At 39.8% G+C, this 133087-nt stretch overlaps 6 protein-coding genes across 8 annotated transcripts; 3 read left to right on the top strand and 3 right to left on the bottom strand.

The window, feature by feature from the left end:
- Positions 1-17243: 17243 nt before the first annotated feature.
- Positions 17244-49487, top strand: LOC140302507 (uncharacterized). Its single transcript, XM_072381321.1, has 31 exons — positions 17244-17330; positions 18613-18654; positions 18746-19004; positions 23336-23450; positions 24312-24396; positions 25796-25902; positions 26761-26971; positions 27125-27250; positions 27367-27484; positions 27916-28054; positions 28291-28401; positions 29885-29954; positions 30537-30674; positions 30785-30949; positions 31061-31155; positions 31240-31366; positions 31523-31778; positions 32374-32423; positions 33891-34000; positions 34101-34252; positions 34374-34512; positions 34843-34953; positions 35466-35642; positions 37037-37276; positions 37732-37888; positions 38366-38494; positions 38943-39090; positions 40834-40877; positions 40998-41201; positions 41381-48519; positions 49326-49487. The coding sequence occupies exons 1-31, from the start codon at positions 17255-17257 to the stop codon at positions 49485-49487; spliced, it is 11202 nt and encodes a 3733-aa protein (XP_072237422.1). The 5' UTR covers positions 17244-17254.
- A 1723-nt stretch (positions 49488-51210) lies between these two features.
- Positions 51211-70924, top strand: LOC140302268 (intestinal mucin-like protein). Of its 2 annotated transcripts, XM_072381107.1 has the most exons (20): positions 51211-52391; positions 52470-52684; positions 55107-55384; positions 56605-56776; positions 57282-57529; positions 57947-58130; positions 58990-59209; positions 60446-60618; positions 60701-60770; positions 61930-62051; positions 62496-62527; positions 62613-62781; positions 64004-64099; positions 64522-64562; positions 64931-65146; positions 67135-67236; positions 67552-67680; positions 67771-67810; positions 67916-68036; positions 70567-70924. In XM_072381107.1, exons 1-20 carry the CDS (start codon positions 51238-51240, stop codon positions 70763-70765), a joined length of 3981 nt encoding a protein of 1326 aa, XP_072237208.1. In that variant the 5' UTR covers positions 51211-51237; the 3' UTR covers positions 70766-70924. The 2 variants fall into 2 exon arrangements, with proteins under 2 accessions (XP_072237208.1, XP_072237207.1); XM_072381106.1 differs by having other exon boundaries at positions 51211-52684.
- A 125-nt stretch (positions 70925-71049) lies between these two features.
- tollip (toll interacting protein) lies at positions 71050-81201 on the bottom strand. Its single transcript, XM_072381108.1, has 6 exons — positions 81098-81201; positions 79704-79853; positions 79279-79461; positions 75326-75478; positions 72337-72421; positions 71050-72250 (listed from the first exon to the last, which is right to left on the bottom strand). Exons 1-6 carry the CDS (start codon positions 81128-81130, stop codon positions 72027-72029), a joined length of 828 nt encoding a protein of 275 aa, XP_072237209.1. The 5' UTR covers positions 81131-81201; the 3' UTR covers positions 71050-72026.
- A 5156-nt stretch (positions 81202-86357) lies between these two features.
- znf414 (zinc finger protein 414) lies at positions 86358-90513 on the top strand. 2 transcript variants are annotated; one of them, XM_072381103.1, is made up of 5 exons: positions 86358-86463; positions 86675-86791; positions 87322-87427; positions 88217-88770; positions 89139-90513. In XM_072381103.1, the coding sequence occupies exons 1-5, from the start codon at positions 86400-86402 to the stop codon at positions 89294-89296; spliced, it is 999 nt and encodes a 332-aa protein (XP_072237204.1). In that variant the 5' UTR covers positions 86358-86399; the 3' UTR covers positions 89297-90513. The 2 variants fall into 2 exon arrangements, with proteins under 2 accessions (XP_072237204.1, XP_072237205.1); XM_072381104.1 differs by having other exon boundaries at positions 86367-86463; positions 86681-86791.
- On the bottom strand, positions 90101-100197 carry mtch2 (mitochondrial carrier homolog 2). Its single transcript, XM_072381105.1, has 13 exons — positions 100062-100197; positions 99072-99156; positions 97716-97822; positions 97290-97316; positions 95924-95980; positions 94516-94573; positions 94352-94403; positions 94205-94264; positions 93106-93199; positions 91486-91533; positions 91344-91411; positions 91191-91266; positions 90101-90844 (listed from the first exon to the last, which is right to left on the bottom strand). Exons 1-13 carry the CDS (start codon positions 100146-100148, stop codon positions 90758-90760), a joined length of 906 nt encoding a protein of 301 aa, XP_072237206.1. The 5' UTR covers positions 100149-100197; the 3' UTR covers positions 90101-90757.
- A 14690-nt stretch (positions 100198-114887) lies between these two features.
- Positions 114888-122046, bottom strand: LOC140302264 (low choriolytic enzyme-like). The gene is made up of 9 exons (XM_072381102.1): positions 121927-122046; positions 121540-121570; positions 121221-121286; positions 120618-120770; positions 120243-120360; positions 119925-120103; positions 119733-119814; positions 118364-118488; positions 114888-114959 (listed from the first exon to the last, which is right to left on the bottom strand). The coding sequence occupies exons 1-9, from the start codon at positions 121987-121989 to the stop codon at positions 114904-114906; spliced, it is 873 nt and encodes a 290-aa protein (XP_072237203.1). The 5' UTR covers positions 121990-122046; the 3' UTR covers positions 114888-114903.
- Positions 122047-133087: the final 11041 nt, after the last annotated feature.

Here is a 133087-nt window from a genome sequence, read left to right as displayed (position 1 = left end):
CCTGAGATTACATTGAATGTTTCCGGGACGGAGGTAACTTTCTATGTGACACAGGTGCAACACGAACTGTAATCCATCCTCATGACATTCCGGGAGTTGAGGAATCCAAAGAAATTATTTGGGTCAAATCAGCAAATGGTAAGAGCCATCCTGAGCGTTTATCAAAACTCTTGACAGTAACAGATTCAATTCAATTCAGTTTTATTTATATAGCGCCAGATTACAACAATTGTCATCTCAAGGCACTTAAGTAATATAGTCCAATTCAAGCCAATTGGAATTCATCCATCCCATCCATTTTCTATACCGACAGTCCGTTAATCGGGTAGCGGGGGGGCTGGAGCCTATCCCAGCAGTCATCGGGCGAAAGGCGGGGTACACCCTGGACAGGTCGCCAGTCCATCACAGGGTCACACAGAGACAAACGAGACAAACAACCACACACACTCACTCCTACGGACAATTTGGAGTCACCAATTAACCTGACATGCATGTTTTTGGATAGTGGGAGGAAGCCAGAGTACCTGGAGAGAACCCACGCATACACAGGGAGAACATGCAAACTGCCAATTGGAATTCAATTCATTATAATCATAATCCAATTAATTCATATGGAGCCAATTAAAAAAATAATATCCTAGCTAAGGAAACCAACAGATTGCACCGAAACTTGTCTTCAGTCCAATCTCCCGTCCTGAGCCTGTGGCGACTATGGAAAGGAACGACTCCCTTTTAACAAGAAGAAACCTCTGGCAGAACCAGAACCAGGAAGGGTGGCCATCCGCCTCGACCAGCTGGGGTTTGAGAAGACAGAAAAGGGGGAAAAGAGGGGGAAAAAACACCATAACACCATTCAAAGGATACCTGTTGGAACAGGGAAACACAAGTTAATAACCACAATAATGTCACATGTACATAAAATCATTTGAGAAATTAAACAGGGGGAAAAAGAGAGCAAAGTGAGGAAAGGTGTGACAGATGAGGTCCCCCAGCAGTCTAAGCCTATAGCAGCTTAACTATGGGATGTTTCAGGATTACCTGAGCCACCCCTAACTATAAGCTTTATCAAAAAGGAAAGTTTTAAGCCTAATCTTAAAAGTGGAAAGGGTGTCTGCTTCCCGGACATTTACTGGCAGCTTATTCCACAGAGAGGGGCCTGATAACTGAAGGCTCTGCCTCCCATTCTACTTTTAGAAACTCTGGGAACAACAAGTAAACCTGCAGTTTGGGAGCAAAGTGCTCTGTTAGGAAAATATCTTACAATGAGATCTTTAAGATACATGGAGTGGAGTGAGTGCTGATTGTCAGGTTGTCTTGTCCACTCTGTGTCCCTGTAACTTATTGGGAAGAGATTTACTCCATTTATCGAAGCTAAGAATAGTTCCAGAAAAAAAAGGGTTAACTGTAGTTCGAATGAAGTCCGCTCAAACAATGATTCAGCATGAGACCACCTTCATACCGGTACAGTTTGGATCTTGTGTCTACAGGCCCCAGCTCTATCACGTTCTGACTCTGAGCCTAATTTTGAGAGAATTTTTCTGACACTATCCTCACAGAATGTGTAATCCATATAATGGTTGTTCAAATATTAGACTCCAATTGTGTATGTGCGTGTGTCCGTGTCAAACTGTCCCCACCTTAAGTTGTGGTAAAACTCAACATTTGGCTGAAGCCCATTAATAAAGCAGCTTTGTTACAAAGCCTGTTACCGCTTTGCATGCAGGCTATAGCCACATCCTGATTCCAGTTTACCTCCTCACTCTGAATATTTGCCCAGGACTTTAGAGATAAAGGTCACAGGGAAACATCGAGGCACATCTGCAATGACAAATAAGCCAACATAAGCCAGCACTTGAAAGCAAAGAGCTGCACAGAGTTGTTCATAATATTTAAACATCAGTATGTTCACTATGCCTTTGGATAAGGCGGTAGCATACAGCAAATATACCCCAGCCAGATCTTTCATAGAGTAAAGGGTGGCGAGAAGAAGTATTCATTATATTCTTGCTAAACAAGGATGTTTACAGAATTGAGCATTAACCCTCTGGGGTCTGAGCCATAATGACATCATGCGATCTGATCACGCCGGCGTGATCATAGACCTCAGAGGGTTAAGTCAGCTGGAGACAGATACAGCTGTGGCAGATTTTTTAGACATAGGAGTTTTTTTTCAAAGTTTATGGAATAGCACTCATTTGAAGATCTTTCCTACAAATCTCACATTAAGTGCCCTTATTTTCAAGTTTGTATTTAATTTTATTTATACTATATAGCACCAAATCACAAAAAAGTCATCTCAAGGCACTTCATAGATGCAATCCACTTCATGCCATTTTGTGTCCAACTCATTGTAATACATTCATAATCCATTCAAATAAAATGAATTAAATTCTAAATTGGTCCAATTCATGCACAGCCAAATCAAGAAAAAGTTGCCTTGTTAAGGACACAAACAGATTGCACTGAAACTCCAATTCCCCATCCTGAGCTCGCACAAGGCAATGGTGGAAAGAAAGAACTCTCTTTTAACAGGAAGAAACCTCTGAAAGGACCAGACTCAGGGAGGACAGTAATCTGCCTCAACTGGATTTGCTCTTTCACAGCTATTTAGGAGTCCACTCAAACAAGTTTACATGTAATGTTAAAAAAATCATTGCTTTTCTGCTACAGCACATAGCTACTGCACCGTTTTTGTCTGCCTGATAACGATCGGTGTGGCTAAAGGCCCCCATTCCTGAGAAGACACTTAGCTCTGATTAGTCAGCTGCCCCACTCTTGATCCTTGATCCTGAGCCTTTTCTTTGGAGACTTGTAGAAATGTAGAGGTTTTCTTCTCAAGTGCTCCTTGATTTTTCAACAAAGAGCTGTAACCTTTACTACTGAACAGTCCAAAAATGTTTACATCATGTGACTTTTACGGGGATGAGCGTTAGCCTGGGCAGAGGCCTTTAATGCTTGTACCCCTGTGTCATCACTTACTGTATCACAGTTCATTTCAGAACTAAGAAATGTATTTGAGCTGAGAAGACAAGGTGACAACTGCTCCCGCCTGTTGAGGTAACGCCAGGGATCTCGCAGTGTGGCGGACTCTTCTGTGGTTTCCAAAGTTTTCTTCGGCTACTACTGCTTTCATAGATTCAGGAGCAGACGTTCATTTGATTGATGAAGACTTTTGTTCAAATCTGGCATTCCCACTTCTGAATTGGATCGACCCAAACAAATAAGAGCTCTAGATGGGGAAACGTTAGCTGAAGTCACACTTTCTACTGTTCCTGTGAGTTTTAATTTATCTGGTAATCACATTGAGTTTATCACACTGCTCCTCATTCCTTCTCCTTCCTCACCTTTAGTTTGAGGTTATCCTAGACTAACCACCCATAACCCACATATTGATTGACTGTCTAGGGGAGTGGTGGGTTGGAGTCCTTTGTGTCATTCCTCTTGTCTTCGTGCAGCCGTTCCTCTCTCCAGTCCGGAAGAAGAGACTCCTTGAACCTTCAGATTTGTCTCAGGTACCTATTGAGTATCACAACTTTGCTGAGGTATTCAGTAAAGACAAAGCCCTCTCACTTCCCCCACGCAGATGTTATGACTGTGCAATAGATGTTCTACCGGGAGCTGCCATTGGGGATTGGGGAAGGTCACTTTCAAAACAGCCGATGTGTAGATGTTAAGAAAGAACTCTGCTGACACAGGCCTGGCCGAACACAGAAGCTTTTATTGTCAACCAGGTCTGTATCGGAATTACAGAATAATGCATCAAGTCTGGAGAGGATCTTTCAAGCCCAGATCTCCGCAGATTATCTGGCTTACTGTGGGTGGGCTTTTCGTTCAGTACAATCTGCCTGTTTTGGTGACCTTGAAGATGTTGCATGTTTCCCATCAACAGGCACAAAGCCCGCATACGGTGTGTGCGTATCTATTGAGCCTCTTATGAACACACAAACTTTAGCATGTTACTCTCAAAATGTCCTAATTTAGACCGAAACTCCCTTACACAGCTGGTAGTTATCTGACTTCTTATCGCTTCCCAAAACAACTTTGCACAGGTGGTAAATATCAGACACTACATTAGCTATTAAATTCACCTTAGAGGAGTAGCGTTATTGGTTAGAAGGGGCCAAATACCCTTTTATAGTATGGACTGGTCATAAGAACCTTTCATATCTCCAAGCGTCTAAATTCATAACAAGCCTGCTGGTCTTTGTTTTTTGGAAAGTTTAATTTCACCATCTCATACCGTCCTGGTTCTCACAATATGAGCCTGATGCTCAGTTCTGATAGTTTGCCTCTATGGATTATTCTGAGCCAGAGACCATCTTATCTCACTTATGTGTTATGGCCGCCCTCCTTGGGACATTGATTAGAGGGTCAGACAAGCTCAGTGGAATAAACCAGATTCAGGGACGGGGCCACCTAACCGCATGCATGTTCCAGCAACAGTTCAGTCCCAGCTGCTTCAGTAGGGACACTCGTCCTAATTAATCCTGGAATTGATAGGACCTTATCTTTTTACAGATGACCTTTTGGTGGCCTACCATGACATACAACACCTGTGACTTTGTCCAAGGATGTCCGGAGTGCAGCCAAGCCAAAATGTCTCATTAGCCTCCAACTGGGAAGCTCCAGCCGCTGCCTGTGCCACACCACCCATAGTCTCACATCACACTCAGTTTTGTAACAGGATTGCACTGTATAGTAGTAGATTGTTTTTCTAAAACTTATTTTATTGCTCGCTCAAGGTTCCTTCTGTTTATGAAACATGGTGAATAAGGTCTTTCAACTACATGGAATCCCTTCCAATATTGTGAGTGACAGGTTTGGCAAGCCTTTTGTAAGGCTTTGGGAGCTTCAGGGACCTTATTGTAAGGTTTCCACCTGCAGACTAAGGGACAGACAGAATGTCTTAATCAGGAATTTGAGTTGCGCTGTGTTATTGGATCTAATTAGACCCTGACTTGAACATGCTCACAACTCTCTAATTTGCTCCGCTACAGGGAAGGCATTTCAAAGTCACATTTCGAAGGCACAGTGGGCTATCAGTCACAACAATCTTTGATTTGATTTAAGTGGGTCATATGGAAAAACCTGATGGCTAAAAAAACACCAATCCTTGCCAAAGAGGTATTTGTATATTCTTGTCCGTATTTTACTGTGTTAAAATGCAATTTCATATGTTTTCTATGTTATTATATTTTGACATGGTTTTAAAGTTATATGAAATACTGTGTTAAGTTTTCACACTGAATTTGGAGAGAAGCCCTCAAATAAAATAGTGACAAGAAGGCCACTTGCATCTAATCTGTGTTTCAAGGGGATTGCAGTTTGAATAGTTGAATGAGACACGCATTGTTAAGCACTTTGCAGAACCTAAAACAACTTCAGAAGCTACAATACGAGTGAAGGGCTGCACAGTGGGTTTGTAATTCTAAATTGACTCTAGGAGTAATTGTGAGTGTGTATGACTGTTTGTGTTTGTCTCGTCCTGTGATGGATCAGCGACCTGTCAAGGGTGTACCTCGTCTATTACCCAGTGGCAACTGGGATGAGCTCCAACCCCCCGCAACCCTGAATTGGACTATGCAGGTATAGAAAACGGATGGGTGGATATATAAGTGCAGATCATTTACCATGTACTCTGTTGTGATTGGTCAGACACTGAAATGTCCAACCCCTCACCTTGAGGGTGTTATACTTTTTAGGGTATGTTTTGTGACAAATGAAATGCAATAACAAATTAAATAAAGTTGATTAACGTGGGTTCATACTGTCTATAGTGAAATAAAAGTCCAAATTAATGCATGAATCTCCAGATTGTTTTGGCAAATTCCATTGCATCCCAGCTTTGTCTGATTTGCTGTCATGGTTATGTGAAAAAATACATTTGATTTGGGAATTTCGGTGATGCCACAGCGTGTTTACCCCAACAATTAGATAATAGACTGGGAAATACATTGAAAAGTAAGTACTCGCACGCCTAAGTACCTCTTGGGAGTGCGAAAAGGCTCACTGTAGAGAAATTTAGTTTATTATGTCATGTAACAATATTATTAACAAACTTATAATTAATCAAATTTCAGTCTAAATGTGACAGTATAATCCCACTTTTGAAACAATTTTTTTGTGAATTATATATATGTACACATATATTTCCTTTATCTTATATATGTGTATAGAATAGAATAGAATAGAATAGAATAGAATAGAATAGAATAATACTTTATTCATCCCTCAGTGGGGGAAATTCAAATTAGTCAAGTAGCTCAAAAAATTTTAAATATTTAGTATGATTTTATATTAGACAATAATAATAATAATAAATGACTAAATAAATAAATACTTTTGAGAAGAACATGTCAATTTCATCTGTTTTTGTCCACAGTCGTTGCTGTCAGTTTTAGAGCCTTCATGAAATAGGCTGCGAGCTGTGCTCATTTTTCATGCCCTGACAGCAACATCCTTAATGAAAGTTATTATGCACACCCCAGTGTTGTGTTTGCATTTCTGCAGAGCTGAGCTAAAGCCTATTAAAAGCCTTGTCTACTGGAGAGCCATTCAAAGTGTGACTGGCAATCAACTAAACACTTTCACGTTGCACTCAACACCAGACGTTATGGGGTTTTGGCTTTTTTTTTGGACTAGTTTAAAAAAACGCTGAAAGACACAAAGTTGCCTTTGCTCAAACTTGTAGGATTACCATAACCTAGACAGCTTAAAACGTTTGATAATTAGCGTAAATAGTACTAGAACTTACACCAATCAGTTAAAACCACTGACAGGTTAAGTTAGCAACCCTTCTCAACTTGATTCCATGCAATGTTTTGCTGGGAAAGCCTGCATCCTGGGACTCACATGGATTTTACTTTGACACCCACCCAATCACCCCCACACCCCTAACGAGCAGCTTTCCACAGTGGGACAGCGCTGAGCCTTGCAAAAACAGCTTAGGAAGGACTAAAAAGTAGTTCAAAGAACCACTGTGTTCACCTCCGGCCAATATCCATAGTCTTACTCTTTCTCTTATTCACATTTAAGATGAGGTGATTATTCCCACACCATGTCCTAAAGTTCTTCACCAGTTCCCTGTACTCAGCCTCTTGTCAATCACTAATACATCCAACAACTGCAGAGTCATGTGGGTATTTCTGGTGATTACTGGACTCTGAGTTGTAATGGAAACACACTTTACTGCCAAAAGTGTTCGCTCATTTGCCTTTACACACATATGAACTTAAGTGGCACCCCAAACCAAAGCAAATAGATTATCTCCATGAGCTATCACATCCATCACTGCCAATAACCAGGCTGCACTTTCTAGAGCACTATTTGCAAATTTTATTACATTTTCTTTGGTTATTTTTATTGTGTCTTCGTGGGTTTTTTGTAAGTGTAAGTTGTTTTACTGTGATGTTGGAGCTACTAAACTGCCTTTTAATTATTTTTAAACAATGACAAGAATCTTCTATTCTATTCTATTCTATTCTATTCTATTCTATTCTATTCTATTCTATTCTGTGTTAAGGTCTGTGACAGAAATGGATGAATGTTCAGCTCATTGAATCTGCCCAGACATCTTTCAGTCGGATCACCCTTCACCTTAAAGCCTGCTATCTTTTTCATCCCTGACAACACATTTCTCACGTTATTCTGCAGAAACTTGCTTTTTTTTCCTTTTACAATGCATTTTACAAAAAACACAACATGAACATGGGGTGTTTCTGTTATATCACAATAAAGCAAGTAATCAAGTATATCGTGATATAGAAAAAAATTAAACAAAAGAAGGGTTTGTCAGGGAAATGTGCATTTTTCATTGCTTCCAGATGTCATTGAATTTAGATTGCTGAAGCCTCATTGAAAAAGGGATTATTCTATTACATAAACATCATAAAAAATATTATAACTTTCATCTATAGATAGGATGTCTGTCTTAAGCCATTTCTTTGTGATTGGTTTTCTTGCAGCTAGACTCAGTATTCCAAATAAATAAATAAATATATATTTTTTTTTTCACATATATTTTCACACTTACATTAGCTGAGTGTAAAAGCCCAAAAAGATGTTCGTTCCAGTTAAATGTTATGTCAGTTCCAAAAATAATAATAATAAAAAAATATTTATTTTTGGACAGACCTTGGAATGACACATCCTCCAGCAGCTGGAAGATCCTGTATGGTAGCCATGTTGGGCAGGTGTAATAAACTACCTAATGAGACACTTCCAGCCAAATGATCTCCATGAGTTTGAGCCTGATATCCTCCACTGAAATTCACAGTATTTTATCCAAGCATCTTCTGGAATGCAGCTGTTGGTTTCTCTGCCCCATTTTTGTTTTATATATGTGGTACTCACTATTTGTATTTCCTGTAGTCCTCTCATAAAGCCTAGAGATGACTTTAAGCATGGAATCAGTCCTTTAAGCACTAATGAACACTTTTAATAGACTGTTTCCACATGCTTTTAAGCATAGTGCTGTTTAGGTGGAGAAATCTAAAAATCTAAAATCTAAAATCTAAAAAAGTCACTATTATTGAGACCATGCAGTCTTTTCAACATCTGAAAGCTCTTCAGTGTTGCCTGGTTAAACTAGGTACAATGTGACGAGAGACCATGTCTAACCCATCCCCTATAGCTGGGGATCCTTTTTATTTGGGGAAAAATCAAGATCAGAGCAGCATCAATTCAGGATCTTTACCTCTTCTACCATATCATTTCTTGTAATAAAGTTTAACCATGTTTTCAAAGATAAGTTGATCAATTTATTTCCTGTGTCCATCAAGAATTTAATTAGTCTTTTATCTCCTAACCTTGCTTGAATTGGCATTGTCCCCGAGATGTTTTCTTCAATTTTCTTCCATCTTGCTTTGTAATCTGAGACACACCAACAGAACAGGATCCTTAGCTGGGCCGGATTTTTCCCCTGAGAAATATAACGTAATAATAGTTTATCCCATTAGTTGAATTGTTTATCATTAATTTCAATTGGGAGGGTCTGGAATAGATATAGTGTCCTTGGCAAGATGTTAATTTTTATCTATTCAAGCAGAGATTCAAAACTTAATACAGGAATAAGATTCCATCTCTTTATATCTTCTTTAATGTCTTATTTAAGACTCCAGATACTTCATATGCTCTAGATCCCATTTTAGTTGAATCTTAGAGGTAATATTCTGGCTAGGTTTGTAATTGAAGTTTAATATTTGAGTCTTTTTATGCCAGTGATGTTACTGTTCCTGGACTTTACGCTTCGATAAACAGTGTGAACAATAATGGGCTCAATGGGCAGCCTTGTCTGGTCCCTCTTTCCAGGTCAAATTGGTCCAATATTGCTTCATTTATTTTTATTCTGGCTTTTGGTTTATTATAACAGTTTTAATAAACATTTGATGAAATCCAAATTTGTCTAATAATTTTTTTAAGTATTTTTTTGGGCTTTTCAATGCCTTTAATGACAGGACAGTGGAGAGAGACAGGAAACAGGGCAGAGAGAGAATGGGAGTGACATGCAGCAAATGGCCGTCCAGTTCGGGACTCAAACAGGGGCCAACTGCAACGAGGACTAGCCTCTGTATATGGAACGTCTGCTTAACCCACTAAGCCACCGACCACCTGAAATTTGTCTAATAATTGAAATAAGAACTGAAAATTAACACGATCATAAGCTTTCTCGTGTCGAGGCTTAGCATTACTGCTTGGAGTTTATTTTTTGAAGGTGCAGCTGGACTGAGGAGGCCTGGTGGATCTAATGTCTTTTCTCCACGTGTTGGACAGTCCACATACTGTACAAAGTCAGTCAGGCAGGAGGATAGAGAGATGTGGTTGAAATCCCCTGTGATTGCAATGAATGCCTCGGGATGCTGGGTCTGTATCCTAGCAACGGCGTGATGGATGACGTCACACGCCTTGTAGGTGCCGCCCTCGGTGGAATGTAAACAATGATGACGACTGTCTATGGGAACTTTCTGGGTGCATAGAACGCACAGAAATCCAACTGACAGCAGTTCAATATCTGGACAACATATCCTCTCCTTAACATTGCGGGGGTTAACTTATATACACAAGGAAATCCATAAATACGAGAAGAAGATAAAGATAAGTAAAAACAATTTACAGAAAAGTCTTAAAAACTATATAAAAAGAACTACAACTATACAATATTGTTTTAATAGTGCAAGTTCAGTAGTGCAAATGTGCATAGTTATGACACCTGAATGATATGACAGTGGGTTATTGCACAGTGTTAATCAGGATGACAGCCTGGGGTAAGAAACTGTCTCTGTGGCGGCTGTATTTTACAAACAGCTGCCAGAAGGCAGCAGTTAAAAGAGTTCTTGTCTGAGAAGTGAGGGGTCTGCAGAGATGTTTGCTGCCTTTTTTCTGACCCTGGACCTGTACAGGTCTTGAATGGAGGCAGACCTGATTGTCTGTTGCAGTCTAGCCCTGTCCTGCGCATCAATCACCAGACAGTGATTGATGTGTACATCATATCTTAAAGATCTCTTTGTTAGACATTTTCCTAACAGAGCACTTTGCTCTCAAACTGCAGGTTTACTTGTTGTTCCCAGAGTTTCTAAAAGTAGAATGGGAGGCAGAGCCTTCAGTTATCAGGCCCCTCTCTTGTGGAACAACCTGCCAGCACATGTCCGGGAGGCAGACTCTCTCTCTAACTTTAAGATTAGGCTTAAAACTTTCATTTTTGATAAAGGTGATATTTAAGGACGGCTCAGGTGACTATGAAACATCCCATAGCTATGCTGCTCGAGGCCAAGACTTATGTCACACCTTTCCTCACTTTGCTCTCTTTCTCCCCCTGTTTAATTTCTCAAATGATATTATGTCCATGTGACATTATTGTGGTTATTAACCTATGTTTCCCTGTTCCAACAGGTATCCTTTGAATGGTGTTATGGTGTTTTTCCCCCCTCTTTTCCCTCTTTTCTGTCTTCTCAAACCCCAGCTGGTCGAGGCGGATGGCCACCCTTCCTGGTTCTGGTTCTGCCAGAGGTTTCTTCCTGTTAAAGGGAGTCGTTCCTTTCCACAGTCCCTCAGGCTCAGGACGGGAGATTGGACTGAAGACAAGTTTCGGTGCAATCTGTTGGTTTGCTTAGCTAGGATATTGTTTTTGAATTGGCTCTGTATGAATGCATTAAACTAATTTTGAATTTGACTAATTTGACTATGAATGATGGATTATTGAATTATTGAATTAATTTGATTGGATTATGATTACAATGAATTGTACTCTAATTGGCTTGAAATGGATTGTGTCATTTAAGTGCCTTGAGATGACATTTGTTGTGATTTGGCGCTATATAAATAAAACTGAATAAAACGAGTGAAAAAAAAGTGGAGTACAATAAACTGGACTGAATTGGATTATGATTGGTTACAATTAGTTGGATTATAATTGGATTTAATTGACTTTCATCACAGTTAGTGTACTAGGGGTGTTTTAACACCAGAGGTGTTTGGTCTGCTTTAAACGGACCAGAGTTAATTCCTTCAGATAGTCCGCTTAGTTTGGTCAGGTGTGAAAGCTCATCCGAACTCTGGTGCGGACCAAACAAGCTAACTGTGGTCCACCTGAAAACATGGGTCTTGGTTAGCTGGCAAGTGAACACTGGTGCTGTTCGCTTACAGTGAGAATGCCAATGGACTATCCAGCAAAACAAAGAAAGGAAGTGATGTACCTCGCTCAGCATCTGTGTAACCACTGCAGCACGGCAACTAGTCTTCATCATCTTTTTCGGTTCTGCTGCATTCATTTTATGTACAGAGCAACATACTGGATACCTCGATGCCTCGCCTGCTGCTCGTGCTGGGTAGCTTCTTGTGGGAAGCAGAAACCCCAACACTGCATAAATTTGCTGTTGCTCCATTGTACGTTGTTGTTGTGAATAAGTGGGTTGAAGGGGATGGATTTCTGTACTCAGTCCTGGCCAATCACTGATCACCGGGTTTTCTTCTTCTTCATACTTTTTCTCTTTCTGGTCAGTACTTCCGCAAACGAGCAGCTGTTGTAACTGCGTGACGTTTTTCAGGATCCGCTTTCAAAAGTGCAGTGTGAAAGTAAACCAAACCAAATGAAGGTTTGACATTTTTTGGCATTCACTGCCCAATCGAACCCAGTCTCCTGGACTACCTTGGTGTGAAAGTGCTTTTAGGGCATAGTATAGAGCTATAGCACACGTTCATTCATTCATTCTTCTTAAAGTATTGGTGAACTAAAGACAGATAATGCCTTATTTAGAGGCTGCATCATTTTTGGCCTGTTCACTCCGTTATATGGGTCGCAAAAACGTATTTCATGCCAGAAATAAGGTCTAGGTTTAAAAATACCAGAGTTCCCCATTTAACTGAATGTTAAAAATGGCTGTCCAGAGTGTTTATGTGACCACACAAGCAGGAACTATCATAATACAATATTTACCCCAAGTCCCACTTTATAGGCTTTTAAAGACAGATAGACATTCAAGATCATACATCAGTAAATGAAAATAAGCCACCATACTCTTTTTTTTACTTTTACAGTAAACATAACCACGTTGCAAATTAGCACCGGATTTTCCATCAATGGCTTATTCATTTTATAAGACATCTTAAAACAGTCCACACCTATTGGTTTGGTGAGTGAACACACTGGAATTTTTTTTAGATGTAAACATGATGTCTGTTTTTCTAAGGAGGAGAAGAATTGCTGGCCTTGAGTTAATGTGAGGAACCTGCGTAAATAAGCCACAGTCACTTTGTTCACTCCAGGATATGGTGTATATTTCATAACTTAACTCAGTTTAAGTAACAACAGAGCATTAAGTCAATAGAAATTCACTGACTGGAGAGAGGCTCACTTTCCGTTAATTAGCTTTGTAAGTTCAGAATTAATTTATATATGGAGAAATCCAGGCTCCAGTACGGTTGGCGTGATGACGTCACAGTGTCGTACCGGCCATATATAGTGCCGCGAGTCGATGCGTCAATAGTTAAAATTTTCTCCGTCACTGAGGTGTCGCTGCAGGTGAAGGTTACCGCTAACAGTAGCACTGTAGCACTGTCATCAATGATCAGCATTCTCACCTCTGCTTACATAGGGTATGCTGTCCATACATTGAACTGCTGTCAGTTGGTTTCCGTGCATTCTATGTTTCCACAGTCCTCATCGTTGTTTACATCGTAGACATTGACTGCTGCCGCTCACTAGAGGGGCGTCCCTACAGGACGGCCATCTTGGTACAGTGCCACTTGCTCCTACAGTACATTACATCTATGGAGCAATGGTGTTTCTACACAATAAAAGTTATCATAAATCACTCAGTTGTCAAGCCATTTTCACAAGGTTTGTCAAACGTTAGACATGACAGAGAGACAGTCATAGATAGAACAAAAAGAACCCAGGAAAACGTTCAGGTGTATTCAGATCTTTACCAACATAAAATATTCAAATTAGCATTTCCATCTTACCTGAGTAGCATTCAAGCCTGTCTTTCAGCTCTTCATTCAGAAGGTTTTTGTCCCTCAGATCCTCGAGAAGAGCGGCACATTTTTCTGCGCCCTTCGCTCCCGGAGCATGCTATTCCTCTTCTCCCACTCCAGACTAGCCAGAGCGTCACTAAGTCTGGCCTTTAGAACAGTGGCAGAAGCAGATAAAGCATAATTTTGGTCCCAGTGGAAAGAGGGATGGAAATATATATAGTGATGTTTATAACTCATCACTCACTGATGTAGCAGGCCCACATTCTTAATTTCAGCCCTCAGTCCCACTGTTTGCACCCTGAATATGAGCTAAGCTGTCTAAGTGACAGGGACATAACACACCACAATATGTTTTAATGTGTACGCGTGTATTTCTGTGTGTCTAAAATGAGTGTCAGAGAGCAAAGGCGACACAGGTTTTAATATCACCGGGCCTTGATGCTCTCATGTGTTTGAAAAATATTACATGCAGATACTAACAAAGTTAGAATGAGCTTCAGCTTCAGGGAAATGTTGAGGCAAGTCCACTGGATGAAAACAAGCATTTTTAAGCACCCTGTATCATAGCTATATGTGTGACGTTTTTAACAAATCAATAAGTTAGAAAATCGGTCCAAAATTCAGCAATTAATTCTACTTTAAGATTGAGGAGTACCTCCTTCCTTCGTAAGTTCATGCGCCACTGCCTCTGCTAGCCCTGTACCAAGATGGCAGCGCTTTAAGCAAGCCCTTCCCAAGTCTATGTGGCATCTATGTATATATGTCTATGGTTTACATTCCACCGAGAGCCCCATCTTTATGATTGATACCAACATCACTCCTGTCGCCATCCCTCCACTACAACCTCTGTGTCTAACTATAGAGGAGGTTGGAGCTGAGCTCAGCAGACTTCAGTCAGGGAGGGCTGCAGGCCCAGATGGAGTCTGTCCAAGGCTTCTGAGGGACTGTGCTGGTCAACTAGCAGTCCCTCTTCAGAGGCTCTTCAACATGGAACACTGGAATGCAGTACTGGGGATCCACAGGGTACTGTCTTGGCTCCTTTTCTTTTCAGTCTGTACACATCAGACTTCAGGTACAACTCAGAGTCCTGCCACATACAGAAGTATTCTGATGATACGGCTGTTGTGGCATGTCTGCACGGTGGACAGGAGAAGGAGTACAGGGACCTTGTGGAGTTCGTCAATGGCAGGACCAAAAACAACTGTTTGCTCCTGAACATTACCAAGACCAAAAAGCTGGTGGTTGACTTCAGCAGATCTAAAACTCCATACCAGTCAGTCTGCATTGATGGAGGGGAGATAGAGACTGTTCAGACCTGCAAATACCTGGGGGTGGTGCTGGATAATAAACTGGAGTGGTCTGCCAACGTAGAAGCAGAGTACAGGAGGGGCCAGAGCCGTCTCTTCTTCCTGAGACAGCTCAGGTCCTTCAATGTCTGTCGTGATAACATATGTATGTTTTATCACACTATCATAAAGAGTGCACTGTTCTATGCTGTTGTCTGCTGGGGGAGTTGCACTACAGACAAAAACAGTAGGTGCCTGGACAAACTGTTGAAAAAGGCCGGTTCTGTAATAGGCAGGAGGCTGGACCCTCTAAGTGCTGTGGTGGAGCAACGGGTGAGGAGGAAATTATATTCTGTTTGGGAGAATAATAAACATCCTCTCCACAGCATCCTGGCAGGACAGAGGAGCAGCTGCTGTGAGAGGCTCATCTCACTGCACTGCAGGACTGAGAGGTTCTGGAGGTCCTTTGTCCCCACAGCCTTAAGACTTTTTAACAGTGACTGCTGACATGTTTTTCTCAAATTTATCTATTTATTCATGTGTTTATTATTGTTGCTGTTATTGTTCTAATATACAATCGTAAATTCTGATTTTGATAATACCTGGAACACCAGTAACCTGAAAAAAGCTGCTGAACATGCAGATAAAGGCCTTTAGGGACCTATTGAGGACTGTTCAAAAACAATTGAAAAAGAATATGACGAAAAAGCAAGGAATAACGCAAGTTATTGTTTAAAAGCAAGTTTCTGCAGAATAATGTGAGAAATGTGTTGTCAGGGATGAAAAAGATAGCAGGCTTTAAGATGTCTGGGCAGATTCAATGAGCTGAACATTCATCCATTTCTGTCACAGACCTTAACACAGAATAGAATAGAATAGAATAGAATAGAATAGAAGATTGTTGTCATTGTTTAAAAATAATTAAAAGGCAGTTTAGTAGCTCCAACATCACAGTAAAACAACTTACACTTACAAAAAACCCACGAAGACAAAATAAAAATAACCAAAGAAAATGTAATAAAATTTGCAAATAGTGCTCTAGAAAGTGCAGCCTGGTTATTGGCAGTGATGGATGTGATAGCTCATGGAGATAATCTATTTGCTTTGGTTTGGGGTGCCACTTAAGTTCATATGTGTGTAAAGGCAAATGAGCGAACACTTTTGGCAGTAAAGTGTGTTTCCATTACAACTCAGAGTCCAGTAATCACCAGAAATACCCACATGACTCTGCAGTTGTTGGATGTATTAGTGATTGACAAGAGGCTGAGTACAGGGAACTGGTGAAGAACTTTAGGACATGGTGTGGGAATAATCACCTCATCTTAAATGTGAATAAGAGAAAGAGTAAGACTATGGATATTGGCCGGAGGTGAACACAGTGGTTCTTTGAACTACTTTTTAGTCCTTCCTAAGCTGTTTTTGCAAGGATCAGCGCTGTCCCACTGTGGAAAGCTGCTCGTTAGGGGTGTGGGGGTGATTGGGTGGGTGTCAAAGTAAAATCCATGTGAGTCCCAGGATGCAGGCTTTCCCAGCCAAACATTGCATGGAATCAAGTTGAGAAGTATTGCTAACTTAACCTGTCAGTGGTTTTAACTGATTGGTGTAAGTTCTAGTACTATTTACGCTAATTATCAAACGTTTTAAGCTGTCTAGGTTATGGTAATCCTACAAGTTTGAGCAAAGGCAACTTTGTGTCTTTCAGCGTTTTTTTAAACTAGTCCAAAAAAAAAGCCAAAACCCCATAACGTCTGGTGTTGAGTGCAACGTGAAAGTGTTTAGTTGATTGCCAGTCACACTTTGAATGGCTCTGCAGTAGACAAGGGTTTTAATAGGCTTTAGCTCAGCTCTGCAGAAATGCAAACACAACACTGGGGTGTGCATAATAACTTTCATAAAGGATGTTGCTGTCAGGGCATGAAAAATGAGCACAGCTCGCAGCCTATTTCATGAAGGCTCTAAAACTGACAGCAACGACTGTGGACAAAAACAGATGAAACTGATTGTTTTTTCCTTTTTATTAATTCCTTTATTTTGTACCCGTTGTGACTGTGAAATGTAATCAAATTGGCCTAATTATATCAGAGCTGTGGTTATTCATGACACAACCCCTAGGATCCAGTATAATGCCATACCTTGATGTTGCTTTAGTAGCTTTAGTAGTTGCTTCTACTGGGAAGTAGAAGTATGCTGGACCGGCAAGTTTTAGCTCTGTCAGAGTACTGATGATAAACCTTCTGCTACATTCATTAGAAGAGACTTTTATCATTTTGTATCAAATGTTGAACCTGTGCACAACAGCCTAGTTTAAACAGCTTACTTTTGGCGTAAACGCATTTTAAAGCAGTTCATCAGAGGCATTGGGTGACGTTGTTCAGAGCAGTGATGATTACATGTTTGCAGAGTAAACAAAACTTAAACTCCACCTCAACTGTAACATTATAAAATAACTGTTCTTCCAGATAAGTCATTCTCATGGTGAGCCAGCCCATAGGACCAACATGGGTGCCCAAGGACTCCAACTAACAACATGGTTCATCTATCTGATTCTGCTGGCTGGCTCACTTGCCCAGACTGGTAAACCTTTTTTTAAATAATTTTTCAGCATTACACTTAGTGGATGATTTTAATGATCTGATGTTGTTAACAGAGGTATTACATGTCTAATCAACTTAAATGTAGATGTTTCATATGATATTTTGGTACTTGTATATTAAGCCTGATTCGAAACCAAAAGAATTGTTGAAAAGATTCGAGATGAAATGAGTTGCAAATGATTTTCAGCTAATTTTTTAAATACATTGCTTAAAAAGCTATTAGATAGCCCACTTACCCAGGTTAGTTTAGATACTTTGGGCTATCATGTTTAGAGAAGTGGAATAGAAATATCTAAAATGTGAATTTCTATATTTATTTTTCTATCCATTGTCACTTTATTCAAACATATATTTTCAGAGCACTTGTAATACAGAATATTTTCATAGAAATGATCCTATTCCCAAGTAGTGTCTCTTCGCTAGCTATTTTTTTCTCCATGTTTTCTAACATATTTTACACATTTCTGATCATTTGTTTTTAGGTAAATACCAGATGTATGAATGTGCTTATCTTTCTATAATTAGCATCATGTTTGATACAAAATGAACATGTTTTAAGGATTTTTATTCTTACTTTATTAAAGTGGAAAACATATGCATCTTACATTTTTATATTATTCATGCATTAGATTGGGCCCTGGCAGCACGGCGGTGTGGTGATTAGCACCGTCGCCTCACAGCAAGACGCTTCCTGGTTAAAATCCTAGCTGGTTCTTTCTGTGTGGAGTCTGCATGTTCTCCCCGTGTATGCGTGGGTTCTCTCCGGGTTCTCCGGCTTCCTGCCACTGTCCAAATACCTGCATGTTAGGTTAACTGGAGACTCTAACTTGTCTCTAGGAGTGAGTGTGAGCGTGCATGGTTTGTCTCTGTGTGGCCCTGTGATGGACTGGCAACCTGTCCAGGGTGTACCCCGCCTCTCACCCAATGACCCTGAATTGGATTAAACAAGTATAAAAAATGAATAGATGGACAGACTGGGCTCTTTATAAGAATTCAGTTTTTTTCCATTGTTATATGTCTCAAACATGATATTTCATTTATTTATTGACCTTTTTTTGTAAATGCCCCAAATCAGACAATTCAATTCTCAAGCAATTTCTGAAGAAACATTTAAAAGCATTTTTTGAACTAATAAATATATTTAATAATGGATTCACTACTTTCATTATATAAAAATTTCGGGTAAAAAGTATTCATATATAAAATACATACTCTGGGAAAATCTAGTGACAAATTAGTGTTTATTTATTCTCTCCCTACAGTAACCGTTGTCCCTTCTCTGAACACGTTAAATCTGAATTCAGGTAACTATGCAAATTGTGTTTGTTTTCCCAACTGTTCATGCTAATCAAAACAGATGTGTTTATGTGATTTTCTGTTTTTCTAATTTTGCAGCTAACACATCTCACATTGACAGAGTGTGCACAACTTGGGGGCACTATCACTTTAAGACCTTTGATGGAGATTTCTTCCAGCTTCCCTCAACGTGTAACCATGTCTTGGTCTCACAATGTAAAAGCAACTATGAAAATTTTATCATCCACATGAGGCGGAGCATCATCAACAGTATCCCCACCATCAGCACCATCACCATGAGGCTGGAAGGTTCTGTGGTGGAGCTCTCCAACAACTCTGTGATTGTTAATGGAAAGACGTGAGTCCAGTCAACTACGCCTACATGTATCTATGAGATACTGAGACACAGAATATTAAAGATCATGTAGTACAGATTTCAACTCATGCTGTGTCAGAAATTAGTTTTCAGCAAATTTGACTTTTATTTACATTCAACACAAAATTCTTACAATTTACATAACATTTTCTCAAGCTTTTAGACTGAAATTTTACTTTTAGAAACTCTAGAAACCACAAGTAAACCTGCAATCTCAGAGAGAAGTGCTCTGTTGGGAAAATATCTTACAATGAGATCTTTAAGATATGATGGAGCTCGGTCATTAAGAACTTTATATGTGAGGAGAAGAATCTTAAATTCTATTCTGAATTTAACAGGGAGCCAATGAAGAGAAGCTAAAACTGGAGAAACATGATCTCTGCTGTTAGTTCTCATGAGAACTCTGGCTGCAGCATTTTGGATCAGCTGGAGGCTTTTCAGAGAATATGTGGGACAGCCCAATAATAAGGAATTACAGTAGTCCAATCTTGAAGTAACAAATGCATGAACTAGTTTCTCTGCATCACCCTGAGACAGGATGTTCCTGATTTTAGCAATATTACGAAGGTGAAAGAAGGCAGTCCTAGAAACCAGTTTTATATGTGCGTCAAATGATAAATTCTGGTCAAAAATTACTCCAAGGTTCCTCACTGTAGAACTAGAAGCCAAGGAAATACCATCTAGAGTAACTATATAACTAGACAATTTCTCCCTGAAGTGCTCAGGTCCAAATATAACAACTTCAGTTTGTCTGAATTTAAAAGCAGACAGTTCTGAGTCATCCAGGTCTTTATGTCTTTAAGACAGGCTTGTAGTCTGACCAACCTGTAGGTTTCATCTGGGTTCATAGATAAGTAAAGCTGAGTATCATCAGCATAACAATGGAAATTTATGCCATGCTGTCTAATAATGTTGCCTAATGGAAGCATGTATAAAGTAAAAAGAATCGGTCCAAACACAGAACCCTGAGGAACTCCATGACTTACTCTGGTGTGTGAGGAAGATTCTTCATTTACAAGAACAAACTGGAATCTATCAGATAAATATGACTTAAACCAGCCTAATGCAGTTCCTTTAATCCCAATAACATGTTCAAGTCTCTGTAACAGAATGCTGCGATCGATCGTATCAAATGCAGCACTGAGATCCAACAGGACAAGCACAGAAACAAGTCCGCTATCAGAGGCTAAGAGGAGATCATTGGTAACTTTCACCAGTGCTGTTTCTGTGCTATGGTGCACTCTGAATCCTGACTGAAACTCTTCAAACAGATTATTTCTGAGTAAATGATCACAAAGTTGAGCTGCAACTATTTTTTTTCAAGAACTTTAGACAAAAAAGGGAGATTGGATATAGTTCGATAATTAACCAACACTTCTGAATCAAGAGTAGGTTTTTTAAGTAAAGGTTTAATTACAGCAACCTTAAAAGTCTGAGGTACATATCCTGTCAACAAAGACCGATTGATCAAATCCAATATGGAAGTGTCAATTAAGGGGAAAACAATCTTCTAAAGCTGCTCTACTTGCTGATACATCAGTGAAAATAGTGGGAAGGATTCCATGAATCTTCTGTTTGATATATATTATTCATTTATAAATATCTGCACATGGCAGTGAAGAAAATTATGATGGAATTAATTCTTTAAATCTGGTTACAGCATTCTCTGACAGACACCTATCAATACATTTCTTCTCAAAACAGACAGGAACGGCAGGTGGACGATACACAACAACAAACACAAGAGGTTTTTGTGATTTCCACTTTGGGAAAAACTGAGAATCAGAGATTCAAAAGAGCTAAAACTAATCTTGGGTCTAGGACTGATTAGTAACCCTGATCTGAAGATAGCTGCCACTCCTCCTCCTCTGCCTGTGGTTCTAGGAACATGAACATTTAAATAGTCAGAGGGAGTTGATTCATTAATGCTAACATGATCCTCCTGCTGCAGCCAGGTTTCTGTAAGACAAAATATATCAATATGATGATCACAGATCAAATCATTCACTAACAGAGACTTCCAAAGGAGAGATCTAATATTCAGCAAACCACATTTAATAGTTGATGTTTTTGTTCAGTTAAAGTTTTTGTGTTCATTTTTCAAGATTTTTAGTATTGTTTCCTTATGTGTTTATTGATTTATTTAATTTGGGGGGTGTGGGAGCAGACACAGTCATTATGCAGTGTTGGGGGGGGCAGCATCAGGTGGGAAGCCGCAGAGAAGTGTGTAAGACTACAACTCTGCATCCTGGTCTCAACCCTGGGTTGTCATGTTTTTGGATGACTAATAAATTCGTCCATATTTGTAGAAATGAGAGCCGCTCCTTCTAAAGTGGGATGGATGCCGTCTCTCCTCATCAGATCATTACGGAGTACGACATTGTTTTGGAAAAAATTATTACATTGATGCAACATTAATTATAGTGACCTCCAATTGGTAATTTTTGCTGACATGAAAAACTATTTTACTGTATTTACGCTTATCCTTAGCCAGCAGTTTTAAATAGGATTCTATGTCGCCCGCTCTGGCCCCTGGAATGCATTTGACTATGGTCGCTGGTGTGGCTAATGCCACGTTTCTGACTATAGAGCTGCCAATTACCAGGCAACAGTGTGTTGCTGAGTAGGGAAATTTTTATTTGAAACGTGAACAGGTTGATGATGAACAACAGGCTTGAATACCTGACTGTTATCCAGCCAGCCTGGGATCCCGGCTGCTCAGGGTCTGCTGGAGGACAACTAACGGGATTTGCTATAGTGTTGGGAAGTTCGACTCTTTTGGCTCATTGGATCATTTACTCTCGAACAGTAAATTGAACGAATCTTTGAACGAATCATTTTGTTCATTTTTCCAGCAGGTGGCGCTGTAGCCCTACTGTGGGCGTTGCACAAAATGGCCACGGTTCTAAACACTTAACACTGAAGGAAACATAGTTTGCTTCAGCTGAGCTGACAAAATACAATACACAAAATGCCACAAACAATTCAAACCATGTGAAAACCTGATTAGTTCATCTCAAACGAATCGTTCGCGAACGACACATCACTAATTTGCTATGCTACGTGGCTCCACACCGGCTATAGGGTGCTGGCTATCGATCAGGTGGATTTCAATGTTGCAGAGCCAAGATTCCAATTCAGACAACCTCGCCTTCAAACTACTTTTGTTCTACATGTAACATTATCACTAAGGGAGACGAGTAGCTAAACATCTGACACTCGGACAAGTGAAAGCAGGAGATGGAGGGAGAGAACTGGTAGCCATGCTAAGCTAGCAGATCTTAGATATACTGCTAGAGGATTAAAATGTGTGCAATATGTCTTACCTCGTCAGTATATAGATGTGTGAAATCCTGACATTAATTAACCTAATATGTTACAATATGTTCCTCCAGCAGCTTTTTAGTACCACTCACTTTGCGAGTCTTTTTAGACTTTTTAGAAAAGTGTTGCTGCCACATCATTAAAGATTACCAAATCTTTTTTGTGATATATAAAATCATCTCACTTTAGAAATATGACTTGATGCTCTTTTGTAGATAAATGTTTGTTTCATGAGATTTGCATATAATTTAATTCTACATTTAGCACAGTGTACCAACCTTTTTGGAACTGAGGTTATGTCTTTTACCAGAAATAACAGTTACTTCTCTATAAACTATGTAGTTTGTTGTTAGCTTTTTATATAGCTTCTTATATCTCCATTTGTATGTTGCTTTGGATAAAAGTGTCTGCTAAATGCATAAATATTCTCTGTTTTACTACAAATATGTCTTCCAATTGCTCAATTGCCATGTGGATTATGAGAAAAATGCAGAGACACCATGAGAACCATGGTGTCTGTGTCAGATATTGAGGGACATCTGCTTAGGAATTGTGAAAAACCTTGTGGCTTAAATAATTTGTGGAGTACTGGGAAAACACCTTTGTCTTTGGAAAGTTATTGCCTCCATGGTCTTAATGAAAGCAAACCTGTTCTAAATTGCAGGTTTTCAAACAACGATACATCACTTGTATAATAGATAAAAAAAGAACAAAACAAAGAAAATAGTAATACAGAGTTATGAAAAACTTATATTTCATCAGGGAAGCCCAGGAAGTGTCTGAGATTAATATTATACTTCTTGCCTCCTCTACCTTCTTTTGATTTTCCAGTTGAAGCTAAATATTTTGCAAGCCCTGTGCTTTTTTTGTCTTTTTATAATATTCAGATTTGAATCGGTATCTGAAGACACCGTTATCATTTTGCCTCTCTTTTGAATATGGCTTCCTGTGCTTTCTGTTTTATTTTCACACGTATTTGTTTGCCCCAGGATGTCTCTGCCACTTGTCATATTTGGAGTGACAATCAAAAGGACCTCATCAAGTATCTCTGTCGAAGCTAAGCTCGGAATCAAGGCAATCTGGAACCTGGATGACTCCTTGGATGTATGAAACACACAAAAGCACACACCTATCCATTATAATCTAATAGTACAAATCGCACATCAGTTCAGGCCCTTTTCACATGGAATTTAAATAGATTTTAAGTTAGGGTTAGGGTAAGTTGAGGGCAGGGTGTCATCCTGTCAAAGTACACAGCATGAAATGACACACAAAACTACAAAACAGGTTCCCATAACATGGGGCATGACTTGGGGTGCAAAAACTATCCTCTTTTATGCTGCATTTTATGTTTTGACCTATTATTGGTTTTGTTATCAAATGTATTTCATGGGGTTTTAAGCATGCTGCTGTATTTCCAAATTGGTAGCCTCATGCAAAGAACTGTTTCACTACATACACTCTGTAAAAACAAAGGAATACACTAAGTTAGAAGCTGTTATCTTCACTATTGACAGCAAGTCCTTTAATAGCAACTAAACTCATGAAAATGATAAGTCCATTCCTGGGCCACCACAGTTGTTAAAGCTCCAGGAAGTGTGATGGCAAACATTTTTCATACCTTTTGATTCCCACCATAGTGATACATAGAGGGATGAATGACATTGTCACAAACTTTGTTGACGTATTCAGAATCTGAATCAATAAGAAGTCGTGCATCTGCTGGAAAACAAAAGCTCTTCTATGAAATCTTCCCAAACACATCCCTGCTATAAACAACAGCTTACCTGTTTTAGGGCTTGGCAAATTTAGCACATTATTTAAAGCAACTAACTTTTTCAGATACTAAATTACAGATCATCTAATACATAGAGCAAACATGCTGCAGACAGTATGACAACAAACTTGATGATAATGTCCAGACTAACGACTCTTCTGAATGCATTGTTTGTGGTGTCTTCACAGATTGAAATTGATGCTAAATATCAGAACCAAACTTGTGGACTGTGTGGGAACTTTGACGGTATATCCAATGATTTCATAAAAGATGGTAAGATCTTTTTCAAAATGATAGATGATCAGGTGGATTGTTGTGTTGCCTCTGGTCAGGATTTCACTCAATATTGAAAAACAACAGTTTACAAAATATGATCACAGAGGATCATTAAGGATTTCTTTTTTAAAATTGTTAACAGAATTATATTCACACTGTTGCTGAGAGGGGTTGTGACTGACAACAACAAAGGCTTGCTCTGGACAACAAGAATACAGTTGTGTAGCTTCAGAGAAAGTTTGCACTATAACTCTAGCCAGAGGGAAAACTCCAACAGACAGTCATTGCACAGGCAGCAGAGCAAAACAATCTGGAAGCTCTATGTGTCTCCTCCCCTAGCGTCAAACCCACTTCACATTTTTTAAGGAGAGAATCTAAGCCGGCTGAAATTTTGAATGAATGATCACCGAACCCCAATTTTATTCGTGCTCTGTCGAAGACAACATTTTAGTTGACATCGTGGGAATAAACTGTCAATTTAGTCAACAGTAAGCTCTGAGTGAATTCTAGCTTCTTACGCTTGGGTATTCTTTGTTGGATAGATAAAAGCTTGGTTTAGAACAACAAAGAACAATACCAAGGTGCTGATCCTTTTAAAGATTTAGCTCAATACCAACCCTGTGCAGTGGTGGCACTACAGAAGGGAAAATCTGTCTGTGAAATAAAGTTTCCATGTGAAGTTTTGACCACTGTGACTGGTGCCACCCATACAATTCAACTGGGCAACCATGGAGCTACCCTGTCTTTTTTCATTATAATTCATAAAGCTGTTGTGACTGGTCGGAAATTTACAAGAAATCCATTCGTCCAAGTGGAGAACAGAGTTCTCACAACATGACGTGATGTGGAGGAACTCGCTGCAGTTTATTGATATTTGAGTTTAGGAAATGTCAAAGATTTGGAAGTGCATTGTTCCAGCGTTCAGCTGCCATAGTTTAACTTGAACTTAAACTAGTTTTATAGTGGAAGCACAGCTCATCTATATTTAATTGATCAATCTATAAATGGATAAATCTATGATGTATAAAATGAGGATTAGATTTAATAGATGCTTAAATAGTCCTCTTTGTAATCGTAGATCATAATCTAACAAAAGGTGAAATGAATTTCTAAGACCGGAAAAATAGTAGCACAAGTTTACGGTCTGTAAAATACTATATACTGCAGTATTTTTCTTAATAATTTGTAATAAATTAATATCAACATCGTTTGAAAATATATTTTAGAGTATATTGATAAATGGTTTGCTGAATCCAATCACCCCATGCCCCTGATATAAAGTTGTTTAACATTCCTTTAGTTTGTGCAAAGCAGAACACAAAGCAAACAAATAAAAACCATGCATTCCATATATGCTGAATACCGGAATGAGCGTTGTTGTGTGGCTGTTCTGTAGGGGCTCTGGTGTCTGTGCTAGACTTCGCTGAGCCCTACAAGGTGAATGGGCTCACAGAGAGCTGCGAGGAGCCCGAACTCAACTCAGTCCAGAGCTGTGGCGATAAGGTACCTCCTCACTCTTCAGCATACTTCAAACACATTTAAACATTTCATGAAGTCAGACATACTAACGTGATACATGTTCTGTACTATCTTATCTGTGACAAAAGGAGATTAAAGCTTTGCTCCACACTAAACATGTTGGATTTTCATACTGAAGGATGGGAATTTGGCTCTTAAAGTTTTGACTGTTTCTATATTTTTTATCAATTGAATATCATCCAATTTTAACATTTGGTTAAGTGGCTAACAGTGATCATCTTATTACAATGCAAAGCTCTGGCTGGGAAAATTCGGACAGATGTTTCTTAGGCACATTCTACCTACGTAAACATTTTTGCAGACTACTTTTACATTATAGGTCAATATAGAACATCATCAAGACTTCATCTAAAGTATATAATTGAATAAAAAAATATACAATAGCCTACATACCATGGTTCTCCCTATCACCCTTTGCTCTCCATCGGGTTGATGAAGCCACTGATGTCACATAATGCATGTCTCAAAACTGGCTTAAAAACAGAGTAACACTTTCTAAAAGGACACAAACTTCTTGACTGGACTGTACACTGTTGTCATGGATCCCAAACAGCTGAAGCAACATCAGCATCTCACGGTTGCTTTTTTGACCCAGAAAAAAAATAAAAAAGAATAAAATGATGCTTAGAAGTTATGGTAAAAGTCCCTTATTCACTCATACTCTGTATTTTCTAGTGGCTCTTAACTCAGCCCTTAGCTCCAACAAAGTAGACAGATTTAAGTGTAATGTGAACAGGATACACCTTGTTCTGTTTGCCGTGCTGATATATATAGAAAGAGCTAATACATCATTTTCTGAATCACTGAAATGTGTTTCTCCAGCATCTGTGTGACCAGACCTTCTCCAGTGCTCCATTCAGCAGTTGCCAGAACCTTCTCGATGTGGAGTCCTTTAGTAAAGCCTGTATGGCAGATATGTGCAACTCAAAAGACAACACTGACTTCGTCCTCTGCAAAACCATCTCAGAATTCTCCAGAGAGTGTGCTCATGCAGGTGGCTCGCCTCAACAATGGAGGAATGAAACTTTTTGCTGTAAGGGTGTCACACCTCAAAATGACAATACTTCATTACACCTCATTTGAACATTCTAGTTTTCAATAACTGCAGTTTTAGTTGCCTGTTTTTTTTTAACAGCATAGTGTGATTATCAATGAAACAACAAAAGTGGAAAAATTGTTTTCACAGATAAGAAATGTCCGTACAACATGGAGTTCTTGGAGTGTAGCAGTTCATGCCCTGACAGCTGCTCTAACCCTCAGGCCAGTCAGACGTGTGATAGCCACTGTCATGATGGCTGCAGCTGCCCTGCTGGTACCAACACACCTTTTGGACTATATTGCTATATGCAAGCATATACAACATTCTTTATGTCTCTGACACATGCATGAACATGAGTGTGATGATCACTTTTCGCCTGTCCTCTTTAGGAATGGTCTTTGATGACATTGCTAACACAGGGTGTGTTGCTGTCACGCAGTGTCCATGTGTCCACAACAACAACATCTACCAGTCAGGAGAGTCCTACTCTTACGACTGTAGATCTTGGTAAGATGAGGATTTGATGGTGGAAACCATCAAAACTTATGGTTTCTGAATGCACTTTGAAAATTCACGAGCTTGACTTTGATTTTGTGTGTATGTGTTAAAAATTCTGATTATGGCTTTCCCCCCTTGTTTTCATCTGTGTTGAATGGGGAAGAGACCTCCATGAAGATTTGGAGTTAATGTTTTCTTTTGTCCTATTTTTTGTGTCTGTTTGGTCCCCATGTGTTGTTTCCATTGATGTTAGTTCATTTGTTAACTGTCTCTGATCTTCTGTCATTATGACAGTAAGTAATGCAATAATGCACGGCAAACCAATGTCACCTCAAAGGTTTAGTTTATTGAAATGAAATCAGGACTTAATTATCACTATTCTTTAACCATATTACCAATCATATTGATGAAATAAACTTATTTGTGTGTGTCTGTGACAGTGTTTGTGAGAGTGGTCACTGGAAGTGTACGGAGGAAAACTGCTCAGGAACCTGCTCTGTGGAGGGAGGAGCTCACATCAACACCTTTGATGGAAAAGTCTACACCTTCCATGGGGACTGCTCCTATGTTCTGGCTAAGGTATAGAAAGACCAGCTAATATTCAGTGCTCATATACCACTACGTACCACGTCACACGAGAGGCATGGATTGACAAACCAACTGCAGAGTAAATTCTGGACATGTTTGGTATGAGTGAGTGGATGTGCTACATGATGGACCAATTCAGGATTTTATGAAAGAAGACATTTGGGTATATGATATATCAGATTAATAGTTCTGGTTGGTGACATGTTTTGTCTTCATATGTGTTGCAGCAGAGTAATGGATCTTCATTTACTGTGTTGGTGGACCTGGTCAAATGCGGTCTGACTGACAGCAGGACGTGTCTCAGAGCTGTCACTCTGGCCTTGGACGACAATTCTGTGGTAATCCTCAGACACAAACACTTGTTGTTCTGTCATTTATTCCACTGATGTATGTATATTTCCTGTTGACACAGTGTAAAAGCCACGTCTCACTGCATGTGATGTCTAATCCATACACAGCTCAGGGTCTTTGAGCCATTTGCCCAAAGTACAAGTGAATATGTTTTATTTGCCTTTTATTATCATCATTGATCATCAATTGATAATAATTATAGTAATTATAATGATAACGATAATAATAACAGACAAAACCTACTAGAGCTCAAATGATTTGGGGTAATCCGATGTACAGAACCAACATGAATATTTGTGTATTTATGAAACTGTAACTATCCAGAATGACATGATCATAAAAATGGTAATTATGTGCACATTATAGTCTGTAGCATCAACTTGCGAAGTTGTTGTAAATGGTGACTAACTATAATGACAAAGTTGTGACCCTTTTGTGAACTGTTCTTTTACAATTTAGATTTTCACATTTCTAATTTATCCAATATCATTTGAATAACTGGTCCTTTGGTTCTAACGCCTACCGGAGTCAGATATAGAGAGTTTTAAACTTTTCTTTACTTGATTTAATCTTCTGTAAAAAGTACTCCACATGTTAGAAAGCAGATTTAACAGATGTGTCTGTTCTTTCTTGTTGATGTACGATAATAAAGTTCTTCACGAGTGCTGGCAGTCTTAGTTTTTATGTTAGAGTCTTGGACCAGCACACTTATGAGTTTATAGGGATTTTTTTAATTGAGCTTGCTAATCATTTTAATTTTTTAACACTACCAAAATGTATACTCAACAATTACATCCGACTGATAAGCCTTAAAATAAGTTGGTAATAAATGTACATGTTGTCCTGTACAGGAACTTTCTATAAGTAGGTAACTGAGAACGCTGTAGTATTCTCCTGATTGTGGCACATTCCAGAGACATTTTTCCAACTAAGAGGACAACAGGCTATGACTGATCCATAAGTTGAGAATGTATATTCAATAATGAAAAACAGATTTGTCTTCGCTTACCCAAACACAGAGTTTAGCTGACACTAAGGCAACTGTTAATGTCACGCCTTGATTAGCATTAAGAAATGAAGACATTAAGGAGCGGTCCAAACATCTTTAGTCTCAAACAAACTAAGTACAGTGTGGGATTACATATAGTCAGATAAAACATTTCGGCATCCAGACATACATTTAGACTGACAGCAAGTTGATTAGCTCAGTATTGGGTAATCCTGCTAATAATCTGACAAACAAAGTGGAACACACACACCTTCTTGGCAGAAGAACTAACATTGTTGAAAAGATGGTGATAAAAAAGCTCTGTGACTGTTCGTTTTACTTGATTAGATTAGCCTTGTTCTTAGCAACATGGTGCAAGAGCAGATTAAATTATTTAAGCAAAACCAAATTAATATTAGTAAATGTAAGTGGTGTATTTATATGTGATTTAATCTAAAATGTGTCTTTCCACAAAATCTCAGGTCATTAAAATTCAAGCATCTGGACAAGTCTATGTCAACAAGATTCTTTCTCAGCTTCCACTGTTTACACGTGAGTCCATTTAAATCCTACTGTCCTTATTTCAGAACATCTACGGGTCCATCAGTGATACCCACTTTATCATGTAAGGATTGCAGGGGGCTGCAGCCTCTCTGATTTGAAATTGGGTAAAAGGCAGGGCACAGTCCATAACCTAGCTGACATAGAGAGACAGAAAGCGTACACTTACAGCCCATTTGGAATGCCTGTTAATATAACATGCATGCTGTTTTACTGACACAAGGTGAATATGTAAACTCCACAGAGAAATGTTCCAGCCAACTGGCACGTTCTAACTCAAGCATTTTATTGTGAGGGGGCAGTGCTAAACACAACATCAGCACATACCTAACATGCTATGAAGCATCACTTTCTTGTTTTTACTGAGCAGACCTGATAGTATCATGATTACAGTTTAGAGTTAGCAAAACATTCAATGATGCAAATAAATGATCAAAGATGATGAAGCAAACGTATGAAGTGCTACTGTCTGCAGCGCAGACACGTGCTCCGCCATAACTCATGGTGGGACCTTTGTAACTGATTCAACAAATTGCTGGAACGCTGTGTGTTTGATGTCTTCTGGTCCTGCAGCTGAGCTCAGTGCTTTCAGGCCATCTTCCTTCTACATCTTTATAAGCACCAAGGTGGGCTTACAAGTGATGGTTCAGCTGTCCCCCGTGATGCAGGTGTTCATTTCAGCTCATGTGTCCCTCAAAGGCACCACCTCTGGTATGCCTTGACAATAATGTTTCATTGTTTTAAAAAGCACATTTTCATGCAAAGCTAGGTCAGGACATGTATCATTAAATGCACATTTTTGTGAAAACCACGCATCACAGGTTTGTGTGGGAACTTCAACAACATAATGAGTGATGACTTCAGGGTGATCAGTGGGCTAGTGGAAGGTACTGCTGCAGCTTTTGCAAACACATGGAAAACTAGAGCCAGCTGTCCTGACATCACAACACGCTTTGGGCATCCCTGCAGCCAGGATATCAGCAGGGGTACAAATAAACTCTCATAAAATGCAAACCCTATCACACCACATTTGAAAGTGCACTGCAGCAATTTCTGGGCATTTTTAATGACTTAATTTCTGTGTTTTTCTGTCTTAGAGAATTATGCTAAGTACTGGTGTTCCAAACTAACTGATCCCAAAGGAGTGTTTGCTCCATGCCACTCTGTCATCAGCCCCAACACATACACGGATGTAGGTTTTCACACACAAGTTTTGATGACAAATAAACTACTTAACTTTTCTTAATCAGCCCATGTCAACTGTGTCTCCTCACAGAACTGCATGTATGACAGCTGTAACTGTGAGAAAAGTGAGGACTGTATGTGTGCCGCAGTCTCCTCATATGTCTATGCCTGCTCAGCAGCAGGAATCCACATCAGAGGCTGGAGGGCAATCATGTGCGGTGAGCTAAACATCAGTGTCCTACAGCCCTAACCCTTTCATTGTATACAATTTTCAGTTTGTAACAATGAACAATTTACTGTACCTCGAAGAAATATACAATTTATCTGTCAGATATACTTTTGTATGACCACCTATTTCTTATTTCTTCCAACAGGAAAATTTAGTCAGTTATGTCCAACTGAAACAGTGTATGACTACAACATGACCTGTTGTGGTCGTACTTGTCGTTGCCTCAGCCAAGCTGATTACTCTTGCCAGACCAGTTTCACTGCTGTGGATGGCTGTGGCTGTGCCGAGGGAACATACATGAATGAAGAGGGGCAGTGTGTGTCCAATGCAAGTTGTCCCTGCTATGATAAAGACACAATTATTCCTGCTGGACAGACTATCATCAAAGATGGCACCACATGGTAACTACTTATAGTGTCAGGAATGGACTATTTGTTCTAAATATACACAGCATAAATTGTACACTTTAAGTCAAAGGAAACCAAGGTTTATAATAGTATATATTGATACAGTGTATTCAATTCAATTCAGTTTTATTCATATAGCGCCAAATTATAACAAATGTCATCTCAAGGCACTTAAATAATATAGTCCAAGTATATATATAGTATATAGTATCTAAGTATATTATATTATATTATATTATATTATATTATATTATATTATATTATATTATATTATATTATATTATATTATATTATATTATATTATATTATATTATATTATATTATATTATATTATATTATATTATATTATATTATATTATATTATGACAAGTATTATAAAATGGTCACACCTGACAATAGCATACCAGTGCCATTTAAGTATACTTACAGTCCAAAGTCAGGTTAATTATACATTTGTCTGTTCTGTCAACTCTTCTGACATGATGTGACTGCATCAGTACAATTAACGTTTTTTTTATTGTAGAGTATAAAGAATTCCAATAAGACAAAAAACTGTGTCATTAACTAACCCTCACACCTGTTCTCACAGCATTTGCAGACATGGAGCTCTTAGCTGCTCAGGAGGAGCCCGACAACAAAGTAGGTTTCCACATTTTCTGAAGTCCTTGTGTCCATTCAGACACAATAAGCTGATTACATGCTTTTCTGGTTAAGTGCAAAATCCAGTTTGAGATCAGTACAGTGATTTATGTTCAGCTGCTCAAAAACATGGAAACTGAATTCTCTTCAACGTCATTCATTTTCAAAGTGAAATCTCAAGTCTTGACGTTCAATTAAATTCAGTTCAGTTTTATTTATATTGTGCCAAATCACAACAAATCTCATCTCTTCACTAATACAGCCCAATTCAAGCCAATCAAATCCAATTCATTAAGTTAAAAATTAGACCAATTCAAGCACACAGAGCCAATTCAAAAACAATATCCTAGCTAAGCAAACCAACAGATTGCACCGAAACTTGTCTTCAGTCCAATCTCCCGTCCTGAGCCTGAGGGACTGTGGAAAGGAACGACTCCCTTTAACAGGAAGAAACCTCTGGAAGAACCAGAACCAGGAAGAAACCTCTGGCAGAACCAGAACCAGGAAGAAACCTCTGGCAGAACCAGAACCAGGAAGAAACCTCTGGCAGAACCAGACTCAGGAAGGGTGGCCATCCGCCTCGACCAGCTGGGGTTTGAGAAGACAGAAAAGAGGGAAAAGAGGGGGGAAAAACACCATAACGCCGTTCAAAGGATATCTGTTAGAACAGGGAAACACAAGTTAATAACCACAATAATGTCACATGTACATAATATCATTTGATAAATTAAACGGGAAAAAGAGAGCAAAGTGAGGAAAGGTGTGACAGATGAGGTCCCCCAGCAGTCTAAGCCTACAGCAGCTTAACTATGGGATGTTTCAGGATCACCTGAGCCATCCCTAACTATAAGCTTTATCAGAAAGGAAAGTTTTAAGCCTAATCTTAAAAGTGGAAAGGGTGTCTGCTTCCCGGATATTTACTGGCAGCTTATTCCACAAGAGAGGGGCCTGATAACTGAAGGCTCTGCCTCCCATTCTACTTTTAGAAACTCTGGGAACAACAAGTAAACCTGCAGTTTGGGAGCGAAGTGCTCTGTTAGGAAAATATCTTACAATGAGATCTTTAAGATATGATGGAGCTCGGTCATTAAGAGCTTTATATGTGAGGAGAAGAATCTTAAATTCTATTCTGAATTTAACAGGGAGCCAATGAAGAGAAGCTAAAACTGTAGAAACATGATCTCTCCTGTTAGTTCTCATCAGAACTCTGGCTGCAGCATTTTGGATCAGCTGGAGGCTTTTCAGAGAATATGTGGGACAGCCCAATAATAAGGAATTACAGTAGTCCAATCTTGAAGTAACAAATGCATGAACTAGTTTCTCTGCATCACCCTGAGACAGGATGTTCCTAATTTTAGCAATATTACGAAGGTGAAAAAAGGCAGTCCTAGAAACCTGTTTTAGTTTTTTTTTTATTGTTGTTTGATGTTCATTCCCATAATAAAGAATGAATTTCTAATCCTATAGCTGTGACATCATGTGTTGCCCCCATGATGTACTTCGACTGCTCCATGGCTCCACCTGGGGCCACCGGAGCTGAGTGTCAGAAGAGTTGCAGCACTGTGGACATGGCTTGTGTAAGTACAGCAGATAACACCATTTCAAATGAAGAAACAGATGTATGTGTATGCATCTTAGTTGGCTCACTTCTGCTTTTTATCTACACTTTGGATACAGATCAGCTCAGGCTGTTCATCAGGCTGTGTGTGCCCGGATGGTCTGTTATCAGATGGAGCAGGTGGCTGCATTAATGAGACAAGCTGTCCATGTGTGCACAATGGACAGGTCTACCAGCCAGGACAGACACTGACAGTGGACTGCAACACCTGGTTTGTACAGTGCTTTGCAAACACAAGAAAAATGTGTGTGTGTGTGTGTGTAGAGGAGGGAATGATACAAAGAGAACATTTAATATGGACATTTGTGTCTGCTGTATGTGTCTCACCACAGCTCATGCAGCGGCAGGAGGTTTACATGTACTGACAACGTGTGTGATGCAGTTTGTGGGATCTATGGTGATGGTCACTACATTACATTTGATGATAAGAGGTTTGACTTCAATGGACAGTGTGAATACACACTTCTACAGGTAAAGTGACAGACAGACAAATGTGCATAATTAGATTTAGCAAACTTTAAGATTTTAATGTAGGCCAATTTAGCAACTGACCTGTAATTAGGGTAACTCCAGCAGAATAATTACAATAACATTGCACTGTCACGCTGTCAAAAAAACAGCTGAAAAGCAACTTGTTTATGTTTTTATGTTGCAGCCAAGCAAAATGGTCTCTGGTTTCATGCTGCCCACAGATTAAATGGTTTTCTATATAGTAGAGGAAACACAAAAGAGTTCAAATCGACATTAAAAGCAGAAAAAATACAGACAATTAATTGTATCAACTGTGTGTGCCTTACTCAGGACTACTGCAGTGCTGGTCAGGCCAATGGAAGCTTCACAATCATCACTGAAAATGTTCCATGTGGAACAACAGGAACTACCTGCTCCAAGACCATCAAAATCTTCTTGGGGGTAAACGCAACACACTTACACTGTCTAAATGTAAAACTACTGTTGAATTGAACGCTAATGACAACGATAGTATAGATTTTGGTTCATGAGATATTTGCAAAGGCTGGGATTCAATAGAAAAATCCAAACTGGTACTTTTCAGTAAAATTAAGTGTGTCACATAGAAAAAAACTAAACTAGATTATCATTTCTTTGGAGGCATAAAGTTTCAAAGCTTTTAATAACAGAATTCTATAATTACAGAATCGCATAGTCTTAAGATGATGTTGAGTCTCCAAATTTAGCAAATTTCTGAAATATTATGTGCATATATGTTATGTGCCACCAGTGACAGCACATAAAATGTGATCCTGATTTTTCCACATGGTCATTTTGCACGTCTTCCTTTGTAATGAATGAGGGAGAATGAAGCAGTAAAAGTTTTGGTTTCATTGACGCAGAGCTTACTTTTTCCAACTAGTCTTAATGGTATAAAATCAAATCATTTTTGTTTTTCATTTTGATGACCACAGGATGATGAATTCCAACTAAAAGATGAGAGCTTTCTTGTGATAAAAGGGAACAGCCAAGTGCTTCCTGCTCAGGTACAAAAAATGGGTACTTACCTTGTGGTGACTATCAAACCAGGGCTTGTACTCATGTGGGACCAGAAGACCAGCCTTTTCATTACACTCAGCCCACAGTTTCAGGTAAGTGATATCTAAAGTAACTCATTTGTGCGCTTAATTTGGACATATCAGAACATTTTGTTTCACAAAGAAGCTTGCATCTATCAGTATTTGTGATTAACATGTCAATCAGCTCTGCTCATAATAAAGTTCATGAGGTTGAGACTCATAATCACAATCTCCTGATTCTACAAACAATCTGAGCTGTTAGTGTCTGCTTATTGTTTTTTTATTGCCCACACTTCAAGAATAGAGGGCATTCTCCATCGCTGTCCTTAAACCGCAATCCATATTTCCTGAAAAAGTTGGGGAACTTTCTAAAATGAAACATGTAATTTCTTAAAGAGCTTAAACCTTGACGTGTCCAGGACCCTGCCTTTCACCCAATGGCAGCTGGGATAGGCTCCCATGACCTTGAATTGAATTAAGTATGGGATAGAAAATAGATACATGGTTTTAACTTTTATTTCAAATAAATGAGCTGAAAGTAGTAATTTTCAGAATCTTCACTGACCAACTTCATTGTATTCATAAGTCAGAACCAAATGTAGAATCTGAAGCATCAACACTCAGTAACAGTATTTTCAGAGTCATGCTTCCCATCGTGTTCCTTCAGCTTCCTTTAATGACTCTTTTTAATGCTTTGGGAACTGAGGGCACTGATTGTTCCTCACAGAAATCTGAGTCCATTCCTGCTGAATCCCAGATTCCAGCTGCTCAGCAGTCCCTGGTTGCTGTTGTCTGGTTCTCCTCTTCATGATGCTCCAACATCTGCAGCAGGAGACAGATGTGGACTGCAGGCAGGCAGCCGAGCTCACACACTCTGTGTGTCTGAAGCTGCTGGAAGTCCTGCAGAATGATCAAAATATTATGCACTGGAAAAGTTGAAAAGTTCTTTGCACTTTTACATTAAAAAATAAATAACGTTTTTAGTGATCAATGACTCTCTGATTGAGTTTGGCACAGAGTGATGAGTCACAACACATTGTTGGAAATACTTTAAGCTGATGCTCCTTTTATACTCATCCTGACAACCTCATCTCTCAACCAGTCAAACTGTTGCTTGCATAATCTGCTAGAGCTGTATCATCTGTATATCACATGAATCTTTGTCTTTCCTTTTCCTCACTCACGTTTTAGTGTTGCTGCATCAAGTTCAGGATTTATTTATATTTTCTAAATATAAAGAAGTTGATCAGTTAAGACACTGAAAATCTTATTTGTGTCTTGTGTCTATTAAATAAAGGTTCAAAGTGATTAACAAATGACAAAATTAAGTTTTTATTGCATTTTTTCAAGTTTTCTGGAAATGGGGTTTGTAAAAAAGTAGATTTGGATATTTGACTCTGGCAGTAGCAAACAACAAATGAGGGTCTCTCAGAAATCAGTAAACATTATTGGGTTCCCTCCTTCAGGGTCAAGTCTGTGGTCTTTGTGGCAACTATGACGGCAACAGTAAGAATGATTTCACCACACGCTCTTTGGAGACGGTGGCAGATGTTCTACAGTTTGGGAACAGCTGGAAAGTGTTATCCAGCTGCCCTAACGCCCAGCTAAACAGTGATCCCTGTTCATCAAACCTCTACCGAGCAGCCTGGTCTCAGAAACAGTGTAGCATCATCACCAGTGCTACCTTCCAAAGCTGTCACTCAAAGGTAACTGACAGGAAAAGAAATGACACACAATTATATTCATTCATGTATTCAAGCATTATTGTTTCTTTTATCATGGTCCTTTTTAAGATTACATACAGTATACCGTATATTTCACACTGTAGATTCTCTTTGTGACTAAGTACACATCGCCTGTTTGTTTGTCCAATCGTCCATCTGCTAACCATCTATCTATTCAAAACATTCTAACCAAAGATATGTCAGACCATCAACTCTTTGTACAAACTTGATTGACTGTTTCCCAGTCCTCATGAGGATATTCATTCAGAGTGATTTTGGCCAACACTGGCCTTGTAGCCACACATAATCTCAGTAACTGTACAAGTAGCACCATTTGCATGTTTCTGCATGTTTCCCACTGTAATGAGGACAGCCAAAACAAGACAACATTTTCGATACCATAGACTATTCTACTAAACTATGATTTTGTGTTCAAGGTTGACCCTGGTCCATACTTCGACTCTTGTGTGAGGGACTCTTGTGCTTGTGACACTGGTGGGGACTGTGAGTGTCTCTGCACAGCTGTGGCTGCTTATGCCAAAGCTTGTAATACAGCTGGAGCCTGCATTAACTGGAGAACTCCAAAGCTGTGTCGTAAGTTTGACCACCATCCTATCAAGAGGGTTTAAGCTACAGGCCTTGAGGATTTAGGGCAGTGTTGGGTGCTGATAAACAAAATGAAAAATTGTATTTAAATTCAGGTAGATTAAGTTTCATCAACGTGGGGACAATATACAACAAAGGTAATCTTAAGGCACATCACAGAGAAAGTGCAAACACAGGCATGATGGGGCAGGGATACCTTCTATTAGAAAAACCAGAAAGAGAAACAAAGTTTGTGACAGCAATGATGGCATATACATGGACAGTAAAGGGGGCACATGGAGGAGAGGTATTCAGTGCATCTTGTGAGTTTCTGCAGCTGCCTAGACCTATAACAACATAACTAGTGGAGACTCCAACTTTCAACTGCTTGAAAAAGAAGCATTTTGGCAAAGAGATTTTCTCTTATTATGTAATACTATGAATTTTGTACCAAGAGCTAATACTTGCTCATTTAATCTCTTTTAGCTATTTTCTGTGACTACTATAACTCACCTGGTAGTTGTGAGTGGCACTACAAGCCTTGTGGAGCTGACTGCATGAAGACATGTAGGAATCCATCAGGAAGCTGCTCCAAGCTCATCACCAGTGTGGAAGGTACACTTTATTTACCATGTCATCTTGTCAACTTATAATTCTAGTAATGTTAAAGTATTTTTACTTTAGTGACAGTTTTAAATAACCAACTCAAGTCAGCAGATCGATTTACATTTCCGCTATTTGCAATATAATAAAATCAGAACAAATAAAATGAAATAATATTAAAAACAAATGTAATCAGATGTGTTTTTGATAGAGTTTTTACATTTTATGGATGCGTCCAAGCTGCCATGATGCTAGGTCCTCTGGGCAAGGACAGAAGATTAATGCGATTTACCACACCATTTTATCTTTAATGATTCTGCAGAGCATTTTACATTCAGGTTCTCAATCTTGTTGTCAATGTCTGTGAATCAGTGAATAGCACTTTGACATTAAAATAAAAGAAAACAACTTTTCTTCAGTTTCCTTATACATTGATGAATGTGTAATCATGGTACTTCAGGCTGCTATCCACAGTGTCCCCAAGCCCAGCCCTTCTTTGATGACGACAATATGAAATGTGTCTCCTGGGATCAATGTGGATGCTATGATGACAAAGGCACCCATTACAGCATCGGTGAACATGTTCCAGCTAACAACTGTTATACTTGGTAGGTCTCTTACAATATTCCCCCTCTGATACATAGTTTAATACTCGTATGATGATGCATACACATTTGAAGATATACCGATGTGATGGCAAAAGAACACATTTTGAATCATTTTTAAATTTTGAATGATAGTATCCTTCCTTTGACCAGTCAGCATAAGACATATAAACAAGTCAATTCAGTAAGTGCTGACTTTTATTCTGACATTTTTGAAGAGATAAAATTAAGTCTTAAGGATATGGTAACAATTTGTCATGATACAAATTTTATATAGAAAATAATTACTTTCACACAAGCAACATTAAGTCAACAGAAAAATACAAAGAAATTAAGCAAGACTTGTGGATAATACTGAGTGGATAAACATAGATGACTCCCGACAGCACAGACAGAAATACTCCCTTTTAAAAGGAAGAAACCTCTGGCAAAACCAGAACCAGGAAGGGCGGCCATCTGCCTCGACTGGCTTGGGGTTGAGGGGACAGAAAAAAGGGGACAACAAACACCATTCAAATAATGAAAACTGAGAAAGAGAAACACAAGTTAATGACATCAATAATGTCATATGTACATGGAAAGTAAAGAGAGCAGAGAGAAGAGAAGTGCATCATGGGAAGTGCATCCCCCAGCTGTCTGGGCCTATAGCAGCAGAACTATGGGATGTTTCAGGTTCACCTGAGCCATCCCTAACTATAAGATTTATCAAAAGGAAAGTTTTAAGTCTGATCTTAAAGGAAGAGAGGGTGTCTGTTTCCTGAAGCCAAACTGGCAGCTGGTTCCACAGAGAGGGGCCTGATAACTGAAGGCTCTGCCTCCCATTCTACTTTTAGAAACTGGTTCTGCCAGAGGTTTCTTCCTGGTTCTGGTTCTGCCAGAGGTTTCTTCCTGTTAAAGGGAGTCGTTCCTTTCCACAGTCCCTCAGGCTCAGGACGGGAGATTGGACTGAAGACAAGTTTCGGTGCAATCTGTTGGTTTCCTTAGCTAGGATATTAATTTTTTAATTGGCTCTATATGAATTAATTGGATTATGATTATAATGAATTGAATTTCAATTGGCTTGAATTGAACTATATTATTTAAGTGCCTTGAGATGACAATTGTTGTAATTTGGCGCTTGAATAAAATTGAATTGAATTGAATATTGCCAAAGATATTTACTCACTCACCCAAAAAATTAAATTCAGGTGTTTCAATCACTTCCATGGCCATAGGCCACAACATTTTTGTAAATGGGGCAGTACTAGTCACAATTGACTTAACTCCTGGGGTTTTTGATGGCATGCCTAATGACAGGCTGACCAGCGACTGACCAGCAATCTGCAAATATTCTTACATTATGAGTTCCAAGAGAGTAGGCCTCACATAAGTAGAACAGCATTCCCTGATGATTATGCCATTTTTAGGTTAACTAACGATTGTTCCTCTATGGAGATCTGTGTAAAGAAAAATGGCAAAGTTCTCTTTTTACTTTATTATCACTCTCGGACCAAATTTTCAGAAATCTGAGGGAAACGTGCTGGGATCATTCCGATATAAGATATCACAGTGTTTTGGTTTTGTGTATTTATTTGAGTACAAGAAACATTAAATATACCATGTTGAATTTTTTACATAGAGTGAGGGAGAGAGAGGGGTTATTTTTTGGTTAAAATTTGGGTCCAAAATGTGATCTTGTGTGTGCAACAGTACTTAAAAAATGATAAAGCACAATTTAAATGACCTGAACAACTTATTTTTTCAAAGCTCCTGTACATTATCTGGGATAAGATGTGACTACAATGTGAAATGTAAGTTTAAAAAAAAAAACTCTAACAATGGATATATCAATATGCAAATTTGATATCAATATTATTTATGTACCAAATCTTATATAAATTCAAATGTATTTGAATTGTCTCAATCTGTAGCGTGTACCTGCATTGTTAATGGAAAAATCTACAACTATGGTGCAAGCATATACAACACATCAGATGGACTAGGAAACTGCATAACAGCTGAGTGTGGGAACGATGGAAATATCACAAGAAGCATGTACCCATGCATACTGACCACTACCACTGGTCCTACTTCAGTTCCATTTACATTTAGCACAGTGAAGAGGACTACAAAAGGTAACGTAATAAACAGAAATGTTAGAAGACGTATCATTCCAAAACATATGGAAACATTGAAAACAATTTTGCATTTAGTTAATCGCACTTATGATCTTTTGCATTGAATTGATTACGTATTTGTTTTTGATATAATTTTGCGAGTACAGAAAATCTGAACATGTCAAAATATCCCACAGAAGTTTCCACTGGTCCAATTACATCATCTACCACATCAGTTCTTGAAACTACAACGACGACGCCGGAGATTAAGACAACAAGGCGTGAAAGCACCATTGTATCATCACAACCCTCAATAGAGACCACATCTACGGAAAGGCCATCAACCACTACAAAGAGCTCCACAACCAAATCCTTTGAAGCAACTACTTCAAAAGCACCAACAGTAAAGACTGTAACAACAAAACCACCTAAAGAAGTGACCACTGGTTCAAAAACAACATCCACCACAACTGTGGTTGAAAGAACAACCTCAGTGCCAATTATCACGACAACAGGCCAAAAAACAGCAGTTGTGACCTCAAAGCCCTCTCTTCTTACCACAACTACACAAGGTCCTTTCAGCACTACTAGCAAGATCACAACCAAATCTATTGAAAGAAGCACTTCACCAGTCATAACAGTGAATACTGGGACAACAACTGCAGTGAATAAAGTTACAACTGGTCCAATTACAAAGTTTACTACAGCTGTTGAAGACACTAAGACCAGCAAGAAATCTACAGTTGTCACATCAAAGCCCTCTGTTAGTACCACAACTGCAACTGAACATTCTCCAATATCTACCAGGACTTCTTCTACCACCGCTATGGTAGAAACAGAAACCTCATTGCCAGGCGTGACAACAAGAAGCCAAAGATCCACATTTGTGACGTCAAAACCCTCCATTATCACCACAACGACAACAGGTTCTTCCACCGCCACAAAGGGAATCACAACAGAATCTATTGAAACTACTGCATCAGAAGCCACAGCAGAGAACATAGCAAAAACAACACTTCTCACAGAAGTTTCCACTGGTCCAATTACATCAACTACCACATCAGTTCTTGAAACTACAACGACGACGCCGGAGATTAAGACAACAAGTCGTGAAAGCACCATTGTATCATCACAACCCTCAATAGAGACCACATCTACGGAAAGGCCATCAACCACTACAAAGAGCTCCACAACCAAATCCTTTGAAGCAACTACTTCAAAAGCACCAACAGTAAAGACTGTAACAACAAAACCACCTAAAGAAGTGACCACTGGTTCAAAAACAACATCCACCAAAACTGTTGTTGAAAGAACAACCTCAGTGCCAATTATCACGACAACAGGCCAAAAAACAGCAGTTGTGACCTCAAAGCCCTCTCTTCTTACCACAACTACACAAGGTCCTTTCAGCACAAGTAGCAAGATCACAACCAAATCTATTGAAAGAAGCACTTCACCAGTCATAACAGTGAATACTGGGACAACAACAGCAGTGAATAAAGTTACAACTGGTCCAATTACAAAGTTTACTACAGCTGTTGAAGACACTAAGACCAGCAAGAAATCTACAGTTGTCACATCAAAGCCCTCTGTTAGTACCACAACTGCAACTGAACATTCTCCAATATCTACCAGGACTTCTTCTACCACCGCTGTGGTAGAAACAGAAACCTCATTGCCAGGCGTGACAACAAGAAGCCAAAGATCCACATTTGTGACGTCAAAACCCTCTGTCAGTACTAAAACAACTCACGCACCATCGAAAACTACACAGGGAACCACAATTAAGCTGGAAGGAACAACCACCTCAGGAGTCACAACAGTAAAAGTTGGATCAACAAAACCTGCTAAAGTAGAGACCACTGGGCCAGTGACAAGTTTCACCACAGCAGTAGTGGAAAGCACATCCTCAGTTCCTGGAGTCATGATAACAAGCCAAGAAACCACACTTGTGACATCAAAGCCCTCCATTATCACCACAACGACAACAGGGCCTTCCACCGCCACAAAGGGAATCATAACAGAATCTGTTGAAACTACTGCATCAGAAGCCACAGCAGAGAACATAGCAAAAACAACACTTCTCACAGATGTTTCCACTGGTCCAATTACATCATCTACCACATCAGTTCTTGAAACTACAACGACGACGCCGGAGATTAAGACAACAAGTCGTGAAAGCACCATTGTATCATCACAACCCTCAATAGAGACCACATCTACGGAAAGGCCATCAACCACTACAAAGAGCTCCACAACCAAATCCTTTGAAGCAACTACTTCAAAAGCACCAACAGTAAAGACTGTAACAACAAAACCACCTGAAGAAGTGACCACTGGTTCAAAAACAACATCCACCACAACTGTGGTTGAAAGAACAACCTCAGTGCCAATTATCACGACAACAGGCCAAAAAACAGCAGTTGTGACCTCAAAGCCCTCTCTTCTTACCACAACTACACAAGGTCCTTTCAGCACTACTAGCAAGATCACAACCAAATCTATTGAAAGAAGCACTTCACCAGTCATAACAGTGAATACTGGGACAACAACTGCAGTGAATAAAGTTACAACTGGTCCAATTACAAAGTTTACTACAGCTGTTGAAGACACTAAGACCAGCAAGAAATCTACAGTTGTCACATCAAAGCCCTCTGTTAGTACCACAACTACAACTGAACATTCTCCAATATCTACCAGGACTTCTTCTACCACCGCTGTGGTAGAAACAGAAACCTCATTGCCAAGCGTGACAACAAGAAGCCAAAGATCCACATTTGTGACGTCAAAACCCTCCATTATCACCACAACGACAACAGGTTCTTCCACCGCCACAAAGGGAATCATAACAGAATCTATTGAAACTACTGCATCAGAAGCCACAGCAGAGAACATAGCAAAAACAACACTTCTCACAGAAGTTTCCACTGGTCCAATTACATCATCTACCACATCAGTTCTTGAAACTACAACGACGACGCCGGAGATTAAAACAACAAGTCGTGAAAGCACCATTGTATCATCACAACCCTCAATAGAGACCACATCTACGGAAAGGCCATCAACCACTACAAAGAGCTCCACAACCAAATCCTTTGAAGCAACTACTTCAAAAGCACCAACAGTAAAGACTGTAACAACAAAACCACCTAAAGAAGTGACCACTGGTTCAAAAACAACATCCACCACAACTGTGGTTGAAAGAACAACCTCAGTGCCAATTATCACGACAACAGGCCAAAAAACAGCAGTTGTGACCTCAAAGCCCTCTCTTCTTACCACAACTACACAAGGTCCTTTCAGCACTACTAGCAAGATCACAACCAAATCTATTGAAAGAAGCACTTCACCAGTCATAACAGTGAATACTGGGACAACAACTGCAGTGAATAAAGTTACAACTGGTCCAATTACAAAGTTTACTACAGCTGTTGAAGACTCTAAGACCAGCAAGAAATCTACAGTTGTCACATCAAAGCCCTCTGTTAGTACCACAACTACAACTGAACATTCTCCAATATCTACCAGGACTTCTTCTACCACCGCTGTGGTAGAAACAGAAACCTCATTGCCAGGCGTGACAACAAGAAGCCAAAGATCCACATTTGTGACGTCAAAACCCTCTGTCAGTACTAAAACAACTCACGCACCATCGAAAACTACACAGGGAACCACAATTAAGCTGGAAGGAACAACCACCTCAGGAGTCACAACAGTAAAAGTTGGATCAACAAAACCTGCTAAAGTAGAGACCACTGGGCCAGTGACAAGTTTCACCACAGCAGTAGTGGAAAGCACATCCTCAGTTCCTGGAGTCATGATAACAAGCCAAGAAACCACACTTGTGACATCAAAGCCCTCCATTATCACCACAACGACAACAGGGCCTTCCACCGCCACAAAGGGAATCATAACAGAATCTGTTGAAACTACTGCATCAGAAGCCACAGCAGAGAACATAGCAAAAACAACACTTCTCACAGAAGTTTCCACTGGTCCAATTACATCAACTACCACATCAGTTCTTGAAACTACAACGACGACGCCGGAGATTAAAACAACAAGTCGTGAAAGCACCATTGTATCATCACAACCCTCAATAGAGACCACATCTACGGAAAGGCCATCAACCACTACAAAGAGCTCCACAACCAAATCCTTTGAAGCAACTACTTCAAAAGCACCAACAGTAAAGACTGTAACAACAAAACCACCTAAAGAAGTGACCACTGGTTCAAAAACAACATCCACCACAACTGTGGTTGAAAGAACAACCTCAGTGCCAATTATCACGACAACAGGCCAAAAATCAGCAGTTGTGACCTCAAAGCCCTCTCTTCTTACCACAACTACACAAGGTCCTTTCAGCACTACTAGCAAGATCACAACCAAATCTATTGAAAGAAGCACTTCACCAGTCATAACAGTGAATACTGGGACAACAACTGCAGTGAATAAAGTTACAACTGGTCCAATTACAAAGTTTACTACAGCTGTTGAAGACACTAAGACCAGCAAGAAATCTACAGTTGTCACATCAAAGCCCTCTGTTAGTACCACAACTACAACTGAACATTCTCCAATATCTACCAGGACTTCTTCTACCACCGCTGTGGTAGAAACAGAAACCTCATTGCCAAGCGTGACAACAAGAAGCCAAAGATCCACATTTGTGACGTCAAAACCCTCCATTATCACCACAACGACAACAGGTTCTTCCACCGCCACAAAGGGAATCATAACAGAATCTATTGAAACTACTGCATCAGAAGCCACAGCAGAGAACATAGCAAAAACAACACTTCTCACAGAAGTTTCCACTGGTCCAATTACATCATCTACCACATCAGTTCTTGAAACTACAACGACGACGCCGGAGATTAAAACAACAAGTCGTGAAAGCACCATTGTATCATCACAACCCTCAATAGAGACCACATCTACGGAAAGGCCATCAACCACTACAAAGAGCTCCACAACCAAATCCTTTGAAGCAACTACTTCAAAAGCACCAACAGTAAAGACTGTAACAACAAAACCACCTAAAGAAGTGACCACTGGTTCAAAAACAACATCCACCACAACTGTGGTTGAAAGAACAACCTCAGTGCCAATTATCACGACAACAGGCCAAAAAACAGCAGTTGTGACCTCAAAGCCCTCTCTTCTTACCACAACTACACAAGGTCCTTTCAGCACTACTAGCAAGATCACAACCAAATCTATTGAAAGAAGCACTTCACCAGTCATAACAGTGAATACTGGGACAACAACTGCAGTGAATAAAGTTACAACTGGTCCAATTACAAAGTTTACTACAGCTGTTGAAGACTCTAAGACCAGCAAGAAATCTACAGTTGTCACATCAAAGCCCTCTGTTAGTACCACAACTACAACTGAACATTCTCCAATATCTACCAGGACTTCTTCTACCACCGCTGTGGTAGAAACAGAAACCTCATTGCCAGGCGTGACAACAAGAAGCCAAAGATCCACATTTGTGACGTCAAAACCCTCCATTATCACCACAACGACAACAGGGCCTTCCACCGCCACAAAGGGAATCATAACAGAATCTGTTGAAACTACTGCATCAGAAGCCACAGCAGAGAACATAGCAAAAACAACACTTCTCACAGAAGTTTCCACTGGTCCAATTACATCATCTACCACATCAGTTCTTGAAACTACAACGACGACGCCGGAGATTAAGACAACAAGTCGTGAAAGCACCATTGTATCATCACAACCCTCAATAGAGACCACATCTACGGAAAGGCCATCAACCACTACAAAGAGCTCCACAACCAAATCCTTTGAAGCAACTACTTCAAAAGCACCAACAGTAAAGACTGTAACAACAAAACCACCTGAAGAAGTGACCACTGGTTCAAAAACAACATCCACCACAACTGTGGTTGAAAGAACAACCTCAGTGCCAATTATCACGACAACAGGCCAAAAAACAGCAGTTGTGACCTCAAAGCCCTCTCTTCTTACCACAACTACACAAGGTCCTTTCAGCACTACTAGCAAGATCACAACCAAATCTATTGAAAGAAGCACTTCACCAGTCATAACAGTGAATACTGGGACAACTACAGCAGTGAATAAAGTTACAACTGGTCCAATTACAAAGTTTACTACAGCTGTGGAAGACACTAAGACCAGCAAAAAATCTACAGTTGTCACATCAAAGCCCTCTGTTAGTACCACAACTACAACTGAACATTCTCCAATATCTACCAGGACTTCTTCTACAACCGCTGTGGTAGAAACAGAAACCTCATTGCCAGGCATGACAACAAGAAGCCAAAGATCCACATTTGTGACGTCAAAACCCTCTGTCAGTACTAAAACAACTCACGCACCATCGAAAACTACACAGGGAACCACAATTAAGCTGGAAGGAACAACCACCTCAGGAGTCACAACAGTAAAAGTTGGATCAACAAAACCTGCTAAAGTAGAGACCACTGGGCCAGTGACAAGTTTCACCACAGCAGTAGTGGAAAGCTCATCCTCAGTTCCTGGAGTCATGATAACAAGCCAAGAAACCACACTTGTGACATCAAAGCCCTCCATTATCACCACAACGACAACAGGGCCTTCCACCGCCACAAAGGGAATCATAACAGAATCTGTTAAAACTACTGCATCAGAAGCCACAGCAGAGAACATAGCAAAAACAACACTTCTCACAGAAGTTTCCACTGGTCCAATTACATCAACTACCACATCAGTTCTTGAAACTACAACGACGACGCCGGAGATTAAGACAACAAGTCGTGAAAGCACCATTGTATCATCACAACCCTCAATAGAGACCACATCTACGGAAAGGCCATCAACCACTACAAAGAGCTCCACAACCAAATCCTTTGAAGCAACTACTTCAAAAGCACCAACAGTAAAGACTGTAACAACAAAACCACCTAAAGAAGTGACCACTGGTTCAAAAACAACATCCACCACAACTGTGGTTGAAAGAACAACCTCAGTGCCAATTATCACGACAACAGGCCAAAAAACAGCAGTTGTGACCTCAAAGCCCTCTCTTCTTACCACAACTACACAAGGTCCTTTCAGCACTACTAGCAAAATCACAACCAAATCTATTGAAAGAAGCACTTCACCAGTCATAACAGTGAATACTGGGACAACAACTGCAGTGAATAAAGTTACAACTGGTCCAATTACAAAGTTTACTACAGCTGTTGAAGACACTAAGACCAGCAAGAAATCTACAGTTGTCACATCAAAGCCCTCTGTTAGTACCACAACTACAACTGAACATTCTCCAATATCTACCAGGACTTCTTCTACCACCGCTATGGTAGAAACAGAAACCTCATTGCCAGGCGTGACAACAAGAAGCCAAAGATCCACATTTGTGACGTCAAAACCCTCCATTATCACCACAACGACAACAGGGCCTTCCACCGCCACAAAGGGAATCATAACAGAATCTGTTGAAACTACTGCATCAGAAGCCACAGCAGAGAACATAGCAAAAACAACACTTCTCACAGAAGTTTCCACTGGTCCAATTACATCATCTACCACATCAGTTCTTGAAACTACAACGATGACGCCGGAGATTAAGACAACAAGTCGTGAAAGCACCATTGTATCATCACAACCCTCAATAGAGACCACATCTACGGAAAGGCCATCAACCACTACAAAGAGCTCCACAACCAAATCCTTTGAAGCAACTACTTCAAAAGCACCAACAGTAAAGACTGTAACAACAAAACCACCTAAAGAAGTGACCACTGGTTCAAAAACAACATCCACCACAACTGTGGTTGAAAGAACAACCTCAGTGCCAATTATCACGACAACAGGCCAAAAAACAGCAGTTGTGACCTCAAAGCCCTCTCTTCTTACCACAACTACACAAGGTCCTTTCAGCACTACTAGCAAGATCACAACCAAATCTATTGAAAGAAGCACTTCACCAGTCATAACAGTGAATACTGGGACAACAACAGCAGTGAATAAAGTTACAACTGGTCCAATTACAAAGTTTACTACAGCTGTTGAAGATACTAAGACCAGCAAGAAATCTACAGTTGTCACATCAAAGCCCTCTGTTAGTACCACAACTGCAACTGAACATTCTCCAATATCTACCAGGACTTCTTCTACCACCGCTGTGGTAGAAACAGAAACCTCATTGCCAGGCGTGACAACAAGAAGCCAAAGATCCACATTTGTGACGTCAAAACCCTCCATTATCACCACAACGACAACAGGGCCTTCCACCGCCACAAAGGGAATCATAACAGAATCTGTTGAAACTACTGCATCAGAAGCCACAGCAGAGAACATAGCAAAAACAACACTTCTCACAGAAGTTTCCACTGGTCCAATTACATCATCTACCACATCAGTTCTTGAAACTACAACGACGACGCCGGAGATTAAGACAACAAGTCGTGAAAGCACCATTGTATCATCACAACCCTCAATAGAGACCACATCTACGGAAAGGCCATCAACCACTACAAAGAGCTCCACAACCAAATCCTTTGAAGCAACTACTTCAAAAGCACCAACAGTAAAGACTGTAACAACAAAACCACCTAAAGAAGTGACCACTGGTTCAAAAACAACATCCACCACAACTGTGGTTGAAAGAACAACCTCAGTGCCAATTATCACGACAACAGGCCAAAAAACAGCAGTTGTGACCTCAAAGCCCTCTCTTCTTACCACAACTACACAAGGTCCTTTCAGCACTACTAGCAAGATCACAACCAAATCTATTGAAAGAAGCACTTCACCAGTCATAACAGTGAATACTGGGACAACTACAGCAGTGAATAAAGTTACAACTGGTCCAATTACAAAGTTTACTACAGCTGTTGAAGACACTAAGACCAGCAAGAAATCTACAGTTGTCACATCAAAGCCCTCTGTTAGTACCACAACTACAACTGAACATTCTCCAATATCTACCAGGACTTCTTCTACCACCGCTGTGGTAGAAACAGAAACCTCATTGCCAGGCGTGACAACAAGAAGCCAAAGATCCACATTTGTGACGTCAAAACCCTCTGTCAGTACTAAAACAACTCACGCACCATCGAAAACTACACAGGGAACCACAATTAAGCTGGAAGGAACAACCACCTCAGGAGTCACAACAGTAAAAGTTGGATCAACAAAACCTGCTAAAGTAGAGACCACTGGGCCAGTGACAAGTTTCACCACAGCAGTAGTGGAAAGCACATCCTCAGTTCCTGGAGTCATGATAACAAGCCAAGAAACCACACTTGTGACATCAAAGCCCTCCATTATCACCACAACGACAACAGGGCCTTCCACCGCCACAAAGGGAATCATAACAGAATCTGTTGAAACTACTGCATCAGAAGCCACAGCAGAGAACATAGCAAAAACAACACTTCTCACAGAAGTTTCCACTGGTCCAATTACATCATCTACCACATCAGTTCTTGAAACTACAACAATGACGCCAGAGATAAAAACAACAAGTCGTGAAAGCACCATTGTATCATCACAACCTTCAATAGAGACCACATCTACGGAAAGGCCATCAACCACTACAAAGAGCCCCACAACCAAATCCTTTGAAGCAACTACTTCAAAAGCACCAACAGTAAAGACTGTAACAACAAAACCACCTAAAGAAGTGACCACTGGTTCAAAAACAACATCCACCACAACTGTGGTTGAAAGAACAACCTCAGTGCCAATTATCACGACAACAGGCCAAAAAACAGCAGTTGTGACCTCAAAGCCCTCTCTTCTTACCACAACTACACAAGGTCCTTTCAGCACTACTAGCAAGATCACAACCAAATCTATTGAAAGAAGCACTTCACCAGTCATAACAGTGAATACTGGGACAACAACTGCAGTGAATAAAGTTACAACTGGTCCAATTACAAAGTTTACTACAGCTGTTGAAGACACTAAGACCAGCAAGAAATCTACAGTTGTCACATCAAAGCCCTCTGTTAGTACCACAACTGCAACTGAACATTCTCCAATATCTACCAGGACTTCTTCTACCACCGCTATGGTAGAAACAGAAACCTCATTGCCAGGCGTGACAACAAGAAGCCAAAGATCCACATTTGTGACGTCAAAACCCTCCATTATCACCACAACGACAACAGGGCCTTCCACCGCCACAAAGGGAATCATAACAGAATCTGTTGAAACTACTGCATCAGAAGCCACAGCAGAGAACATAGCAAAAACAACACTTCTCACAGAAGTTTCCACTGGTCCAATTACATCATCTACCACATCAGTTCTTGAAACTACAACAATGACGCCAGAGATAAAAACAACAAGTCGTGAAAGCACCATTGTATCATCACAACCCTCAATAGAGACCACATCTACGGAAAGGCCATCAACCACTACAAAGAGCTCCACAACCAAATCCTTTGAAGCAACTACTTCAAAAGCACCAACAGTGAAGACTGTAACAACAAAACCACCTAAAGAAGTGACCACTGGTTCAAAAACAACATCCACCACAACTGTGGTTGAAAGAACAACCTCAGTGCCAATTATCATGACAACAGGCCAAAAAACAGCAGTTGTGACCTCAAAGCCCTCTCTTCTTACCACAACTACACAAGGTCCTTTCAGCACTACTAGCAAGATCACAACCAAATCTATTGAAAGAAGCACTTCACCAGTCATAACAGTGAATACTGGGACAACAACTGCAGTGAATAAAGTTACAACTGGTCCAATTACAAAGTTTACTACAGCTGTTGAAGACACTAAGACCAGCAAGAAATCTACAGTTGTCACATCAAAGCCCTCTGTTAGTACCACAACTGCAACTGAACATTCTCCAATATCTACCAGGACTTCTTCTACCACCGCTGTGGTAGAAACAGAAACCTCATTGCCAGGCGTGACAACAAGAAGCCAAAGATCCACATTTGTGACGTCAAAACCCTCTGTCAATACTAAAACAACTCATGCACCATCGAAAACTACTGATAAACCAACCACTGGCCCAGTTAATACCTCCATTACATCAGTCGGTCAATCCACTATCTCAGTGTCTGGAATTATGACCCCAGACCGTACAACTACAGTTGAAATATCAAAACCCACTTTTAGCTCAAGTACTAGTAAGGGGCCATTCCCCACTACAAAGAGGACAACAACCAACATTGAATCTACAACCAGTGTACCATTCGACAGCTCAGAAACAACCATGGGTGAAATCACAGGACAGTCACATTCACCAAGTCCAATCACAAAGCCTTCTGTTTCAAAAACAACACATATAGTGGTTTCACTTGGTACCACAGAAGAACCATCTGGAGATACAACTTATATTTCACCCATAACACAGACACTTCCAGGCAGCACAGCAATTTACACAGCCAGTACAACCACTCAACCGACTGGAACCACAGTCATTTCCTCATCAAACTTCACCACTACTTTAACATCATGTTTCTGTATTGTAAACAGAACTTCTTACCATCCTGGTAGGTACTCCACTCATTTATTTTCACCATTTTCCTCTTTTTTATTTAGACTTTGTTGCAAAATATTTGAAAATATTATATTAACAATGACAAAACAATATACCAAACTGACCAACAATAAGGGCAGTTAGCAGAGCTCATAAAAAGATTTCTCCCATAAAGCATCTTGGAATTTAGTCAGACATCTCATGGCTCAGGAACTGAAAGGGAAAGTTTCAAGAATTATACACCTTTAATGGAGTTAATCTTACTTTACAAATGTTTTTGAGTCCAAAAGCAGGTCAGGTTTTTATGCTGTCTTTTTAATATAGGTCTTTCAGCACCTTAGTGTAATTTTGTAGACTACTGCATTTATCGGAGGCAAGTCCTGAAGTCTCGAGGTAATCTCCAACAGACTCGGTCAAAGAGATAAAAGATATATGTTACCGTCTTAACAGTTCCGTTAAGTCTCCATTGTCTCATGGAGATTGAGATTTTGATTGTGTTCCCCAGTAGTTGTGAAATATGTTTAAAGGGAATTAATTTCAATAATCTGAGCTAAACTATCATCAATCTTTTTTTCTCTTTTTGATTGTTTCTCCATGCAGAATTGATAGATGTGTAGGTGATTCATTTTCTTTACTTCCTTAAATTGCTTTAATTTCACCTAAAAGTTCTTGATGTGATTCCTATTATTGAATTTGCATTTGGTAGCTGTTGTTAGGAACTCCACAAATATGTATATCATTAAACAAGAAAAAAAAACGACAAGACAGGGTGTTTATACCTTGTATTAACATTTATATTTGGTCACTAGAAGACACCTGTACTGGTGCAGATATAGTAAGGATGTTTTTAAGAAGCATTGAGATCGGGTCTCTTACGCCCTTTAGAGCTGGTGTTGGATGTGTGTGGCCACATTCCTTTAATAATGTAAACACAAATGAGTCTTCGGCCACACTGAAGGCTCACCTTATCTGATATGCCTACCTATGAATGACAAGGTTTCCGTTAGAATATCTTGTATTTCCAGTGCTAAAAGCAGCCTAAATAAACACTGTGTTATTCACAGAGGCCCCCATGCAGTGAGCAAAATGAAGTGTGTTCAGCTCTAAAGCTTTAAGTCTGCCTTGAACGTATGGGGCTGCCTTTTATTCCTTGCTGCCATTCTCTGGATCTCCTCCACACATATTTCTGTTTTTCAAAGCTGGTGTTTTAATGTAGCAAACTCAGTCAATACCAAGCAAGTGGTCAATGTGTCCTTGCAAGTTACACATCTCACCCAACTCATAGATGTTTTAACAGGCAGTAAAGTTGCTTTATATTTGGAGCTGAGTGGGACAACTCTAGGGAATTTTAAAGCTTCAGTTTTTGTGTTTTTAGATAGGAGATGTCCACTCACACAGAGCTCTGCAACATCACAAATTGATCATTTTAACCCGCTACATTGGTTTACTAAAATATTCAAACCAAACTATTTGGGGAGATTCTATTGAATGGAACCTAAATAGTCTGAAAGTCCAAACTGGTGAAGTCAAATAAAAAGATTAAGAGAAAACAAGTACTTTGAAAATAGAAATGTTGACATGTATATTTAGTCACTACCATAGCTATGAGGTCTCTAAATACAGTATGGTGCTTCCCTTCAGAGGTTGCATAAGTAAGTAAATTAGGTCTGAAAGGCCCCAGAGTCTGCGACACAATAAATCAAGAGACACCACAAAGCAAGGAACACCATGCAGACAAATGAGCTCTCTAAACATGGAAGGGACAAAGTTATGGAGAAGTACAAATTAGGGTTGGGTTCTAAAAAAATATCTGAAATGTTGAAAACCTCACAGAGAACCATTAAATCCATCATAAGATAGAAAGAATATGGCACCACAACAAACCTGCCAAGAGAGGGCATTAATCAAAGAGGCAACAGGACACCAAAGATCAAGAAAAACAGGGAAAATTACATTTAAATGTGTTGAAATAGGCCAGCCAAAGCCCTGACATACCTTAAGAAACTTGCAGTCATAATTGGTGGCTCAAAAAATGACTTCTTTTGCACATTCAGGTTTTCTTTTCTTTTTTTTTTTGGTTATTATTCATTGTTTACTTGACAATAACACACATTTTGCATCTGCAAGGTTGTTGGAATGTTAAACCAATATTAAACTAACCTCCACAACAACAACAGGACCGAGATAGCAGAGATTTTAGTTGTGGCTAAATAAACAATTTGGTACATTCCTAAAAAGGAGAAATGCAGTAGCTTGTTCATCATCACCAGAAGCCATCAATCTAAATCAGCTTGAATGAAGTTAATACAAAATTTCTTTCAATACTTCACAAAGCATTGATTATCCTTTTGTGCCCCTTAAGTATAATCTGAAAAGCCTACTCTAAATGTAATGTCAACTTTCCTTCCTGATCTCTCTCTTTTTTTTTTTTACAGGGGACTTGTTGTACAATGTTACTGATGGCCTAGGGTGGTGTTTCACTGCATATTGCGATGAATCTTGTAATGTTAAGACACAATCCAGCCAATGTCCAACAACACCGATATCTAGCACCACTGCACATCCTACAACCCCAGTGGTCAGCACTACGACACAGGCCACGATTTCAAGCTCAGTTCCTTTCACCACAACTGTCTCTGCCCCCATCTCTGCCAAAGCAACAACTCCAGCTACAACTACCCTGGACTGCAATGATATGTATCCACCAAGACAGGTATAATGTGGGAGAAATGTGTTGCTGTTCTTTTAAGTCATGATTGACTTTCCAAAAGAATCAGTGCATAGTATTTAGTATTGAGGAACTGAGGAGTTGGATATTTTTATAGACTTTTAAAACAATGTTAAGGCTCTGTTTGATTTTGCTCTAAAGTGCAGAACATTGCCCGAAACCAGCAAATTTGCAATTTCCTGCAGCACACTGAGGTCAACACTACCATCTTATTTAAGCATCTCACACATGAAAACACGTTAAAGGAATCAAACTCTATTTTTCATGTTTACTCATCCTTCCACTTCAATTTTGTGGTCATCAACAAGCTGACCCATGACTGTACTGAAACAGTCTCTTTGGAGGAGGTAGACAAGGAAAAGTCATTCTTAACTGCTTTCATCAAAAACTAGTTTTACTCCGATGACTTGTCTCTGAAGACGGCAGGTAACTATAACATCTCCTGTCTCTTGTTACAGGAATGGTGCTTGCCTTCAAAACATGCAACATTACAGTTGAGAGACTTGGTTAAATTCTTGGTTAAATAAAACCAGCACTACACTATCTACAGAAAACTTAAACCTTTTTGTTTTCACGTTATTCTGTACAGTTAGAACGGAGAGACAAATTTAAAGCTTTTCACAGTTCTAAATAAATCCAGATTAGATTTTTTCATTCTCACCCCAACACCATCTTTTCAAGCTCCCTCAAGTGTTTATACCTTGGAGTAAAAGATGGATTAACACAAAAGTGAAACTTCACATTACAATACTGACACATTTACAGTTGTGATGAACATTGTGATTGTTTGGGCTTGGGTTTAAAGAAGCTGTGATAAAAAACAGAGGACCGCATTTAATGCTTTCATGGGACATTGTGGGAAAGTAAAAAATGATATTGTATGATTCTAAATAAATTATGTACTTTTAATCAGAAACCATACTGACAACTGGAATATCAGTATTTCTGCGTTCTCATTGTAAACTCTGAGTTGAAAACGTCAATGCCTCAAGATATGAGTAAAATTAATTGGGGGTTTCAAAGGGGGGTGAAAGTTGAACATCTGGATGTATGTTAACATATTCTTTCTAGACCCAAATCAAAGTAACGCACTTACAAAAAAACAAAAACTGGTCTCCATTTTTTGAGAGAGATGTTGAATTAGTCTTTATTATTTGACACACATTGTATCTCATGTTAATTTATACTTTTCAATCCACATTCAGAATGGAGAGTCCTGGAAGGTTAGCAATTGCAGCAAAGCTACCTGCATCAATGGCAAGATCTCAGTGGCACCCGTTGACTGTCCTCCCGTACACCAACCCATTTGTAGCAATGGACGCAAAGTTGTCAAGATGTATGATGATGACGGATGTTGCTTTCATTATGGATGTGAATGTAAGTTAAATATACAACCTTTCAATAACTTATATATTCTTCTACTACTTGATAGGTTGCAGAGAGCCTGTAACTGTTTGCATTAAAGTTCTATCCGCATTAGACACTGTAATATGTGTCATCTTACCATATATAAATCAGATGTCTCAGAGTTACACAATGATTTTGTGATTTAATCTTTTCTGTCAAAACAAACGTGCACAAAAAAATTCAAACAATTGCTTAGAAATTGATTTTGCTTTAATGGTATTTAAGAAACATGGTTGAAATTTGAATATCTTCTTCAAAGATATGAAGGAGAGGTATTTTAAAAAGCATTTATGTTGTATTGATTATATAGTGACATTACAGGATTTGTTTACTAAATAAATGCCAAATAATTTGACAATACAGTTGATGCAGTATCAGATTCTGTCCACCAATAAATGAACATTATTTGCTTACAAGAGGTCAGTTGTATTGCACCTACTTATAATTTCTGTACACACTTCTTCTAATCCTGCAGGTGTGTGCAGTGTCTGGAGTGGATCCCATTACATGACATTTGATGGAAAATCATACAGTTTCAGTGAGAACTGTTCTCACTACCTGGTCAGGGAGATTATTTCTAAATATAACCTGACTATTATAAAAAGCCACGATCATTGTGATCCCTCAGACAGCACATTTTGTCCCCTGGCTCTCATTGTTACATACCAATCCTTTAAGGTAGTTTTAACTCAGCTGAAGACTTCAGGAACAGCAACTAATGTGGTAAGCAGCAGTTCAAACAGACGGAAGCTGTCGTTGTAGTGTCAGTATCTCACTTAGTTATCCTGACAACACTTAAGCCTAGAACACTAACGTACATTTTTGTAACACCATCACTATAACTATAACGCCTCATAAAACAAAAAAGGTACCCTTTTTATCGGGGGACCCTACAAAAAGGCTCCAAAATTAGTGAAAAATTAGGGAATTGTTAATGTGATTCATTAAAAAAGATAAAAAATTTAAAAAATGCAGCTGAGAACTTGTTCTTGGGCCCACCCGTTCCTGGGACATAACCAGACGTTAGTGTTCTATGGTTAATGGTTCATCAGTCAATCAAGATAATATGATGCACGAGACAACTGCTGTTAAGCTTAGTTCACAGTGTTTTACATTGTTTTTTGTCTTTTTGTCCCACAGGTGTATGTAAATCAGAAACGGATCTATCCGGCCTATAGCAATTCTGTCCTCCTCCTCACTGGAACAGATATGGTGATCACATTGGTGATACAGCATATCAACACAAAAATAGTCTACAGGGGCTCCTCATTCAGCATTGACCTGCCCTATTCTCTCTTTGCGGGAAACACTGAGGGACAGTGTGGTGAGTTACCAGAACACATGGTCTTTATCACAACCCTGTTTAGTCAGTGTTATTAAGTCTAATCGTGGGATGAAATTTATGGGAAATATTTGACACTTGTTACTAGAGAGTTACAGGGGAAGTTAAGTAGTAGCTAAACACCCGCACAGCAAGATGGACCCACCTCCAAGCTTTACTGTTGCACCTCATGATTTGCTTCTACTCTATAGGGCTTGGCAACGAGACATCATGTAGCAGTCCAAAAGCAAAAGGGGATGTTCTCATAATATGTCCCCTCTGAAGTTTAAATCATCTTAGCACTAGACACAAGATATATATAATGGGAGGTAGAACATTACTTCAGTTCAAGTGCAGCACCTACCTGTTGATGATCTTCAACTTTGTTAACTGTATTTGAAGATTTGTGTTATCTTGTATATTGTTGTACGGAAAATGATTATTAAGACCAGGTTTTATAAATCATTCAGAAAAGAATGAAAAGCCACATCAGCTTGAAGTCCATAAATGTGCCACCTGATGAGCCCAATGACATGTTGGTCAGCACTGCTCTCTGGCCTGTATAGGGATTATAGGGATCAGGAGGTTCTTCATTAGGTACTGAGCTAGTATTAGAAGGTTAATTTTTTAATTTAGGTAATTATTCACTGGTCCATTTTTTTGTAGCACATGTTTCTTGTGTTTACTTTGAATGGTTAATGTTAAATGGTTAAATGATTTTTGGGAATCTGATGGTTTCCAAGCACACATCCAAAGTTTAAGATTAAACTCATTAAAGGTATTTGTTTAAAGACAAATCTGTGTGGAGAACTGTTTCTTATTTGAGGAACATTTCTGTGGTCTTCTGCCTCTGTTTTATCAGGTACCTGTGACAACTCCAAGGACAATGATTGCCGGTCTCCAAATGGCCAGGTAGAAAGCTGCTCAGAGTCTGCTGGCCAGTGGCATGTCCCAGATACACTCTGTGCCACCCCATCAACCCCCCCAGTTGTTACAACAGCACCCAGGACTACACCTCAGTCTCCACCCTCAACAACACAGCCCTATTGCAAACCTTCTCTCTGTGATCTCCTGAGCAGCAGGTAGGGGAAACACAAACACAATCTTAAATTCTTTTATCTTCTTTATTCCTTTAAGTAAGAATTATGCACATTAGAGAGTATCTGAACTTTTGTTACTCCTTGTATTTATGTTACTAGTCTTATGAACTCCACATGAAAGTTTAAACCCATTCTTTTGAGAGTTAGGATGAAGTTGAAATTGTAAGGCCTATGTCAGTAGAAATATGTTAGCATATCTAAGGACCAAATATTCACTGCCAAAACCCTTCAGAAACTGTTCAGTTCAGTTTCAGGACAGTGCCAGAAGAAAAAGACAGAGAATGGCTCAACAGCACTCTTATGTACAACAAATTAGACATTTCGTAAGAATAAATCCTTCTTGATTAAACAACCTCTAATTTTCTGACAATTTGTACAATATTCTGATTGTTTTTTTTTTGTCTTTTGCTGTACTATTACTTTTAAGATTTATTTCATGCTTTAGTGACCTTTTTTCAACAGTGGAAGGAAAAGCAGGAAAGCAGGTTTTTGGTAGTACGACATGTGGATTCTACCATAATGGAACAGCTGATAAGAAATTAGTGTTTGGTGAATATAAAATTTGAATGGCCCACAAACAAATTGAGCGTTGTCAGAAAGTCATTTCCTCCGTCTTCCTCTTCGTTTTATCAGGGCACTCCAGGAACAACATGAGCTGCTTTGCATTGATCGTATGTTGTCAAATGTGGGTGTGTAGAGGGCAGAATATTAGGCTGCACGTTTTCAGGTTAACTGTGATTGCGAAAGAGAGCATTATCTGATGACGTGCATGTACACAGTTGTATTAGTCTGATTATTCATTGGCTTCTATAAATATAGTTTAAACCGTTTACTAACTTGTCGCGACATACCCAGATCGACCGAAGTAATCTTCATGACTTTTTTTGTTTAGTTTTTATCTACTCTCTTTAGACTGGTTGAAGAAAGTACAAATTCCATGTATACATTTTAATGTTATACAGCGATTAAAATATTTTCTCAGACAATAGTTTGAACAACATCTACAGCCATAAAGCATTGCATACTTTCTTTCATGCACCACTGTAGTGATACTGTAGTGATTATAGTGAATTAATTTTGAGTTCTATGTAAACTGAAATCTAATTTTTAAGTTCTACTCTTTATAAATGGGAACAATATGTCCATCTCTTTAGACAGGTATAGTTAATAAATCCTGTCATTTTCTGGTATACTCATTTCCAAACATGTCCCTTCTAGTGTATTTGCACCCTGCCATGCAGTCATAGCCCCTGGTCCATTTATCACATCCTGTGCATATGACATTTGCTACGGTGGTAACAACACCTGCTCCAGCCTAGAGGCCTATGCCACTGAGTGCTCTAATGCAGGAGTATGTATTGACTGGAGGAATGCTACTGATGGGCTTTGTGGTGAGTTATAGAGTTAACAATACAATACTTCAACTTTTCAAGATTTTGAAAATGAGTAAATAAATGTATTTCTATCTTACAGAGCACAAGTGTCCAATCAACAAAGTGTACATGGCCTGTGGTCCCATGATAGAGCCTACATGCAATGACAGGTACAGTGAATAATATTTTAGCACAAGCAAAGTTTATTTTGATGATTTTTATTTTACACAGAAATGACATAATGAGCACCTGTCTAATATTTACTCAGGCAGTCAAAAAATCTCAACCAGTCAGTCTGTGTTAAAAAGACATCTGAGGGTGTCACGGCGTGTCTTTTACCAGGAAGTTAGCTATTAGGCATGTGCACTGCTAATCGAGTCAGAACGGCCCATATAGTCGACTTCTTTTTTTTAAAGTGGACTAATTTTTGTTTGGGATAGGAGGAGACTTGTGTTTCACAATGCAGAGACGTGGTACTAATTGTTTCTGCTGAGTTTGCACCTATAGTGGAAGCAACAGAACGATTAACCGGCAACAAAACAAAGTGAAGCGTGGCAGTATTTCACTCAAAGTCCAATGAACATTATATGGGATGGAGCTAGTTTACCATGGTTCTAACAGCGCAGTTAGGATTCACTTACTAAACTATCACAAAATGTTCACATTACGATGAATGGATGGATGGAAAGACAACGAAAAATGATGGGTTTTGATGCAGCTTAACGACCGGAACAGTAGCTGCTTTGGTGAATAATGTTAGTTAAATGATGACGTCAACTTTAATTTAATCAACTTTAATTGGCTTGATTAGTTGACCTTAAAAATCACTTAAAATGCCCATCCATAATAGCAATATATCTCCCGGGCCTTGTGGGTCGTGGAGTGGTGTCTCTGTGGTGTAAGCTTGCTTCACAAAGACGCCATCGGACCCCTTCAAATTGGTATCTGGCATGTTTGGAGCCCAGGTGAACGCCTCAGACTTCGTTATGTTTTTCGTAAGCAGTTTTTTACAGGGCCCACTGCTGTCCTGCTGGCTGCTATTGTAGAGGAGTGCTCTTTACACATGGTGGGGCTACTTGGGTTGTCATGTTTCCCTTTCAGTCAGTGGTCAGTCATTTTAATGTTAATACGGGGTGGTAGTGGCTCATGACTCAGCAGGTAGAGTGTGATACAAAGACTTGATGAGGGTCACAAGGTATGCAACATTATATACAATTCTGCATAAAAAGTCATGGTTTCCACTTTTAGAATGTTGCCATTTGCCATTATTCAAACTGGTTGGAATAATCCCACCACTGTAATAATTGATAATAATGTCTCTCATACCAGGTACAATAAGAAGTTCCACGCAGATGGCGAGGCATTCGCTGGCTACACAAAGGAAGGTTGCTTTTGTCCTCATGGCACCACATTATTCAACACAGTGTACGACACATGTGTCACCTCCTGTGGTAAGAGGATGTACTGTAAACACTAAGCAATAGTGACTGATAGAGATGTGTCTGACTGATGCATGGAATTAAAACAATGAATAGTGTTTTAGGTTGACTGAGTGATGAATGATGAATTGTTGTTAAACAATGGGAGGAAATTACATGTGTTATATGATTTAACTCAATTAACACATTTGTTTGTTCACCTTGACAACTAGATCAAAATGTTTTATGCCTCTAAAGTCAGTTTGTAGGTATATGTTTGTAAGAGTAGATGATAAAACCAGAGCCACCAGCAATTTTGTCAGAATTAGAAGAATTACATAATCATCCTTCAAAAATGTATAAACAGTAGAGATCAGTCAAGTATATAACTTATCCTTTCAGTCTATTAGTCTTGTTCACCAAACTTTCTCTATCTGTCACCACCTTTCTGCTCACGTGTCTGTGCTGGGATTTCAGGCTGTGTTGGACCTGATGGAAAACCCAAACAGGTTAAACCTCTGCCATACACACATCTTCATGCACAATAACTAAGCATTACCTTTGATTCTGAAGTGGTTTATTTCTGTTAAACAGCTAGGTGACACATGGACAAGTGAGTGCAACACCTGTGTGTGTGACGAGGATTCAATGAGCATCAACTGCCAGCCAGTTCAGTGCCCAGCAGTACAGAGACCCAACTGCAGCGAGCCTGGCCACCAGCTGGTCAACAAAACCAACGGCTGCTGCACAACACCGTCATGTGGTCAGTTATATTGTTGAAGGCCAAGATGTGATAATGTCACTACATATCACAAAGCTGCAGCTATAGTAGAAACAAATAGTAATCACAAGATTTATTTGAATGGGATTGGAACTTTTAGTTATACATAACTGCCACCTAATATTATTAGCATGTGATCTGCATCTAATGATTAGATCTATGGATGAAAAGCACATGTTAATGCAGGTTCAAATTACTGTTACAATTACATAATATACTTCCTAATGTTCCCTGAACTTCATATATTTCCTTTTCATTTGGAGTTCCTGTTTGACAGCAGTGTTTTATTTTCTGCTCTGTTTTACAGTCAGCATTGCTGAAATGGGTTAAAATATACTGTAATGATGTTTCCTATATGGCATCTTTCTGCCAAATTACCTGATGCCTTTTGATCTGTTTCTCACCGGTGAGAGAGAGAATGACAATGACATTTGCAGCTTATTTATCCAAGGTTCAACAGTATGTTGGTTGTTGAATTGTCAGTTTTTTCACCAATGCTTGCATTGTCCTAGTTTGTAGTGACCAATCATATATGTTCATGTGTCGATGAAAATCAATTCAAAATGGTCAAAGTAACATGATTATTCAAAGGTAATATTGATCTGAAGAGATTGCTTAATGTTGTTGATGAATGAATAATAACGCTTGGGTCAGAAGAACACATTCACTAATTTACCACAAACATCTATCATTAAAAAACAACCAATCAGATTGTTTGTAATTCCTGCTGTTAATGTTTTTCCAAAGTACTGAAGAAATGTTTAAAAAGGTCTCCCAACATGCTTCCATGCCCATAGACGTAGGAACCAGGAGGGATGTTAAGCAATGTTAAACTCATTCCTACGCCCTTGTCCATGCCTGTATGCAGCTCCCAGTCAGAAGGCTTCACATGTACTGTTCTCCTGCCAAAGAAAATCACGCTTCCCTCCATGTCTGTCCGCAAGTTCCGACCCACCCAATTTACATATTAAAATCTAGCAACAATGTTTACTGCTTGTGTTAGGGACCAATAGAGAAGTTTGATCACGCCATGTAAGGGTGAATGTTTGCTAGTGGGAGCTAAGAAAGTCCAGCTCAGGACAGTCTCCTGCTAACATGACAAATCATCTTAACAAGCTGAACCGATGTCGGTGTTCTTATAAATGACTGAAATGGGTAAATCCTCACTTTTACATACTGTCAATACCTTTTCTACATCCAACAGAATGCAGCGTTAACCTGTGTGTGGGTCCCATTACCTGCCCACTGGGCTTCCACCTGACTGTTACCAATGGCAGCTGCTGTCAGTCCTATGACTGCGGTACGTGACTCTCATCTGCTGACCGCTCCGGTCTGCACCGTATGTGTTGTGTGGAAAGATAGCACAAAACATTTGTGCAAAGTTAAAGAACCTTTTTCACGCGTGCATGCGTTTCAGTTATTGTTAAGGACATTTAAAAAGTATTTTTAAGGGATTACAAGTGCCATAATCAAGCCTCATTCCTCTGTTTGAAGTCTTACTTGTGAAGGAAAATCAATGTTTTTTAGGAATATTAAAAGAAACATGCTAATCAGATGTATGGCTTGTTATGTTGTTCCACTTCCAGTTAAATTTGAAGCTGTTCTTCTCACATTACAGACATTTCAAAATAATTGTATAGATAGATCTCTTTTAGAACACACAAATAGACTAATTCAAATAAATCAGTGTCAACTATCCTAATTTTTTTTTAATCTCTGCAGTTCCTAAAGGTGTATGTCTCTATGACATGACTGAATTCAAGGTAAGTAAACAATCAGAATTTTGGTAATTATGAACAAATTCTTCAGACTTCTATAGGAAATAATGTGAGATCACTTAAAAATGGAAACCTGCATGTGTCACCAGGTGATTCCCCTGATTTAATTTAGAAATGTCCAGTTGTCCAGCGTTTAATTATTTGAGGTATGTTTTATAAGGTGAAAATGTCTGTGATTTGTCTCATTTACTTTTTTTATATTTTACACGATAAAACAGCTCAATGAGTGTTGTTCATAAGCAGTGGTTTCGTTTTTATTTTGCTAAGAATGAATACATCGGAGTGAAAGTACAGGGGCGTCCTTGAAAATTGATGCCTAATAGTATTAACACACAATTTATATAATTCTATAGCCCGGAGCAAAGATACCAACAGCAGAAACACCATCAGTACCACAATCAGCAACAATCAGAAACAAGCGAAGCGAAGCAACACTAGGATCTTCATCAGAGGAGTCTGCTCAACCTTCACCCTGCCAGGAGTGTTACTGTGGCCCCAGAATGGATCCCATTACCAAGCTGAACATCATTGCCTGCAAACCTCTGGTGTGCAACACAAGCTGCTCTGAGGTAAGATCATTCAAAAGACAGAGCAACATCTGAAATCTACAGACAGATGCTTATTAAGAGAACATTGGAAGAAAATTCTTAAAACTGTCGGCACTCTCTCTGAAAATGAAAGTGTGGATATTAGTAAAGATGAGGGTTCTTCATGAAGCATCTCAGCCCTCAAAAGAGCTTCTGAGGTGCATAATGAAGGAGTAGTGAAGAGGACTGAGGAGTTCTTCAAGAAGAGAAGAAAAAGGATGAAAAATGTTACAGATAAGATTGTACAGGAATCATGATCAGTCGATCTTTATTTACACAGCACTTTTTAAACAAAATGCAACTGGGTGCTTTATTATGCAATTAAAAGGACGCAAGCATTGCACGAAAACAGGTATAAATTATGTGAAAGAATGACCACGCTCGGAAAAGCTATTTGCATTTATCAGAAACAATATTCATCAAATCAGCTTTAAAACAAAAGAGGCAAATAAAAAGTGCTGCATAGGTCAAAAATCCAATAAAGGACCCAATTAAAAGCCCAAAAGTTCAGAGAGTTACAAATAATCTCTTTCAAAAAGGTAAGTTTTGAGCTTAGTCTTAAAAACAGAAAGGCTTCCAGTGTTTGCTTGTGACTGATTTTATTAGAGATAGGCGCGTCTGGTCTTGGATCAGCCTAAAAGAACACGCCCCCCCTCTGTTCACTGAACTCCTCTGGCTGCCCTTAGCATCAGATCCAAGTCCCTGATGTTAGCTACAAAGAGCTTAATGGAACGGCTCCATCTACTTGTTACTGTGGAGAACAAAACCTATGAAATAGTCTCAGTACATTTCGGTGTGGTGCAACACCATATCATTGTAATGTAACAACAGCATTTGACTACACACAATGTGGCAAATAGCCAGGAAATGCTATGATCTGAACTTTGTCTCAGTTTTTCTTCAATAAATAATGACGCGTGTGTTTTTGTTCATCTGAGGTTGGATTTACTGAATTTTAGGGATCAGATGATCTTGTTTATTGTATCCTGATAGGTCAACTCTTAGGATAAAGAGATTGTATTTTCTTTTCATGTTACTGTAATTGTAAAAGTCTTTATGATATTCAAAATAAAGTTTAAATGAACATAAAGTGGAAAAACATAGGACAATATAAAGACACACCAATTCTTTGAATAATTCAATTCAATTCAGTTTTATCTATAAAGCGCCAAATCACAACAAATGTCATCTCAAGGCACTTCAGTGATACAGTTTCATGTAAGATGCATTTAGATTTTTAATTCATTTCATTTTAATCAATAAATCAAAAACCTGAATGAGGTGTGGTAAATGTGGTAAAACTTATTTTTTGAGCCCTTGTGGCCTTTATTTGAGGGTAAAGAAGACAGGAAAGTGAACAGATATATATTTTAGAGTGTAGAACAGTCTGGAACCAGAATTACATAAGGTGTTCAGTTTTTTTAATGTGAATAAATATTTTTAAAACAGCTCTTGTCAAAACTTGGCAACAGCAAAATCTAAGTCTGAAAAAACAACATACAGGAAACTGAAAAAGTACAACAATAAGGAAAACTGAAAATGATTTCTCGTGGAATATTGTTGGATGTAGACTGATGTCTACAGTTTTCTAGTTCAGCTGAGCACATTCATCCATTCAGAAAGCCTCAGTCCATATAAGCTACACGGTGCTTTCTTCTACACATTCGCACACGTTCTTTCAACACAGGGTACAGGACACTTTGACGTGTGGCCCAGGGAAGCCAGGAGTTGAACCACCAACCTTTTGATTGGTAGGTGACTGCTCTTCCTCCTAAGCTTCAGCCACCTGAGACATTGGACTATAATACAGTGCTTCAAGCATTTGTGCTCGATGTACAAATGTTTCAGGCATTTAGATAAATATTGGATCATTCTAACACACATATAAAGCATATAGCACCCAAACTGCATCATGTTTCTCGTTGCTCTGTGTTTCATTTTTGTTGTCCTGTTGCTGACTCATTCTGCAGGGCTTTGGATATCAGACTGCGACGGACAAGTGTTGTGGCACATGTGTTCAGAAGAGCTGTATTTTAACCACACCTGACAACCTGACAATGCATATCATCGAGGTCAGTGCTCTTGCAGTGCTTCCTCATGTTTAATGGCAAGAACAAAAAAAAGGCATATTAGCGATATGAAGTGTTCTTTTCACCATTTTTTAGAATGTTTAGAATTTACCAGCAAAATCCATTTAAATGAAGTTGAAACTAACAAACTTGAAACTGGTTTCCATTTGTAAAAGGTATAGAAATCAAAGAACCTAAAGATGTCTCATACAACTGTTTTCCATTGTGTTGTCTTTTTAAATTATTCAAATCTGAGGAATTGGGATCTTTTTCTAAGTAGCTGACTCTCTAATAGCTCCACTCTTCATTCTGTTACAGGTCAATGACACATTTATTCCGCCTAATGACAAGTGTGTACAATATACCTGTGAGAAGACCAATGGACAGATTGTCACCAAGGCAACCAAGACCATTTGTCCTCCATTTAACTCCCTGGACTGTGAACCTGTGAGTTTATCAGTTCCTGACAGATGATAAATCTCTGTCAACTGCTTGAACCCATATAGTCTGTTTCTAACACCTGTCTTCCTCCTGTAGGGCACTGAGACAACTGATGCTATCGGGTGCTGTAAAACTTGTAAGTTGGCAGATGCTGTTTATGATAATCAAATATGATTAAAAATGAAAGGTTCACCTGAGAATAAAAAGTGTGTTAGTATGTAACAGCTGTTGTGTGTTCCAGGCAAACCCCTGAGTGTTTGTGAGGTCCACAGTAAGCAGATGTTGATTGAGGTGAACCGCTGCATCAGCACAGAGCTGGTTAACGTCACATCCTGTGTTGGACACTGCAGAAGCTCATCCATGTGAGTATATGTAGCACAATATTTGGACTTCAGCTTTGTCAGCAAAGATCTTTTTATTTATACTGGAAAGCATCCGAGCCAAATAATTTCTCAAATACTTACAAGGGAAATCCTCGTCTGAAGTTCAGGCTCTGAGAGCTGGAACTGATCCTCTTTGTGGCTCAGTTCCTTCAGTCCAGCGTTGAACTGGACCAAGTTGTTAAAACAGTGGGATGAAAAGTGTTTGCTGCACATTCACAGTCTTTAGCTAACTCTGCTGGAACATTAGCCTCAGATATAGTTTATCCACTGGGCTCTTATATCCTCTGAGGCTGCTGCTGGATGGAAGATGCATGCTCCTCAGTGCAGCTGACAGCAGAACATTTCTGTGAAAATCTGTTGACATCATTCTAGGTTTGTTGAATGCGAGCAAGACAATGAGGATGTGACTTAGAGGTTCAATTGAATTCAATTTAGTTTTATTTATAAAGCACCAAATCACAACAAACGTCATCTCAAGGCTCTTCAAAGATACAGTCCAATTCAAGCAAATTACAATCTAATTAATTTTGATACAATCATAAGCCAATCAATTCCAATTAATTAAATTCCAAATTAGTCCTATTCATATGGGACCAATTTTTTAAAAAGTAGCCCAGATAAGGAATCCAACAGATTGCACTGAAACTTATACTTATAAAATGTTGCTCAAATTGTGCTTGTAACGTTCTGTCCGTATCATGAGGGGTAAAATCAAAGCAAAGCATATCTCTTTTCAGAGAAAAGCATATCTCTTTACAGTAGTCCAATCTTGAAGAAACAAATGCATGGAGCAGTTTCTCTGCATCACTCTGAGACAGGATGTTCCTGATTTTAGCAATATTACGAAGGTGAAAGAAGGCAGTCCTGGAAACCAGTTTTATATGTGCGTCAAATGATAAATTCTGGTCAAAAATAACTCCAAGGTTCCTCACTGTAGAACTAGAAGCCAAGGAAATACCATCTAGAGTAACTATATAACTAGACAATTTTTCCCTGAAGTGCTCAGGTCCAAAGACGACGACTCCAGCTCTTTGTCGTTGAGACATGCTTGTAGTCAAACCAATTGATTGGTTTCATCAGGTTAAATCTAACTTAAACCAGCCTAAACAAGCTTTAAATCCCAATAACATGTTCAAGTCTCTGTAACAGAATGCTGTGATCGATCGTATCAAATGCAGCACTGAGATCCAACAGGACAAGCACAGAAACAAGTCCACTATCAGAGGCTAAGAGGAGATCATTGGTAACTTTCACCAGTGCTGTTTCTGTGCTATGATGCACTCTGAATCCTGACTGAAACTCTTCAAACAGATTATTTCTATGTAAATTATCACAAAGTTGAGCTGCAACATGAAATCATCTCATGAAATCATCACTGCTGAGAGTTAAAGGAATACATGGCTCAACAGAGCTCGGACTCTTTGTCAGCCTGGCAACAGCGCTGAAAAGAAACCTGGGATTATTCTTATTCTCTTCTATCAATAATGAATAATAAGCAGTTCTAGCTTTACGAAGTGCTTTCTTATACATTATTAAACTATCTTTCCAGACTAATTGAGACTCTTCTAAATTAGAGGAACGCCACTGTCTCTCCAGCTTTCTTGCAGTCTGCTTTAACGCAGCTGTGGATTATACCAAGGAGCCAACCTCTTCTGACTGATTACCTTCCTTTTCAGAGGGGCAACATTGTCCAGTGTTGTACGCATTGAAGCTGTAGTGCTGTCAACAAGAGAGTCAAGTTCTACTGGAGTAAAATTTAGGTAGCCATCCTGTGTCATATCAGCACATGGCAGTGAAGAAAAGGATGATGAAATCAACTCTTTAAATCTGGTTACAGCATTCTCTGACAGACACCTTCTATATGTAGAATTCTTCTCAGAAGCCGTATAGTCAAGTAATGTAAATTCAAAAGTTATTAAAAAATGGTCAGACAAGACAGGGTTATGAGGGAACACTGTTAACTGTTCACTCTCAATGCCATAAGTCAGCACAAGGTCAAGGGTATGATTAAGGCAGTGAGTAGGTCTGTGAACACTTTGAGAAAATCCAATAGAGTCTAATATAGAATTAAAGTTAATATTTAGGCTGTCATTTTCAACATCTACATGAATATTAAAGGCACCCACTACAATGACTTCTGCTGTAGCCAGGTTTCTGTAAGACAAAATATATCAATATGATGATCACAGATCAAATCATTCACTAACAGAGACTTCAAAGGGAGAGATCTAATATTCAGCAAACCACATTTAATAGTTTGATGTTTTTGTTGGGGGGGGGGGGGGTCTTCTTCTTCACAGTTATTTGCGACAAAAGTATCAGTAATGTAATACATTTGTCAATTATTAGGCTAAAACAAATGATCAATTTAACAAACACCTATTTGTACTCAAATGTGAAGTGAAAATGATTTGAAAACATCTGTAGATGCACCTTTGAGATGGGAAGTGTATAAGAAGCCTGTAAGTGTGGAATGTAAGAGCTGCCCTCTGTGGGTGTGTATGTGCAGGTACTCTGCAGAGGCGAACACCATGACTCACCACTGTGAATGTTGCCACGAGGCGAACACCAGCCTGAAGCAGGTGGAGCTGACCTGTGCAGATGGTTCCAAGCTCCACCACAGCTACACCCAAGTGGAAACGTGTCATTGCAGCAAAGACGACTGTGCAGGGGGGGGTACTAAGCCACAGCGCCGCAGGAGGCGCTGACTTGTTGCTACTTTTCACAAGTCAAGGTTTCACCTTAAACATTCTTAATTCTTTCAGCCTTCATTATTTATCACCTAACATGCTCTTGATTAGTGTCACAACATACATCTGTGATATCAACTTTCTTCAATAACAATAAAAGTATTTCTGCAATATAAACAGTTGCATGGACAATCTTTGTGGGGAATGGTGAAAATCGAACAACAAAGTGTTTCTGTGGATACAGCTGATCAAAAGTGGGCAAATATTGTGGTTTAGGATTCAAAGGAAGTCACCGTGCAAAATGTGGATGTAGCTTTATTGGCCTCAAAAGCTTTGACAAAATCCTGCTAAGCAGGAAAGGAACATCTTTACTTTCATGCTGCATCTTTAAGACTACAGTTAAGTTAACAAGTGATTCCACAAGGTACTTTATAAAACTTAACATCCATACTGTGTGACTTGCAATATGTTATCTCCAAACATTTCGAATATGTTTTTAGCAATGTGAAGGATAAATCAGAGAAAGTTGTGTTGTCTTCAGACAATAGATTTCCCCCTAAATGGCTCTTCATTGTCATTCTCTTATCCATATATAGATTTCTGTATGATTTAATATATTCTTAATAATTAGATTTGAATGCACAAAACATTTCATAGCTAAAATATGAAATAGAAGAACACAGATACAAAAACAAAAACATTATGGTAGATGGACTCGCTACAGCTTAATGAGTGCAAATCAAACCCTGGAATCACTGAGGGAAATATAGATTGTATTACCATGACTGCAAAATATATCATAATACTGAAACACTGAAGAAACACAAAATTATGCTGGCAAGTCAAATTTACAAAATGTCCCACTACTGCCAATTTATTATTCAGTTTGAGTGAGCAGTGAATGATCCTGGCATGACTATAGCATCTCACAAACACACACGCCCTTGATCAAAATTTAAACCACTGACTAATAAAAGGTTTACTTTGTTTTTGTGAAGCTTTGATGAGGAATGTCTTTTGGGTCACAGAGTTGTGTGCAAGTAGGGTCCATACTTCATTTGAACTGTTTGGCTAATGCGTCAGTGAAGGAAGAGGGAACAGATCTCTGTGACTTAAAGCCAGTGGCACAACTGGGAGTTCAGGGTGTGAGTTACCTAAACTGTGTGTGAACAGAGAGAATGTACTATCTGGCTTTTTTTTCTCTTCATTTCAATCATTTTCATGCATGTGTGCATGAGTGTATGTATTGGTGTGTCTGCTCCCTGATGGTCTTCTGTAGTTAGAGCTCCTCAGCCATTTGCAGCAGAGAGTTGATGGCAGCATCTTTGTTACCCTGCTGTGCATCCAGTACAGTGCGAACAACCTCTTTATCCAGGTTGGGGAACATATCTTGTAGAGCCTTAAGATCCTCTTCACTGCACACGTGCCCCTGGCTCCCAATAGTTGGCATGGTTGATGGCACTGCCATAGGCACCATGCCCTGGTTGTACACTCCAGGCACTCCTAGCAACATAGGACACACAGTCAATGAAAGAGCCAGTTCTACACAGGGGAAATTATGTATATATGTGTGTGTGTGCATTTCTGACCTGTAATGGGCACATATCCGACTCCTTCCTGGTAAACAGAGGGCATTAGAACAACAGGCTGACTCATCATTGCTGCTGGTAAAGACTGGCACAGAGAGAGACAAGATAAATGGCTTAACTTCAAGTTCTCAATGTAGTTAATCACATATTAACTTGAAAGGTAAGAGAAGGCAGTCCAAGAAACCTGTTTTATATGTGCGTCAAATGATAAATTCTGGTCAAAAATAACTCCAAGGTTCCTCACTGTAGAACTAGAAGCCAAGGAAATACCATCTAGAGTAACTATATAACTAGACAATTTCTCCCTGAAGCGCTCAGGTCCAAAGAGAACAACTTCAGTTTTGTCTGAATTTAAAAGCAGACAGTTCTGAGTCATCCAGGTCTTTATGTCTTTAAGACAGGCTTGTAGTCTGACCAACCTGTTGGTTTCATCTGGTTTCATAGATAAGTACAGCTGAGTATCATCAGCATAGCCATGGAAATTTATGCCATGCTGTCTAATAATGTTACCTAATGGAAGCATGTACAAAGTAAAAAGAATTGGTCCAAGCACAGAACCCTGAGGAACTCTATGACTTACTCCAACGTGTGAGGAAGATTCTTCATTTACAAGAACAAACTGGAATCTATCAGATAAATATGACTTAAACCAGCCTAATGCAGTTCCTTTAATCCCAATAACATGTTCAAGTCTCTGTAACAGAATGCTGTGATCGATCGTATCAAATGCAGCACTGAGATCCAACAGGACAAGCACAGAAACAAGTCCGCTATCAGAGGCTAAGAGGAGATCATTGGTAACTTTCACCAGTGCTGTTTCTGTGCTATGATGCACTCTGAATCCTGACTGAAACTCTTCAAACAGATTATTTCTATGTAAATGAGCACAAAGTTGAGCTGCAACTATTTTTTCAAGGACTTTAGACAAAAAAGGGAGATTGGATATAGGTCGATAATTAGCCAACACTTCTGAATCAAGAGTAGGTTTTTTAATTAAAGGTTTAATTACAGCAACCTTAAAAGTCTGAGGTACATATCCTGTCAACAAAGACTGACTGATCAAATCCAATATGGAAGTGTCAATTAAGGGGAAAACCTCCTTGAACAGTCTGGCTGGGATTGGGTCTAAAATACAAGTTGACTCTTCTAAATTAGAGGAACGCCACTGTTTCTCCAGCTTTCTTGCAGTCTGCTTTAAAGCAGCTGTGAATTATACCAAGGAGCCAACCTCTTCTGACTGATTACATTCCTTTTCAGAGGGGCAACATTGTCCAGTGTTGTACGCATTGAAGCTATAGTGCTGTCAACAAGAGAGTCAAGTTCTACTGGAGTAAAATTTAGGTAGCCGTCCTCTGTGATATCTGCACATGGCAGTGAAGAAAAGGAGGATGAAATCAACTCTTTAAATCTGGTTACAGCATTCTCTGACAGACACCTTCTATATGTAGAATTCTTCTCAGAAGCTGTATAGTCAAGTAATGTAAATTCAAAAGTCATTACCGTAAAAAATGTTTAAAGTTACAATGACTTTATCTGTACTCAGAAGTCAATGCCTTTCATAAGAATGCTTCATGGACAGTCATTATGTATTTATAGCCAATTTCCCATAATGTAAAATTCAGTTCAGTGACTTTTAATGTTTTAATTTGAATATTTGTATTATTTGAATATCAATAACTTTTGATTCAAGCACAGCACCATTAGTCAGACTTCACACATCACATCACAAAAGCTTTTAGTTGATATATTGAGTCTTTGTCTGGAAATGCACAACAAATTGAGCACAGCCTGTAAAGTACTCCAGCCCCCGGCAGCTGATACCAGCTGTGAAAGCTGGCCAGCACGTATGTTTCCTTCTAACCATTTAAAGCGGCAGATGTTTGTTGTAGAGATTCAGTGTGACAGCTTCTGGGGTTCTGTCAAATTAAAAACACAGGAGAAAGGTGGTGTAGCCTCTTATTTCCTCTGTGCAGGGAGGCTGCTGAAATTATTCAGGAAGATTGTTGAGTGTTTGAATGTGGACAATAATTGGGCAAACAGCAGCTTGGGAGATATGTCTGTGAAGCAGGTGGCTGTGAAGGAAGCCGGCCGTGCTGTAATGTGAGATGATGTGAGTGCACTGTGCATTGTGAAGGACTAGTCACTCCGCCCCAGCCGGGAATACATCAATGAGCTTAAACTGGAATTGTGGATGTGCATTCTGAGCAAGCAGAATGCTCATCTGCTCATGATGATGTGTTGGTGCCAAGGGCCAACCTTTAGTGCATAGAAGGGCAATAACCCGCGGATCAAGGCACACATTAGTTATTAATTATATGTGGAAATTATTTTCACTTGTCCAGGAGCAGATGGGTACTTGAGATTGATCGATTGACCTGAGAACAGAAAAAGCTTGAAGGTGGAATCAATAAGTATCGCAAGAAAATATATTCCAGTTCTATGGTGGCGTGTTTTAATATCATTTAATATCTGCTTAGAACTCTTTGGAGATATCTTAGAAAGAGTGGGTTTTATCAAGTTTAGAATAATCAGAGGTCTGAGCTGCTCTGAGAAAAAGGTAGATTAATCCATCTGTAACAGCTTCCACATTTAACTTAAACTGGAAGCTTGAGACTGCTCGAACAACATATAGTTTAGGACCAGAATGAACTCTGTCAGGACAAGGATGAAGATGTAGTTATCAAAGATCTTTAGTTAACAAAGATATTGGCATTGTGAGAGATGAAAGGCTTGTGGTTGCATTTTCATGAAAAACCACATTAACTTAATTTACATTTAATGGTTACGTCTCAATACACATAGGTCATTAAGGCAGAGCTTTTTAAAGAAAAGACCCTGTAGGACGTTGCTCATTCTCAACTGAATCTGAGTAAACTGAAATCAATACTTACAACTCTACTGGAGATCTCAAAACTGACATGTATCTCCCAGCAACAGTCAGTCAAGTGGGGTATGCACAGTTTCCAGTTGTTTGTGTAAATATACTTACAGCAAATGACATCACCAGGTTGATCATGCCCTCCTTGTCATCTCCCTGTCTGCCACTGAGGCTGAACCATTCATCCACCACACTGCCCTCCCTGAGCCCCTCAGGAATGGTGACATGTGTCCATGCTATCCTATCATCCATGGAAAAAGCTCTCTGCACAAAAACAGATGGAAGCAAACATCAAATTATATGCTACAATAGACAACCAATCACATAGGCTGAAAAATAGAAACTGACTTGTCATTTTACCAATGATGTCACTAACGGGGTATTAATATGGATGTTTTGGGTTAAGATCATTTTAACAGTATATTGTGGAGATAGTGATACTTAATGTTCTCTTTGTTTTTAAATGACTTATAAGGTATAGAAGGTATTATATCTCTTTTACTGTGTACCCTGCTGAACTGCCAGCTCTTTCTGGCTCATCAACTATCAAGAAGTTCCTTCTCTTAGTAGCACATTTCACTCTGTGACACTTTTTGGAACGTCTACTGTTTTCACATGCATTTCTCTTTTATCCTCCTCTGTTCAAATATGTTTTACCAACTTTAACATAGATGGCTTCCTTGTGCCCTGTTGTTGAGCAAACAACAGCTCCATAAGTGCATGGAGAGCCACCTCTTCAGGTCCAGACCCAGCAGTGCACCTACATCTCAAGGAGAAGGGACTCTCTGAGGAGAAGTAATGTCCACATTCTGGACAGAGAAGGTTTGAGAGAGGAGTCGAGGAAGCCATCTATGCTAAACTGGAAAAAACCTCTTTGAACAGAGAAGATGGTCTCAGGTATCACCTTCCCAGCACCTACAGAGCAGCATTGTCTCTGCTCCCAAGGCAGTTTCACAAACATTCACACTTTGGATCCTGTGACCAGAACCTGACCTTTCAGGCTGGTAGACAATTCAGAGGTGATAATGACTCAATAATGACACACAACATGCAGTTTAGTCAGGGGGTTCAGTGACACATGTGACTGTAACGGCCCTCTCTGCTTATAAGCTCATACTCCCCACCATCTAGTTCAGAACTGAAGAAGGCTTTCAGATGAGAGGTGGAACATCTTCAAGATCCAAGAACAACTCCAGTTGCACTTATTCAAGCTCTTATGATGAATTAAAGAAGTCAGGCAATTAGCAATTAGCCATGCTAACCTAGTGAACCTTAGAATAACAGATCAAAGAGAAATGCATGTAAAAACACTAGATAATTACCATGAGCTGGGTGACTGAGGATCTACAGCAACATATCTTTTAATCCACATTTGTGTTTTACAAAAAGATACAAAACAATGAAATTTGAAGCATATATGGAGCACCTAGGCCAATTTGAGTCTAGAAGAGTGTATATACATGCAGAAGGAATTTGAATCCACACAGTAAAAATAATGTCATGTAAATGTGCCATTTGGATGGAATGTGCACACTCTGTATCTTTGTACCAATACAGCATGAAACCAAAGCACTTAGAACAGGAGCACAGATTCTGTGTCATCTTGTCTACATGTACAACAGGAACTAAGCTTGTTATTTTGGGCAGGATGCAAGCGCACAGGAAAATAATCAAAGTTAGAAGTTATGCCAGAGTTTATTAATAAGACAGGTCATGATTCAACCTAAACCATGCGATTTATTGTTCAGCCTTTTATAATTTAGGATATTCTCTGACAAGCACTGAAACAGATTTTTGTTAAATCCAAGCCCTCAAATTAAAGCTCCAATCAAGGTCTACTCATCTCCTCTAAAGAGGTCAGAATCTTACAGCATGGTCTTTCTACATGCTTACAGTAATGTTAGCAGAATGTTGGATCTACAGTGGCTTGCAAAAGTATTAACCCCTCTAGTGTTTTTTGCATTACAACCTGCAGTTTCAATGGGTTTTTTTTATTGGGGGCCTAGCAGCGAAGCTGCAAAGACACCCATTGTGTTAGTAGCTTTTCTTATAATTAATCTACTTTCTGCTGCAATTGAAGTCTATGGCAGCCCCATGAACGCTATGATAAAAAGTTAAATTTGGCACACGTATTCAGGACTGTCCCTTTAGCAAAGTCAAGAATTTTCATGCCCGAACAGTAAACTGTCTAGCGCCACCAACACGTCAAAGTTTGAAGTGCATTCAACTGTATAACTTTGGACCCGTTGGTCCAAATTTCACAAATGAGGTACCCTTGGAATCCCTGGATGTAGACGAGGTCATTGCACCCCATGACGTCATTTGTGCCATACTGGATTTTCCGCCATTTCTAATTTCATCAAAAACCTTCAAAAAGCATTTCAGGTCACGCAGATTGTCCGATTTCCACGGGACTTGACACACAGAATCTTCAGACCAAGCCGCACAAAAGTTATCATGTGGATTTTTTAATTACGCTTCCATTTGCCCGTAGCAGCAAATCAAACTTGGCGACGACGACGCCAAACAGGAAGTGAGGCCATATCTTTGCGATGCATTGATGTTTCATTGCCAAACTTGTTGTATGGACACATGACGCTTTCCTGAGCAGCTATAAGCTTGCCTGCTATGCTGCTAGGCCCCCCCATCGCTGCTTGCAGCTATATTTTATTTAATTCTATGTGATGGCAGATCTAGCTAAACTCCAGACGCTACTGTCATCATTCGCATCCGGTGTTACTGATGCAAAAAAGTATTTTGACATTAACAAGATTCATAGTACTACTGACACCGGGAAACTTTTTTTTTTGCCTCGTTTTTTTACTGACAAAGTGGCAGCTATAAACAAACAGTTTACCGAACCTGGTACCACAAAATCTGCATGCAGAAGTCCTACTGCATCATTTTCCTCATTCACCCCTCTGGCTCAGAGCAGTGTGTCTAAACTTCTCACATGTAGCCGTCCTACTACATGCCCGCTGAACCCCATTCCCACTAATCTTTTCCAATCCATTGCTCCTACTGTAACTGCAGCACTCACACATGTGATTAATGCTTCACTGACATCGGGCACATTTCCTACCACATTCAAGCAAGCTCAGGTTACACCGCTGCTCAAGAAACCTTCCCTCCCTCCAATTCGTGGAGAACTATCGGCCGGTCTCGCTCCTCCCGTTTCTGTCTAAAATCATTGAAAAGGTCTTTAAGCAGGTCACCGATTACCTCTAACATAACAACCTCCTTAATCCAAACCAATCTGGGTTTAAAAGTGGACACTCCACCAAAACGGCTCTGTTGGCTGTGACAGAAGCCTTAAAAGAAGCCAGAGCGACAGCTAAGTCCTCAGTACTTATCCTGCTCGACTTATCGGTGGCATTTGACGCTGTCAACCACAGTATCCTTTTGTCCATACTCTCTAGCATGGGCATCACAGGGAGAGCACACTCCTGGTTTGAATCGTACCTCACTGGTCGGTCTTTCAAAGTATCCTGGCTTGGTCACACTTCTGCAGCGCACCACCTCGCCACAGGGGTCCCCCAAGGTTCAGTACTGGGACCTCTTCTCTTTGCCATATACACCACCTCACTGGACCAGATCATTCGATCACATGGCTTCTCACACCAATGTTATGCTGATGATACCCAGCTCTATCTGTCATTCCCACCTGACAACCACACAGCCTCTCTGACCCCCTGACATATTAACATGGATGAAAGCCCATCACCTCAAACTTAACCTCCCAAAAACTGAACTGCTGGTCTTCCCAGCCAAACCAACCATACACCACAGCAATTGGAGCCGACAAAATTATGAGGATTTTAAATCAAGTCCAAAACCTCACTTTCTTTCCACTGACTAGCTCCATCAAGGGTGCCTTTTTTGTATTTCTTGTTTATTTCACATAGAAAAAAGTTGAGTAAATCAAACGATAACAATTTGAGGTAGTAAGGCAACAAAATAGGGGATATGCTAAGGTGGGGGGGGGGGTACTTTTGCAAGCCACTGTATATAATATAACTTCTTCTTCTGTGATGTAAGCTGAAGGTGAAAGTTCTGATCCTCACCTCATCAAAGATCTCCAGGTAAAAAGAATCCACCCCTGGAGGAACTGTACACTGGATCACCTTGTTCCAGCGCGGGTTCTTGGCTCCATTATGAGCAGTTGGTGTCTCGTAAACTGCATAGCCCAGTCTGATTCTACAATATGGATCCATCCGTGTCATACCATAGTTCTTTGCTAATTTGGCCTATGAAATCAAACAAATAAGGTGGCTTTGGTTAGAGGTACATTTAAGTTATCAACAGTAACTTAAATGTAGTATGACAGGGAAGACATGTTTAATAACTTAAATATCATCAACTAACAAAAAAAAAAAATCAAGGTACTGTCATTTGTGATGTGTTATTGTTATGTACTGATATACAATATCCATACTGGTGGAAATTCAGATGAAACAACTGTTTTCAAGAGTGAAGCTGAGCTGTGTACCTGGACCACAGTAATGCTAAGACGTCCAACAGTTGCTATTGCGCCTCCATACTGCAGCTGCCTGGCTGCTTGGGCATCAAGTTGGACCTGTTGCTGCTGCTGGGTTGGAGTGATTCGCAGGAAGTCCTGAGGAAGCTCCCCAATATACACCTGAATAAAACAATACACACATGCATGGCTTCAGAAAGGCTTTGGAAAGAGAGAGGACATATTTCACACAGACAGACCATAAAACAACATCCATCCATTCAATGGATCCTGCCAATGACCAAGAGGCAGGGTCTGTCTCTCGGTCATTGGCCATTGATATCAAACGAAGTAATTCAATCAATGTTCTTTATGTATGAATGTATGAGTTTTATCTACAAATGTGTTCAAAACCGTAATGTTGTAAATACAACTATTGAAATCCAGGAAATACTTTTTTTCAATTCCTGGAGGACAAGTGAAGCTTTTGCTAATTTGACAATGAACCTGTAGACTTCTGAAATATATTCCATTCTCTTATGAAGTTCTTCCATGAGAGGCATGTAGACTTAGAACTACCGCTGAGGTCCAAGAAACCATGGTCAGAGTATATGATCCATACAGTAACTGTCTACGGAGCCCTGCCCAAAGGTTGCAGCCCAGACTGTCCCCAGAACAGCTAAATATGAACAAATGAGGTTAATCAGCATTTCTGCAGATACATACTTCAGTGAATAAATAAACATATTTGTTAGAGATTACTCCTTTTTTTAAATCCTCTAAAGGAACTTCCTACATCGTACCTTTAAATATGATGTGTAGCACCGCTGTATTCATGTTCATTGTACTGTTATAGCCTCCAATTGTAAGTCTCTGACAGTATTCTGATAGTATCTTTTTATTCAAAATGTGGCAGAATAATGTCCCACCCTTTTTGCAAGTGAAGGATACCAAGACTTCAGTCAAAGGTGCACATGCACCTATTGATCATTCAGCATAATTTATTCAGTGAGCCTCCAACATCTTCTTTGCCAACAGTTTAAAAGTTTAAGACATTATTGAGACATTATTTAACATGAGCTTGACTCTGAGTCACTATCAGGAGCAGCGACACAGAAGCAGCACCGCCTGCCTCCTCACCACCCCTGGGGGCTGAGCAGTGTGGCTTAGTCTGCTCAGCAGTGACAGGCCAATATGTCGTCCTTGATATATGCTCAGTCGCAGATATTTATTTCTTTTAAACCACTTACCTAACCCTCAGCAATGTGTTCATTCGCGTACTTTACATGAGATTTTCCAGTAATCTCCAAATGATGTCAGACTTGACGATCGAGTATGTTGTTAATGTGTGAGCATAGATGGGAAAAAACCTGATGTTGGCAGACTAATCGTTCTAGTTCCGCCTCGCTGTCAGTGGAGTGCGTTACCTGTCCCCTCTGAGTGCTGATGGTGGTCGCCATGTCGCCTTTTCAGTGTCTGGACTGACAGATTTTGGACTCTTGGATCCCGTTTTTTTTTAAACACAACGAAACAGACGTTAGAGGGTATTAAAAACAACCAACGCTCTGTGCGTAGATGAGGTGTTTATCCCGGAAGTCTTCTTCTTCTTCTTTGATTTTTAATGGCAGCTGGCATCCTTGGTGTTGCATATGCCGCCAACTACTGGACTAATTTTTTTTCCTATTTCTTCTTTTCTATATTCTTTTAATTATTCCAGTATTTACCAAGAATCTTATTGTTATTCTCATCCCTTCTTTAGACTTAGCAGATTCTACTATGTTTTTCAAATTACATTCTGTTATTTCTGCCCTCTGCAGCCCTATCTTCATTATTTCCCTCTCCCTTCCATATCTGGGACATGCTATCATCACATGTTCCACTGTCTCCTTCTCCCCACAGCTACACTGCCCAGTTGGATGTTTCCCCATTATCTTAAGTGTATTATTCAGTTTACAATGACCTATTCTTATCCTGCTAATAATTACTTGTTCTGTTCTGTTCTGTCCATAACAGCCTGCCTCTCGTGCTACACTTTGTAATTTATATAAATGTCTTCCTTTTTCCTGATTCTTCCAATATTGATTCCACTGATTGTTTATTTCTTTCCATACTAAACTTTTCCCCTCTGTTTCTGATCATTTTACTTTCATTTCCACCTCCTCTTTCTTTGCTGCCTCCCTATTTTTTCATTTCCTTTTATTCCTACATGAGCTGGTACCCACATGAACACTATTTCCCTCCTCTGTTGCATTAACCTGGATGTTTTTAACTGTATTTCATATAAAATTTCCTGATGGTTTTTGCAGTTCCATTTTTAATACTTAAGAGTGATGAAAATGAATCGCTACATATAACTATTCTCATATCCCTCACATCATCCATCCATTCTATTGCTAGCAATATTGCACATAATTCCACTGCATATATACTTAAATTATCTGATGTTCTTCTTGAAATTGTTCTATTATAAATGGGAACCACCATTGCTGCTGCTGTTGCTCCTGTTGCCGGCTTTTTGAACCCATCTGTATATATATACACACATTCTCTATAGTTTTCCTCCACATAATTATAAAATTCCTGCACTAGATCTGCTGTTTTATTTCTTTCCTTGATGTTCCACATGTTTAAGTCTACATTTGTTTCTTGTAGCATCCATTTTGGTATTACTGTCCACAGAACTGTTGGGCTGAATTCCATATGTTGTATTTTTAGTTGTTCTGCTAAACCCTCACTGACCCACCCAAAACTCGTTTTTTCCTCCTTCCCCTTTTCCCAGCACATCTCCAGAACTCTCTTTGCTGAATGTTCATCTTTGTGTCCTTTTAAATTTTCCCAGTAGTTGGCTATCAGCTGTTTTCTTCTGAGCCCTAATGGCATCTCTCCTGCTTCAACCTGTAGTGAACATATTGGTGTTGTTTTTATTGCTCCGAGACAAGTGGCTTGGATTATATCTAATTGCGAGAGGACTGATTTTGCTGCCGGTCCATATCCCACACTGCCGTAATCTATTCTAGACCTTATTAATGCTATGTATATATATTTCAATGCTGTAAAATCCGCACCCCACTCTAACCCAGCCAAACACCTCATACTATTCAATACTCTCTTACTTCTCTCTACAATTCCCTTCACATGCTCCTTCCATGTTAATCTAGAATCCATTATCATTCCTAAGAATCGAAAGCTGCTTACTCTCTCTAAGTTCTTTCTGTACAAGTTTCACTTTTTATTTTCACTAATTTTCTTTTTTGAGAAGAACATTACTTTACTTTTCTCCACTGAAAATTTAAAACCCCACTCTTCTCCCCATTTCTCCACTTGATCTATCCCTTCCTGTAGTTTCTTAACTATGTGATCTATGTTGCCTCCCCTCTTCCATAACGCCCCATCATCTGCAAACAAAGATCTTCCCATTCCTGCTGGTATACTGTCGAATATATCGTTTATCATTATTGTAAATAACGTTGGGCTTATCACACTCCCCTGCGGTGTGCCATTCTCTACCACATAGCTCTCTGACACCTCCGACCCCATTTTAACTTGTATAACTCTTTCACTTAAATAATCCATAGTCCAGTTAAACATGTTTCCCTCAATTCCCATTCGATGCATTTTAATTAGCAATCCCTCTCTCCACAACATGTCATATGCCTTAAAAAACAATAAAATGATTAAAAAACATTAAAAAACACTGCTGCCACCGTTTCTTTATTTACATCATGTCCGAGGCACACTACTGGATCCATAGTGCTCCGACCTCTTCTAAACCCACTCTGATATCTAGTCACTGTCAAGTACCAGAGAGGGATTCAGCACGCAGATGCAGGGTCTTACGGTTCGAGATGGTTTTATTATAATAAACAGGACAGCAGATGACGGCACTGCAGGGCGATCTCCCGCAGCGCAAAAGAAAAGGCTATAAACGCCTGAGCCTCTCCTCTGTAACTACGAGGGAGGAGGAGCGCGGCTGTGAACGTTAACAAACTTAAAATCTCTCCACAACGGGAGGAAAACCAAAAGCTATGAACTCTTAACACAGCAAAGTCACGCTCTCAAAGTGAGGCGGAATAAAACAAAGGCGCACTCTTTCAAAACAGAGGCTCTATAAAACTTTATCTTTAACTTAAAGCTCTCCTTTAACGGAGGCGACTATAACAAGTAAGAACGAATAAATCACTTCGTGAAAATGGAGGAAAAACAAAGCTATGGAACTTACCGTAACAATAAATAAACTAGAAAATTTCTGAAGAAATTTTGATGGGTGCCAAGCTGCTGCCCGTCCACACAGAGACATATGAGTTAATGTGCTGAGAGTTGAAGGTCAAATTGAAGGTCAACCATTATATGATCGTAATCCAGTCTGAAATATGAGATTCTGGCTTGTTCTGGTGAAATCTGCTTTAGACACATAAGGCCCGGTTGATCTGTTCAGAATAATGGAAAACATATGAGTGAATGCGCGCTATCGCACGCATTTGTGTCGTCAGGGGCTGCCATGAAGCTGTTATCACAACTGATGTGTTGAGAGTAATGGAAACATATGAGTTAGTGCGCGCCATCGCGCGCATTTGTCTAATCAGGGGCTGGCATGAACCTGTTAATCTCTTCTGAATAATGGAAATTTATGAGTTAGTGCGCGCTATCGCGCGTATTTGTCTCATCAGGGGCTGGCATGAACCTATTAATCTGTTCAGATTAATGGAAAACATGAGTTAGTGCGTGCTATCGCGCGCATTTGTCTCATCAGGGGCTGACATGAACCTGTTAATCTGTTCTGAATAATGGAAATTTATGAGTTAGTGCGCGCTATTGCGCGCATTTGTGTCGTCAGGGGCTGCCATGAAGCTGTTATCACAACTGATGTGTTGAGAGTAATGGAAACATATGAGTTAGTGCGCGCTATCGCGCGCATTTGTCTCATCAGGGGCTGGCATGAACCTATTAATCTGTTCAGATTAATGGAAAACATGAATTAGTGCACACAGGGATCTTCCGGGATCTGCCGGAGAAACTCTCCCAGTCTGGACGTTATGGCCCTGAGTGCCCCGATTACCACTGGTAATCTGCCTTAAATTCCCAAATTGTTCCACTTCCTTCTTCAGCCCTTGGTATTTTTCAAGCTTGTCGTGTTCATTCTTTATGTTCTTCATTCTGCGCCTGGGGTATTATCTAGTGTGCCAAACTCTTATGTCTATTGTGCTTGTGATCAGGGCCTGTTCTTGAGCTTCCATGATTAGTGCCTCTGTATTGTATTTGAGACCAGCCTTTTCTGGCCACTAATGGGATTCTTATGAGTCACTTCTTCAATCTGTTGTGGTACATGTCATGCAGAGGCTTATTCTTCCATGATGGTTCCTCCTCGCCTCCCTTGGGTTTCAGCTGCCTGAGACATTCATTTAGCACTTCATCACTGGGGGTCATCTTCCTGATGTATTTTAAAATGTATTTATTTATGCACAAACATATCTTTTAAAATAATGTAAACAATTATTATGATTGAGATGTGCGAAGGTGAGGTATGAAACCCGAATAGGGCTTATATAAATAACCTCACCCATTAACACAATAATCAAACACCACATTTGTTACAAACAAAATAAAATATATCCTGGATATTCTTGTTTCATCTTGGACAGTGGCTCTGACGTTCACTAGTCCCCAGCCTCCCTCCTTCTGCTTAGTATACAATCTAAGGGTGTTGAACTTGAAGTGAAAGCATTGTGAGAAGCTTTCCTGTCTTGATATCAGTGGCTTCTATTTTCTCCTTTGGCCAGGTAATTATATCAGCGGGGATATCTGATGACTGGCAGAGCATACAGTATGTGTTGATGACTCAACTTTGAACTTCCCATTCAGCTGACTCTTCAGGACCTGCCTTACTCTTTGTAGACACTTGGTTGTGGATATCTTCCTTGCAGCATTTTCATGGATGCCATTAGCCTGTGAATCCCAAGGTATTTGCGGCTGTCCTTGACATCTGATATGGTGCCCTCTGGTAGTTCAATCCATGAAGTTGTAAACACCTTGCCTCTCTTTGATATAATTCAGCTGAATTTCTCTAGTCTGAATGACATCCTGCTATCCTTGCTCTATATCTTAGAGCGTTTTATCATTGAGTCGATGTCTTGCTCAGTCCTGGCTTACAGCTTGATGTCCATGAAGAGGAGGTAGCTGATAACTGCTCGACTTCAGAACTGATATCTGTAGCCACTCTTTGTGATGATGGCTGGGTTCATACCTATCAACGATAGAACTATCAACTATATATATATATAACCATAAACCATATATAAACAGCGCGTTTCTCTCTTGTAGTGTTTGTAGTGTTTCTCTCTTGCGGTCGTTCTGCCGTTTGCGTTGCGTGTGCCGCATTTTTCTCTTGCAGCGTTGAACTTTTGCTATTTGCAACGCGTTTGCACGTGTCGGCCACCGTACATTTATATATACATACATATATATATGCCAAATTTGTTAGTTGCAACTGCCACGATTTCATCTCGGACCTGTTGGAAAAACATCAAGAAAACCCGATTTCTGGCCAGATGCTCCGTGGTTAGAAGATTCTTTGGAAGGTCGCAAGCAGCATTTATTTCAACATGATACAAATTTGTTTTATTCCCAATCCGACTGGCGTGTGCAGTGACGTAGGTGCAACAGGAAATGAAGTCGCATGCGTACATCCCCCTTTCTTTTTGCTTTTTTTAACTGCACAAGCTGAGAAACAGCATGTCCGCAGCTATGATATCTGCAAGCAGCGCCAACGTGCACACTTCTGAAAATGACAACGGAGGTTTGTAGTTTTGTGTTCTCTTACAGAAATACGCTTAAACTGCTTCGTCAGTGGCTCCCTTGATCTTAACGACTCCAACGTCAGCCGTGGAATGGAATTAAGCTAGCTATCTGGCTAATTAGCAAAACAAGCGGCCGTAGCACCGGTATTAACTGAGATTTATTTTGTAAGTAATTCAGTTTATTACAGATTTTTAAATGGCGTTTGTCAGTTTCAGGAAACAAAAGGATACCGTGCCCGCTGCACGGCTGTAAGCGGGTGTACACAGAGGCGCGCGCTCTGGGGAGCCACGTCAAGGACCATGAGATCCCGGCTCAGTCTGTCCCTGGTAAGGCTCTGTTTGGGATGGGTACGGACCTTTGTGGAGGAACTCATGTGTAACAATGGTGGCTGCGTGAGGTCTTTGTGTTCCTCGTGCTGCTTGATTTATGGCTTACTCTTACACTTTATGGGTCCTGCTCGGTTTATCGAAATGACAAAATGTCCCTGAGAAATATGAAAAACCTCCAGTGTTCAAGGGAAAGGAGGCTGTCTTGAGCAAATTGTTACCTATGCTTGATAGCAGTTTGTACATCTGCGGGTTTGATTTGAGATTTTGACATAGATGAGCTGCACTTTCATGGTATAAGCAGATCATTGCCTCCCCACATGCCAAAATATGTGATTCTAGTAAAGTAATGTACTTGTTAGAAGGTAAAGGGCAGTTCAGTGTAACACATTTTATGCACACCTATGCTATATATTGCTCTTAATGTTCCTGAATGATTTGTCATTACGGTAGTGTAATGTTCTTGTATCTGAGCAGACTGGACATGAGAAGCTGAGTCACATGAGGTAACTGCAGTGTCCTTTCCTCAGGTAAGGTCCTCCTGTGCTCCACTACTGGCTGCAGTGGTTCTTTCGCCAACATGCAAAAACTGATGGAACATATGAGGCAACATCACAAACCCAACATATACTTCCAGTAAGTTATTCGGTACTGTACTTTCACACCCAGCTGGTATGGACTTCCTGTTGCAAACTGTTTTGAGTTTCAGGCTATGTTCACACTGCAGGCAGAAGCGGCCCAATCACAGTCCCATCACAGGGCCACACAGAGACAAACGATCACACACACACACACACTCCTGGGGACAATTTAGAGTCGCCAATTAACCTGCCGTGCATGTTTTTGGATGGTGGGAGGCGCCCGGAGAGAACTCTGTGTGGAGTTTGCATGTTCTCCCAGGCGGGAGTTGAACCTCGAACCCTCTTGCTGTGAGGGGACGGTGCTAACCACTGTACAACCCGGCCACTTTCATATGTGGTCCTAAATTGGATGCATATGGGATGTTTATCAAAGCAGCCTCAGACTGAACAGTCATGCTGTATTTCATCTGAAGCGAGACAGATGTCATAAAACTGCGCCAGAGGACACGGGATGCGGCACAATCAAATGTAAACAATGCATGGCAGATGCTACCACGCATCATTAAAATTAGTGCCCTCATTTTTCTCAACCGTCTTCTTCCCTTTAAAACTTGGGCATAATGTTGTCAGCTCCGATTCCACAACAACTAAACGTGTAGCATCTGTATTTACTTCTGTAACTGCAGCGTCTTCTGTGCATGCGAGTCACTGCAAGGCCCTGGACTGTGATGTCGGTCGTATTTAAATGATGTCGCAGAAAACTCGTATCTCAGCAAGAAAACGGAGCTAAACATTAAGACTTGCAGTGTGAAGGTAGCCACAAAGTGTCTTTCTTTTTCTGAAGATGTGAGAGCTGTCGCACGAAGCTGCGGTCCTACCGTAACCTCTTGGGGCACCTGCACACCTGTTCCAAAGTGACACGGGGCAAACCAAAAGCTGTTGAGCCAACACCCCTCCTCCCTGTCACTGTAAGCAGCCCAAACACAATCCCCAAGGCCCCTGATCAGCAACCCCCGTGGCTTGAATCTGTGTCTTCACCGCAGCAACTGCCTCTTCAAATCGCAAATCCTGATGGATCCTTTGCTGCTGTTGGTCCACAGCCAGGCTCTGCTGACCCCCCTGTGCTTGGTCCCCCCATTTTGGCTCTCCCAGAGACCCACCCCTCTAAGCTTTCACCCCCACAACTCACCGAAGCAGCTTTCCAGCCCCCGCTCGGGAACGAAGCCTCTGATGCACCTCCCTCTCTAAATGTTGCTGCTCGACAAGCAGCTCCTGACTCCTCGGGGGCCCGGGCTCAGCACCAGACACAGACTAGATCTCCTGAGGCCATCCAGCCTGCTCCAGGACCAGCAGCTTCCTCTCATCCTGGGTCTTCAGCTGTCTGGAAAAAGAATCCAGGTGAGCTTCTCCAGTAATCCGGTCACCTAAGCACCATGAAGCTGCTGACTCCCTATTGGCTACTGCTTTTCTGTGTGCGGTTTCAACATTTTCCCTGTGCCTTTGCAGGTTTTCTCTTTATGTACGATCATGTTTTTCTGTGTGTAGAATAAGATGAAAATAATCATCTGCAGATTCCTGTTGGCCCCTTAATTCCACATTAATGCATTTCTACACCTTAAGCCAAGATTAATATGAATTATTTAGTTTGTTGATATTAATTTGATGTCGACAACAGTTAATATTTTAGATTAATGCTTTTAACTGAATTCAGTATTAGTATCAATATCTATGTTATTGCTCCTGAAAAGTGTTTTTTCTTGCATCAGGCATGGCGTGCAGCAGACGTGTCCTTTGGGAGCACACCAGAGGGCGCTACACTTGTATCCAATGTGGCCACATAGTAACCAACCGCAAGGAAATGACTCAGCACATCAAAAGCCATCACAGCTCTAACAAGGCTTCAGACAGCACAGGGAACATGTAGTGTGGCACTTCCCATGTCCGCTTTCTGTTGAGGCCTAATTCAGATGCTGCTCACTGGTTCTGCTCAGGACAACCGAACAGCAGCAGTAATGCGCTTCATGCCTAAGCTCATCATTTGAAAGTTATCATTTGTTTCCTTTGTGTGTTTCTTCAAAAGTTAGGCAGGTGTAATGAGAATCTTTTTTTAAATATCCAACTGCTAGTTCACACACAGCAGGCTTGATGTCAACCCAACTTAATGCTGCCAGTCTTTGGCGGTTAACTGGAAAGCAGAAGTACCTGATAAGACACGAGTCATACTTGTTGCTACGTCACGGGAAGGAAAGTTGAATATATTTCCTGCTCTCTCATAGGACTTGGTTATGTAACCTTTCACAGAGGGGAGATAAGGCAGTTTTTTTCTCGTGTCCACAGAAATATTGTTTCTTCTTCTTAGAAGGGACGGTTCCACGTGACTGTTAAAGTTTTCTCTTCAGGGTAATAAATAAAAGAACATTTTGAACCCCCTTCCTCGTCTGTGGCTCTCAGTACCAAGTCCGTTGTTTGCCACTGTAAAGATTTCTATTTTGAGTCCAAATGAAACTACATTGTGTATTTATTGTAAAATCAGCATTTCCTGTCATGATCTGCGTCTTTGTGGACAGACACTCCATGCTCTGAATGACGGTGAAGAATACAAAGCCTGTGTGGCACGAGTGTCTGAAGAACTGAACGTAAAAGTGCTTTGAGAAGTCAACTCAATTACACAAATGCAGTCTCACTTAATTCCAATCCCACATGAGCCATCGTTACAATAAAGACCAAGTCAAAAAGTTTGTTTTTATTTGGGTTAATCAGATTTAGCACTTCACGATACACTTCACTGCTCAGTGTCAGAGTTCAGTTCAGCTCCATGCCTCTGCACAGCCATACATTCTTCCCAACAACCACCAACACTTTGCCCCTTTTCATTAGCATTACAAACACACCCATAAATTAACTATTTGGAAACGAGACGACACCACATAACTAGAGGTCCCACTTGATCATTCACATGTGAATCATTTGACATTACCACATGCAGACTGAGAAGCTGTTTCAAACAAACGCACCCCATTATGATTAGATATTCTATATAAAAGTCATGGGTGAGGGGGGCATATACATGCTGTTCTGCAATAACAAGAAGCAGACAAGTTGTCCAGTAGTATCATCTACCTTCGCCTCAACTTCATATGCGTGGCATTTTAAAAAAGAAGACCTAGATCTGCTCATTCTCATTGTCTTACACTGTTGCACTTTCAATTTCTGTTAATATAACAAAACCTGCTGAAATTAACAGGAAACATTATTTCAGATGAGGGCAGGCTGTTAAGAAAAAAAAAAAAAGGAATCGTAAACAAGTGCATACAAAAACAGAATTAAGTGCCAACTGTCCAGCCTTAAGCAGTGTCGATTTTTTTTGTTTGTTTCAGTTTGAGGTTTAAAAAAATCTCTTCTGGTCAATTGCGTACATCTTTCCTGCTGGAAGCTTCCGGAAAAATAAGCTGTTGCCTCGACTCATGTTGCCCTGGAATAAAAAAAGGAAAGTGTTGACAAAGAACAATGCTTAAATCTGAAAAAGGCCTTTAAAGAGGACCTAATTTGTGTTGGGAATGACTCGAGTGAATTCCATGATTCTAAACGCTTGCTGTTAACACAGAAGATCACTTCATTTATTACTTCTACTGACTGCTTGAATCTATAATGTCAAAGACAGCATCTTTATGTGAAGAAAAATAATAATACGTTTTTGTAATGCACCGATTTCATGAGGTTCTGTTCTGCTGTGACTCGATGAGCTTTATGTAAACAGTTCCACTGTGATCCATGTACTGTGTACTGTCACACTAATGGATTGAGTTTGAAGCATCTACCTCTCTGCTCAGATGCCTCCAGCAGTCCACCCAGGTTGGATATTCAGATGCATAGGGAGGCAGGCCTCCAGCAAGCCTGACAGGACAGCAGACACATGAGTCATCGGGATTTAATCCAACAGACTGAAACGAACAGATAACCTGCCAACTCACCCGCAGTTATTGACAGCCATGAGGTTGGACACCAAGACAAAAGGGTATGTGAGCATACTAGCAAAGAACTGGAAGAAAGAGCAGAAGGTGAGACAATGACGTAAAAACACAGTGGTGCACTGCTGAGGGCTGATCAACTCACCCCTGTCACAGCCTGAGAGCAGTTCTTGATTTCTCCAGTGTGACTCATCTGGAAGGAGGAAGAGTAGCAGCGTTAGCTCTGTGTCCCTCAGTGTGGGGGGCGATAAGGGACAATTTAAAGAAATACCAAGCCACGCTCACTGAAATTAAAATCCTGACACGCTTACAAAAAACCCCAAAAAGCTTTCCACCATTTCTCTCAATTGTCTTCATTTGGAAAACATTTATCAGTCAAGCAGCTGAGATGAAGGAATATGAATGTATGTGTCACATGTTGATTCAGGTTTGTCATCCCTGACCATGAACAGCACTCATTTTGTGTCTGGTTCTGGGAACCAGTGCATCTCTCCATGGACCGTTTGTAATGTGCTTTAACTTTCTCGTGTCCTTAAGCCTGTCAGCTAGCAAGAACGCTGCCAGAAATACTACGCTTTATTTCAGGGGCAGAATGTCTTTGCCATGAGATTCAACAACACAACAGACGCCGACACATGGGGGCATCTTGAGTTGGAAACAGTTTGGTTGCACTGTCAAAATGCAACTAAAAGGTTGATATGAAATGTCCTCGGGAAGACCTCGATAATCACCCACAGGCTGCAATACAGAACATATTCTCGTATGATTCCTAAGGCACAATTACCGTTTAGGCATCTTCAGGATAGCGCTTAGTTTTGAAGTCCCACATTAAATGTGACTGTTCTGATGGTCTTCTAGGAACTGTTCAACTAACATCTATAGCTTCTGGTGAACAGAAAGCCCCACAATGTTCCCCGTGTAGCGGGCCAACAGTCTCTCCCACCCTATTATAAAGACAGCCTTTTCTTTTTTAGGTTTATGGGATTTCATGTGAAAATTGTTGGGTCAACATATTGAAGAGGTTCTCGTTTTAAACTCTGAGATGGAACTTTTTTATTTCCTGAATGAAAACCAATATCAGACACCTCGATCCAGAGTGGCCTGCTGCAGTAGTTTTGGACATACTTTGCATCTTTTTTTTTTTTCTGAAACATTTGTCAATGTCAGTCTGGATGCTGGGCTACTGGAAGGACTTCTGCAGCTAACTGGTCTTTTTAAATCCATGGCAACAGCAGTTAGTAACCTGTTGGAGCAGCTAATTGAGCTCTCCAAAGCAAATACTACCTGGAATAACACGAGGTGTGAGATCGCTGGCGGATAAAACAGGCGAGCTTGGACCCCAGATGATGACACAGCATGAATATTGGGAATCCAACATGACATGCCTGCAGTACCCTTGTTACCGTTGCTCAGATAAGGAGCAGAACCCAACAATAGCTATAATCCAGTTAATCTCATCATGTGGACCCACTGATTGACCTTTCTTGCAAGAAATAAATACATAAAAGACAACTTAGTTGTTCTTCTTGTATTGAAACTCACTTAAGAAAATGTCTACAACATAACCAACAAAAACACTAACTAAAGAAGCAGTCCTGCAACAGGGACCCCAACTGGAGAACCACTTCTCTGTGGACCCCAAAACTGGGCATCCTTGGAGCCAAACGTTGACAGATTTATGTCAGGACATAGAAATCCTTAAACCAAATTCCCATTCGGTTAAGCAACCCTTAAGTGAAGCAGGTGATTTGTAAAGGTGACATACCGAGTCATCAATAGCATAGGTATTGATGAGGTGAGCCAGCAGGTTACAAATCCAGAGAGACAGAATGTCACCCAGCAGGCGAGGAATCAAACCCCTAGGGAAAAAGAAAAGGGAAAACAGAATGACAGAAAACTAAATTAACGTCATGCACTGTTTATTCTTAATTGCCCAAGGGTAGCAGTAAAAGCTTGAAGTAGAAGTTACCTTCTTAATTGGAGATAAATCTAGAATACCAAAAAAATATTAAAATGAGTATTTCAGTGTTTCTGCTAAACCTTTAATATGGCTAAAAATGCTCTTTTGACCCAAGCGACTGCAGCAGGTTGAGCAGGGGAACTACGCTTTGGAGCACATCTGTGTCCAAGCCTGAGGTGGATTAAGGAAAAGGTTTATGAACAATGTGAAATACGTTATTAGTCAAAGGATTGGGAAATCAATCGATTCTTTTCCTCACGATTTTCTTCCCTTAAAATTAAAGGAATTCTAGCTACAGTAATGCCTTTGGACTTCACCTGTACAGCAGATCTCAGTTTACTTTTCACTTTTCTTTTGAAGCCAAAGTAACAACACCACTGGGAATGGTTTAATTAATTAATTCAATCAATCAAACATTCTTAAATCAGGCATCGGAGGCATTGCTCTCTGGACGTACAACACAAAGAGATCCAGTAACAGCAGACGTGTTCGGTTCAGATCAAAGTTAGTTTTTACACTTCTGTTCTGGAAATCTCGCTTCATCTATGGGACAAGAGAGAATGTGGAATTTATTTGTCATTAACTTTTTTCTCCAGATACTGAAGAGAAATTCAGATTTATTTTACATTCAACGGACAACGACGTTTTCTTTTGAGTTTTAAAAAGTGTCAGCGATGTCAGGGACAGGTTCCCGCTACTTTGGAGACTGGAAAGGGAGCAGTGTTCACTTCTGAGCTTTTTCCACAAAAGAATTTAGGGGTCCGTTTGATTAAAAGAAGCACATTTAAGGCACATTTTATCAGTGGGCACCGAGGATCAAATATTCATTCTTCAAAAGCCATTTGCACTGGGCATACGTACTTTGTTCATGACAACAAAATGGCACAGCAAATATATTACTTACGCAAAGAAGCCCAAAAGGCCTTCCTCTCTGTAAACTGTAACAATGGAGTCAAACACCCCACTGAAAAGAGAAGAAAAAAAGGGAAACTTTTAAAGCATTTCTGCGGCTCTTCTTATCAGGGCTTAGTCGATTCAATTTAAAATGTACCTGTATTTTGTTTCTCTGCCAATAAACTGGACCATGCATCGTAAAGTAATTACTAGAAAACAAATAAGAAAAAAAGGAAATTCAGATCAATCTTGCCACATAAATGCAACCACATAATTCAAGACTCAAACCAGTTCAAAGTTGTGAGCGGAGTGGTGACATACCATGAAAGGGATGTGTGACCACGGTAGCGCAGGAACGAGCAATCATCTCTTTGGTCGTCTGAGGAACAAACAGAAAACCGTGAGGACAGGTGGAGCCAAGCAGACATCAGATCAAGCTGACGTAGCCGGCCATCATCACTTCATCCAGCTGAGTACAAAACAAAGCCCAGTCTAGCTCCATCAGATATCACAACAACCGAATATCACATGGAAATCTGAATGAGTTCACTGTAGCCCAACCACTTCAGTGTTAATACACAGAAATTTAAAGTAATGCATTTTTTGTTTTCAACCACTTAACATTTTATTGACAACATACTACCAGTGGATTCAACTCAGTTTTATTTGGAGGAGGGGGTATCCGCAACGTTCACTGCGCAGGGGCTCCGGAACATCAGCAGGTGGGACACCATCGCTGAGCATGTGCTGCTGTCAGTCTTCTCTGCTGACCTGCATGCTGCGTCCCACTCGCCTCCCGCAGTTGTGGATATTTACAGATGCATGCAGTACTCTTACAGCCTAATCTGCTTCTGACCGCATTGGAAAGAAAACCCCGGGAATTCTACATCAACTTTCTGGATGACGACAACCTAATGACGAGCTGTTAAATCAGAGGGCTGATCGCAATGTTGTCTTCAACTCTGCTTCAGGTGACAAACGTCAAGCAGACAGCCGGGGTGTGTGATGGGGTGAGTGTGGCTTCATGATACTGTGTAAACCTTTGAAGATCTACTTCATCATATACAACCTGATGTCTAATAAGCAGTAATGACTGAAATATTGGGAAATCCTATTTTTACCGATGGAAAATTAAAACGAGCACCGTGTAGAAAAGGGGAAACTGAAATGATTTAAAAACAACTATTTATCACAATCTATTTCATACTAAAAATATGCAAAAATTTTAATCAATAAAAACTGGATCTCACTCCTACTGAGAAACAGTGAAATTGATCCAAATGTAAAAGCAAAGAATGCTCAAACCAACACATATACTGCATTTCTTTTTAATAAACACTCACTAACCCAAGTTCTACAAACATGCTTCATTGGTAAGACTGCTGTTGTAACTTCTGGGTCTTCACTCGTACATGATACAAACAAGATGATGCTCATCTCCGAGGAGCCTCTATGACTCTGCTATGGAACAGGCCCTTTATCACCCTGTTGCTGTCCGAGTGAAAAGCAAGGCTGCCGTGGATCTCCTGGACAGCTAAAATAGATCTTTTATGAAGCTGATGCACATTAAAAAGAAAAGCCAAAGCTGTTGAGGCAGATGCCTGCTCTTACTCTACGTAACCCCCCCGATGACTCGTATTATGTGAGCTATATAAGTAACACTAAAGACACTAAACTGTGTGACCCGACGGTGTTTGGCTGTCATTGAACAGAACAGAATGTGTCGTACCTCATTAACAACATGCTGCAGGGAGCCCTCCACAGCCTTCTGCTGGCCACCCAGTACCTGGACATCAGAGACAAAACTCGTTTTTTTCTGTTTATTCTTCATTATACACAGTACAGAAATAACCTAAAACAAGCAGAGAACTGAGGGAGGACATGTGAAGGACCCTTACAAGACCTGGTGTGGGGTCAGTTTAGTCCTTACCCTCCCCCTGCAGTACTTGAATGTCCTTGTTTTAATGTCAGACAGACCAACTATACATTGCTGTTCTGACTCCAGGAATATATATATATATATATATATATATATATATTGGACATTAGTTCAGAAGGATGAGCTGAGGATGCAAATCAAAGCTAGTTGGCTTCTGGTGTGCTCCGGGCATGCTGAAAAAGGGCCTGTATTTGGAAAGGGTCATTGGTAAGTTTGTCATTAACGTTGGTTGGTTTATGGCTTCACACATTTTAAAAAGATGGTTTTAGATAGTCGGACTTTGCATCCTCCAACTGTTCAATATCTTGGATCAGTAGCCACAGCCACCAACAAACGTGCTACCCTATTACAAACAGGGAAAGATCATTTTTCACTTTAAAGATAGTGATCCAGATCTGAAACTACATTTTATGCAGCTCTCTGAAATGAACCAATCCTTACTCTCACTGTGTAACCTTAAAACACTTTATAGAAAGAGCCAAATAAACTGTATTTTGAGTGGATATCAACTGGATTAAAGGGGAACTCTGGTATTTTTAAACCTAGACCTTATTTCTGGCATGAAATACGTTCATCGACTCACAGAGAAAAGTTTGGTGAAAGTCGGCGTCCTTCAGAAGATATTTAGAAAACTCGTAAGAACGTCCATCTTACTCAAAGTCGTTCATGTTGTCAAAATCTGATAAATATCCTGCCATGTTGCACAAAACTATCAGCAGCAAACTCTGTGTGAAGTTAGCCGACTGTCACAGAGCACGGAGTGAATAAACTGTGCTGCAGGGGGGCGTGTGGATGAAGTGGTCCCAGTAGAGTGCCTGTGTAGAAATCCCTCCGTTAGCTCTCCTATAGCCGCAAGTAGCCACATAACAGCAGCTATGAGCTAACAGAGCTATAGCACACGTTCATTCATTCATTCTTCTTAAAGTATTGGTGAAATAAAGACAGATAATGCCTTATTTAAAGGCTGCACCGTCCCTGCCCCATTAACTCCGTTATATTATCTAAATAGCTTCCGAAGGACGCCGACTTTCGCAAAACTGTTTTCTTATTTCATGCCAGAAATAAGGTCTAGGTTTAAAAATACTGGAGTTCCCCTTTAACATTAACGCCGAACATTCTGTCGCTCTCAGCAGAAAAAAAAATAAAACTCTCTTACCTGAGGTGTACCCTGTTCCTGACATTTCTGTAAGATAGAACAGGAAACATCAAAACACCTAAATGAATAAGACTTGGTGAGTTACATTCACAGCCTGTCTAGCAAATAAATGAGTTCATTCCTCTATTCAATGCCAGAACTACTACAAACAATCCAATTGGAATATGGTATTAAAAGCCATCACAGAGATCTACATGTACACATAAGCAAGCAGAATTGCATATGTGTATGTGCCGTTTGAATAAGAAGATAATGAAACTGAAACAGCACAGAGAAAATAACAGTGTTGTCAAGTGTATGGCTAACAATACAGTTACATTACAAAATGTTTAAAGGCATGGTTTCAGAAGTGACCCTTCAATACGAGGAACAAGCTTTGGGTCGGATTCTATTATTTCATTGTGCACTTTATCTATTCAGGCCTACCTGCACAACTTTGCTGTGCACAACAGTGCCAATGGAGCTGGCACAGAGCCTTGGACCAAGCCCTTTGAAGAGACCCGCTTTTCCATCAATCTTAATGATGTGTTTTGCTGAAGTATAAAAAAATATACATCAAGTTAGAAAGGATAGAAAACCTCAAGAAAAAAAGTGATATACTATGTAAAATTTAAATAGAGCAATTGTTGGAATCTCTCACGACTAATACGTTTATTTAGCAAAAGATCTGTAACATTCGGATAGAAGAAGGAGAATCTCGGGGAGGCCGGCTGTTTCTGAGGTAAAGATTAGGAGGGATTAGCCAGCGGAAGAGTGCCAAAAAAAAAACATGAAGGACTCTCTGTCACTTACATGGGGGACAAAGATGGAAACCAGTGTTGAAAGGCAGAAATGCATACATCTTTTTTTTAAAACAGACAGCTTTGCAGAAGAAATCCCTGCTTGGGATCAGAACTGTCGTCACTGGTGTAGCCACTGGTGCACGTTAAAATGAAAGGAATCCGATGCACTGAGGTGAAGTGATAAACGTTAACAGTGGTCTCATTACTGAACATTTCTAATTACTTTTGGAAGTCCTCAATACAAGATCTTCCAGTCAAATAGGAAGGAGACTACATGGCTTGTTATGAGTGCGCAGTTCAACAGGCAGCACCTGTGATGCTGTACATGTAGCACAACAGCATGGTTCTGTAAATGGAGTCCAGGTGATAGACTGGAATGCCGGCAGTCCAGTGTGGACATGTTAGCCAAAATCTGGCACATTTTAAAAGGAAAGATGTAGCAATGAAAATGTGTGAGTAGATGTAAACCCTATATCAAGAAAGACCAGAAAAACTTTTTAAACCGTAGTTCTCAGAAGTATGACGCGCTGGATGTGTCACGGAGGAATAAGGACGCTTTTTACAATGCAAACTGTAGTCCCATTAGGGTGTGTAGATGTGAGCATTAGGTTTAGCAGGCAGACCGCTTGAATTCAACATTTTAAATGTAACGAGCTCCATGAAATTAATCACTGGTCTGTGAATGTCCGACTGGTTTAAGTATTTAGTAGTTTAACATGAGTCCAGTTGAAATAGTTTTTTCAGCTTTAATACAGACGTGCGCATATTTACTTTGTGTGAATATTTCCACAAGGCGTTTGGTAGAGCTTAAGGAGAAAGCTTCAGGTGGACTATTTCACAGCCTTTTACCACTCTGTACAGATCATCACTTTATGGTGTCTCATGTTCTCACTGATGAGTAAAACATTCAAGTTTCAACAGAATGGAAATCACATGCACTGAGATGATCAAGAACTGCAGCAAATGTGACTGAGTCCATACCCCGGACACTCATACTCACCATAGGCAAACAATCCAGGCAGTTGGTGGACTTGTCTCCCAAACAGGTTCCTGCCCAGGCTCGGAGGGAGCGGCTCGTGTCCTACCTGACAACAAAGACAGTAATCTCAGCTCATATGTTCCACCTGGCTCCTCCACAGCTCCTGCTTTCATTTACACACATCTACCTGCTGACAAATTACGGTCATTATGTCAAGGCAAGTAGTTTGTGGTCTTTTAACTAACACTTAATAGAAAGCACAAGCGCAAAAGTTGCAAAAGGACTCAGATAAGCTGGTCATTTAGCGATTGCTAAGTTTAGCTTACAGAGTATCTCAGCTAGCAAAAGAAACAGGCTCCCGGACTCAGTGCAAGAGATTTATCATTTAAGAAACATGACTACAACAAGACAGCAAAGTGATACTCTGTCACCACAACATTCCATTAGCTTTTTCAAACGGATTAACTTCTCCAGTGTGCGAGAATCTGCCAGAACTATCAAAGTGTGCTTCCACACAGCAACACGACAAGCTGTTCAGCAGAGAGCACGGAGCTGAGAACGCAGCGGACCTCTGGCTGTAAGAAAAGAACTTAAACATTATTATTACATCTCAGGGCTTCTAATCATCGTCTTCCATTCTGCTTTCAGTACAGAAAGCAGGGCATTCGTAAACTTTAAAACGCGGCTTAAACACCGTTTCCGCCAACCTCTTGGTGTTTTGGAAATAAAGGTCACAGGGACATCAGAGCAGCTCCCACTCACACCTGGACATTTGCCATTTATATGCTGCATGTATGAGCGACAGCCATTCATCAAAGTACTTGTAATGTCATACTGCCGAAATTAATCTGCTGGTAAGCAAAACAATAATAAACGGCTTTATTTTCGGTGGTGAATGACAGCTTCCTCTTCAGGCCACTAACCAGCTGAGAAATAAGTAAAGACCACGTTAAAATGGCTCCTGTTCCAGCCTCGTCATCATAGCGCCTGCACAAACGCTTCTCTTCTTACCTGGATCAGGACTTTAATGTACATCAGAGGGTGGGAGAGGACGGTGAGCCCTGATCCAAGCAATACTTGGCCACACGTGTCCGCCATTTTCGGAGAGACAGGGGAGACAGGAAATTATCCTGTTTCTTCTTGAGCAGGGAGCCGACAGCGGCCATATTTTACTCATCAGAACGGTACCGCCATCTAGTGTTTACAAAGAGCATGAAGTTTAAAAAAAGAATGTCAGTCCTTCACAGGGCATGTATGAATACAGACCTCAGTCATACACACAGCCTTCTCTTTACCTGAGTTTTTATGATTTTTGATGGTAACCTTTTCTGTTCCCCTGAGCAAACACCACCCACATTGAGTGGATGCTCAGGAGGGGAGGGGAAAAAATATATCCGATTTGATAATCAAGAGGCAAGGGCAGTCAGAAGGGAAAGAGACAAGCTGGCAGCGATTAGGACACTGTGGGACAAGTGGGTAAAACAACTTCCACTGCTCTATAACGCAGGCCCTAATGTCACAGTGGATGAAAGGCTAGTGGGATTCAGAGTTTGCTGCTCATTTAGGCAATATATGCCTTCGAAACCATCTAAATACGGCATAAAAATCTGGGCAGCATAAGATGCAAACACCAGCTATGTATTGAACATGCAGCTTTACACCGGAAAGCCAGTGTAGTGAAGGCCTTGTAATGACGTATGGTCTTAGGGGGCACAACAACGTGCTTTTTTTGGGGGGGAAAAACGAGGGAATTATCCTAATTGAACTTTGATCTGTTAGAGGTAAAGAACACCATTTCACTAAATATTGATTGAAATGGTTGCTAATGGAGTTAATAATGAGATATAACGTTTTTTGGGGGATTCTTTGGATGATGAAACATGACAAATTGACCCAGGAACAGAAACAAACACAACAGGAGGGTTAATGACAGTCATGTTTCAGTTTATAGTTAAATGATTTTGAATTTGATTGTTAATTGATTGATTGATATCAATGACATTTAGACTGATTGATAAGGTTATTGATCATTGATATTATTTAACTGATAAAGTTGAATAATTATTGATCACTCATTGTAAGGTTGATTGATATTTGATATACATTGTTATTTACAATAAGTTATTCAATTCAAAATAAATATTTGTACAATTGTATCACCGTGGTTGTGGCATTTTTAATATGGATTGAAAACAGCACATCGTTATTGCATGGCCTTCTTTCACCAAACCTCTTCCCCCGGGATGTGACTTTCTCAGCTCGCCTCAGATCACCAGTAAAGGTGGATGGGTGGCCTCTGTGTTTAAGTCCACTTACCACTGCTCCAGCTTTGAGCTTCAAGCTTTTGAGACTTTTCCAGGACTGTGCTCTGTTGTATCGTCCTCCAAGGTCTAAAAAGGATTTTATTCAGGACTTTGCTGGTTTGGTTTCAGGGACTGCCCTGAAATATCACTACTTTTTAATTGTTGAAGACTTTAACATTCATGTATGCTGTGAATCCAGACTTCTAGTCAAAGACTTTCTTGATGTTATTGCATCTTTTAAGCTCACTCAGTCGGTCACTGGCCCAACACATGAAAAAGGTCATGCACTGGATCTTGTGCCGTCCTTTGGCGTATTGGATCCTTGATATGTGACATTTGTATCTCAGACCATCAGCCGGTTCCATTTTCTGTTGCTGTCCCACAGTTGGACGCATTTACACCCTGTGTGCTCAGGGTGAATCCTTCTACTGCCTACAGAATATTTCAGAGGGAGAAAGTCAGGCTGAAATATTCTGTTCCCCCAAGTAACTTTGGTAATAAAGGAGCAAATGTGTTCATATTCACAGGAATAGTTGAGTATTAATTGAGTGGAATAAATGCCCAAAAACTTGAGATGATTGGTTACTCTTTGTCCAAGATATGGGGGGAACAGAATATTTCAGGGGGAGAAAAACAGGCTCACTGAAATAATCTGTGTCACGGTTTATGTTCTGTTCCATGTCTTGTCTCGTCATTTCCTGTTTTATTTTGAAAGCACTGACCTTCTCCTCTCGTTTCAGGTATCTTGCTCTTCCTCCCGTGTCAAGCGTCTGATTGTCTTCTCTGATTCCTAAAGTGTTTCCACCTGTTCCCCTTGGTCCCTCATGTGTTCAGATAGTCTGCGTTTCCCTTGTCTTGTGCCAGTATGTTGCCTCCATTTGAGCATCATTACCAGCCTTACTTTGACCCATAGAGTCCTCGAGCCTGCAGTGAGCGATCCTCCTGCAGAGCTATCTTGTGTTGTAATTTATTCTTATCCATAGCCTTAGTTTATTTATTCGACACGGTAAGTTTCATAGCCTTGTTTTTTCCTCCGTTTGCTAGGAGTGAGTTTTGTTGTAACCTTTCATAGTCGCCTCCGTTAAAGGAGAGTTTTAGGTTTATCGTTAAAGTTCATAGAGCCTCTTTTTTGTAAAGAGTGCATCTTTTGTTTCAATCCGCCTCGTTAGGAGAGCGTGTCTTTGTTTTGTTAAAGTGTTCATAGCTTTTCTGTTTCCCTCCCACTTTGGAGAGTTTTAAGTTTGTAACTTTCATAGCTGCTCTTCCTCCGCTTAGTTACTGAGGAGAGAGCTCAGGTTTTTCACAGCCTTTTCTTTGCCCTGCCTTGCTGTGCTCTGTGTGCTGCATTTAAAAAATAAAAACCCTCTTGGAACCCATACGACCCTGCGTGTGTGTCCTGAGTCCCCTGGTAACTGACAATCTGTTAATCTTTAATGTTTAAAAAAAAAAATTTGCTTTTATTTCTTTTAAAGAAAGACCAAATATGTCACAGGGACAGTGTCTGAGGAAAGGAATACAAGCAGTAAGTTATTTCAACACTACATCTGCTAGAACAGCTGCTTTTCAGACACAAAGCACATTAATTAACTGACATTAATGATTAAAAATCATGGTAGCTACTAGAACTCTCTTTCATTTTATTTTTCATGTCCAGCAGACCGAGATTCCAGCCTTTATATCAGCAATAAGAATACATACAGGATGTGTGGGAACACAGTGTTTGGGTGACTGACTATGTTATCTGTAAAACTATCGTTCAAGTGAACACGACTCAAATTGGAAAAGACTGGTTGTCTCTGCGTAAAAAAACCCCACCAAATTGTGTCTTTAATGTGTGGAGAAGGATCTTCAATGTAACTCTGAATTTGACCCGGAGCCAATGAAGCTGCTGGAGGATGGGGTGAAAAGAAGGGGTTCTGGTAATGTTGCGGGCTGCAGAAAAGGAGTTAGTTGCAATAATCGATGCAGGAGGTGACGAGGCTGTGGACCAGGATAGCAGTGGTGTGAGGAGTGAGAGAGGGGCGGACATGATTAATGTTATATAAATGGAAATATGCAGACCGGGTAATGTTTTTGATGTGGGAGTGGAAAGGAAGTGTGCTGTCAAAGATGACACCCAGACTCTTAACCTGGGGAGAGGGCGACACTGTGGAGCTGTCTATGATGAGGGAGAAACTGTCAACTTTGGATAGGGTGAATTTGGTGCCAACAAAGTTCAGTTTTATCACTGTTGAGTTTAAGGAAGTTTGAGGTGAACCAGGATTTAATCTGAGAGTGGCGTCAGGTTTACTGGACAAATAGAGCTGGGTGTCATCCGCGAAGCAGTGGAAATATAAACCAAATTTCCTGAAGATATTGCCAAGTGGGAGGAGGTAGATGATGAAGAAGAGTAGGGGTCCCAGGACAGAGCCCTGCAATTCCAGTGGACAGTGAGGAGTGGATAATGGCCGATATGAGGGGGAGCAGAGAAGGGAGGCAGGATTTGACCAGGACTGTGGGGAGGGGGTCAAGAAGACAGGACGAAGGCTTGGACTTGCTGATGAGCTCCGAGATTAATGAGGGAGATCAAAGTTGGAAAATGGTTGACAGGGCGGAAGAAGTTGAGGGGTGAGGGGAGGGGAGAGTCAGGGGGTTGAAAGATGCTATTAAATACTGAAAAGAGTCTTGGTGTTGCCTGCATTAGAATAGATAAGTCCGGAATAATTTTGTGTTTTAGAATGAGAGGTTGGAGAGGTTGGTGAGGAAAGCAGAGGACCCACATTACAGAACACAGAGGCAACGAGGCAATAGCGCTGAGCCGGGTGGTGTGCTGAGCAGGTAGGCAGCGTTCGCCAGCTATCGCAGAAACGCAGAGTGATGGCAGCACAGATGAAGATCATCAAGCAAAAAAGCAGGGTTAAAATCACAGTTTACACTGGAAATATGTTCGTTATGTGCCTGGAGTGTCGTTGAAAACGACACTGAAGTTGACTTCCGATTCGACACTTAAGGGGAAATTAACTTGCATTAAGTGAGACTGGTTATTTTAGGTATATTGAAGATATACCTAAAATATATATTGTATATATATTGTATATTGAAGATATACCTAAAATCACCCCCATCCTCCACAGAAAAACACCATAACACCATTCAAAGGATATCTGTTGGAACAGGGAAACACAAGTTAATAACCACAATAATGTCACATGGACATAAAATCATTTGAGAAATTAAACAGGGGGAAAAAGAGAGCAAAGTGAGGAAAGGTGTGACAGATGAGGTCCCCCAGCAGTCTAAGCCTATAGCAGCTTAACTATGGGATGTTTCAGGATCACCTGAGCCATCCCTAACTATAAGCTTTATCAAAAAGGAAAGTTTTAAGCCTAATCTTAAAAGTGGAAAGGGTGTCTGCTTCCCGGACATTTACTGGCAGCTTATTCCACAAGAGAGGGGCCTGATAACTGAAGGCTCTACCTCCCATTCTACTTTTAGAAACTCTGGGAACAACAAGTAAACCTGCAGTTTGGGAGCGAAGTGCTCTGTTAGGAAAATATCTTACAATGAGATCTTTAAGATATGATGGAGCTCGGTCATTAAGAGCTTTATATGTGAGGAGAAGAATCTTAAATTCTATTCTGAATTTAACAGGGAGCCAATGAAGAGAAGCTAAAACTGGAGAAACGTGATCTCTCCTGTTAGTTCTCATCAGAACTCTGGCTGCAGCATTTTGGATCTGATGGAGGCTTTTCAGAGAATATGTGGGACAGCCCAATAATAAAGAATTACAGTAGTCCAATCCTGGAGTAACAAATGCATGAACTAGTTTCTCTGCATCACCCTGAGACAGGATGTTCCTGATTTTAGCAATATTACGAAGGTGAAAGAAGGCAGTCCTAGAAACCGGTTTTATATGTGCGTCAAATGATAAATTCTGGTAAAAAATAACTCCAAGGTTCCTCACTGTAGAACTAGAAGCCAAGGAAATACCTAATGCAGTTCCTTTAATCCCAATAACATGTTCAAGTCTCTGTAACAGAATGCTGTGATCGATCGTATCAAATGCAGCACTGAGATCCAACAGGACAAGCACAGAAACAAGTCCGCTATCAGAGGCTAAGAGGAGATCATTGGTAACGTTCACCAGTGCTGTTTCTGTGCTGTGATGCACTCTGAATCCTGACTGAAACTCTTCAAACAGATTATTTCTATGTAAATGATCACAAAGTTGAACTGCAACTATTTTTTCAAGAACTTTGGACAAAAAAGGGAGATTGGATATAGGTCGATAATTAGCCAACACTTCTGAATCAAGAGTAGGTTTTTTAAGTAAAGGTTTAATTACAGCAACCTTAAAAGTCTGAGGTACATATCCTATCAACAAAGACCGATTGATCAAATCCAATATGGAAGTGTCAATTAAGGGGAAAACCTCCTTGAACAGTCTGGTTGGGATTGGGTCTAACATACAAGTTGATGGTTTAGAAGAGACTATTGCTGCTGTTAGCTCAGAGAGATCAACTGGGCAGAAGCTGTCTAAATACAAATCAGGTTCTAAAGATACTTCTAAAGCTGCTCTACTTGATGATACATCAGTGATGATAGTGGGAAGGATTCCATTAATCTTCTCTCTGATAGAAACAATTTTATTCATAAAGAATCTCATGAAATCATCACTGCTGAGAGTTAAAGGAATACATGGCTCAACAGAGCTCGGACTCTTTGTCAGCCTGGCTACAGCGCTGAAAAGAAACCTGGGATTATTCTTATTCTCTTCTATCAATAATGAGTAATAAGCAGTTCTAGCTTTACGAAGTGCTTTCTTATACGTTATTAAACTATCTTTCCAGACTAATTGAGACTCTTCTAAATTAGAGGAACGCCACTGTCTCTCCAGCTTTCTTGCAGTCTGCTTTAAAGCAAGCAGCTGTGAATTATACCAAGGAGCCAACCTCCTCTGACTGATTACCTTCCTTTTCAGAGGGGCAACATTGTCCAGTGTTGTACGCATTGAAGCCATAGTGCTGTCAACAAAAGAGTCAAGTTCTACTGGAGTAAAATTTAGGTAGCCGTCCTCTGTCATATCTGCACATGGCAGTGAAGAAAAGGATGATGAAATCAACTCTTTAAATCAGACACCTTCTATATGTAGAATTCTTCTCAGAAACCGTGTAGTCAAGTAATGTAAATTCAAAAGTTATTAAAAATGGTCAGAGAAGACAGGGTTATGAGGGAACACTGTTAACTGTTCACTCTCAATGCCATAAGTCAGCACAAGGTCAAGGGTATGATTAAGGCAGTGAGTAGGTCTGTGAACACTTTGAGAAAATCCAATAGAGTCTAATATAGAATTAAAGTTAATATTTAGGCTGTCATTTTCAACATCTACATGAATATTAAAGTCACCCACTACAATGACTTTATCTGTACTCACCACTAACTGGGATAAAAACTCTGAGAATTCAGACAGAAACTCAGAATAAGGGCCAGGTGGACGATACACAACAACAAACACAAGAGCTTTTTGTGATTTCCACTTTGGGAGAAACTGAGAATCAGAGATTCAAAAGAGCTAAAACTAATCTTGGGTCTCGGACTGATTAGTAACCCTGATCTGAAGATAGCTTCTACTCCTCCTCCTCTGCCTGTGGTTGGAGGAACGTGAACATTTAAATAGTCAGAGGGAATTGATTCATTAATGCTAACATGATCCTCCTGCTGCAGCCAGGTTTCTGTAAGACAAAATATATCAATATGATGATCACAGATCAAATTATTCGCTAACAGAGACTTCCAAAGGAGAGATCTAATATTCAGCAAACCACATTTGATAGTTTGATGCTTTTGTTCAGTTAAAGTTTTTGTTTTAAATCTTTTTTGCACAAGAGGATATGCTCCTTTTGTGTTTTTTGATTGAGGGGGCAGCATCAGGTGGGAAGCCGCAGAGAAGTGTGTAAGACTACAACTCTGCATCCTGGTCTCAACCCTGGGATGTCATGTTTTTGGATGACTAATAAATTCGTCCATATTTCTAGAAATGAGAGCCGCTCCTTCCAAAGTGGGATGGATGCCGTCTCTCCTCATCAGACCAGGTTTTCTCCAGAAAGATTGCCAATTATCTATGTGGCCCACGTTGTTTGCTGGACACCATCTAGACAACCAGCGATTGAATGAGGACATGCGGCTAAACATGTCATCACTGGTCAGATTTGGCAGGGGTCCAGAGAAAACTACGGAGTCCGACATTGTTTTGGCAAAATTACACACCGATGCAACATTAATTTTAGTGACCTCCGATTGGCGTAACCGGGTGTCATTACTGCCGACGTGAATAACTATTTTATTGTATTTACGCTTATCCTTAGCCAGCAGTTTTAAATAGGATTCTATGTCGCCCGCTCTGGCCCCTGGAATGCATTTGACTATGGTCGCTGGTGTCGCTAATGCCACGTTTCTGACTATAGAGCTGCCAATTACCAGGGTTTTGTCCTCAGCGGGTGTGTCGCTGAGTGGGGAAAATCTATTTGAAACGTGGACAGGTTGATGGTGAACCACGGGCTTGACTTTAGGACTATGACTCCTCTTCCTGACAGTCACCCAGCCACTCTTAAGTTCCAGCTGCTCGGGATCTGCTCGGGGACGACTAACAGAGCTAACTAGGCCAGGTGGCTCCGCACTGACTAAAGGGGCCTGGCTCGCTATCGGGTGGTTTTCAACAGGGCAGAGCCGAGCTTCCAATTCAGATAACCTTGCCTCCAAAACTACAAAAAGACTACATTTGTTACATGTACCATTACCACTAAAGGAGTAACTAAACATCTGACACACGGAGCAGGTGAAAGCAGGAGATGGAGGAAGAGAACTGGTAGCCATGCTAAGCTAGAGAACCAGACACACCGCTAAAAAGTGAAAAATAAAGACTAAAGATCTATAAGAGTGAGCGTTAGAATATAACAAGTATGCGATAGAATTAACTATGCAAGATGTGTAAATTATAGGGAGAAATAAGGTGATTATTAGTAGTTCAAGAGGAGCAAGAAATGTCACAGTACACACACAAAGCAACAAAGCAACAGGAAGTGATGCAATACGTCTTACCGCAAAACAAAGCCGCAAAACCAACCACGGGTTCTATTCAGTTTTGTAACCTGGTTTCACAGTTGACAGTACTTGAATCTGTCCTCCACTAATCCAGACTTTACTGTTCTAGATTTGGCTTCATCTCTGTCCTTCATGAGGCTTTTTAGAGACTCATTCAGCTATGGAGCTGGTCTCGCTTTTACAATACACTTTCTAATAGGGGCATGCTTATCAACAATCTTCATGAAGCTCTCCATAAAAATATTTAAGGAGGCCTCAGAGTCCTCAGCAGCATACACATCAGTCCAGTCAGTATCATCAACATCAGCCAAAAAACTTTCAGGAATGAATTTCTTGAACATCCTTTTATGTACTATATTGACCTTAGATTTAGGAATTTTAGTTTTTCTGGTAATTGCTATAATGTTATGGTCACTAAAACCCACAGAATAAGAAACTGGTTTAGTGCAGCATTCAGGAATATTTGTGTAAATATGGTCTATGCAAGTGGCAGAAATATGGTGAGCACTATTAGTAAAGACTGGTTTGTTGAGAGATCATCTGAGACCGACTACAAGCATCAATTAATGATAATATCTTTTGTTTCATCGGACAATGATTTGTAAACCAGTCCATGTTCATATCCACAAGTAAAACAATATCACTATTCACATCTGTAACTGTCAATTAACACACACAAATCATTCAAGTATTGCGCATCAGTCCTAATCTAATGAATCTAATCACTGGCACAAAGCATGTCATACCCCAGTATGATAGGTGGCATTGTAGCCATTTTAACTATCGCTAATAGAGCCACTTCTTCACCACCAACACCAACAAGAAAACTAAGGCATTCGAGAAAGATGGTGAACAAAGAGCAAGATGAAACTACGTCCCTCTATCTTTAGTTTGTGATGAGCTGGTTATGACACAAACGCAATGCACAACTGCGCATTCTCCATTGCGTTGTTTTTTTCTGTCTGATGGCAGCCGACAACAACAGTAATATCGTCTCCTTCAACTTCCGGGTGATGATCACGGGAAAAAATCTCGAGCATGCACAGAACGCTCGATCCGATCCACTGCCAGACAGTGTACATTTGGATCGAGTTATATCAGGCTCTCAATTCGATCGCGAGTAACCTGATCCGATCCGTTTTTTTGTCAGATTAAGGTGTCTACATAAATCGAATAACTCAGTCTTACTGTAATTTATTAGTTATTTCTGATATATAATGCTATACAACCACCATGATTATCCCTGTTGGCCCCTCCTTTCTCAAACATGCTGTAGTGAACTCAAGTGTGGAATTTAATATAAACGTAAGACTTTAAATGACTGCAACATTCTTTTGTGGGGATGGTCAGTGTGGAAATACCAGATGGGGGATTTCTACATTAAAGAAGAGAAATTTACAACAACCTTTGCCCATGAAAGCATTTTGGAGGAGTTTTCTCAGCCCCTCTTTCCACAGACCTGTGCCATACATTTAGGTAAATGCATTAATAGCTTAGTGCTAACTAAGCTGAACAAACAACGGACCCTCTCAGGAGAGTATTGGGGAAAACCAGAACAGGACCCTTCCGACCCTATATGGTTCAAAGTAAACAATGGTGACAGTTTGCCCTGACTCTGATTCAAGCCAGAGACAGTCGCTGCATGGACCTCTGAAAAGGATCTCACCCAGAATCACTTTCAGCTGAATCTTGAAACTGTATTAATTGTGCTTTATATCGTTGTACAAGTTCTTTCATGTTCTCAGTGATATCACAAGCTGCATTTTAAGACCTTTTTCATGATCGTACGTGGAACGATACGGAAGATATTATCATTTTGGAAAATGACTATTCAGCTTATGGAGCCACATTGCCCCTGAGTGGCTCGTAGTACTGAATAGTTAAACCCAAAACTAAGTCAACAACTTGCATATGACATTTATATGAAATAATGCAACTGTTAACCAATGCTTCAGCTGTTTCTTATTGTATTCTGTGTTTAACACAGGAAAATAACATTGGTTGGTTCGTTATTCATACGTCATAACTTTACAGATATCCATCTGAATTTTGAGACTCATAACCATCATGTTATGTTATGTTGTTTTTTATGTCTTTATATCCTAAGTTTATGCTATATCTTTACCCTTTATATCTTAACAAGTTATGGTGTTTTTAGAATCCTCTGAACAAATGTTCATAAGACGGAGGAATGCAGGAGTCGAGTTGCTTTGAGGCACGCTCGTTGCAGTTCGCCTTACAAAATACGCCCAGGCAGACGTCACAACAGTTTCAGGCATATCATTGGCTGAAAGTGTAGCGTAGGCCTACGTCTTGCCCCGCCTCCGCGAATCAAACTCCGGAAACCGCGAGGAAAAGTCGGAATATTGACGGAATATTGAAGATAGAGAATAGAGTAGAGAAGATGAAGAGCAGATAGTTTTAAGATTGATGGAATGAGAGTCTGGCGGAGAGTCTTTGAAAATGGCAGGAGAAGAAGATGAGATGGAAGAAGAAGGTCCGAACAAAGACAGAAAGAGAAGATCACTGGCCGTTTTAAATGACAATGTCAGGAGTGTGATCCACTACTTGTTATGTTTTGGTTATGTTTAAGTTGCATGTTTATTTATATTTAGTGTTTTTGTTACAATTGTGTTAATTATGATTTGCGTTTTTGCATGTATTGTTTTGTTAACAAGTAAGTGGATCCACCTGTTGGCTGACTGTGGCGCCAGCCAATCAGGTGCTGGGACTGGCACCTAGATTGTTTTAAGGAGGCAAGGTAGCCAGAACAAACGGGGAAAAAAGAGACACAACAGGAGTGGTTGGTTGGCGCGGACGTGGACAAGGGAGAGCTGGCGGTGGCGGTGGCGGTGGCAGGAGGAGGGACTCGTGGGCTGGCCAGAGACGCCGGAGCAGTGCCCGAAAGCTGTGAGTCCCTAATGTACAATGCACTGTTAGCTGTAGGGTCAGGCCCACTCTGGAGGAGAGCGAGTGACCCTCCTGTCCACATAGTTGTCTGCCGCCCATGTTTTTTTTTTTTAGGTCCACGTCCGTAGCTGGGACCACTGAGGAGCACCGGGGACCAGAGGAGCCGACTAACCAGGAGCCGGGACTGGCTGGAGTGGCAGGGACAGTGGTCGTGGCACAGACTATCATTTTAGTAAAGTTTTTATTTTAACAGAGGGATCCCTGATGTTTTTAAGGACATTGTTGTTTTTAATAAATGTAGTTTTTAATTTTGCATCTAAGCTGTGGCTCGTCAGTACCGCTCACACTCGTAGTCACAAGAAATAACTACAATCGGGTGGAGAGGGGTGGATAGTAGTTCGTCCGTGGATAATTGCAAGGGGACGACCACCCCCCTCCTTCGCCCCGTGACAACAGCGTTTGAGCTGAAGCCGTTTTAAATGACAACTTTTGAGCTGATGCTGTTGAGTGTGACATTTGTTTTTCTGAGGCCGTTCATTGTGAAAAGTTTTTATTTTTTATGAAGCCTTTTGGTGCGAGTGTGATACCTTTTCATCTGAGGTATGACGCTGAAGACTGATTCTGAGGATGTCCTAAAATCTACACCATACTCATTTCCTGTTTTATTTTGAAAGATTAACTCTCTTCTTTTTTCAGGTCACTTGCTCTTCTTCGTGTGTCACCAGTCGAATTGTCTTCTGATTCCTGATTGTCTACCTGTTTCCCATTGCCCTCATGTGTCTTATAGTCTGCGTCTCCCTTAGTCTTGTGCCTGAGTGTTTCGATCTGTCATTCACCCAAGCCTGCCACCACAGCCATAGTTATCCTTGCCTTGCCTTGCTTGTTCTAGATCATTAAGCCAGAATTTTTTTGCCCTGATTTTTACATTTTTTTTTTATTTTTTATTTTTTGTTAAAGATTGTGTCTCATAGAGTTTGTAAAGCCCCCAGTTTTCAGGAGTGTATTTAGTTTGTTTATTTCTAGTGTTGAGTTGGTTTTCCTCTTTAGGGAGTAATTTTGAGTTTATAGTTCGCGTTTATAGGTTTTGGTGTTTTCTGTTTATTAGATTATTTTCTTCTGATTATTTGTTTGTTATCAAGTCTTATAGATTGTATAGAAAACATTTTCATGGCTTCTTAGTTTGTCACTAAGTGTTGGAGATACTAATAAAGATGGCTTAAACGTTTCATCCTTCTGCATTTGAGTCCTCTTTAAAGTCCTCTTTAAAGTCCAGGTATTTAGTTTCAGCTTGAGTAAAAACTGAAGTGGTATAGGGCAACGTGTTTCCACGCGATTTGCGAGTAAAGTCAACTAATTCGGGTTAAGAGTGTACAAAATTATATAATGTTAATGCATCTGGCAGGCACTTTTATTCAAAGTGACTTACACTCATATCCCAGGTATGCAGGTTGCGTAAGGGGGTCTTGCCTAATGACCCCTACTGGAGGTAATACCTTTCATGAAGGGGTGAGGTCAGAATTCGAATTCCAGTCACCCACATGAAGGGCAGCAATCTTACCACTACACTATACAGTTGCTGACGATGGCGAAGAAGATGGCAGTCCTGATCTAGATAATCTACAATTTTGTTGAACGGTTTCCAGTAAGATCTATTTTATTTCTCATTTTAAAAAAAACAAAGTAGTTATTGTAGATTGCTGACATTTCTGAGTATGTATTTTACAGAACACTAAAAGTGGTAAGTCAAGGTGTTTGTGTTGAGGTGAACACCTAATAGCTGAAAATTGCTACATGGTGACATGAGTGTTTGCTGTAAGCAATGGTCTCTTATTTGACTGCCTTGCCCTCAAATTATTCTCCACTTTCCAAGTTATTCTAAGTTCTCTGTGTTTTACTCAGTACACTAATCGATTACGCTGACCAACAGGGACACCATGCATGCTGCTGCAGCTGCGCCAAGGCAACTCCCCTTTGTACTGCTCCCTGGCTCGTGTCGGTTGCTTTGTTTAAAAAGAGTGCCTGCCAGTCTCCAAACTTTTGCTTTGATGACACTCAGCTGGCAAATTATTCAAAGTTAAAATATATCAACAATGATAAAGACGTGTTGACTAAACAATTTTAAAATTACACCAAACACGTACCGTTTACAGAAGTTACCTATAATCCCATGTTTACAGTTGAGTGTTGATCCAGGTGGTCGTTGGACATGGTCATTCCAGTCTGCAGATAAAGGGTTCTTAGAGCAGAACCTTTTTCATCGTTTACCTCATAGGGCTTCAATAAGATCCACATATAGATCCTCATATATAGGGATATATATATATATTCTATTGTTATGTCTGCAATTATTTCAATTCAAACCATGCTCATTCACCTAATTATCCAAACTGTTTTTATACTTTCTTTTCTTTCATACTTTAAATTTATTCTAACAACCAAATTCCTGAAAACAGGATTGCCCCGCCATTAAAAAAAAACAAAAAAACAAATTTGTTAATTTTTTTTTTAGTTATTCTTTAGTATGCCAGTGTTCTTCGTCTAAATTTCTAAAGATTAGTGGCTCACTTTGTATTTGTGAAATAAAACCCCTTAAATGACAAGGCATGTCGAAATTTGTAACTGTAACAAGTGTGACTTTCTCACAGGTATTGGTGAGTGCAAACTGGTACTGCACAATAAGGGCTGAGCCTGACATTCAGAGCAGGCCAGGTGGAGGACTTATCAAAAGTTTGATCATCTGTGTTTGTAAAGCTGCTGTACTGGACCTCATTCATGAAGGTCAAAAACATAAAACTGATTCAACATGTGAGTAACATCATGTGTATAGAATTGCACTTAATTATTTTTATACTCAAAGTTTGTGCATGCTTGTGTGTGTGCAGCAAACCTCTATCCTTGTGTTCTAATAAATACTGGAACAAGACATCACAGATATTTACAGGATAAGTCATATTTGGGTGGTAATAAATAGAAACAAGCACATGTTGGTTGAATGTAGATACTTTTATTAATTTTAGTATGGCATCAAGCTGGCAAGCAGTTACTCTAGTAAATATGTGATAACATAAATAGACAGTTCAGCTGTCTAACCTGTTCATATCTTATTTGGTCGGCACAAAAGCAAATCTAAACAAATTCAGAATGTGATTGAAGCACATTCAGAGAGCACCAGATGTATTTCTTGGGGTTGCATATAGATTAAAGTCTGCATAACTCTCCATTATTTTCTTCTGATCTCCTGTTGATGAGAGAATAAAAGGTTACAATTGTGATTGAATACGTTTAAGAAGCTGTAGTGCACAAAGAAACACTTAAAACCAGCAGTTTTTGACTTCTTACAGAAAATACAGAATGATTGAAAAGTACATAATTGAGTGCAATTAAATAATGATGTGCACAGAGCTTTCCTAGAAATGATATTTTTATACAGTTAGATTGCAAGGGCTCATTCACTTTGGGCTTACATGTAAATTTGAAAATCTTGTCATTTCATTGTACAACAACATCATTTCTTGAAAGCAAAGTCAACATGTAAACCTACTTACTTTTAAACCATCTTCTCAACGAATTCTGTTTCTTGGCACAGCTTTCCCTGCATTTCTGGTTGCAGTCGAATCTGCAACAGTTTAGTAACAAAGCAAAGTCCTTAAAAGTCTGCCTGATTCCTTTACGAAATTCCTTAATAATATAGAACGTGAACATACAAAGGGATTGCTCTCTGTCTGTTTGTGTCAATTATCCTGTGTAACGGAGTAAATAGCTATTATTCCATGTGCTTTTATTATTGTAATATTGGTTGTTACTGCATTGTGTGTGGTATGTTGGCTCTTGAGCGTCTCCTCCTTAATGCTGGCGTGGTTACGTCATCAGCTGCACCTGATGGACGTCAGTATTGGGACGGATGCGTCCAAGGTAAGTCGGTTCCTTTTTAGCAGTCTGTATGTGGGAGTTATTTTTAAGTTCTTTCATTAAGCATTTCCATTCCCCTGCAGTATGTGTGTGACCCAACTGTGAATTAACCGTGCCTGACCAGCATTCTCACATGTTATGCAGGAGAGAATAAACGGCCGGTGCAGGCGAAATCAAACCAGTCTCAATACCATTCCTAAAACACAACACAGGGTAACATCAGAGAAAGAGAGAACTGAACCTGCCAGTACCAAGGACTGGCATGGTCACACCTGCAGGAAGTTATTATAGGAGTTTATACTAAGTAATGAGGGCAGTCCAATTAATAGAAAGACGTAAAAACGTCTGGAAGCGCGGAAACATGTTAGTCATGATACAGTCATCATAGTCCTATCACCCTATTATATTACTACTGTGTACATGGAGGACAAATATATCTTCCTTGAGGCTAGGAGTGTTTGTGCACATTTGGATGCAAAAATAAACCCGTGCTTAAACCATTTTTTCTAATTAAGTCATCTGGTTTTTAAGCACACATGAAATCCTGTGGTACTGCTGGAATCAAGTGCATAGGAATGAGTTTAACATGGAGGGGGGGGGGGCATATCGGAAACCTGACAGGTATAAAATAGTTTTTAGGTGGGACAAATACGCCTGTTTTCAATATGGCAGAAAATACACTGCATCATAACATTAATCCAGTGTGCTGGATAACGATACAGGAAGACACAATTTCCCTACCTTCAGCTGTTGCTTTAAAAAACTAACACCAAAGGCTTCCCTCTACACTGACACCATGTGGTCCAAAGGGACAGGAAAGCAGTAAGATAATGTTATGGGTAATTCATCCAGAAACGCAAATTTTATTATTCCCACAAGTTTTGCTGATTTCCTGATCAAACGCCAACTTCAAAGAACTACAAATACTATATCGAGCTCATTTATTTTTAACACCTCCCTATTTAGTGACATTACACTTGACTTCTTATGCAAGCATGAAACTTGTTAAAGGTGAAGAGATGATTATTATGCCTGCTAGTTACATTTTATGGTAATGAGAGTATGCTTCTGCAAGTTTATTTGTGAATGAAAATGGTGTGAATTATTTTGCTGCCTTGTTTTGTTATGGAAGGTATGAAAGAAGATCAGCAAGGAAAACAAGAGAGAGAGGACAGTAGTAGGCCGGTGCGGAGGAGATGAGAGGATGGGGCAAAATAATGAGCAGTTGTGGAAAGATGCTAATAAGACTTTCCAGAGAATGGGATCTAAATTGGGTTAATATTTTACACAGTTTTATGATTTACAGTTATTCTCTACAAATATAAATTATAAGTAAAAAGTTTGGATAAGCTAATCCATTCTTTTTGAATGAGTAGGTGAGAGATGCCTTTGACTGGTATTGTATGGAGCTTTGGAAATACTGTTATTATGAGGTATTACTAGAAGTGCTGCTTGCCAACAGGCAAGGCAGGCAAATGCTTAGGGCCCCCGGCCAGAAGGGAGCCCCCAGGGGCTGACCAACTTTGAATCACGACAGAGCCGGGACAATGTGAGAGTTTGCAATGACATGACAGCGGTTGGACGGTGGAGAACTCCCTAAAGGGGCCACATCTCTCATTCTTGCTGCAAGTAGCGCCGGTGTTATGCAGAGATATGCATGGCTGCCAGGAATTGTATCCCCCCATCGCAGGAACGCACACAGCTAAATAAATATCTCCCTCCGTTCGTTGTCGCTAATTTAAATGATTTATGGAACGTATTGCGAATTAAAACCAATGCTGGAATTTTTGTAGGTTACATTTGTAGAAATACGCTATCTGAAACATGCAGTTTGCGAAAATTAGGACCTATTCAGCTCAAAGAAAAGTTCTTTATACGGTTCATCTGAACATTTCTAAGGACAAACTTTTTCATTTGTGCCGTTGATTATGAGTGAATATATCTAACTAATAATGTGTGAGCAGTTTTGTCATTCTCACATCGGTACTGTACTTTTCAGCAGCATTAGATTTCTAAGATAATGCATCATTTGGCAGGTCAGAATTTATAGTTTCCGTGATTTGCATAATCTTTTTAACCAAGTATAAATGATACGTGTATGAACGTATTTCTGACTAGTCGAAACAGATCAATTATTATACAGGAAACACAAATTTGAACCTCAAATTTCTGTAATCTGCGTCTTATGTAAACAAACAAGTGAGAGCGGGTCTATCAAAAGGAAAATAAATGATCTGTCGAGCAGTGACAAAAGAAAGAATAAAAACAGGAAGAGCAAAAAAGACAGTGGTAAGTTGTACAGGTAATGCAGAATCTACTTTAGCTCACAGGAGCTCAGTCGGTCCAGCTCCTGTTGAGTACCTGCATGTTGCAGTATGTACACCCCCGCAATATACTTCTTTACTCAGCTAGCAGGCCAAAAAGAAAAACAGCTTACTTGGACATCACTCTTTCATTAGTTATCAAAACAATGCTGTCTTCAGCTTAACTGTCAAGCTAAGAGTATTAAGTAAGTCATTTGTAAGTCGCTTTGGATAAAAGCGTCTGCTAAATACATAAACATAAACACAAGTTATAGGCATTATAGGCAAGAAATTAGGATAATGTACTGCTAAAGGGCATGGATTGAAGTTATTGTGTGCAAGTGGTGTGTATATTTTATTCTATTTTCCATATGTGTCGACTTCAGTAGGCTTTATGCTTCTGAAAACAGTATTTATTTATGTGTTGTATTATGCAGTATATGTACTCATAAAGACTCATAATGCAGGGCTCAGCACATAGTTTAAGCTCCTGTATTGTAACTATGTTAAATAATATTGCCCCAGTGTAATTGAATGAAAATTGTAAATAATGAAGAATAGGTAAGTAAAAGAGTAGTGAAAGCTATGCCAAAGAACATTCATCAGTTACATTTGAGGAATTCAATGCTATAACAACAATGTTTGCATTTCACATTTTTTGTTAGTGTCAGATTATCCATTATATAAGGGTGATAAATGCTGGTTAGAGGGGCCCCTGTGGAATTTTGCAGAGGGCTTCAAGAGACTCCAGAACTGCCTCTGGGTACTATCATTGAGATAATAGGCTAGTTTGGAAAAAGGTACGTACTACATTGATAAAGGCGATTCACCCGAAGGATGTCCGTGGGACTCATCTGGGTGGCTCTGCCAATGGGTACATTTGCGTCGGGAATGGGAACGATAGTTGGCTGTCTGTTTCTTGAGAAGGCAAACCTGTGGGGCAAACAAACAGTAGTGATGATAACTTTGAGTCCTGCTTGATCTTCAAAGGCTGCTGAATTAAGAAACAACAACTCTGTCAAGAACTTGTTGGTAACTGTTATCAGCAGTAAATATAAATGAACTGATTAATCTAGTGGTGCACTATGCACGACTGACCAGCCAGAAACTTCCGTCCGAAGATGGCAGATACCAAAACTGGATGAATTTAAGTGAATATGGACATTTTCTTATTATTACTTCTGTTCTTACAAGCCATGAGATAGTTGTTGATTATCATGGATTTCAAATTCTTCGCAGAAAGGTAGTCATTTCAGATTTTTGTTTTTTCATGAAAAGTTTGTCCTTACTCAGCAGCTCCACTTTGATCCTCAGATCAGCACAGGGTCCATCAAAATGAATACTCTTTCAAATATATAACTGTTTGATCTACTTTTACCTGTGGGCCCTGTTTAAATCATTAGGAAACATGGACAAACTTCTATTTGTTTACTGATCAAGATAACATAGCTGACATTACAGAAGCCAACGGAGTTCAAGGCATAGCATTATCATACATGAGGGATAACGATCCATAGTATCTGCTCCGTTGAGCACATAATAGTCCTGTAGTGTGGCTTTTGGAGACACTTTGATAAAACTGGGGTTGGGTTGATTTGGTAGGGTGAGAGAAATAAATTTTTCAAGAATCAATATCCGTGATTGTTCATAGAGGTGGTTTAAAAATCGGTCAAGGAAGGCCGAAAGTACAAATTTGGCCAGCGTCCTCATACTACTATAGTAGAATTACAGATACAGTTAATGGACCTGATGTGGCATTAAAACCACCATGTAGTTGTATCCAAATAGAATTCTTAAAGTATCTTAATCTATGCCACATGACTACATGACATATATACTTGCGGACTGACTACATTATTCCTAAAGGAAATTAGAAGTAAAAGTCCATCCATCAAATATCACTCTCATGATCATAGAATCTCGTGAGGGCAAAAGTGACATTAGAATTGTAAATACATTATGCTCGATGTTGCTTCAATGAACAAATGATATAAAGATGAGGGTGGAGATAATTCAATCTTCCAATTGATATTCGAGCTTACAAGCATTGTTTTGAGACAGATCTAAAATAATTACAATCATTTTTTTAAACATATTGGTTTGCTATTTATAACTTGATTTCATAACTGCTTAACTACATTGCTGTAGAATGTTTAATGATTGAACTGAGACATTACCTTCCGTAATGCATGACAGAGTTGTAGTCATATGGAGTGCCAAGGTTTCTTGTATTTATTTTCCTGAAGTTGTGCTCCATACCTGCAGAGGGATCACACAACCTTTCTTTAATGGCAGGTTCCCTGTCAAAGGTTTTCTTACATTTTCAAATTGTAAGTGAGGCCTACGTCAGCAATAAAAACCTAACACACCAGGAATCACGTTCTGCAGAAGGATGCGAACATGATTGTCCCTATCCGATCGGGTCTGTTCATGGTTGAAGCCCAGCGCATGGAGCAGCTCATGTTGGACGATTTGCTTGAAGACACAGCCTCTGCGGCTCAATGACACAACCTGGCCGCGGCCACGACGTCCAACAAATGAGAAACACCTGAAACAGAATAGTTAATAATACCACATGACAGTGAACTTGCCTTTCCCATTCTGTGTTTGATAACAAGCCTGCCAGTCGACTTTTTATCAAATAAGAACTATGATGCATTCATTTCTGCAGTTTGTGTGGTCCTCACCCAGAGCGAGACTGGATGTCCACAAAGTCCCTCTGTCTCTGTTGGGGCGTGAAGCGGATACAAGTAGATGCTGCAAATGACTGCAGACCTTCAACAATGATGTTTCTTTCTCTTTGCGCTTGACAGGAAAAAAATTAAATAGAAAATGTAAGCGATGACCATTTGCTACTTTACCAGCCTAACAGTCCTGCTCTTCCCAATAATGTGCACAAAAATCTAATTTATCTATTTGAGAAAAGTGTGTGTGCAGCGCTGTGCTGCAGTGTGTGTAACGGCTCTTGTAGAGAGTTTGATGAGTCATGCACTGTTGTGGAGACAACTTGAGGTATCAGGTAATCAAACAGAGTGCCAAAACAAAGTGTTGTTGGAACTTACAGTACTGATCGGAGATTCGGAAAGGCACATAGACATTGCCGTCCGTGCTTTTAGGCCACAGACAGCCTCGTGCTGTGCAGGGATCAGCATTCATTAGACCTGTTGGCACTGCTATATCTCCAAACATCACCAGAGGTTCATCCATGTTCTTTCCTGCAAAATGTTAAAAGGAAATTGTCATCTTTTTCTGTATGTGTGATTTCATAATTATGTATGGGGTGGCTGTAGTTCAGGAAGAAGAGTAGTTGTCTGCCAATCAGAAGGTCGGTGGTTTGACTCTTGGCTTCCCCGGACCACATGTTGAAGTGTCCTTGGTCAAGACACTGAACCTTATATTGCCTCTGATGTGTAGCCTGTAACATCGTCTAAGATGTGCTGTATGAGTGTGTGTGTTTCTGCCTGGGTGAATATGGCTTGTAAAAGTGCTTTGAGTGGTCAACTGGACTAGAAAAGTGGTATATAAGCACAGTCCATTTACCATGTATCAGCTTTGCTTTTAAGATTTGGATAGGTTTGTTTTATTCCTATTCTCTGTAAATGAACAACTTCAATTATAATTTCACTAAGACAAGGAAGAAGCTACTCTAAAGGACAGGAACATACCAAGGTTAGCATTGGCCTTTTCCAGCAGTGTGGAGATACTGAAGTCATCATCGTCAATGGTGTTGCCTGTGAAACATAAAACAGTGTATTTCCATAGTAAATGAAGAGAAAAAATATCACAATATCACAAAAAATATATTTGTGTATTTGTCTATACATTCTTCGTCTTTAGTCTTAGTAGGGACTTTTAGAGAATGAAATATATGGACAGAGGTCATTTTCATATACACATTAATGAAAATAAATAACAGTATTACATTGTGTATTACAGTGTGATTATATATATGAAAATATTGTAAGAAATGTCAACAAGTCTTACCAGATGTTTCATCGCTCTTTTCAATGAAATCCTGCAATAAAACAAGTTAACTATAACTTGAGGTATGGTAACACTTCGAAAAACAATGTAATATTCTAACTGACCATGTTCATTTTTCAATGTAGTGAAAATTACAACATAAAATAAAAGCAATCTCAGATACCAAATCTGAGATTGCTTTTATTTTTGCTTACAATTTCTTCAAACTTGTGAAAAAAAAGTTCCTAAATGTCTAAAATGACAATGTCAGTTTATGTTCTTTCACTGGTATATGATTTGAGGAAAAAATGCATTCTATTTAAAATAGTTTCAACTTATGTCTTAAATTAATCATTAACAGAGCAGAGGAACCTTCTGTCCATATAAATGCAAAATGTTTGGCTTTACCTGTAGGTCGGAGCTGCGGACCGAGCAGAGAAGCCCACTGAGCAAAGCAGTCAGGAGAATCATGGTTGATTGCTAGACCGAGACCAACAAAAGACTCAAAGGAAACACAATTGCTTAAACTTATATAGGTTGTAGAGCCAAACGACTCTCATCCTAATATGGTATGCTGCTTTACAAAGAGTTTAAAGTTTGAGGTGAAGAGTTGCAAAAGGCTAAATCTGTTGAAGAGTTGCAAAAGCTTGTGTTCATATTACTTCTCCAAATTGTGGGCATGGTACCAGTATGGATTTAGTTAACACACAATCTTGCAAATTCTTGCAAAAAAGTATATGCAAGACACTAAGATTGCAGGTCCTGTTTTCCGCTGAGAATTTTTTGCATAAAACGTTAAGTATCAAAGTCATATCTATTATTCAACAGCACTGGAACAGACAGTCTGCAGGTTGCTGTGTATTGAACTGTTTCTCTCGGAATATTATTCTAGAGGAAACTAAAAATGGATTTATTTGTAAATTGATTTAATTAAACTTGTTCATTCTTTGTTTAAAGTACCAGGAGATGACACATGTTGTTAAGTGGAGCAATAGAGATTAACTAAACTGAATTTAATTTAATTCAAATGTGTCATTTCAGCTCAGAGAGACACATTGGCTCCCATAATTCAACACCATATTGCCATAGATAGAGCGCATCTACTGTATACATGAGTACTTTTGTGAGCTTTTACAATCTGTTATATGATAACTGATCTTGTGATGTATGTTCAAACATATAAGTAACATTCAAAATCATCAGTATTATGACACTAACGAAATACGCTAATATTTCTTGTTTTTCAATCATTTAAAGCACTGATGAGAATGAGGAGGTGGGGGGAGTTAAACTCCAGTCCAAAGACACACACACTCCTCTGTGAGCTTAGGACCATCTCGCTAATCAATATAAAACCAAGCAATAGTTCTCAACCGGAAAAAGGTGGAGCGCTCCTTCAAGGTCTGGGATGAGTCCCTGCCTCAGGAGGAGGAGTTTAGCTATCTAGTTTGAGGGATGGCAAGTTGGAGTGAGAGATGGACAGAAGGATTGGGGTTTGGTCTGTTGTGTTGAGGAGAAAGTTGAAGCTTTCGTTTTACTGGTTTATCTTTGTTCCCACTCTCACCTATGGCTATGCGATGGGTTTCTTTTGGAGGGTGACTAGGCTCAGCCTTAGAGATTAGGTGAGGAACTAGACCATCCGTAGGGAGCTCGGAGTAGAGCATTGAAAGGAGTCAGCTGAGATGGTTCAGGCATGTGCTTAGGATGCCTCCTTGACACCTCCTTTTGGAGTTTTTTCTAGCATGTCCAACTGGGAGGAGGCCCCAAGGCAGACCCAGAACTCGCTCAGCCTGGGAACACCTTGGGATTACCCAGGAGGAGTTGAAGAGTGTGGTTGGGGAGAGAGATGTCTGTGTGTCCCACATAGACCTGTTGTCTCGAATAAGTGCTGGATAATGAATGGATGGATGGATCCACATACATCTGACAAGTGGCTATAGGGCAACTAGCTTATAGCTTCATCCATGACGTAAAACTCTGAACTCTCCCAAGGACCTCTTTTACGGACATTATATGTTTATGTTTCTGTATTTATCAGACGCTTTTATCCAAAGCGACTTACAAATGAAGATATAACAAGCTATACAAAAGCTAACAATAAGCTACATAGAAGGAACCCAGGAGTCCGACTCTGTCAGAGGTGACAGAGTAGAGATAGGGTGCAGGCATAGAAGGAAGTGCAGAAAGATAAAGTGCAGAGATAGAGGGGGGAGGGAAGTGCTGGGATAGGAGATGCTCTCTGAAGAGCTGGGTTTACAAGAGTTCTTATATGCTAAAAACCTCTCCTACAAGAGGAAAAGCATAAACATCTTCTATAAATCAAGCTACGCAAATAATATTTATTTGCCCAAACAACAAAACGTATATAGTTATTTCAACTGTTCTGACACAGAAATACCTCTAGTGCCTTTGTTCAGGTTTTAAAAGACTACTCATTCAAAACCATTAGAATTTCCCCTCTATGTCTGTGCAGAAATAGCCACTTCCTCCGTGAATTTACATCAAACTTACAACAACTTGTTTGCCAGTCTGGGCCTTCAACCTTTTGGCTGCAATGAGTGGGGCACATTCACATATATAGGTAACAAAATGAATTTGAGACTAAATTCATTTAAATAAATTAATTAATTTCAATGTGGATGCGCAGTCTGCGTTTATTTCTCAAGAATGTCAATGATTGATATGCATAAAAAAGAATATGCAAAAAAATCAACATAAAGATGGCTAAGTTAGATTGCAAGCGGTGTGCTTCATTGTTCCACTGCACTAACAGCAGCCAAAGCTCAAATATCATCCAAAGTGTCCTTCTTAAGAATTGCACACAACATTAGTCAACCTACACAAAAGGACAACAACTCTACAAAGCTGGCTTGTTGGAATGAAATAATAGTTTGAAGTACTTGTGCGTTGTGACTGATGTGTAACCTACACACTTTACAAGGTACAGGTTGCATCCATGACACTGGGCTTATAGAATTAGGATTTAATCAGAGCAGAGCTTAAAATGCATTAATTGACTGAGAGTTGAAACTAGTTGAAACTAGTTGACTTAATAGGCTGATTTTCAATCATTATTTTATATGTTTAGCCAACTGACAAAATAACTGAATATTTTACTCTTAAGCAGAGTGAATTGTGAAATTTTACTGGTGTAAAATGAATTTGTCCTGTTATTTTATAATTTTTTTTTACTGGTGGATTTTGGGTTTGAGTACAGAAAATTCAGAAATTGACACACAGTCATGTTTTATAGCTTAGAGACTGTAAACCGTATTGAATTGTTGAATGAAGGTTTGATCACCAAGTCTCAATTTCTTGAATATTTTTTTTTATCTGAAAGAAGTCATTGCGCACAGAAAATGTGTTTAATTTATTTCCAAATAAAGAAGTAGAAAGACTTTCAGAAATGATACAATATGTGTGCCAATGGCTGGAAGTGATATTTATTCCTTCTTAACATGATTACATTAACATGCAGTTGAACTTATAAAAAACAAACTACTGTTTGATTTTATTGAATAGGATCAACAAAAATGGGTATTATATTTTTTTTAGTGTTTAAAAGTAAGTCCAACTTAATGTCTTCTTCCATATAAACTTTGTGACATTTTCCCTTTAAAATAAAGCAAAGACAATGCTCCTTTTTGTAAAGTTGCTTTTCAGTTGGGAGCACCAGTGCTACGAGAAGAAAAAAGTTAATCTGAAGCTGTTTATGAAAACGTTTTTTGTCTCTGAATTAGTAAATGAATTAGTAACGTATTCATATTAATAGTATATTAGACAGGTTTTGATATTAAGAGTGAGGTTTCTGTAGATGTGATACAGTTAGACCTTCATATAATTCATAGTTTACCTGACCTAACAGCAAATAAGCAAACATTCTGCCTGAATTCACTTTTTGCTGTTGAAGAGACATGCAACCAGGTTGTTATGTACCACGGAAATTTAAGGAAGTTACAGACAGGATGTAAAAGACAAATTCCTGTGATATGGTTACCAACGGGCAGTTCGCTACCACCCTCCTGCTCATGCTCCATCTGCACTGGGCTACCAGGACACTGGTGTGCATGACTGGAAGAGTGATGATGCCAAAAAGGCCAGCAGAGACAGAACGGCACATTGCAAGCCTGACTTTCTAATTCAGTTTTTCTTGCTTATCTTTCTTAATTTATCCTCATTCTCCTGCTATCTGGCATCATTAAAAATAGAAATACTTTGCTCTACAGCTCCCAAATAGATCCAATGCCTGATTCTTAGTCTCTTATTTATGTCCTGTTTAATACTCCGGCACCTTTGCACCTTTTTCTTGTTTGTTGTATTTTTAAATGTGATTGCAGGCAGAAAACACTAGCAATGGTAACTCAGACTGTTAACTAAACAGCACTTGGAGTGAGCATCAGATAGCCAGTCATAATTGTATATTTACAGTAGGCTGAACAGAAACATAACTGCTGTAGCCAGAGTTGGACAAAAAGCTGAGTGGAAAAAGACAAAAGAATGGCGACAGTCTGCATTGTTTCTGTCCTGTCAGAAGTCAGTAATTCATTTAAATTTGCACAGTAATATGGTTATCAACACCACTGCCACATCATTAAAGCATGACTAGATGATTTGCAGTTGTTTATATTTTTTAAATGACTGTGCTGCAGGTGTATTCTTATAATATGTGAAAAACATATAGTCTTATCTGACAGAGATTTAGGTTATGTGCATTCTCTTTGGCTCAAATGGTAAAGTTGGTCTTTGATTCCAGTTGGAATCAGGGATTGACTCTCTCACTATCCACACACCGATGTCTTTTCTTTATTTTTTCATTTTCTAAGAAATTTTTTGGTTGGAGGTTGTGCATTTACCTGTCCTAATGTCAAAACCTAACCTCAAATTCCAAGCATTTGTAACCCTGCATGTGTTGCGACTTTGAGTACTAGGTTTCACAATCCTCCTCATTACTGCTACATCTCCGGTCACGCAAATTGCTATGAAATATTTTTGTCTCAAGCTCTAAGCTAACTGACAGATCCATTTAAAAGACCAAATTTTGAAATACCAGCCATGCGATTTTGAAACAATGGTCTAGTTTCAAAATTGCATGGCTGGTATATATGAAGTAATTTCACATGTCATTTTAAATTCTAAAATGACATGTGAAATTACTTCATATTTCAAATAGTCAGCTACAAGAATAAAAAACAAATACTTGATCCATGATCCAAATACAGTGATAACAATAGTCAAACATAGTCAACATTTATAGTTCTGGATTGATTGAATGATATAAACAATAAACCAGAGTTCTAACAGGTGTGCAGAAGTGATACCGTCTGCTGCAACAATGCAGTTTCATAATACTGCAAGCAAGAGACCGATTAATGCCGAAACAAAGAGGTGGTTTGTATTATGACATGAAAACTGATGTAAGCATGTGGGGGAATGTATTTCAGAAGCTTATTGCATGTTGTGCTTTCTGTAATATACTGATTAGTCTCAATTTTAACTGTATGATTATGTGTTTAAAATCAAACAATGCATGACCTTCAGACCTTCTGCGTTACACTAACACACAGTCTCTATTTATTTGGGACCTCTTCATCCTGTTGTATATCTACACATTCATAGTAATTTATGATGAAATTTAGTTAACAGTAGTCTCCCCCAGGAAGAAATGTAATGACTTTGTTGGTTTTCTGACTTTTCATCTATCACCATCATCAGGCCAAATTACATTTTGTATAATAATTTTTCCTACTGAATTACAGTGACATCTCACTCTAGTACTTCCAAGACATTCTATAAATATATTAAAAATGTTTATATAATTTTATATCCTTCTTATCCAAAGTGGTTAAATTCATTAAGCCCAAGCACCAAAGGCAGTGCAAGAGCCTATTGTAGCTATAGTGTTTATCATCATCTTCTTTTTTGTCCTCTTCTCCTAAATGCATAGTTGGAGGCCTGAACATTCTCAAAAAACAAAAAATTGCAGCTGCCCCCGAGGGAATGCACAAAATTTTGTATTTTGGGGTCTTGTGTATGTTTGGGGCAAAATGGCTTCACAGTGTCATCTTTTGTGGCAGCCTCCTCCAGATGTTATCATAAAGGACCATATAGTCTTCGGACATATGCTATATTGCCAAAAGTATTCACTCACCCATCCAAATAATTAAATTCAGCTGTTCCAATCACTTCCATGGCCACAGGTGTGTAAATATAACGCAGACTGCTTCTATAAACATTTGTGAAAGAATGGGTCACTCTCAGCAGCTCAGTGAATAGGAACAGCAGTTTCGTGATAGGATGCCACCTGTGCAACAAGTCCAGTCGTGAAATTTCCTCACTAATTAATATTCAGCAGTCAACGGTCAGTGGTATCAGGGTGCGATTTGTGAAAAAACTGAGGGGGGGGGTCATTTTATTCAGAAAAATTACCACACAACAGTGTGAAAACATGAAAACTGCTGATTCTTGAGTATATAAACCTTACACTTAGGCTACATAATGTAGGCGGTAGGCCTTTTTTTGAACATGAATTTAACCAAAAAGATTTTCTCACAATATTGTTTTCAAATTTGTCAAATACAAAATTTTGTATTTGTAAAATTTTTAATTCTTTCCCGATATCAGTTCATTTTTTTCTAATGGTTAATTGGGTAGACTATACGTCAGACTATGAAAACAGTATATATTTTTTGTTGTGGTCCTGTAAAATATGATGATATGCTGCTCTGGATTATTTAAATTTTTTTCTCCATTTGATTTAAGCTTTTGTTTTGGCGTGGATGACGCTGACAGGAAGTTGGACTTGTGAAACGCAAGAATCTGGTGGGTTTTCAAAATAAAACTACTTTCGGGAGGCTTCAGAGGGCTTTCTGCACACTCGTCTACTGGGATGATGTCATCAACGTTCGCCGCTGCAGCACAGCTCATTCACTCCGGTAAGGACATCCATCGTACTCAAAGTTGTCAAAATCTGATAAATATCCTGCCATGTTGCACAAAACTATCAGTAGCAAACTAAGTGTGAAGTTAGCCGACTGTCACAGAACACTGAATAAATAAGCTGTGCTGCAGCAGCGCGTCGATGACGTCATCCCAACAGACAGTGTGTAGAAAGCCCTATAATAACAACACAGCAGCTATAACTTTCACCAAACTGTTCTCTGTGAGTAGATGAACGTATTTCATGCCAGAAATAAGGTTTAGGTTTAAAAATACCGGAGTTCCCCTTTAACTGAGAGAGGATAAAACAAGACACTTAACTCATTTAATACGTTATGTTATGATGAAGAAAATACATCTTGACATATAAAAAACTTGAAGCCAAATAGTGTACGTCTGGGCCCAACCTGTAACCCCTGCTGGGCTGGTCCCTTGATCAAGGTAATTTTTTGTTTGTAACTGTGACTGTGCTCAACTAATGAGAGTTTACAAAAAATGATTCAAAACGTTACATACAAACAAAAAAAAGCTGAGAATCCTTAGGTGTTGATCCTAATGCTACCACCATTGGTGAAAGTAAACTTTGAAGTCATCTAACTTAGCTTCAAAACGACAACCCAAACCAACATGTAACATTCAGTAATTTGCGTCATTAATGACTTCTATAACGACTACCACAATGGTACCTATACTGACGAAGAACACAAGAAACCATGCATTTACTTTCTGTGGATAATAGCAATCAGAAACTCACCGCCACTCGGAGAATAAGCTCACTCTCCTTCTTCTGGATCCCCACCGGCAAATCGCACTCTGCGTGGTATTATAACAAAGTGGAAGCGATAGGGAATGACAGCAGAGTGGGGTCAGCGGATGCTGAGGCGCATGGTGTGCAGAGGTCGCCAACTTTCTGCAGTCAATGCTACAGACCTCCGACCTTCATGTGGCCTTCAGATTAGCTCATGAACAGTGGGTAGAGAGCTTCATGGAATGGTTTTCCACGACCAAGCAGCTGCATCCAAGCCATACATCACCAAGTGCAATGCAAAGCGTCAGATGCAGTGGTGTAAAGCACGCCGCCACTGGACTCTAGAGCAGTATAGACACATTCTCTGGAGTGACAAATCACGCTTCTCTATCTGGCAATCTGATAGAGGAGTCTGAGTTTGGCAGTTGCCAGGAGAACGGTACTTGTCTGACTGCATTGTGCCAAGTGTAAAGTTTGGTGGAGGGGGGATTATGGTTGTCACAGTTCAGTCATCCAACCATCAGTAATTTTCCATTGATCCTGCTTCTGCCCCACTCAGCCTGTCAGCCACACACACCTCATCAGTTCACTCCACTCACCTGTGCACACAGCTGCCTCATCACATGCAATCAGCCCAGCATATAGTCACCAGCTCCACACTCAATTCTTTGCCAGATAGTTCTTTGCCATGCATGTCTTTCCAGCGTTCTCCTGCCAGCCTTCCCGGTACCGACTTCGCCTGTCCCTGATTCCCTGCTTCGTCTGCATCCTGGTAATTTGACCCAGCCTTCTGTCCCTGACTTTGCCTCTCCTCTCCTGATTCCTGTTTGCCGGTTTCTAAACTGTTTGTCTGTCTGCCAGCGTCTCATTAAAGCCTTGAACTTTTTACCAATGTCTTCTGAGTCCTTTGTACTGCAATTGGGTCCATACACCACCTGTTACAATGGTGTGAGGTTGTTTTTCAGGAGCTGGGCTTGGCCCCTTAGTTACAGTGAAAGGAACTCTGAATGCTTAACTGGCCTTCTCGTCCAACATCAGTGTCTGACCTCACAAATGCGCTTCTTGAATGGTCAAAAATTCCCACACACTCCAAAACGTTGTGGAAAGCTTGCTCAGAACAGTTGAAGTGGGCCGATATCAACAGCAACAGCCTCTTCTAAACCATTAACTTGTATGTTAGACCCAATCCCAACCAGACTGTTCAAGGAGGTTTTCCCTTAAAGAGGAACTCCGGTTTTTTTAAACCTAGACCTTATTTCTGGCATAAAATACGTTTATATAATCACCGAGAACAGTTCGGCGAAAGTCGGCGTCCATCAGAAGCTATTTAGATAACTTGCGATCGGCGTATATCCATATAACGGAGTGAACAGGGCAGGGACGATGCAGTCAGACGATGCGATCTATCTTTATTTCACCAATACTTTAAGAAGAATGAATGAACGAACGTGTACTATAACTCTGTTAGCTCATAGGAGCTGTTATGTGGCTACATGTGGCTATAGGAGAGGTAACGGAGGGATTTCTACACAGGCACTCCACTGGGACCACTTCAATGTTCTCCTCCAATAACATGTTCAAGTCTCTGTAACAGAATGCTGTGATCGATCGTATCAAATGCAGCACTGAGATCCAACAGGACAAGCACAGAAACAAGTCCGCTATCAGAGGCTAAGAGGAGATCATTGGTAACTTTCACCAGTGCTGTTTCTGTGCTATGATGCACTCTGAATCCTGACTGAAACTCTTCAAACAGATTATTTCTATGTAAATGATCACAAAGTTGAGCTGTAACTATTTTTCCAAGAACTTTAGACAAAAAAAGGGAGATTGGATATAGGTTGATAATTAACCAACACTTCTGAATCAAGAGTAAGTTAGTTTGTTCTCACCGAGAACAGTTTGGCGAAAGTTGGCGTCCTTCGGAAGCTATTTAGATAACTCGCGATCTGCGTATATCCATGTAACGGAGTTAATGGGGCAGGGACGATGCGGCCTCTAAATAAGGCATTATCTGTCTGTATTTCACCAATACTTTAAGAAGAATGAACTTTTGTTCAAAGTTTACTTGTTGTTCCCAGAGTTTCTAAAAGTAGAATGGGAGGTAGAGCCTTCAGTTATCAGGCCCCTCTCTTGTGGAATAAGCTGCCAGTAAATGTCCGGGAAGCAGACACCCTTTCCACTTTTAAGATTAGGCTTAAAACTTTCCTTTTTGATAAAGCTTATAGTTAGGGATGGCTCAGGTAATCCTGAAACATCCCATAGTTAAGCTGCTATAGGCTTAGACTGCTGGGGGACCTCATCTGTCACACCTTTCCTCACTTTGCTCTCTTTTTCCCCGTTTAATTTCAAAATTGATTTTATGTACATGTGACATTATTGTGGTTATTAACTTGTGTTTTCCTGTTCCAACAGGTATCCTTTGAATGGCGTTATGGTGTTTTTTCCCCCTCTTTTCCCTCTTTTCTGTCTTCTCAAACCACAGCTGGTCGAGGTGGATGGCCACCCTTCCTGGTTCTGGTTCTGCCAGAGGTTTCTTCCTGTTAAAAGGGAGTCGTTCCTTTCCACAGTCGCCACAGGCACGCTCAGGACGGGAGATTGGACTGAAGACACGTTTCGGTGCAATCTGTTGGTTTCCTTAGCTAGGATCTTGTTATTGAATTGGCTCTATATGAATGAATTGGATTATTTTGAAATTAATTAATTGGATTCCATTGGATTATGATTACAATGAATTGAATTTCAATTGGCTTGAATTGGACTATATTATTTAAGTGCCTTGAGATGACATTTGTTGTAAATCGGCGCTATATAAATAAACTGAAATGAATTGAATTGATTATGTTTTGATTTCAAACATTTGTGTGTGTAATAGTGTCCAACCCAGTGTCAGAAAACATTAAACACGCATTAATCCACAGACACAATTTTTTTCATGCTTTTGCAAATGAAAATAATTCTATACAGGAAAATATTATCACTGGATTTAGTCAAAAAAGGGCATCAGATAGGTGCTGGATCACATTTAACAAGCCACAATTTAAATGTCAATTTGTGAAGATGTACAACTCAATTCACGTTGAGAAAATCCAATTGAGTCTAATATAGAATTAAAGTTAATATTTAGGCTGTCATTTTCAACATCTACATGAATATTAAAGTCACCCACTACAATGACTTTATCTGTACTCAGCACTAACTGGGATAAAAACTCTGAGAATTCAGACAGAAACTCAGAATAAGGGCCAGGTGGACGATACACAACAACAAACACAAGAGGTTTTTGTGATTTCCACTTTGGGAAAAACTGAGAATCAGAGATTCAAAAGAGCTAAAACTAATCTTGGGTCTAGGACTGATTAGTAACCCTGATCTGAAGATAGCTGCCACTCCTCCTCCTCTGCCTGTGGTTGGAGGAACGTGAACATTTAAATAGTCAGAGGGAGTTGATTCATTAATGCTAACATGATCCTCCTGCTGCAGCCAGGTTTCTGTAAGACAAAATATATCAATATGATGATCACAGATCAAATCATTCACTAACAGAGACTTCAAAGGGAGAGATCTAATATTCAGCAAACCACATTTAATAGTTTGATGTTTTTGTTCAGTTGAAGATTTTATTTAAATTTTTTTTTTTGCACAAGAGGATTTGCTCCTTTTGTGTTTTTTGATTGAGGGGGGGGGCAGCATCAGGTGGGAAGCCTGCAGAGAAGTGTGTAAGACTACAACTCTGCATCCTGGTCTCAACCCTGGTTTGTCATGTTTTTGGATGACTAATAAATTCGTCCATATTTCTAGAAATGAGAGCCGCTCCTTCCAAAGTGGGATGGGTGCCGTCTCTCCTCATCAGACCAGGTTTTCTCCAGAAAGATTGCCAATTAT

The sequence above is a fragment of the Leuresthes tenuis genome, unplaced genomic scaffold (assembly GCF_036924035.1).
Source record: "Leuresthes tenuis unplaced genomic scaffold, fLeuTen1.0.hap1 SCAF_2, whole genome shotgun sequence".
Lineage (NCBI taxonomy): Eukaryota > Metazoa > Chordata > Actinopteri > Atheriniformes > Atherinopsidae > Leuresthes > Leuresthes tenuis.
This window is presented reverse-complemented; position numbering and strand designations above follow the sequence as displayed.

What these genes read in the sequence shown, in the direction of transcription:
- LOC140302507 (XM_072381321.1), top strand. Translation starts at nt 17,255, where the DNA reads ATGGGTGCCCAAGGACTCCAACTAACAACATGGTTCATCTATCTGATT. An exon ending in ACCTGGATGACTCCTTGGAT is followed by an intron (nt 23,451 to 24,311) that starts GTATGAAACACA and finishes GTGTCTTCACAG; the next exon opens with ATTGAAATTGATGCTAAATA. An exon ending in ATGTGACTACAATGTGAAAT is followed by an intron (nt 40,878 to 40,997) that starts GTAAGTTTAAAA and finishes CTCAATCTGTAG; the next exon opens with CGTGTACCTGCATTGTTAAT.
- znf414 (XM_072381103.1), top strand. Translation starts at nt 86,400, where the DNA reads ATGTCCGCAGCTATGATATCTGCAAGCAGCGCCAACGTGCACACTTCT. An exon ending in TTCTGAAAATGACAACGGAG is followed by an intron (nt 86,464 to 86,674) that starts GTTTGTAGTTTT and finishes GGCGTTTGTCAG; the next exon opens with TTTCAGGAAACAAAAGGATA. An exon ending in CCCGGCTCAGTCTGTCCCTG is followed by an intron (nt 86,792 to 87,321) that starts GTAAGGCTCTGT and finishes TCCTTTCCTCAG; the next exon opens with GTAAGGTCCTCCTGTGCTCC.
- mtch2 (XM_072381105.1), bottom strand. Translation starts at nt 100,148, where the DNA reads ATGGCGGACACGTGTGGCCAAGTATTGCTTGGATCAGGGCTCACCGTC. An exon ending in GCCTGGATTGTTTGCCTATG is followed by an intron (nt 97,823 to 99,071) that starts GTGAGTATGAGT and finishes TTTATACTTCAG; the next exon opens with CAAAACACATCATTAAGATT. An exon ending in GCTCTCAGGCTGTGACAGGG is followed by an intron (nt 91,412 to 91,485) that starts GTGAGTTGATCA and finishes TCTTTCTTCCAG; the next exon opens with TTCTTTGCTAGTATGCTCAC.
- LOC140302264 (XM_072381102.1), bottom strand. Translation starts at nt 121,989, where the DNA reads ATGATTCTCCTGACTGCTTTGCTCAGTGGGCTTCTCTGCTCGGTCCGC. An exon ending in AAAGGCCAATGCTAACCTTG is followed by an intron (nt 120,771 to 121,220) that starts GTATGTTCCTGT and finishes AACATTTTGCAG; the next exon opens with GAAAGAACATGGATGAACCT. An exon ending in GACATCCAGTCTCGCTCTGG is followed by an intron (nt 120,104 to 120,242) that starts GTGAGGACCACA and finishes ATTCTGTTTCAG; the next exon opens with GTGTTTCTCATTTGTTGGAC.
- LOC140302268 (XM_072381106.1), top strand. Translation starts at nt 51,238, where the DNA reads ATGGTAGAAACAGAAACCTCATTGCCAGGCGTGACAACAAGAAGCCAA. An exon ending in CAGAACTTCTTACCATCCTG is followed by an intron (nt 52,685 to 55,106) that starts GTAGGTACTCCA and finishes TTTTTTTTACAG; the next exon opens with GGGACTTGTTGTACAATGTT. An exon ending in CTGCACAACACCGTCATGTG is followed by an intron (nt 62,782 to 64,003) that starts GTCAGTTATATT and finishes TACATCCAACAG; the next exon opens with AATGCAGCGTTAACCTGTGT.
- tollip (XM_072381108.1), bottom strand. Translation starts at nt 81,130, where the DNA reads ATGGCGACCACCATCAGCACTCAGAGGGGACAG. An exon ending in TCAGCACTCAGAGGGGACAG is followed by an intron (nt 79,854 to 81,097) that starts GTAACGCACTCC and finishes TGTTTTATTCAG; the next exon opens with GTGTATATTGGGGAGCTTCC. An exon ending in CGGATATGTGCCCATTACAG is followed by an intron (nt 72,251 to 72,336) that starts GTCAGAAATGCA and finishes CTATGTTGCTAG; the next exon opens with GAGTGCCTGGAGTGTACAAC.